The 143,644-nt window shown below is 44.1% G+C and overlaps 3 protein-coding genes and 1 long non-coding RNA gene across 4 annotated transcripts; 2 read left to right on the plus strand and 2 right to left on the minus strand.

Annotated features, from left to right (window-relative positions):
- The first annotated feature begins 38,608 nt into the window (after window positions 1-38,608).
- TCOF1 (treacle ribosome biogenesis factor 1) lies at window positions 38,609-77,856 on the plus strand. The gene is made up of 18 exons (XM_053377024.1): window positions 38,609-38,866; window positions 43,654-43,709; window positions 45,552-45,679; window positions 46,004-46,101; window positions 46,929-47,283; window positions 48,535-48,617; window positions 50,394-50,624; window positions 51,585-51,833; window positions 56,489-56,675; window positions 59,970-60,121; window positions 61,639-61,872; window positions 62,613-62,904; window positions 63,876-63,964; window positions 67,542-67,749; window positions 69,983-70,507; window positions 74,232-74,302; window positions 76,353-76,386; window positions 77,295-77,856. The coding sequence occupies exons 1-17, from the start codon at window positions 38,756-38,758 to the stop codon at window positions 76,380-76,382; spliced, it is 3,099 nt and encodes a 1,032-aa protein (XP_053232999.1). The 5' UTR covers window positions 38,609-38,755; the 3' UTR covers window positions 76,383-76,386; window positions 77,295-77,856.
- On the minus strand, window positions 77,376-98,836 carry CD74 (CD74 molecule). Its single transcript, XM_053377025.1, has 9 exons — window positions 98,578-98,836; window positions 92,016-92,191; window positions 90,966-91,042; window positions 88,854-88,916; window positions 86,582-86,677; window positions 85,792-85,861; window positions 81,910-82,101; window positions 80,300-80,385; window positions 77,376-79,553 (listed from the first exon to the last, which is right to left on the minus strand). The coding sequence occupies exons 1-8, from the start codon at window positions 98,640-98,642 to the stop codon at window positions 80,309-80,311; spliced, it is 816 nt and encodes a 271-aa protein (XP_053233000.1). The 5' UTR covers window positions 98,643-98,836; the 3' UTR covers window positions 77,376-79,553; window positions 80,300-80,308.
- A 6,170-nt stretch (window positions 98,837-105,006) lies between these two features.
- RPS14 (ribosomal protein S14) lies at window positions 105,007-110,527 on the minus strand. Its single transcript, XM_053377026.1, has 5 exons — window positions 110,401-110,527; window positions 107,652-107,802; window positions 106,850-107,011; window positions 105,738-105,814; window positions 105,007-105,115 (listed from the first exon to the last, which is right to left on the minus strand). The coding sequence occupies exons 2-5, from the start codon at window positions 107,798-107,800 to the stop codon at window positions 105,048-105,050; spliced, it is 456 nt and encodes a 151-aa protein (XP_053233001.1). The 5' UTR covers window positions 107,801-107,802; window positions 110,401-110,527; the 3' UTR covers window positions 105,007-105,047.
- Window positions 110,528-125,434: 14,907 nt separating this feature from the next.
- Window positions 125,435-126,235, plus strand: LOC128409603 (uncharacterized). The gene is made up of 2 exons (XR_008329269.1): window positions 125,435-125,529; window positions 125,662-126,235. It is a non-coding gene; the product is annotated as an uncharacterized LOC128409603 (long non-coding RNA).
- The last annotated feature ends 17,409 nt before the right edge of the window (window positions 126,236-143,644 follow it).

Raw genomic sequence — 143,644 nt, forward strand, 5'->3', positions numbered from 1 at the left:
AGAAGGTCGGCAGTTCGAATCCCTGTGACAAGGTGAGCTTCCGTTGCTCGGTCCCAGCTCCTGCTCACCTAGCAGTTCAAAAGCATGTCAAAGTGCAAGTAGATAAATAGGTACCGTTCTGACAGGAAGGTAAATGGCCTTTCCGTGCACTGCTCTGGTTCGCCAGAAGTGGCTTAGTCATGCTGGCCACATTACCCGGAAGCTGTCTGCGGACAAACGCCGGCTCCCTCAGCCTATAGAGTGAGATGAGCGCCACAACCCCAGAGTTGCCCACAACTGGACCTAACAGTCAGGGGTACCTTTACCTTTACCTTTGGTTTTAATGGATATTGTTTCTATGTTGCACATAGGATACACTGTTTTTAAAACTATTAAGCGGTTCAGAAATGCTTTTAAATTCTTAAATAAAATACTGCAGCGACAACTAAGGTGCAATTGGTAAGGAAATGCTGCAACAGGTTCAGAAAAGGGCCACCAAAAGGATCAAGAGGATGGAGCAACTCCTCTGTATGAGGAAAGGTTGCAGCATTTGGGACTTTGTAGCTTCGGTAGAAAGCAAGTCAGAGGTGACATGATAGAAGGTTATTAAAATGATGCATGGCATGAAGAAAGTGTGCCAGGGCCATGGAGCACTTTAATCCACATTAATTGCTCAAACCTAGATTTCCATTATGAGCTTTAATCTCTCCTGAAAAATAGCGACACTATGGAGGCACTTTTTGACAGCATGGAATGCTTCGTCGGTGTTGATCATGAGCGCTTGTTGATTCTCCTGGCCTTGGCTTTGGCTTAACAGGAATGAGTCAGTGTAGCCAGGGGGAAGGAAAGCTCTGACCTACTTCACAGATCCAGTAATTTCTGACGTATCACATTGCAAGAATTGCCATGAAAGTGTCAGCTTTTGTTTTACCAGTTACCACAGAACTGGCATCTGAAGAGCCACAACACTTCCATTCCAAGCTTTCACTTCCATTCCAAGCTTTCACTGCAACATCTTCAGAACTGGGAGTAATAATGGGATATTTTTACTCATATCCTTCAACTGGCCGGTCAAAAAGTAGAAACTGTATCATGCCATTGTCTTCAAAAGTGGTCCTTACTGCTGAAAGCAGGTTAGTCCAAACTCAGACGAACTTCTGGGGTGCTCAAGACTGTTCAGAGATTTGTCTCCTAGACTGGAGTTTTGGTCAACCCCAGTTTCCCAAACTTGGGTCTCCAGCTGTTTTTGGACTACAACTTCCATCATCCCTGGTTAGCAGCAGTCAGGGATGATGGGAATCGTAGTCCAAAAATAGCTGGAGACCCAAGTTTGGGAAACACTGACTTAGGCAATGGCTAGTTCTACGATGCTTCCTCAATGCTACCACATTATTGCTGGCTGTAGGGGCTGTATAGTACAAGAAAAGAGGGATAAAAATAAACCGGAACATTTATGGCATAAAAAGTTATGAAGTTATGGGATATGCACTGATTGGAAATGAAGCAACATGACCACCCAAAAACTTTTGTAGGAACTTTATTGTTGGACCGCAATAAAGATGATTATTATTATTATTAAAAGTGGAATTGTATATGACTGCCCCAATAGCATCATGAGCACAAATCATCGTAAATGCACGATAAAAAGGATGGTTGGGGTTCTCCTAAAGAATTTGCAAATTACAGCATGTTCTTATACATGCATAGGATTGACTCCCAAACTGGATATAGTAAACTGCATTGACCAGACTGCGACTACAGTATTTTGTGGGACAGATTCAACCATGTTCCAGAACTTCAGGTTTGCACAGTTAAAGTGGTTCAAAGCCTTCTGTCATCCAAGCACAACAAATCAATTTATGAAAAAACAACAAGGAGAAAATAAGGTCCAGAGTGTGGCCTGCCACATGTGTTGGGCCAGTGACATGTTGGGACAGTCCCATGGTTGTCCTGGCAGTCATGAAGTCCTGAGCTACTCCAGACCCAGTCACCTCAGCATGGAGTTGAAGTCTCCCAGAACCAGAAGTCTCTTAAAAATAGCATTTGCTCCTTGAAATCCATGCACTCCTGCTATCTAGATGTGTGCATCTTCTCTGATTATTTTTTAAAATCTGATACTATGGAAGGAATTCATTATGAAAGAATGAGATGTGCTACCAGTACTAAATCACAGCTCACACAAATAACAGTTCTAAGAGAAAAATCTAGGATTGGAAGAAAAAAAAGTTTGAAAATAATCTGCAAGACCCATAATGGCTAAGCCAAAGCAAACCTAACAGCCATGGAGCTCTGGAGTCATCGGTTAGGTCTGAGTTATTTCAAAGGAGTTTCTTTGACTTTTTATTTGTGTTTCTGACTTGCCCAGACCCTTTAATCAAAAGCCCAATAAAAGCAGAGGGGGTGAGGAGAGGCTACACGCTGGCTAGGGGAGAACGGAAGCCCTTAAAGATCTAAGGCTAGGAGATCAATGCCCTCTGCAATTTAGGTCTGGACCCCATTGGCCTGTTAGGTCAGAAGTCTTGCTATAAGGAAGGTGATATGGGACTTATTAAACCCCTTTCATATATGCGTTTTGACTTCACGTTAGGTGGGATGGGAGGTTAAAAGGGTGTGGGGTGGGTGGGGAAATGGGAAGGGAACCAACAGCCCGTGCAAACAGCTTGTGCAACATCTTGCCTTGCACAGAGCTTTCATTGTAAAGCCCAAGAGTTCTGCTTTCAATAATCCTGCCGCTAATAATGCTCCATTGAGTCCGGAGAGAAAGACAGCATTGAAGTGCCAAAGGGCTAGCTTTCACAGGAAGGGTTAATTTTATAAAAACGCTGACTGGGAATGATGCTGTGTAGCTCCTACGGTATATCAGGGCAGCTGAGAAACATGCACAGCTAATACGCGTAACCCATTGGCAGATATAGTTTTACGAGGTAAAATGCAAATGCCCAGAAGTGTGTGGGTTGGTGGCACAACATTCACAGAGGCCTTGGGTCGGTTTCGTTCTTGCCCCGGGCCCCGTTATTATTTTGCTTTGGGTTTTTTAAAAATAACAATAATAATCTTTAAAATGTGGTAAATTATGTGTGAGTTAACAAGAGGCAGTTTGCCAACTGCCAAAGCCATGAAAATATTCCACCTCAGGTTAGCTCAAAAGCTTGGGTACACTAATGCCTGAGCATGACTAATGTAGCTCAAGGAGAAGCATCTGGTTTTGAAATGGTTGGAGGTGGAGGGATTCCATTCTCGTCCCCTCATTCCACAGGGGAATCAGCACTGATCTGTCGCTAGACTGGCTGTGGTTGGTTGACCCCAGATTGTACAAAAACCTACATTGTTTTGTAAAATGGTGTGGATCGTTTCATTGTATGGTTTAGTCACTTGATGGCACTGGGTGGTGTCAGGAGTTTCCTGTTTCCAATCTGTTCTTGTTCAAGAAGGACAGTGAAGTCCTTGTCAAGTTTCCCAACTTCTGAGCTCTCAAAGCTTTCTGTGACAGGCAGTATGGTCTGCATACAGCATTTTGGAGATCTCCGATTAACTGATTCAATGGGCCTGGTTTCTGGCAAAGCTGTGTCTTGGCAGGGCAAATTGTAGGATCAGTGCGGACAACACATCCCTACCCTACACAAAGAAAAGGCAGGCAAACCCAGTCCCTGCCACTCCTATGCTTACATCAGAATAAACACCTTGTAAGAACATAAACTATTTTCCTTCACTTAGTGTAGGAAAGGCCAGACACCTTCCTGCCACGAGAATGCAATAATTGAGGAAAACCTTCTGAATTGCTATTGCAGAGCAAATGTTCACAATATCCTATTTGTTTTTTATTGTAATGATTTTTTTCTGGTTTTTATGTTAATCTTCATGTTTTCAAGCTTTTGCTGTCCCACACTTTCTCCTTCCTAAATTCAAAGATGCCCTACGCGTTGAAAACCTGAATAGGAGAATAACATCAATTAATTAAATAGGGAATCTCTGGATATAAGGAGGAGAAAGTGTGGGGCAGCAGTAGTTGGAGGAGGATGTCACATGGACGAAGGGGAATTAAAGGAGGCAGGAGGTGTTCACAATCTGCATTAAGTTGAGAAATGGGAAGGCCCTTAGTGTTATGTTGCAGTGATATTCAATACCTTATGGTGTATTGTCATAGTATTACAGTGGTACCTCGGGTTACATGCACTTCAGGTTACATACGCTTCAGGTTACAGACTCCGTTAACCCAGAAATAGTGCTTCAGGTTAAGAACTTTGCTTCAGGATTAGAACAGAAATCGTGCTCTGGTGGCACGGCAGCAGCAGGAGGCCCCATTAGCTAAAGTGGTGCTTCAGGTTAAGAACAGTTTCAGGTTAAGTACGGACCTCCAGAACGAATTAAGTACTTAACCCGAGGTACCACTGTACTGCATTTAGACTTTGAGTTTAGTGTGAATCGCTTTGAGCACATATTTACTTGTTGAAGATGCAGTATGTAAATAATATAAATAGATAACAGCTAATAATATCTTGATTGTGCATATCTAAAAGCAAAACCTTTTGGTGTATCAGACAAGGAAAACTCAACAGGTGATATAGGCCTTAAAAAGAAAAAAGCAAAGCAAGCAGTTCTTGTGACTCGGAGATAGAAAAGTGCACTCCCAGTCTGAATGATGCTTCAAACACAATATAACCTGAAGCCATTTATCTTCTTAGGTTTATGCCAGGTGTATTCCTCCTGACTTTGTATTTATTGTCAACCAAGCTAGGATGTCCTCTTTGACTTGGGAATATTTTCAATACGTTGTTAAAATCATTCCTGATTAATAGGGTATGAGCTCCAAGAAAATTAAAATCCTGATTGAGAGGGGCAGAGGGGGAGACTCATTGGAAAGCCAGAAGGATTATTATTATTAGGTTCAAAGATATATATGACCCTCTGTGCTGTCTTTAAATAGCCAGATACCTCCAAGGCCCACCTCTTATTAAATTTCTGATTTAGTAAACCAGCTTCTCCTTTATCAGAATTGCTTATCCCTCTGGCTTAGCAAAATATCCACAAACCAGAGATTTCCGCATTCAACCACATTCTGACATGTAAGTCTCCTGCCTTCCCTTCAAATGAAAGCAATTATGTACACATTCTCTCCATCTAAGAGAAAATGCACCACCTCTGGTATGATGTGTTCATTGTCTCAACATTTAATGTTGCATTTAGTGTGTGCTTTTATTATTTTTACTGTGTGTGTATGTGTGTGTGTGTGACATGACAATAAAGTACATATGTTGTGACTTTTCATATAAAGCAATATACAAATCTAATAAATTAAACTGAGTCTAACAACATAAGGCATACGCTGCAAAGTTATGATTTAATGACTTTCTTGCCATCATTATCTGCTTCCCTGTTTGGGGAACAAACTGCAGTGCTATCGTTATGTTCTCTCCGTTAGGTAAAGGGACCCCTGACCATTAGATCCACTCGTGGCCGACTCTGGGGTTACAGCGCTCATCTCGCTTTACTGGCCGAGGGAGCCGGCGTACAGCTTCCAGGTCGTGTGGCCAGCATGACTAAGCCGCTTCTGGCGAACCAGAGCAGCGCATGGAAACGCCGTTTACCTTCCCGCCAGAGCGGTACCTATTTATCTACTTGCACTTTGACATGCTTTCGAACTGCTAGGTTGGCAGGAGCAGGGACCGAGCAACAGGAACTCACTCCGTCGCGGGGATTCGAACCACCAACCTTCTGATCGGCAAGTCCTAGGCTCAGTGGTTTAACCCACAGTGCCACCCGCATCCCTCTCTCTCTGTTACCAAGTGTGATTTTAGATCAATGCCATCATTTAACACTTTGGGTTCAACCTTGAAAATTAGTACCGGTAATTCTGAGAATTGTTCAGCTTCCTTCTTATTTCAAAAAACTCTAAGACTTGTGGAAGTTTGCATTCCTCTTGTAGGTCAGTGCCAAAAGCAACAGGAACCAATACTTGAACATTCACAATAATTGAGAATTGAACAAGGGGAGAAAGAAAGATTTGTCCCCACTGTGTAGGCCAGTCTCTAGCAACCTAGTGCCCTTCAAGTGTTTTAGACCACAAACAAACCCCATCCAAACAATAGTCCAAAACAAAAGAGGGTACCAGGTTGATGAAGGTTATTGTGGGTTGCTTTTATGTCTTTATGTGAAACGTACCCTTTTCTCTCAATTGTTCACTGCCTTTTCTAATTATTTTAATTAATTATATTATATCTGAGCTCCTTTATTCTTCTTACATGCTTGAAGTGTTCTACAGCTTTCTTCAAAATCAGACTTTGTTCTAACAAATTAAAACCTTGTTCCTATTAATTTCTAACCTTTTATAAATGTGTTGCTCCAAAACATTTGAACTTCAAGGTGAGCTATATAAGTATTCTTGCCTCTGAAGTTTTCCTGCAGCTCAGGGACTTAAAAAAACAAAATTATATGCTTCAGATAACAATAAGCATGCCTCTAAAAATTACATAGACATTTCAAAACTGCCTTTTGTCTAAAGCCACAGTTCTTGTTTGCTTTGATATTTCTCCAATTCTACAGTCAAACTTCTATTCTCAACACTCTGCATGTGTACTCCTCCCATGCCCTGTTTTGTTCCCATATACCAGCACAAATCCTCAAGAAAGTACACATAGTATTACTATTCATTAGCTGCACTGAGCCATCAGTGTACATGACACATTACAAGCTGTTCGACAGCAGAACAGACTCAGAAGGCAGTGGACTCTCTTTCCTTAGTAGTTTTTAGGCCAGCCCTACCAGGCAGCAGCATGAAACAATCTACTTCAGGGTTCCTATTAGGTGGGGTTCAGCAAAGGCAGGAACTGGTGTCTGAATAGTGCAGCAAGAATTCTTTAAGTGCTGGCCCTGGTGGGCTGTGCTCCAGGCAGCAAAATGCCTCAGGCCAGCACTGGTTGGATGAAAGTGGCCAGCTGCTTGCCTGGAAGGAATTTTTACTAACCTTAGGCAAGTGGGCAAGTTGTTCATGATGAAGGTGACGTTTGTTCGCCCTCAGTCTGCCATAGGCAGGGTACACAGGGGCCTCCTGTACTCTCGTTCCAATGCTTTACCACTAAACTGGAAATGCCAGGAGAAGTGTAAACATGGCAAGACAGTGTGGGTTGGGGTGGCAAACCAGCGGTGTTCCTTCCTCTGTGTAGAATATGCCACCCATGCATTGGCTCTGATTCTCCTCTGCATCATCTCCATGGACCAGTCTTCTTCTTTGGCGATCACTTGTACCTGAGTAAGATTGTCTTCCATGAACACAGTCTTAACAGTGAGCCCATAAGTGACTGTGGAGGCCGATTCTGGATCCACACGTCCACGTCCTGGATCCACACGTGGGGACATAGGTTTCCGGGTGGGAGTTGATCATGGTGAGGGTTTGCTAAGTGTGTCTTCCTCTTAGCACGCTTCTCCCTTTTGTCATGAGTTTGAGCATCTTCAAAGTCCATGACACCTTTGGTAAAGGCTGTTTTCCAATTGGAGCGCCCGCCTGGACCAGTGGAGGCAGGTTCATTAGGGGGAATAAGGCACTCCCCACCAACCCGTCTGTCCCCCAGGCCAGCTCCTAACTGCCTTCCTTTCTACTTACAACCAGTCCAGGGGGTTGGCACTGCATGCCAGCTTCCTCCTCTTCAGTGTCAGTGTTGTCCATCATAAAATTCAGCAGGAAGGAGAATGGGGACAAAACTAGAGTTCATTGGCTCTGTTTGTCACTGGCTCTGCATCCAGCAACTGTTGTAGGGCAGAAGACAGGGAGGACTCGCCACTGGTGTGAGCAGGTGACGGTGTGAGCAGATGGCGGACTGTCAATATGGACCATGATTTATATGAAGAGCCATTAAAGCCTTCTTGCAGACATCCCCTCCATAAACTTGCAATTCATATTCTATTTCCACCCGTCTTCTCTTAAATGACTAGTGTATTTTTCTTTGAAGAGATGAGAAGCTGGAGAGAAATCTTGTGGGTTTGGCTGAGCTCCCTTCTTCACATGCCTGATGATTTCCACATTGCTTCAACGGGCTCCATTCTCTCTTGAATTCAAGCCCACATTTCCAGTACGGATCTGAACTGCATCCAGTTTCTCAAGTGGTACGAGAGCAGCTTTTTCACCAGGATGCTGAAAGGCGCAGGGAAAGTCCATGCTCTTGCTGAAGCCCTGGACCAATTTGGGCAGTGATTCCTAGCAGGCTCTTGAGGATGTGGTTTGATGCAGAGGTGGGGGAACAATTAGACCCAGGTGATATTCCATACCAGTCAGGGCCAGTAGTTTCTGAGTAGTGTCTTGCCCTCTCCAATGCAGAGCAACATTGCTCAAGCCGAAGTGCATTATCTTTGAGAAATATCTCATATCCAATTTCATTATGCTGACTGATTATGCAAGATACTTTTCTCCACGCTCCAGCTGTTGCTGCTAAAAAGTGCTAGTGCAAAGAACACATCCTGGCTTATGGGATTTCACATGCATTCCCACTGTTTGTTTGGAAAGACATGAGATTAGTCACACTCCATATCTACCCTGTTATCTATTATGTTGTCTTTTATGAAACACTCCATTTTGATGTGTTCTGCCCCAATGCAGCTTTGATCCAAATTGGAGGGGAAAGAACAACCTAGCTGCGTTTTAAGCCGGTAATACATACACGGCCCCAGTTGGCCATTGAGATGCAAGTGTGGTGGAAGGAAAAATGTAAGCCATTAAAGCAGCACGGATTCCTGGCAGCGTTCCCCATTCCCAATGACCCTGACACTTAAGCTTCAAGGGCATATTGACTTTGGACTCTTTGAGCCTAATTCCTGACATGATTAATCACGAGGCACACGTAAACATTTTCACTTCTGAAAGTATGTCAGGAGCTGGCATGGCCTCCTGTCTCATCCTGGCTGAGCAAAGAAAGAGGCCACAAGATCTCCTTCCAAGCGAGAGCCAGACGCCTATCCCTGGTTCAGTCTAGCAAAGCCCAGGAGTTGGCTCCCTTTGGCTTCACTGAACTTCATAGGAGGCCCGTTTGCAGCTCAGATGATTCTCTTCACTGCCTTCTACTTTCCTGCTTTGGGAACTTTCCCATGGGTCACAAGACAAACTCAACGTGCTGTTGCTCTAGAGCCCAGCTGGCCTTGTACTTTGACAGAAGCGTGAAGTTAAATGGCGTTCCCTCTCCATTGACTGCTGCCAGGGAGAAGTGTAGCCGCCTTTTCAAATTCAACAGTGTGTCCATGCTGTAAGCGCAATGAAACAAACTAAAACTGCAGCGCTTTTTTTCTAGAAAAATAGGTGTATGTATCTGAAGAAGCGTGCATGCACACGAAAGCTCATACCAATAACAAACTTAGTTGATCTCTAAAGTGCTACTGGAAGGAATTTTTTTTTTTGTTTCACCATGAAGTTGTTACAGTAAGCGCCACACTTTTTAACAACAACAACAAAAAGAGGTGCTGGTACTGCGTACCCTTGAGTACCCCCTGAAAGAAAGAAAAAACAATGACTAAAAGTATTCAAAATCAATTTTTGCATGGTAGGCTTTAGATATGCACATATGTGGTGCTTCCCATCACTCCTTCTTTTGAAAGTTCCCGTTTGGGCATTATAGTAAAAGCTAAAAGGGAAAAAAAAGAGAAGTGCAAAGCAGCTCATGCATCTGCCGTCAGCTCTCAAAATAGCCAAAGCGACTTTTAATAGACTGTGAAATAGATGCTCAAATACAAAAGCAAGAAAATAAAAGTTGGAAAGAGTTGTGTGCTGCTGCTGCTGTTTTTTTGTAAAAGTTGCTGAATATGTGAAGTTAAAGAAAATGTATTTAATACTTGAGAAAAGCTTTGGCAGAGGATAGGAGGAGGAATGGAACAAGGACTGGGGTGGAAGGTTCTGCCAAGACTTCTCCAAATGAGCACTGCCGTCTCTCAGATACCTTGTGTTATGCTTGGTACCTGTACTGCATAACAGGAATGTTCACATTAAAAGTCTAGAAATACAGTATGGCACAAAATGCAACAGGGCTCAATAGCAGTCCTAGGCACCAAGTGCACAACTTCATAGCTGGATATCCTCTAAGCATCATGCGCCCCTGTCTCTCTCTGTATAATTCCTGCCCTTTTGCAGGAAGAACCCATTCCACCTACCCATTTCTGCTGCCTTGGCAGCATTCAAGATCCCAAGAGATTGCTCTTTTCCTGGTTCCTTTCGTCCCTTTGAGGTATAACCACTCCAAACACCGGAGGTATGTTTTGCCTGGTTAGAGACCTAAAAAAACCCTCTAGCATACAGACAAATGCAAGGAGTGTTCTTGACTCTCCCTGAGGTCTGTTGCTCCCTGTAGATGCAGCCAAGCACAAAAAAGAGGGGGGTTTTTGTTTTGTTTTTTGTTTTAAACTGCTTGGCTCATGTCGGTGCTTGAAACAAGGAGCCCTTTCTTACTTGAGAAACTTTTTGGAAGGGTCCAGCGGAGGGAACATGATCACCTGGTCTTTCTGTTTATTTGTAAGCCAATCCCAGTTCACAGAAATGAAAACACACCTGTCTGCATTAGGCCTTATGCTAAAACATGTAGTCTCTTAACAGGAAAAGGGTCGTCTACTCATGTGCTCCCAGGACTTTGTGCTGATGTGGTCAGTTTCTGAGAGGTGAGTGCTTTTCCTTTGGCAAGGCGGGATGCAGACTTTATCTCAGGAAGGTAACAGGCAGGCCCAAGATAACAGGCTCTGCAAGAAGGAAGGGCAAAAGTACTGGTGCCTGGGTTGATTTCATAGAAACCAAGAAAAAATAGGCAGAATTTGCCTAATATCCTCTATCTGACCATAACGTACTTCACAGTGCAATGCTCTGCTTGCCTACTCAGGAGTAAGTCCCAAAAAGATCAATGTCACTTATTTTGCTGGTAATTGTATACAGTGGTCCCTCGGTTTACGAACTTAACCCGTTCCAGAAGTCCATTCTTAATCCAAAGCCGTTCTTAAACCAAAGTGCTCTTTCCCTAATGAGGCCTCTTGTCCCCGGTGTCCTTCCACCATTCGACTTCCGTTCTTAGACTGAGGTAAAGTTCACAAACCGGGACACTACTTCCGGTTTTGTGGAGTTCATAAACCGAATAGTTCGTAAATAGGGCTGTTCTTAAACCAAGGTACCACTGTAAAGGATTGTAGCCTAAAACAAACTGTAAGCATTTGAGTTTCACATCTCTCTTTTATCAGGAAGAAACAAGTACTCAGAGTACTAAAAAAGGTAACAAGCTATTAATACTCACGTAGGTTTCAGTTTGACTTGTTCCCGCAGGCAAATGACAGACATGTTTGCTAATTAGATTTCCTCCTGTCCACAGGTGACTTGTTTTTGCTAATTCTCAGATTATAGAATTTACAGGTGTCACTGAATGACAACAAAAAAGAATACACCCGGACAACACCATTACTGGCCCCAACAACATCACACATACCATCTCGGGACTATTTAATTGCTCATCGTCTAACATTGTATATGCCATCAAATGCCAACAGTGTCCTTCAGCTCTCTGTATTGGACAAACAGGCCAAACCTTACGCCAAAGAATAAACGGACATAAATCGGACATCAAGAATCACAAGACAGAGAAACCAGTAGGAGAACACTTCAATCTCCCAGGACATTCTATACAAGATCTCAAAGTAGCTGTTTTACTACAAAGGAATTTCAGAAATAGACTGGAAAGAGAAGCTGCTGAATTGCAACTCATTACCAAACTTAAAACCATGGAGAGACCTGGTCTGAACAAAGACATTGGATTCTTATCTCATTATACATGACAAAGCCATTTTTCACCTTCTCACCCCTTGCTTTTTCCTGTAAGACCTATTGCAGTCATTAAGAGTCGTCAACAGGCTCATCACAGCTATCTGCCAATCACCCATTCCCACCACCCTTCTGAGGAATACCCCTCCCCACCTTCTCACTATATAGAAGGATCTGGCAACTTCTGTTTCAGTGTATCTGAAGAAGTGTGCATGCACACGAAAGCTCATACCAAGAACTAACTTAGTTGGTCTTTAAGGTGCTACTGGAAGGAAAAAAAATTTTTGTTTTAACAAAAAAGAAATATGCCTAAATAATTTCATAAAACCATACAGTTGATATGATGGCTAAAAATGGGAGCGGGGGGAGAGGCATAGGCACTGTTGGTCTGAGAGGGGGACAAATACACCCCAGAGAAGCAACTCACCCCCTACTCTATCCCATCTGTGATAGGAATTTTGAGGTCTTAGATATATGGTAATGTTCATAAGCGTACCAACCAAGCACGTACATAGATCAGCACAGGAAGACCGACCTGGAACCATTTTGATTCCTAAACTGAGCAAATGTTTTCTCTGCAAGGTCAAAGTGGGAAACCTCCAATTGCCTCTTTCCTCACAAATCCTATCTTAAGGGCACATTTAAGATATGAATAGGCTATGAGCCTGTGACATGGCCCAGGAACTAAGTATTTATCATTACAAAAGAATGGCCAGGCTCCCCAGGCAATCCAATCAAGTAACATGCCAGACAGGAGATAAACAACGACAGAAGAAAAACAACATTCAAAATTTCTGTTTTAGACTGCCCTTTTTTTGTGATGTATGTATGATGTTTCTGGGGGTGGTCTTGATCTACAGGACAAAAGTCTTTATAAGGCCTTGTGCGCCATTTTTCTCGGTTCCTCCTCCTCTCCTGCAGATGAGGGGAGCACCCTGTTGCAACAGATCAATAAAGATAAGCTTACTAGCTGCTTTACTTCTCAATATTCTCTGGTTGGCCTCTGTTATTCTCTCCTACCAATAGGGAACCTATGTAAGGACTCTATATGGGCTCTTGGATACCCCATAAGGGAAAAGGGCAATTTTTGTTTACAACACATCCCATAGCTAAACCCCTGTGGTTATTTGAAAGAAAAGCATTTTACTTACCAGTTAATCAGCCTGAAAAGTAAAAGAAGGCTTCATGCTTAGTTGAAAGCTAAAGAGATGAGAACATTTTTCTACCACTAGTGAGGGAGCAATTTCCATCGTGGCTGTGGCTGCGGAAAGAAGTCTTAGGGCTTGTCCAACCTTCCACTTGTCCTGGGCCTAGAAAGAACAAGTCCAAGGTGTTTTCCACTTGACAAACACTTTCCAAGCATGGGTCCTAGCGGTTTTCCCCTTGTTTCATTCTAAGGGAAAGCCTACTCCTTAGCCCTAAATCAGTACAAACGTTAATCATGAGAAAACCCTACAACTGAGTGCAAAAAGGGACAATAGAAAGTGTGAATGAGCCTTCTAACTCCCTGCCCCCCACGTACTACAGTTCCTATGGAAATGCTTTGCCCTCCCCATGCCTAGGTTTTTATTAAATAATAATAATCTATGATGAGGCTGCAAGCCACGCAATTAATGCAACATGTAGTGAGGCCCTTCCTTCAGAAGAAAAATGTTTAGAATGGGAGCCTTAAAGGGAAACAAGCTGTTTCTGCGATTTCCAGAGAGGCTTAACAATCAATTCCTCTTCAATCCCCTTAAAAAAAACAACCGTCGAGTATTTCCATCCAGGATGTGTTCTAACTTTTTAACCATTGTTTTAACCCCATTAAAACATTAACAGCAAAGAAAAAAACAAAAACCAATCAATTCCTCTTCCTAGGAACTCGGAATTGTACCTCTGCAAAGGGAAGTACAGTAAGGGTCTCCTAACAACTCTCAGCCCCTCCCCCCAACAAATTAACTGTTCTTTGGGGGAAGCTATGAATGTGTAACCCCTTCATGGTTACATGAAGCTATGGTTTTCCCAGTAGTGATGTATGGAAGTGAGAGCTGGACCATAAAGAAGGCTGATCGTCGAAGAATTGATGCTTTTGAATTATGGTGCTGGAGGAGACTCTTGAGAGTCCCATGGACTGCAAGAAGATCAAACCTCTCCATTCTGAAGGAAATCAGCCCTGAGTGCTCACTGGAAGGACAGATCCTGAAGCTGAGGCTCCAATACTTTGGCCACCTCATGAGAAGAGAAGACTCCCTGGAGAAGACCCTGATGTTGGGAAAGATGGAGGGCATAAGGAGAAGGGGGCGACAGAGGACGAGATGGTTGGATAGTGTTTTCGAGGTTACCAGCATGAGTTTGACCAAACTGCGGGAGGCAGTGGAGGACAGAGGTGCCTGGCGTTCTCTGGTCCATGGGGTCACGAAGAGTCGGACACGACTAAACGACTAAACAACAACAACAACAAAATGAATGTGTAAAATGGTATCATAGTGCTTTAAATGTATGCTGCAATTGTGGTATATGGAAAGATGCAAAAATGTGCTGTATAACAGATTATTTTGACAGTGTAAGAAAGGTTTAAATTAGAAGACAGTGTACTTAATGTGAAAGGTATTAATAACTTACATAATGAGAGCTCTCTTTACTTGCTGACAAGGCTAGGAGCACAAATTCAATTCTTGTGTCAGAGCAGTTTCCTTTCCATAGAGAATGGTAGATTAGTGGATGAGTTGGAGGACCTAGTGTATTATTAATCCTCTAGCGTTTCTGAGAGTGGTAGAAAGACTAGCACACAGGATACTTTGAAGTTCTTCTCTGAAATTTTATGGACCCTGTGCCTTTTCAATAGAGTGTGGTGAAGGCTTGTGTTGTGTGTGTTCTGTTTTATTAATAACTGGATATACTGATTCAATTGTCTCTTAACCAGATGGAACACATTGTCAAGAAGTCTGTTCCTTACCTCCCAGCATGCTTTTCTTCACAACAAGCAATAGCGGAAGACGTTTTCAAAATGGACACCAGTCTTTTTCACCTCATGAAGAACTGACTGTCAACTGTTAGTACTGCAGTAAACTATAACCAAGCTCTAAAAATGGTAGAAAAAGATATCCATGTTGGCCCATAAAGGGGGGGGGGATCCACAGTGGGATAATACCTTTATAACCCAAGCAAAATGTCACAAAAGTGTGAGAAACCTTTTGAGTTCAGGCTGCATGTTATGCAAATTGGATGTGGGAAGAGAAAAATGTTAAAAGCTGGCTTGGTATTAAAGCCACAAAGTCTGCATTGGTCCCATCACCTCCTGGCAAATAGTCCCATCGCCTCACTGGTCCCATCACCTCCTGGCAAATAGAAGGGGAAGAAATGGAGGCAGTGAGAGATTTTACTTTCTTGGGCTCCATGATCACTGCAGATGGTGACAGCAGGAACGAAATTAAAAGACGCCTGCTCCTTGGGAGAAAGGCGATGGCAAACCTAGACAGCATCTTAAAAAGCAGAGACATCACCTTGCAAACAAAGGTCCGTATCGTTAAAGCCATGGTTTTCCCAGTAGTGATGTATGGAAGTGAGAGCTGGACCATAAAGAAGGCTGATCGCCAAAGAATTGATGCTTTTGAATTATAGTGCTGGAGGAGACTCTTGAGAGTCCCATGGACTGCAAGAAGATCAAACGTATCTATTCTTAAGGAAATCAGCCCTGAGTGCTCACTGGAAGGACAGATCATGAAGCTGAGGCTCCAATACTTTGGCCACCTCATGAGAAGAGAAGACTCCCTGGAAAAGACCCTGAAGTTGGGAAAGATTGAGGGCACAAGGAGAAGGGGACGACAGATGGTTGGACAGTGTTCTTGAAGCTACCAGCATGAGTTTGACCAAACTGCGGGAGGCAGTGGAAGACAGGAGTGCCTGGTATGCTCTGGTCCATGGGGTCATGAAGAGTCGGACATGACTAAACGACTAAACAACAACAAACAGAATTATGAAGTCCCACTGATCTGATACTGAACTAGCACCATTGACAGCGCAATTCATTTCTGTCAACATTTAAAGTTGTGCAGGAAAGCAGTACGGCTTTCTCTCCCTCCCTTCCACCACCTGCCCCCGCCCTTCCAGGTGTCTGGCTGTGCAGATTTTTTTAAACGTTATCCACAAAAGAGTTTTAATTCAAATTTATTGCTAGCTTTATTTACTTACTGAAGGAGAATTTCCTTAGAGGCAAGAAAGTACTTGGAATGATGTAACTTTATGATCCGCACTGCCATATGTCTGAGGAGAAAAAATGAAGCACGAGGGGGGGGGTATTTGTCTGTGATGGAAACATGGGGCCTTATGCCATTTCCAACACCCAACTATGGCAAGAGGCGCACAGGACTCTTAGAAAGCTTGGTAAGCATTTCTCCAGATGTAACAGCAGGAGTTACAGGCCTCTCTTGTATTTACCTTTGCAGACTGAGCTGAATGTAGTGTTGGCAATTCCCAATCCTAAAATATATTTCTACACTTCCAGGCTTTGTGGTTAAGACACGCATGCAGGCAGAATCATTAAGTGAATTTATTTCCTTTAGTCTGTCTGCATACTAAAGGTTCTGCTCATACTGCTCATTCATTTGATCACTTGGTGTTCTTTATGTATGCATGCCATCAGTGGGTGTCTGAGGACGAAGTAACATTTTTAGAGTCACTCTGGAGGAGTTCAAAAGTACCTGTTTCTCTTCAGAATCGAGCTCTGAAAGAAACAGTGGTTCCACAAACTTTAAGCAGACAGAAGCTGCGGAGTTGTCCACTGACCTGCTGGTGCCCTTGGATGTTAAACAGAAACTTCCCCAGACCTGGGAACAGTTTTGCACTTTTAATTTAAAATGCAAACAAACCACATACTGAATCAAGCAACAAATGTTCAGATCAAGTCCCAAATGCTCTTTTAAATAAACAAACCCACATCATGGATAGTATATCTGAAGCAGGGTAGGGTGGTGGAGAGGCAGCACTGGTCCAGTATCCTATTTTCTGATATGGATGTCTTGCCATTTCTGTTGTCAAGTTGAAAGCAGACCAATAGTAGAGCTTGAAAATTTGCTGAGTAAGTTTTGTTTTCCTGTTATACCTGTCTTCACCCTCAGGAACACAAGCTCTGAGAACTATCAGGAGCACTCTCATAAGACACCTTCTGCTGTTACGGAATCAGCCTGTTTTCCAGTCACAACTGAGCTGTCTTAAGTCATGTCCAGGTGGCTTGTTTGTGGCGCGTTCTTCCTGATTTGTTTCTGCAAAGTTTGCAGGGAATCATAGAATATAGAGGTGGAAGGGCCCATAAGGGTAATCTAGTACAGCCCACTGCAATGCAGGAATCGTTTGCCCAGCGCGGGGTTCAAACTCACGACCCACAGATTAAGAGTCTGATGCTCTGCTACTGAATGAGCTTTCCCAACTTATATGATGTCTGATGTTTATGGAGCATTCATTATCACTGGTCAATTTCCAGTGCATTTTCCTAACTGCAAAAAGCTTGTGGGTTTTTTGTTTTTTATTTCTGTTATTATTATTATTACTCACTGCCAGAGTTCCTGATTCAAGGCCCCTGGTGCCTTAAATGTGAAAACTGACTAGGGCTGCATCTAGACACCTCAAAGAAGGGATTCAGTTAAACACGTTGCAAACTCATACAGGGAAATCCGGGAGAGAATGATGGGACTCCACAGCGCCATCTGGTTTCACAGTGTTATATCGCATATACAACACATATTAAACACTTTTTCTTTACCCATCTAGCTGAGTGCCTAGGTTTCAGAGTCTTACACAATCTGGCAGAGAGTCCTGTGTAAATGTTATGTAGGAACTAGATGCAAAAAAATGGTATGACTACAGTCTCCATATAGCCATATGGCTGAATCCTTTATTGTTAGGCCAAAGCCACATAAAACAGCAGCAGAAAATGTCCTGTGTGTGCCTACAAACGTTAGAAGATCTGATCTGCTTAATATCAGCCCTAGATCCAGACTGGGGACAGTAATGTCTCTATAGCTCAGAAAAATTTGGATTAGCACTTCATCTGTTTTCTGGAACATTAATTTCTTTCTTGGAAAATATGACAACAACAAAATTAAATGCCAGTCCATATTTCACAATATCAGGATTGAACTGGTGGCCTCTTTCAAATTCTTAATTTCAGGATCATGAGTCTGTCTGAGGCAATGTTCTTTGACCTTTCAAAATTGCATTTCTTTTGAATATCACTTCCCTTATCTCCCTTTTGCTTACTGACTTCTTGTTTCTATGAATTAAAAAATGCTCTCAGAATTGTCACAGTGAGAAACTTCATGTGCTTAAATTCCACAAAATGCACCCAAACCTGTTCCTTGAGTTGCTTTGGAATGATAATCTAAAATCAGCATGCGATTCCAGCAAAAGTTTGACATGTTTTCCATTTATAACTCAGAGAAGTTCGCTCCTTAGAAGAGGCAAACAATTTAGAAAGCATTTAGGAGCCAAACCCAACTAGAAGTTTACAGAGCTTTTATGACACTAGGATAATTTGCTGTAATTCCAGATTCAGAGCAAAAGACCAACTGTCAGCATTTTCATGAAATACTGTCAAATTGAGAGGCTTCACAGCTCAGCTGCTCACATGACAGGCAAGGTTACAGCTTAGGCAATCAAGACAATTTTCAGTCGCACATTTTAAAAACTGATTGCTGGAGAAGTGGAATTTCAATATGTATATTTTTAAATCAGTGAACAAATCTCTCTATTAACAACCTTGCTAATAAACTGATAAATAGAATGCTACTATTTTTAATCTTAGCTATCTAAAGTTTGGGAGGTACCGGTACTTTGCTATAATAAAGTGCTGTGCTTTTTTTTAAAAGATTCCTCTATATCAATATATTTTTATAGTGAAGAGTAGTCCAAAACAATGTTGAAAGAAAGACTGAGCAGGCTAAGGGACTAATATAAATTAGCAAACTTCCAACATCAAGTCTGTCAGACTTAAACACACAAAAATGTTTTCTAAAAATCCATGTCTACAAGTCCCATTTGCAAGGAGGAAATGGTGACAGGGAATTTTGTGTCTCAAATAAAATACATACACATGGTTTCAGACTCACTTTCCACTCACTTTCAACAGTCATATGAAGTTGCAGTACGTGAAGTGGGCTATGTCTTTGCATGGAATCTTCAATAGGTTCCTCCTGCAACCTACTGGGGTTTTCTTCAAGGATCTCAAAGTGGCATTCATGGTTCTCCATTTTATCCTCACAACTCTGTGAGGTAGGTATTTCTTTCTACTGCAAGGTTGTCCAGACTGAGCCAGTTGCCTGTTTCTTTCTGGGTGGGTCATCTTATGCTTAGCAGACCTTCAACCCCATCCCTCATTTCCAGCATCAAGAGCAAATTCATACAGATTGGCTCCTAGTTCATACAGAGACTGACATTTTTATCCTTCCTGCCAATACTGCTAGTTCTGCCAAATATGGAAAATGTTGGTTCTGCCATATACACATTTATTTGTACTAAGTGAAAAAGAATCTCCTCTATTAGAAAAATCAAAGGCTTCGGCATGGAGTAGGATCTAATTCCATATTATATTTAAAGAGAAAATAGAAAGGTTTCCTTAGAGTACTAACTCAGCAATGAGTATTCTGTTGAGTAGATGCTAAGGAAATTACAGTTCTTCCTGATGAAAGATGTGCATATTATTCCGGATACAACCAGACATATTTTAAACACAGATTTAGGTCACAAGGGATACCAGCAGACAAATAATCTGTCTTTCAGTGTTTTTGTATTCCTGCATATACTCCCGGATCCCACACAAGCACAAAACTTTCCCCTACAAGCCCGCACACACACCATTCAATATGAATTCACAGAGTGAATACAGAATTTGTCTTGAGATTGTCAATTTTCACATGTGGTATGTGGAATGCATTTCATGTTGCTCATGCACCTTAAAATTATTTCCATAAGTCCCCCCAAAAAGAAAAGGCCAACTATCTTCAGTCAGACACTGTGATTAGATGCTAAAATAGGGGTGGGGTGGAAATGCTTTGGGCACTGTTATAACCTATGCTCCCTACTTTCTCTTCCTATAGTGCTAAAGATATGGGCCCCCAAAACAATACAGTGGATTCCTGGAACCTGCAGACATTACTTTGATCTCTCATTCTAGTTTACCTGCCCACAAAAGTAATCCTAGATAGATGATAGTTATGTCACCAAGTTCTAAGAGCTCTATTTGTTGTGAGATTTGGGGTGGGGTGGGGCTGATCTGTGACTTGGGGCCCCAGGTGAGAGCCAAGGTGGATGGGTGGAGTCCTGCAGGAGAGCCAGGAGGCTGAGAGGTGGTGAACAGGGGAGGTGAGTCAGAAGGAAAAGAAACCACTGAATTGTAAGGTTGGTCGTGATTCTATCACATGAACCATGTACAGTCAGATGTGGTACAGTTTATATACAGGTTCTTAAGAATGTGCATGTTTGTAGCCAGGGGGGCGACTGAGGTGAATTGAGGGGCAGGCAGCGCGTGACCAAGCCAAAAGAATTCCTACTTTCAAAGGAAGCCTATTGGCTTAATGCCAATATACAACTTCCCAAATTTCTGCAAAAACATACATAACAGCCTGCTGGATCGGGCCAGTGGCCCATCAAGTCCAGCATCCTTGTGGCCAACCAGATGCCTGTGGGAAACCCACAAACAGGACTTGAGCGCAACAGCTCTCTCTCATCCTGTGGTTTCTAGCAACTGGTATTCAGAAGCATTCCTGCTCCCAACTGTGGAGGCAGAGCACAGCCATCATGGCTAGTAAAAGGTAAAGAGACCCCTGACCATTAGGTCCAGTCGTGACCGACTCGGGGGTTGAGGCGCTCATCTCGCTTTATTGGCCGAGGGAGCCAGCGTACAGCTTCCAGGTCATTTGGCCAGCATGACTAAGCCTCTTCTGGAGAACCAGAGCAGCACCTGGAAACACCGTTTACCTTCCCGCCGGAGTGGTACCTATTTATCTACTTACACTTTGATGTGCTTTCAAACTGCTAGGTTGGCAGGAGCTGGGAATGAGCAACAGGAGCTCACCCCGTCGCGGGGATTTGAACCGCCAACCTTCTGATCGGCAAGCCCTAGGCTCTGTGGTTTAGACCACAGTGCCACCCGCGTCCCTATCATGGCTAGTAGGCATGGATATTTCAAGCCCTCTAGGCTAGTGGCCATCACTACCTTTTGTGAGAGCAAGTTCCACGGTTTAACTATGCGCTGCGTGACGCAGTACTTTCTTTTATCTGAATCGTCCAACATGCAGCTTCATTGGTTGTCCACAAGTTCTAGTGTTATAAGTGATGTGTAGGTGGGTGCAGGCATGAACCCAAGTCTGAGATTCAGCTTAAAAGGTATTTGCTGGAACAGCAGAACAAGAAGAACAAGACTGACAAACAGGGGTACTTGGCCCAGTATATTTACCTTAAGCCAGCCCAGACAAAACACACAGGTTGCCTGTGATAGGTCGCCTTAGTGCTGCAATTAACGAATCACAACACTGGCCCTATCACAGCAGGGATTGGTGGCTTGCCAGCTACTAACAATGTCATTGGAGGGTTTTAGAATCCTCTGTCTTTTGTTATGCAAATGAAGCTGCTGAGCTCCAGGAGGTCTGAAGTGCATGCATACATAACAATAAGAGAGGGGGGAAAGCTTTTCTCTATTTTTCTCCGTTCTGCATGACATCTTTTAGTTGGTCTTTTCTCTAAACTGAAGTCCCAGGTGCTGCGACCTCCCCTCATAGGGGAGCTGCTCTTCTCCAAAGGCCTTCATTCTTGACCAGAGTCATGCTGAGAAATTGCCATGGTTTGTCCAGACGTGACTTTTTTCAATGCTTTATTTGCTGCTGCATGGAGAAATTTTGGAGACATTCAAGACTTATAAACACTCGAGATTTATAAACAATCTAGAATTTCAGGCAGTTGTGTACTGAACAAACCAGAGACAAAATGCAGTTGCTAATCTATAACAATTTTGTCATAAAATCTGGCATACGCATAAAAGGTCCTTTTACATTGTTATTTGCTTACACATTAAATCAGCAGCCTTACACCAGGAAATTGCCTTAACCTCGGCATTAGCAAGAAGATGCTAAGTTAAACAATAGATTTCACTCCTGTTACCATAGGGAGAAGTGCTCTATTTTCTTCAGTGAATTAACTGATAATGACAATTACTGTTAAGTGATAATGGCAGTGTACTGTTAATGACAGTTATGTAATTATTTTTAACTATTGCATTCTTTTTTTTTTCAAAAAAGGAATTAAGCAGAGGAAGGGGGAGCCAGGAATCGGCACAGTTCAGCTATTTCATTTTGATGTCAGATTCACCTGCATTACAAAGATTGGCTGATCAAATCTGCAAGATTAGGAACCACATCCAAGAATCTTGACAGGACAAAAGCGATGTGCAATAATTAGTATATTTTAAATGTATTTGCAATTAGAGTCTACCATGAGAAACAGAGCAGATTTAAGGACGTCATAAAATTAAACAGCTAGGAAAAAGGGCACAAAACCTAATACGGAAAGAGAAGAAAGATGAGTTGAAAACAATTGCTCCCAGATGGAATGAGGGATTGAGCTACTGCAATGGCTAGAAATTTGGTTACTAACCCTGATAGCTACGTTCTACCTCCACTTTGGAAGCACAGTATGCTTCTGAATACCAGTTGCCGGGGACCACAAGAGGGGAGAGAGCTCCTGCTGCTGCGTTGAGATCCTGCTTATGGTCATCCCACAGGCAACTGTTTGGTCACTGTGAGAACAGGATGCCGGACTAGATAATCTACTGGCCTGATCCCATAGGCTCTTCTTATATTCTTAACATTGTCCTGTACTAATTTGTCTGAATATCTAGGATAGGGCAGTCCAGCATCTCAGACCAAGTAGGCTGCAAGAGTACCCACAGACCACACAGTGAATTACATTTCCACACCATAAAGCATTCACAATATACCATATTTTTCCATGTATGAGACTAGGTTTCCCCCCCTAAAAAATAATGTCAAGAATTGGGGGGTGTCTTATACACAGATACATCTCCCCCCGTTTTCTTAAATCAGAGTCCCCCAAAATAGGGGGCATTCTTATACATGGGGGCGTCTTATAGACTGAAAAATACAGTAGTTAATATTATTTAATATACATATACACAATATATTTAAGTGAATATATATAATCAAATACACAATAGTTTTGATATATTTATTTATTAAACAAAATTGAATACACAAGCAGAAGTATGCACTTTCGTTAACAATACAGACATTGAGTCCCTGTCAGGATAAAAAGAGGTATAATATAAAATTGTTGTAGATCTAGGGGGGAGCCCCCTAAACACTAGGAATGGATAAATGCTAGGATTTTGATTAATTGGGATATGGATTAAAACACAAACTGCAGAGCTGTGCCAGACAGGGAATTCCTGTGCTGGCTTATGCAAACCAACCTGGCTGAAACTATGGCTATCAAGAGAACAGTAAAGGGTCATTAACAATACCAGAGACCTCCTTCCACCTTGCCCTGAAGTGTGAACAGAGACAGGGGTTTGAAGGGTTACCAGTGTGATAGGGTGTGTTTTTGAACAAAGGGTTGTTGGGAAGAAGAAAGGAGAGAAAGACTGAGATCCATCTTGAACAGGGAGACTGAAGGTTGCCTGTGCTGCTGTATACCAGCACCTCTTGAAAGGACTACGCTGTAACATCTGGACTCCCTCCACGCAGACCGAAGGTGTAAATAGGTGAATAAACCATATTTCTTAAAGCCATGGCACCACACCCTTTGTGGGTGCCTGGGACCCCATCGGTTCTTGCCACTGCTTGGCAGAGAAAGGGGCAGACACCTGACTTTTGTAGCAATATAATAGTAATCAAAATAATAATATATTAGAAAGTTTCTAATCAAAATGATTTGAGCCTCTTGTGAAGCCAGTAAATGAATGCAGTTGTTGAAGAAGAAGAAGAAGAAGAAGAAGAAGAAGAAGAAGAAGAAGAAGAGGGGTGCACATAGTCTCCTCATACTCCTCCCCTCCCTGTTCAGAGTGGAATATTGAATCTGTTCCAGATCCCAGTCTGGTGGGAGGGATGACTTCAGCTGCTGGTGGGGGCCTGTTGCTTTGCCTTTTATGCACAATTGCCCTTTAGTTGCTTCTAGTTTATTATGTGGCTTGCGCTGTACTTTTGCTCAATATTGTGAGATATCCTCATATTCCCTCAAGGGCAGGAAAATGCAATACAGACAGAATGAATTACATTGCAAGCCCTTCCTATGACACCTTGGACACATGTATTGAGGCAGAAACCTCTGTCATCTCCTCAGTATTATTATTAATGTTGTTATTTGCATCCCTAATTGTCTGCTTGCACGCAGGGGTACAAGCATTCTGTTTTCCACAGTTGCTTACGGAAAGTCTGCAAGTTGGGCATGAACACAGAAAACCCCTGCTGTGATCCCCAGAAAACAGCATTAAGAGGCATACTGATACTGGAGGGAGTATATTGCTATGACAACTAGTCATCTGCCTAGTAGCCACTAGAACATCACTTCAGTAGATGTGGAGGAACTGGTAGCAGAATAGCGCAGATTACTAATGGGTGGGTGGTTTATACGAAATCCCTTGCTTTTCCATCTGATTAGATGCCTAAATGAATAGTTCAGATTAACTCCTTGAACAATTAATTTAGAGAAGAAAAATCCACCAACTCAAATGTGTCAGGAACCGCAGTAAGCAAAGACTGTGTGACTTGTGACCCACCAAGCTGAGCACAGCCCACATATGGTGGCTTGCCAAGGGCTTAACAACCACTTATTTTTGCAACCACACATAAGAAGGAAAGAGGAGATTCAGCAAGTGCCTTGTAGGCTGCTGTATTTGGCTGGTCTGCTGCATTTGCCTTGATGAGCCACAAGTTGTGGAGGCCTGCAGCCGGGCTTTCTTTTAGCCGGAACTCAGTTCTGGCACCTCTGAGGTGGGTGCCATTGCCATTATAAGAGAACAAGGGAGGTGTTCATGGTAAGTTCCAGCACCTATTTTTTAAAATAAAAATAGCACTGGCTGCAACGAAGAAAGCCACAAGACTGCACAACTGATCAGATGTTACAGAATGAGAGCTCTCATCTGTACCCAGTCAGCATCACCAGTGGCAAAGAATGGTGAGAGGTATGGTTTGGAAACATCTCGAGATCCACAGGTATGAAATGTGTTTAAAAAGGTAAAGGGACCCCTGACCGTTAGGTCCAGTCGTGGACGACTCTGGGGTTGCAGCGCTCATCTCGCTTTCCTGGCTGAGGGAGCCGGCATTTGTCCGCAGACAGCTTCTGGGTCATGTGGCCAGCATGACTAAGCCGCTTCTGGTGAACCAGAGCAGTGCACAGAAACACCGTTTACCTTCCCGCTGGAGCGGTACCTATTTATCTACTTGCACTGCGTGCTTTTGAACTGCTAGGTTGGCAGGAGCAGGGACCGAGCAATGAGAGCTCACCCCGTCACAGGGATTCGATGTATGTACCTCTCCCCATTTTCTGTTCATGGATGATACAAATGAATTCTGCATGCAACAAAACATGTCAGCCCTGCCTGCAGCATAAAAAGGTTCCATATGTTAGACTTTCCATTAAGCATATGTCACTTGATTGTTCCTATTCATGTGCATTTGATATCCAAAGCTGAAGCATTTGAACACTTTCCCCCACTTTCCTATGACATTTCTCAGTCCTGCTGGGAAAATATCTTGTTTTATTTTGTTTTTAAGATGGACTACATTTTCTCACCATCGCTACCTGCCTGCTACACTGATTCTCTTTTATTTGTCTGCCTTGTGCTTTTTAATTTCACACTTTGTTTTCTCACCCCACCCAGCAGTGCAGTCTTTACAAACAGATCCTTATTCTGCGAGATATTTCTTGCTTTCCTATTCTGGTTTACTCTGCCAAGCCAGATACATGAAAGCCAAGATAACTTACAGCTGGAGGAAATTAGATTTCTGCTCCAAATAAAAAATAAAAAAATGTACCCCAGTCTCAGTGGTGACAGGTATCAACAGTTTTGGCCAAATTTGCCAGCGAGGTAGAGAGAGGCAAGCGGAATGAAAGAGCAGCAGACCAGGAGAGAAGGAATTAATAGTAATGTGGAGCGTAAGGCTATGCCAAGTCATGGACAGAGAAAATCTAATTCTTCCTCTGTAAAATCTCACTCCTCCCTGTTCCCCCAAGGGCCGTTCCAAATATTCTTTTAAAGTGGAGCTTCCTCCTTTTACATTGACTTGCCATGCAAAAAACATAACCTTGTTATTCTTCATCATTACATTTGTATCCTGCTTTTCTTTCAAGAGGAACAAAGGGTTATCCTATGTTGTTAACTCACCAGAAATATCTGGGTTGCCTCTTATGCCAGGATGTAATGTGAACCCATAGTTTAGTGTTACGTAAATGAGCCAGCTGAGATTTGGGCTCACAGCCTCCCCACTCTGCTTCCAGCCATGAGGAGGAGAGCGGAAGCATCCGCTTCCAGTTTAGCATGAAGTGCACCAGGAAAGGAAAGGGAGGATGTGTGAGCCAAAGAGTGAAACAGATATATTCATGTGACAGGCAGCGCAATAAGATGCACAGCCCCTACTTCTGGTTTTGCCCTAACATGGGTGAATACTGGGAAGCCTTTTTCCAACTGCCCGCAACACTGTGGGAACTGCATTGCCTTTTGACTGATCTGCAACATAGGCAACATGTCTTCTTTAGTGAAAAATCTAGCATGGTTTGGATTTTCAGAAAATGCCTACCCACCAAACTACGAAGTTATTATATTATGGTGGTCCAGATACGTTGTAAACAGGGCACAATAGGCAAGGCTTGCACAATGCATTCAACATTGCATTTGGAGGAGAAAGCTTGTAGATATTTTAATGCTAATTATTTGGGCTAATAATGGCTGAAGTAAAGATCTATAGAAGGTGGTTGAGACAAATACTGTGGTGTTTTTATTTGGGGTCTCCGTTTACCTTACGACTGTATTCTACAATATATTTGGTCCTGTCATTGCCAGTAGTTTGACACCACTGTCACATGCGATGTTTAACTTGGACAGAGTTGAATAGGTTTCACAGCAGGTTGATATACTTGAGTAGCCAAGGGTCCGAGCAACAGCTGGCTCACTTGTGGTCATCTGATCAAGAGAGCAGCCAAGTTATTTTGAGCAAACTGCAAAATCTTTCACTGCAAGCTGTGATGTTTTGAAGAGGGGGGAAAAACTGACTTAAAATTAAGCCAGTGGATCTATTCTTCTCCTAAATGAGAAACAATGTGCTCTGGCACTTTATTTAAAAGCAGCCCAAAGGTAAACTGATCTCTAAGGAAGGGGGGAATGCAGTCAGTATGATGAAATTAAAGGGCACTTCTTTGAAGCGCAGTTTAAATATGGTAGTTAAATGGGGGGGGGGGAATCAAGATTTTAAAATATTGGCTTAGAAGTTGGCTTCTAAGCACAATTGGTTGAACGTGCTTAGAAGCCTCCTCATGATCGTCAACTCTGATATTATAATGGAGCCAGTTCAACCACTCTTAGAAGCCCCTTTCAGACCTTCCTGGTTTGGGGTGGAGCGAGCGGGAATATGTACATACACTCCCAATATCTATGCATTTGGACCACATGTTAAAAGCACCAAACTGTTGGTGCTGACCTTTAAAGCCCTAAACGGCCTCGGTCCTGTGTACCTGAAGGAGCATCTCCACCCCCATTGCTCTGCCCAGACACTGAGGTCTAGCTCCAAGGGACTTCCGGGGATTCCCTCACTGCGAGAAGCAAAGTTACAGGGAACCAGACAGAGGGCCTTCTTGGTAGTGGCACCCACCCTGTGGAACGCCCTCCCATCAGATGTCAAAAAAATTAACATCTACCCGACTTTTAGAAGACATCTGAAGGCAGCCCTGTTTAGGGAAGCTTTTAATATCTGATGAATTCTTGTATTTTAATGTTTTGTTGGAAGCCACCCAGAGTGGCTGGGGAAACCCAGTCAGATGGGCGGGGTATAAACAATAAATTATTATTATTATTATTATTATTATGGCTAATGTGTATTTGAAATCCAACAAACTGTTGGGGAGGGGAGCTGTTTGGAGCTAGGAATTGGGGGGGTAGGAATTTGGGGGGGAGTTAAGATAGGGTTGCCGTATTTCAAAAAGTAAAAACCAGGACACCCCATAAGTTGTTGAGCTTTATTTAGACAACCCCACAGCTGATCAGCTTTTTTTAAAAAATAAAAATATGTGATTTTTCAGTTGACTTGCCTAATATCCAGGACAAAGCACCGCTTTGTGGAAATTTTCCCATCTTAGAAATCCCAGTAATGTCCGGACATGTAGCAGCCCATGGGACTAGCCAGGATTTTTGGGGTGGGTGGGGAAGAACTGAGTTATCAGCAATGCAATTGGTCAGTTAGCCCTCCCCCTCCCCAGCTGTGCCTATGTCTTTGGTCCTCCTTTTTTGCTATCAATCCACATCATGCTTGAAGTGGCTTTCTGAACAAATGTAACAGCTGTTAGCCTGCAGTTATATATTGTGTGTTTAACATGCATTTTGGCCCTGAGAAGGAAGACTCCTCTACATCTTGGCTGTGATGAGGTCAATAGCAATAGTGTTTCCAAGAGCGGTCACAGCACCTCAAAAGTCCATTTCTGGCGTCCTCTTCAGTTTTTTACACATACACTATGGTTACACAAACTTGCACTAAACTCTGATTTCCCCCAGTCTGCAATGCAATACCTGTTTTCTCTCTTTCCCTCCGCCCCTTACTGTCAGATGGTGTTTGACATAATTCAACTCCACAAAGTAAGCACTACAAAAATGCACTTCTCAAACATAAACACAGTTCCCTTATGTCAAACTTTTAAACTTCATAACCGTGGAACGGCAGAAATCTGTATAAACACACAAGTGCTGTTGTAACTATTGATGTTGGCCTGAAGGATTGAGCATGGCTGCCAAGTCTTTTAATGAGGAAATACTTACAAACCTAGCCCCAAGGTAAAGCTTTGGTAAAACCTGATTTTTTTTAAGGGCAATTAATAATAATAAGCCTGTAGTCACAGCAGAGAAGCAGCCTATATTTCGTTTTAAAATAATGTAAAATTAAATTGCTAGTTGCAGCTAAACTTGGAGTGTCAGCCTGAAATAACTGGCATGGGGGGTGAAAAGCCATTGCATATCCTAAAGTATGGGGATACATTTTAAGCATGGTTGGAAATACAGTAGTTGTAGCAGTATTTTTTACTGTTATAACATTAGGGTTTTTAGGGGTTTTTTTTCAGTTTTCCAAAACAATTCTTCCAGACATTAAATTAAAAGTGTATTTTATGGAATGGAGGTAGATTTTGATCCCAGCTAACAATATTGGATCAACTATGGTTGTAGTAACTAACGGGATATGAAGTCTCTGTGATGTGGCTTCTAATGCAGCAACAGTCTGGTCATAATTGTGAGCCCATTGAGTAATTTAAACATTTCATTATTTTAATGAAGCAAGCTGACAATGTCAGGCACATCTTTAACTCAAAAGTGCGCAAGACACAAATCTGCTTTGAATTTGGCATACGAGAGCAGTCTCAAATGAAATTCGCAGACACAAAGACTGAGAGGGCATATCAGCGGAGCCCCAGAGCTGATGCTGAGATGTAGTATTTGGCAAAGATTTTGAATGGTACTAAAAACATGCCTTCAGGAGTTGTTTGATTGAAATCTGATGGCTTGTCAAAGTCAAATTCTTTTACCTAATGAGGAAACCACACAAATATAACAGTGGAATTTAATATATACAATTCACATATGTGCATGTACATATACAGAATCATTAAGAACCAGATGTTTTTTTTAAAAGACCTTGTCTTTTTATGCCAGTAGTTTGATGAGAGCATGGTCCTGACTCGACATGAGATCATAAAAAATTGCCTGTGCCTCTTTTTACACAGTGAGCCTATCCTCCAGTTATGCCAGCTGGGATGGGTTAGGATCGAAACCAAATCCTCATGTGTGTAACCCAAAGATATACCAACACAATGAAGTTGCACCAATGCTGCAAGAGCATTGGGCCTAATGAAACTTGGACCAAAGGAAGCAGGCCAAGGCCAGCAGAGGGGGCAATGGTGGAGTTGGGGTATTGTGGAGGAGAAGCAATGGTCAGTGTAGCTGGAATCCTATGCCCCCTTGCAGGTTGCTCCATCTCCACTGCTAGCACAAACCAATGGCTACAAAACAGGTGAAAGAGCACAACAACAAAGGAAGTCACCTTTGAAAGCACCATGAGGGTAGTGACCAAACAAGGCCTGAGAAGCTATGATCTGTTTGGAAAGCTTTATTTCAAATACATCAGCAGAAGACCAGTGGATGCACTTCAGTTTATAAATACAGTGGTACCTCGGGCTGAGTACTTAATTCGTTCCAGAGGTCCATTCTTAACCTGAAACTGTTCTTGACCTGAAGCACCACTTTAGCTAATGGGGCCTCCTGCTGCTGCTGCGCCGCCGGAGCACGATTTCTGTTCTCATCCTGAAGCAAAGTTCTTAACCTGAAGCACTATTTCTGGGTTAGCGGAGTCTGTAACCTGAAGCGTATGTAACCTGAGGTACCACTGTAGCAAGAAGAAATCAGCACGTTATACAGAAATGAATCTTGTGGTATCAAAAACCTAAGCAGCAATAAAAGTGGCTATTACATAATAGGATTACAGTATGCAAGATTAAGTACAACTTCGTCATAGCTGATTGCTGCACTGACCCTCCTAAACACCACCAACCCTCTAGTAGCAGCTTGCTTGGCCTTTGAGAGAAGCATCACTGCTGCTTTATTCTTATCCACAACTCTCCCATTATTGTGCTTTTTATTTGCTGCTGGAGCAAGCCCAATGCTCAGCTGCAATCTTATGCAAGCTTGCTTGGGATTACAGTCAGTTGAAATCAGCGGGAATTCTGAATAATCGTGGGGAGTAAGAATGAGGCTAGAAAGAGCTTGTTGCACTTGCAAATATCCAGCTGAAGTTACGCGGTCCTCATACTATTTATTTCTGGCCAGTTCCATGGATTCTCTCCCCGCCCCCCGGGAACTGCAGATTAATTGCATTTTGAATCTTCATTATTGACTGCAGATTTTCCTATGCAAAAATGAACACATGCAAGCAATGTGAACATGAAAATGTGATCCTCTGTGTACTCGATGGAGAAAAGATTATGTGTATTTTTTCAGTATCACTGTGGTGCTGTGACATTTAAAAATGGCATTTCCTCCCATCTGTTGCACATTCGCAGACGAAAGAGTGGGGGACAATTCCCCTGCAATATCACAGTAGAAAATAGTGCCTTTTCAGAATTAAAACCACCCTTCTTGCTTGACCTAAAAAAGACAGTGCTCTTACTTCCTGATCAAACAGTCACCAGCTGTTCACAGAAGTCCACCCTTAGCAACACATACCTAGGTATGTTATTTAAATATATAGTCTTTGCAGCTATATTAAAGCAAATAACAGAAAGACTTAAATCCCCACAGAAACAACAGCGCATTCCGTTTTCCCTCAAGCACACCCATCTGGGGAACATCTGCTAGGGAAACACTGGCAAATTGAGTTAAAATACATTAAAAACATGCAGCTAAAACCTGGATCTTTCCTTTTCCTTTCTGTTTTACACTCCCTGGATTGTCTTTTTTCTCTCTTTCCTCTTCCATTTCTTTTTTAAAAAATACCCTGCTTTGCTGCTGGCTGTTCCATACACTGTCCATGTTTTCCATTCTTGACCACCCACTTTCACCTTAAGACTACAAAGCCTTTTCTCTTTTTGCAAAATCCCGTTCAGTTTCAAGGTGGATCTTCATCATTGCTCCTTTCTTCTGCTATTCTTTTAGGGCAATGGGAAGCTGCTTTGTACCATGTCAGACTACTGCTTCATCTAGTTCAGCATATTACTTACACTGACTGGCAGTGACTCTTCAGGGTTTCAGACAGAGGTCTCTCCCAGACATACCTGGAGATGCTGTGTATTGAACTTGGGGCCTTCTGAGTGCCCAGTAGATGCTGTACCACTGAGCTAACCAGGTGTTCTGCTCCTTTCTCTTTGTCTGTCCTTCTTTCCTATTATGTGGCCATTTCCTCTTGTGCAATGGAACAAGGCTTAGTTTTATGCAGTGGATGACTGAATCCAGAGATAGAGAATAGCTGATTTATTAGGGTTGCCATATTTCATGAGGTAAAAATTCGGACACAAAAAGAAAGTTGTTGAGCTTTTCTAGGGCAATTGCCCGATAGCCCCTCTGTCACCACAGAGCCTGAGCTACCCACGCCAAAGCTCGCACCCAGGTCACCTAAAAAACCCCAAAATCCAGGTCATTTGCTTTTAAATGTAAAATTCCCCCTGGATGGGCATGTAGAACCCCCAAAAGAGGACATGTCTGGGAACTCCCAGATGTATGGCAACCCTATATTTCTGAAGATATCAGAAGTCAGTGACATAAGAATTAGAGACCCCAGGTGTACATTTTTATTATTTTAATAATGTTACACTTTAATTTCATTTAGCCTTTTAGAATGTATTAGGTTTGATTTTTGTGTGTTCTGCATTTGTGAGTCTCTCTCCTACGCTGCATTCCATCTCTCCATAATCTACCCCTGAAAGTGGTACCAATGGCAGGATGTTTTAGCAGCAGTGTATAAATCAGAAATTCTTGAAGCTATCGAAGGCCCAGGAAGAGGCTTTTCTGATGCTCTTCCCTCACTGAAGCCTAGGTTGCCAGGGTAACGCCAGACGTTCGAGACCTAAAATGGTCAAATGGCCTGGGCACATTGGGGCCACTCCAAGGTGATCTAGGGGTGAAGATACCAATATGGAGCCATGTGTGCTTTACTTCTCGTGACCTGTAACCTTTCCTGACATATATAAAGATGTTTTAAGTCTCTTTGTTTGCTGTGTTTGAACTACTATATAAGCTTTTGTTCTGAAGTGCCTCGGGACAGAGCTTCCCAACTGCCATGTTGAGTCCAGTGAGCTCAGTCCTATTCCAAGAGCTATAATAAACACTAGGTCCCTAAATCCGGATGCTGGACTTGAAAACAGTTTCCTTTGTTCTGTGGTTTATTCAAAAGCTGTTATTCCTCACCTGGGTAACGAACAAGGTGGTGTAGAGGTGAATTCTTACCACACCAGTCAAAGGACCACATGTATATCATCCAGTAGCTTGACCTGGCCCTTTTCAGCCTCTTTTTATGTGGAATTTGCTGTCATGCCTGGGGTTTCCTCAGCATTCCCCTATCTGTAAATACTTCCCAAAGTTTTTTTCTTCTGTTTGCGCTATTTTGCATTCCTCTGCGTATACTCAGCTGCTATTTTGACATCCCCACCTAAGGCTGGCACTGCCTCAACAGCCTGTTCTTCTCTTCCTCTGATTGTTAGTGTGGAAATCAGGGACTCTGTCATGAATGCCTGGAAGCTGATCCAACTTCCAGTATTAGATGAGTATGGGCATAAACAAAGTGATGAAAGTGGGGGGGTGGATGTGGGTGCAAGCAGGCTCTTTGCAAGTCATAGTAATAGAAAACAGGTATGACTTGGGGGGGGTCTGAGCAGTGCTTAGATGGCAGACTTTCTGGAAACTCCCAAGTACACCCCCTTGAACTTCGTAATGGAAGAAAGCAGTGCTATTTTTCTAGAAAAAGAGGTGCTTGAAATTCACCATGAACACCTCCCTCATTCTCTTATAATGGCAATGATGCCCACTTGAGAGGTGCCAGAACTGAGTTCTGACTGAAAAAAAGCCCTGGAAGAAAGGTAAGATGTAAGTAAATGAAATAAAAATATTATAGTCACCTGCCTCACAGCGTTTCTGAGGGTAAATGAAATGAAGACTGGAAAACATGTTACACGACAAAATGCTGTACCAATAACAAATATGGTTTTTCAGTGGTCCTTAACTCATTGAAACAACTTGAAAGTTCCAGATACTCTGATAAGACAGCAAAGGCTGCCAAGGTTATATGAGCATTTAATTGCCCTGGTTCTTATGTATGCAACATGAACACCAGACCCGCATCAACTCTCAAGGCTTAAGCACCCTTTTGAAGGCATCATTATGAGGTGCACACTTGCATATGTTTCTGACAGAAGCTTCCAGTCCACTGACATGTCCAGTTTCAAAACTTGGCACACTTGAATAATTTAAAATTGAATGAAGAGCCACATAAGTGGTTTTAAAAGTACCAAGTAAAATATGTAACCCAGGGAGACGAGAGGCACAAGACCACAGTCCTGATTATGAGTGTATAAAGCTCTACCTGCTTGACCTCCTTTCCTTCTGGTTGTAAAACAGCTTCCTGCAATTCCCTTCATGAGTCACTGGTCACTCCTGGCACTGAAATTGCATACCTAAGGAACTGACTTCTTGAGATACAGCAGGGACATTCCACCTTCCTAAAAATACAGAGAGGGCAAAATAGTTCCACCTCCAGTTGAAACAACATGAATCGAAAACCTCACCTTTTAATAATTACCTGGCGTTGTTCCTTCCGTGCCAGAGTTTGGTCACGGCAGCTTTTTCCTATTTATAATGATGCAAATGTTTGCTTAGCTGAATAGCTCTATTTATTATTTGCCATGTTTACAAAAGCACTCAAATGCCTTCTGTGCCGGTAACTATGGGACGAGAAAAAACTGTGGATTCATCCATTTAAGTGGGTTCTGTTGCTGTAGTGCTTCTTTTCCGCCTCCCCCTCCCCCCATAGTTTGCTGGTGACTATTCATGAATGAAGCCTATGAGCCTTTTTGGACTTATATGACCTTGAAGCACATCAGACTGCAATTGCAATTAATTTATCATGAATCTCAGTAGGAAGCAAAGTTCTAATTTTATAACTGCCTTCATGAAGACTGACAACATTTTGCAACAATCTGGGTAAGTGTACTGTTTGTCTTTGATGCATCTATCTATCTATCTGTTACTTTCCTGCTCTCCATACTGAGTCTTATTAACAGTCTTGGACCCATGCATCTAACAACAGAGGTGGCTGAAAGCCATTTGCTAAAGCAAACGTAGCAAACATTGGGTTAGACTGTAGTGATTTTGGTGGACAAATAGACCCCAGGCAGTTGATGCTGGAAGATGAGAAGCAGCAGTGAGGTGCTGGAGGCCTGCCCTGCATAACTTATGTTAACCTGCTACCCTCAGGTGTGATAGAGGATGTCATTCTGCCACTGATACTTCTGTACCTGGAAATGGCGCCAGGGAGACCATCTTGGCCTTTTGTGTCTTGGGGTAGCCCTAAGGTATGATCCCCTCTCCCTCTACCCTGTGCCTTCCCTCTCAATAGTTTGATTCTATACAGATGGCCTGTGCTTTTAAGTAAGCCAAGCAGATAGTAATTTCGGTACACATCAGAAGAAATGTGCTCTTACATGTTAGTTATCATGTGACCTAAGATGGCCTCTTCAGTACTCTTAGAGTATCATATTACCTTTTCTGAATTTGGGTTAGAGCTACTAAAACTCCCACAATGGAGAGGCCAGTTGTGATATTTATAACACTTCAAGCTCCCACATGCATAGCTTGGACTGCTAGATAGAATTGCAATATTCTTTCTGAGGATAGGACAAAGGAAGGTTGTTGGGAATGAGGGAGAAAGGAGAAAAATACTGTGAGGAGGAAAAGAGCAGTGTAACTCAGGGGTTTAAAGCAACACAAGGACTGTGGGATGTTTCTAGTCCACCAAGGCTTATTGGCAGAATTGGGGTTTTTATTCAGGCTATGGAGAGACATCTCGGTTGGTTGTATCCATGGGTTGCCTAATCCTGATCCAAGTTATTTGAACAGAGATGGGTGACACAGCAAGATTAATGGAACAACAACAATCTTTTTGGTTGCAAATGTCTTCCACCACAATTTTTGACCAATTATTTCCTGAAATGTCCCTTTGTGGAACTGATCTCTTTCTGCATCCTGTTCTTTAGCATGTAGCTGCTGCTCTGTGCAAAACAAGGGCACAGTTCTGGGGTGCAGCATTGTCAGATTTATCAATCTCCATTTTGTTTTTTGGTCAGAACTCTTGGACAGGAGTGTGTGCCAGGGACCAGACCAGCGGCCACCCTCTCAACTCAAGCAGTAGCAATCATATGTCTGCCTCAGCCATTAACATCCTTAAAGGGGTGTCTCTGTTTTCCCTTTTCCAAAAGCAGACTTTTCCACTATATATTCCACTATATTCCTTCAGGGGAGAAAAACAGCTGAGGAAACTGAGAAGGGAGAGGATCAAAATCTGATCCCAGTGCTACAGATGTTACTACATGGGGTAATTCCCCATGCAAAGCACCCTGATTTGGGATCCCTGCCATCTAGCATATTCTTGGTTGAGACTTGCTGTCCACTTTAGGGGCACCTTCTAATGAGGCTTCTACTATAGAGTCTAAATGAAGGATGGGCTATTCCCCCCCCCATGGTGGCCTTCCTTTTTATGTTTCATGTTTTAGCTGCGAAAACAGCACTACAGTGCCATCAAGTGATAATTTGCAAGCATTACACTGGCATATTTGAAACATAACAAGACTCTGTACTCTAATTCAGTAACCAAGCACAGAAACACCACCATCTATATCCTGGATTCTCAGACAGTGTGTGTCAGGTTACCCCAGAAAGCATAGCTGTCAACTTTTCCCTTTTCTTGCGAGGAATTCTATTTGGAATAAGGGAATTTCCCTTAAAAAAAAGGGAAACGTTGACAGCTATGCAGAAAGGGAACAAGAAGATGGTTATCTCTCCATTCTTGCCTTTATCATCCCCCACTAATTCTTGAGCAGAGCCCTATTGGACAATTAAAAGTGAGGCTGGATGCAAACAGAAAAAAAATGAGTAAACAATAAGTGAATGAAGTTTCCATTTTTATTGTCAAAGCAAGAGTAACTACACTGCTCTTACTAGTTCCTTAATAATACAAATTTTATTATTTATACCCAGCCCACCTGGTTTTATCACTCCTGCAGTTCCTCCCTTTACAAAATCCTGTCTTATAGATATAAAACCACAGGCCTGGTAGTGAGCCAACTATGACATATAGTGGTACCTCGGGTTACATATGCTTCAGGTTACATACGCTTTGGTTACAGACTCCGCCAACCCAGAAATATTACCTCGGGTTAAGAACTTTGCTTCAGGATGAGAACAGAAATTGTGCTCTGGCGGCACGGCAGAAGCAGGAGGCCTCATTAGCTAAAGTGGTGCTTCAGCTTAAGAACAGTTTCAGGTTAAGAACGGACCTCCAGAACGAATTAAGTACTTAACACGAGGTACCACTGTACTTGGGCCATTAGAAAGCTGCTCCTCTTATCTCCCAGTAATAATGCCAAGGCAAAAGAGAGACCGACCCAGTCCCACCCATAGGCCTTGACATGGAGCTACTGCAGAGCTCAGTCTCCCTGCCCCACTAGAAAGAATACGCACTCAGCTCCAAGTTGCCAGTTGTCCAGGGACTACTCAGAAGCAAGAGGAAGGATACTCTGACCCCATTTGTGAGGTAAAGGAACAAGAGCCACCAACTGCTATTCAAGGAAGAACACCAGCAAGTGAAGACTGGCCTGGCTTAAACTCGTGGAGCTCACCATTTTGCCTTGGAGAACTAATCTCCATCCTCCGTGTTTTGCCTCCATCCTTCATTCATTGTGTGTTATGCCTTTTAGTTTGTAAGCCTGGTGGGAGGTCCTGTCTCTCTCCTTTTTAAACTTTATATATTGATGCGCGAGCTACTTCAGGAGGCAATAATTGTTTGAAAAGTGGACTAAACATGCAGCAAATAACTAAAATCTATAGAACCTCCTGAAGCAGGGCCAATTTTCTTTTAATAATCCCATGCGTATCTACTCAGATGTTTACAACGGGGCTTAGTCCCAGGCAAGTGGATATTGGATTGCAGCCCATCCTTATTCATAGCAAGCCCCACTGAGTTTACTCCTAGGTAAAAGGGTTATTCCTAGGTAAGTGGGTACAAGTCTGCAGCCTTCACTGTACACAAATAAGGGCTCTGTATTTCAGAGTTGCAAAAGCCTGCGCTGGACGTTAACTTGTCTAAAAATAGAGGCATTTCTTTACCAAGAGTGCGCAGAGCCAACTTTCTCCTATAAAGTACCAACTTTGAGGCTTGTGGCAACCACTCACCTCATCTAACTGCTTTGTCCCTATGTATAACTACATATAAATTTAAATGCAGCAACACAAACACTAAATGGCAGCAGCTACCCAGGGCAGAACACCTATTCAGTAAGAAAACAACTCTAAAACCACAACTCTAAAACTCAAAAACAACCTAATTTAAACAGATGGTCTGGTAGGTGTCCAGAATTTTGAGATACAATCAGGTGTTTAAGTAAACGGAAGTGCTATTTGCATAGAGCAATATTTACAAAAAAGCTAAATGTGGAATACAATCTACACTTGGGCGAGCAGTCTTTCCAAACAGAGGAACTTAGAAAATCTTGAGCTACCCTGCAGGTCCCAAGAAACCGAGCGATGGGCTGCTTTGCTTTTTTTATACTGTATATGCCTTGCAAGTTGCAGAAATCCAGAGCAGTCAAAGAAAACAAAAACCACTGTTTTGTTTTGTTTTGTTTTGTTTTGTTTTAATGCAGCCTCTTAAAACTTGAGCCGTGCTTGTCCTTTCGGCTGTGCCCTTAAAAATACTGCGTCGCGCTTTAGGCAGGAAGCCGCTCGTTGAAGCCCCGCATCTAAAGCGCGACACAGCAGCATAGAAGGCACAAAGCGAGCGAATTACAAGCAAGGGCGCCTGGGAGATGCTCGGTGATAAGAGACTACACTTCCCAGGAGCCCCCGGGGCTGCGGAACGGGAAGTGACGTTTCCGCGCCGCCACCTGGTCAAAGGGTTAGAGGAGCAAGTGGCAGGGAGCATGTGGCTTATCAGCTACTCGCTGTGAACCCCGCGTCTCCGCTGATGGCTGTGTACGCGGGCTAAGGACCGGAAACCTTGGAGCTGCTATAGCATGGCAGCAGGAGGCAGCGAGCAGAAAGAGCTGCTGGCTCTGATGCACCAGCACTTGGTCCAGATTGGCTATGAGAGAGCAGCAAAGGAGCTGCTGGCACAGAGTGGGCAGGTAACTGCACGGGCTCCCACGTGGGTGGAGGGGGCGGGGGGGGCTGACGAGCCTTGCTCTCCCCCCGCCTCACTAGCAAGCCTTCCCAATAACTCTATGAAACTGCAACCCTATAAAGTCTTTTCTTTCTGGTCTAACAAGGCAGCTGCCCTCACTCCACCCCCCACCCCCCCGGTAATCCTGCAGTAGGGAAGAATTCGTATTGGGAAGCTTGTTTTGTGGCGTCCAGCAGCCCCTTTTCATAGCAGTAGCCTTTCCTTGCCTCACAAGGCCTTAGCAAGGGTTTGTTCAGTTTATTAGGCGTGTATTTCTAGGCAGCTCTTCAGAACACCCAGGGCTCCTATTGAAAGGATTTCTGAGATTTTATTTCAGTGGCTTGTATCCTCTAGCGGTGTACGGTGCAGTTATAAAGATGCAGTGAAGACGAGACCAGTGGATGCTTACCAGAAAGCTTAAAAGTCCCAATTTGAAATTAAAGGTTTTCACTAGGTGGTGGAAGTGGAAGGTGGGCCTCCCTGATCTGAGCTGGGAAGTTCTTCAGAACTGGGCCTGGGTGGGGGCCACTAACAGAGGCTCCCCTGAACACCTCAGGCAGGGATACAGTGGTACCTCGGGTTAAGAACTTAATTCATTCCGGAGGTCCATTCTTAACCTGAAACTGCTCTTAATCTGAGGTACCACTTTAGCCAGTGGGGCCTCCTGCTGCCACTGCTGCACGATTTCTGTTCTCATCCTGAAGCAAAGTTCTTAACCCGAGGTACTATTTCTGGGTTAGTGCAGTCTGTAACCTGAAGCGTCTGTAACCCGAGATACCACTGTACAAGGAATCAGGTGGTCCTTATTTACATGAAGCACTCTGGAACATGGTGGGTGTGGTTATATATATCTAAGAAATCCTAAGGAGCTGTGGTATCCTAAAATGTAAGGTGTTCATTGTGTGATCGTGTTCTGGAATAAGGGTAACACTTGTCTGAAGGAACCTCTACCCCCATGTTGCTGGTTATGTTCTACAGGTTGGCCCAATAGTAGGTATGCTGCTTTAGAATCCACTTTTTGTTCTTAATGCGAGTTTGCTGTCATCATTCACAATATCAGTAAAGAAAAATAATCCATTTATCTGACTCCGCTATTCTTTCTAACTGCCAACTTTTCTTTCCAACTGCCACTTCGATTCAATTGTATACCTACTTTTGGGCCACCCTGTATAGTCAAAACAAAACAGTATTTGATAATTTGCCTTCTAGGTACGTAGAATAAGCAACCTTGCTTTTTCATTTTACTCCGGGAAGTATTGCCTATAAATCCAGATTACCTCTCACAGTCGAGTATTTGGGAATGGTAATTCATTGATTTTTCTAACCTTTCTGAACAGTCCTAGGAGTGGATTGCGAATTCCAGTCCACATTTTGACTGTTGAGAGTCAGTTATTACAGATTATCAAGAGTAACATGTTCTTGTATGTTCCGTTTTATGCTAGTACCCTTGAACCTAGCTGATTATTTGGTCTGCTTCAGCTAGCATTGTCCTGATATCAGTGTCAACAGAGTCACACACACATGCATATTATTTTGTGACTTGCCGTTGAATGCGTGACTGCTAGATACGGAAGAAAATACTCTGTGCAAGGAGCCTGAAAGGGAATGAAACTGAAAGCTCCAGCTGTTATACAATGTTAGTCATCGTTGGAATAGATTTATTGAAAGCAAGGGATTTAGTAACACTCATGTCCAATCTCTGAAGCAAGGGTTCCAATTAGAGTTTTGGTTTGAGGTTTATACACTCAAAGCAAGCTCATGATAAAAGTATGTGAGTTTTACATTATCTACTTAATGGGTGTGTGCTACTGCTTAAATATTGAATAGATTAAAAATATAACCTATAGAGGAAGCAAGGGGTTAGTCTGTTGTTTGAGTATGGCCTCAGGAAATGAGGGTTTTTAAAAACTTAATATTTACGTTCTCTTGTACCTCAGTAAGCCACTTGTGACCTATCCTAAATTTTGTTTACAGTTGGGATGGTTGAGGTCACAACCCAGAAACCACTGACTCTGTAAAGCTTAATTATTTGCATTTGGTCTTGAGGATGTGTCTGCAATTGCAGGTGGTCTTCACCACCCAATATTAAAATAATATATAGCTTAAAATAGCAACACACTTGAACAATCTGAATATTTTTACTATGGTCATCTAGCAGGGTGTATGTATGGAAAATATGGCCTAGTGCAAGTACGAGACCACATAACACTGGTCTTGAAAGACCTACATTGACTCCTATACGTTTCCGAGAACAATTTAAAGTCTTGGTGCTGACCTTTAAAGCCCTAAACAGCCTCGGTCCAGTATACCTGAAGGAGTGTCTCCACCCCCATCATTCAGCCCGGACACTGAGGTCCAGCGCCGAGGGCGTTCTGGTGGTTCCCTCACTATGAGACGTGAAGCTAAAGGGAACCAGGCAGGGGGCCTTCTCATTAGTGGAGCCCACCCTGGGGAATGCGCTCCCATCAAATGTCAAGGAAATGAACAACTATCTAACGTTTAGAAGACATCTGAAGGCAGCCCTGTTTAGGGAAGTTTTTAATGACTGATGTTTTAATGTATTTTTAATCTTTTGTTGGAAGCTGCCCAGAGTGGCTGGGGAAACCCAGCCAGATGGGCAGGGTATGAATGAATGAGTAAATCTACAGCCCTGAACTCTAATGCAGAATCATTTTCTCCTTGGAGGCTCTGTAGTCCTGATGTCTGGACCACCACAGAATTCCCCCAACGCTGTAACCTCCTAAGTGGAGAATCTCCAACGTGGTTCTGCTGTCTGGGCTCTCTGTTTAGTATGAAACCTTTTCTTCCCACCTGTGACAGGTATACAGAGCTTCGTGGTAGCACTAGTAAGACATGATGCACATCAGCTTTGAACGTTGCCATTTGAGAGGTACTGTTAAGCTATCAGGGACGCTGTGGTCTAAACCACTGAGCCTAGGGCTTGCCGATCGGAAGGTCAGCGGTTTGAATCCCCACGACGGGGTGAGCTCCTGTTGCTCTGTCCCAGCTCCTGGCAACCTAGCAGTTCGAAAGCATGTCAAAGTGCAAGTAGATAAATAGGTACCGCTCTGGCAGGAAGGTAAACGGCGTTTCCATGTGTTGCTCTGGTTTCGGTGTTGCGTTGCGCCAGAAGCAGCTTAGTCATGCTGGTCACACGAACCGGAAAAACTCTGTGGACAAACGCTGGCTCCCTTAGCCAGTAAAGTGAGATGAGTGCCGCAACCCCAGAGTCATTCGCAACTGGACTTAACTGTCAGGGTCCTTTACCTTTACTTTTACTAAGCTATCAAACTGAAACAAATAATTTAGGCAGACAGGGTTGCAACTTGAAGGTATTTTGTGGCATAGAGGAGAATGATGCTACGTGTATATAGGATTGGGGCAGCCAGACTTGAAGCTGGGAGGTTTGAGAGATTATGAAGACCCTAAACATGAAATTACACTGAAAGCAATATTGGATGAAATCTTTATGGTTTCAGAGGTATCCACTTGTTTCTCATCCAGACTGAAGTCATGTGGGCTTTTACCACCTAGAAATAACATTGTAGAGCAGTGACTGTTACTATTAGGGGTGTTCAGGTAAGCCATTCTCATGCATTGAGGAGCTGCGTTGAATGTGTCCCCCAACCCAATGCCCATAAGTGGCTTTGTGTGAGAAGCATCTCTCAATATTTAAATATATGTGAGTTCCTCCCACCTATCCTGGTATAAAGGAGACTGGTGTGTGTATATTGAAATGCACATAGCACTGTTTGATAAATATGATAAATGCTTATCCAGCTGTGTTGCGGGCACTTTTGTTTGTGGATGTAGTTGTCCCCACTGCTTGGACTTCTCCATTTGAACTGCAACTATGAGAGGCAAATAAAGTCTGGAGCCAAAATTGGCTGTACTGACAGTGGATTAAGTAGCATGCAAGAGGGAGAGTAAGAATGCAAAAAGCATATTACAGGAAACCTACAGTGTTGTGTTAGTTGATGTCAGAGTTGGCAACCGCTGGCAGTTTTGTATGTGTGTGTTTCTTCAACGTCCTAGTTGGGTATAGGATATATTTATCAGTGCTGGTAATAGTATGTTTCCAATTGTCATAGTTGGCATTTATTAGGCACTTGGGTGTAGCTGCTGCCAACACTTCTCTTGAGGATTTTATGAAAGTACAGTGGTACCTTTGTAGTCGAACAGCTTGGCTCCTGAACAAATTGGCACCCGAACGCCGCAAATCCAGAAGTGAGTTTACTGGTTTGCAAATGTTTTTCGGAAGCTGAATGTCCGATTGAGTGCGGGAAGCTCCTGCAGCCAATCAAAAGCTGCGCCTTGGTTTTCGAATGGTTCCAGGAGTCGAACGGGCTCCTGGAACGGATTAAGTTTGACAACCAAGGTACCACTGTGCTTGATAAGTATATAGACTTCTAAAAAAACCTCCCTTCAGATACATTTTAATCTGGGGCCAGAAATACTATTTTCCATTATGTTGGGCTTAATCTTTTTGCCTTTTGGGGGATATAAAACCAGTGGGGTTTTTTGGTAAATATTCTACAATGAGAAGACATGAGTTGTGTCCTGGGAGCATCTTTTGGCCAAATTGTTTTCCATTTTTTTGTGGTTCTTAATTCTGGGCCTGTAATGTACTTGGAGCAACTCTACAGTTGCTTTCTTCTTGTTGTTGTTTTAAAAAAATGTGGGGCCAAAGAGTGGGGTTTCTGTTCTTGATATGGGTAAAGGACAGAATTAACTTCTCTTTTTCTCGTACAGAAGACCTTCCTACCATCCCCAGTCCCCCTCGGAGATATCTTCACTCAGTGGAAAAAGTAAGTTTAACAAAAAAGAAACAAGTTGTGTTTTTGTCTGATACTGTGCCTGATAGACACACTTTTAAATTAGTATTTATTAGCAATACATTTTAATAATAGTAGTATTAGTATTTTCTGCATTTTAATTACTTCCCTTTTGGAAGGGTAACCTCCAGACCAACATAATCTACCCTGAATAAAAGGATAGATTAGATAAAATAGTCTTGTTTCATTCTTGGAACATGTGGAGTTGCATTTGGCGTTTGTAATAAGGGGCTCTTCCTGGAGCAATCCTGGAGCCATTATAGATTTCCCAGTCAAGGAAGGGTCTTTATTGCCCCATGACTCCTCCTTGTGCTCTACATAGACCTGTCACTACATGCATAGAGGGTCTTCACATGTGAGGGCGATGATATAGCTGGCCTAGCATTCAAATAACTCAGAACCCCAGTGTCCTCCCCTTTTGTACTGTAGAAGGGTCAGAAAGCACTTTTAAAGCAAGCCCCCAAAATTATTTTTTTTAAAAATCCCTTTCATGAATCCCCAGCTCATGAAAAGTGGAATATTATGTCCCTATTCTTTTTTGCTCAAATTAAAACTTTGAAGCTCCTTCTGTTTCACTCCATCAGTCTGGGACTTCATGGGCTCTGTGTATCCTTTATTATATTGATAATATTGATATTATATTGATAAATTGATAATGCAAAGTTGTCTGGCCTGAGGTAGAAAGATTAGTGTTTTGTCTATAAATCACCATGCTCAAGTAACAGTACACATAGGCTACATAATTTTGACTAATTGTGGGTCACAACTTTGAATTGTTCAGTCTTTCGTTTCATTTTTACCTCCAGGTTTTCCCCAAAGTTGTTTTCTAAGTATTGTATAAATCTCACACACTCTTCCTCTCTGTCCCTTCTAGCTAAATGGTTAGACAAATGACACCTACCGTATTTTTTGCACCATAACACTCACTTTCCCCCCCCTAAAAAGTAAGGGGAAATGTCTGTGCGTGTTATGGAGGGAATGCCTACGGGTGGCATGCCTACGGATTTTCCTCCTCTAAAAACTACGTGCGTGTTATGGTTGGGTGCATGTTATAGAGCGAAAAATACGGTACATGATATAAAATGCCATGTAAGGCAGGGATCTGCTAGGAAATGCCAACTTTCCTACTGAGTGATACTGTCAAGTTTTGCCCCCTGTTTATTATCTTTCTGTGGTTCCTTCCGCCTCCACAATGGCAATCCTTCTGTGTGTGGGCGAGAGATCCATTAGCTGATCCCTTTTCTCTTTAATTGTTTTTCTCTTGGATAAAGTTTAGACTCAACATTTTTTTTTTCTTGACAGGTAGGTGATCAGTGTGACAGACTTGGAAAATTCCAGCTTCAAATTAGCCATGCAGATAGGATGAAGCTATTACTAGGTTTTAATTAAGCTCCTCACCCTAATTTCACGGTCTTGGCTATGATTAGTTCTATTACTGCCTCTAATAAGTTAATTTTAAAAGTTAACTTAGGAAGACAATTTGCCTGAACTACAAACTTTAAAAAAAAAAGTCAAAGAAGTACCCAGTTTGTTTTCTTTCCATAGCAAAGTAAATGTTTCATGAGTGACAGTGGTGGTTCTTGTACTACAGAGGCATGAGACTCAAGAAAGTTGTTGAGTGAACCCTTTTAAGCTAATTTGTTGTTGTTTAGTCGTGTCTGACTCTTCGTGACCCCATGGACCAGAGCACGTCAGGCACTTCTGTCTTCCACTGCCTCCCGCAGTTTGGTCAAACTCATGCTGGTAGCTTCGAAGACTAACTAAACTATCCTTGTTTAACGCCTATTCAACATACTTGCAAAATCTGTTCAACAGAACTTCCTCACAAGCCCAGAAACGAAAGGCGGAGGAAATCAAGCAAGGCAGCCCAGCAAAGATCAGAGTTCCTGATCCCAAGAGCAGCTCTGAGAGCTCGGAGGAGGAAGCAGCAAAACCCATAAAAAGTAAGATGCACTTGTCTAATTCCATGTCCCCAAGCACTTTACTACCTGGCTATTTTGTGATGTGTAATTTGCACCTTAGATGCTGTTTGAAAAGAGCTAATGCCAGTGAGGGACCGTCTCATCTCTGTCCTTGACACATGCAGTTTGCTTGCAAAGAGGTTTTGCTATGAGGAGTGCTGTGGAACTTTGAGATACTGTCTAGAATTTTGTCACATGGTGACCTTTGACAGGATAGAAATTGCCCTGCGACTTCAGTTTTCCCTCCCCTTGGAGACACTGAAATCCTTCAGACTTGTATAGGCTGACATCTCTTCTCTGTTGCAGGCAATGTGGCTGTGAATAACAGTTCCCTAGCTAAAGCGGAGAGCAGCAGTGAGGACGAGGAGTCATCTTCTGAAGAGGAAGAAGCTGCTGGCAAGGAGGTGAGAAGGCAGTTACTGTTACTGCTAGTGCTTGTAAATGGTGTGTGTGAGAATAGGATAGCTGTGGAAAATTAGACTTCACGAATGCAAATATAGCACTTGCTTTGTTTGTGTATGTTCAAAATCTCTCATCAGGTAAACTTTGGAAAGTCCCTTTTTTTTAGAAAGAGAACAGAGGAAGGTTTGAGCTGTCTCCTCACCTTCCAGAAAGGCAAAGCCCATATGCTGCACAGCTTTGAGGGTTAAAAAACCTAACCCCAAAATGCTTAATTCAGGGATACAGGAAAAGTCATGAGAGCCTGGAATAACTGAGATGTGTCTGCTTTGAAGGCTCACAAGCAGATATTGTAAGATTTGGGAGAAAAAACATACCTACCAAGAATCCCTATGGCAAAAGGAACCATTCCCTGTTTGAAATGCGTCCAAATGCACCTTGTTAGGGTGACCATAATAAGTTGCATTCTTTACATGGTAAATTCTAGACAAGCTTTGAATGTCTAGGCAATTGTCTAGAGTAGGCAGTTCTAGACAAGCGTTGATCTACCTTCAGATTGAAATCAGTCTTGAGGATATTGAATAGGAGAAAGCCTATAACAATAAACACATGGTCCAAAAGGTAGGACACAGCTCTCCTCTCTCTATTGTACATGCAGAGCTGCCAGTTAATGTGGTCTTATTGGAGCTGTTTGCAAACTTGGAGTCTCTGTGATGGACTGCATAGGCTATGTATTTTATTTATAAAATTATACTGCTTGATTGTAGGAAAGCCTCAAAGCAGTGTCCTAAATACAACTTGACAAGTGTAATGAGATTGCTTCTCCTCTTAGGTGAACATCCCCGCAGCAGGAAACAAAACCAGCAACTTGCTGCAACTTGCTGCACAGAAGACGAACTCCTTCCCAGGCAAAGGGGTGGCTATAGCTGCTGTCCAGGCAAAAGGGCAACAGAAAAAGGCAACTGCAAATAAGCCACCAACACCGGCTGTGACAAAGACAGGACAGAATAAAACCCTCCCTGTTAAACCAGGATCTGCTTCGCAGCCTCTTGCTATAGCAGGGCAGAATGCATCACAGGCAGCCGCTGCAAGGAAGACAACGAACTCTGAAAGCAGCAGCAGCAGCTCATCTGAAAGTGAGGAAGAAAAGACACCAGCAGCAGTAAAAACCCCAGTACCCAAGCCAGGTAAGCAGTTGGCTGGCTTGAGATGTGTGTCGCAAGGCATTGCACAAACATAATCCAAGCTCTCAGACTCGAATCTTTCATTTTGACTTGCGGTGAGGTTGGCCTGCATTGCCTTGCAAATCATGTTGTAGGCTTGATGGTTTCAGCTCTATTTGAGGGGATAAATATAAAGAAAACTATTCTCAACAAAAGGAAAATGTTCAGTACTCTCAGTGAAAGCAGGTATCCATTGCAAAGAGACAAAACACGTTGAAGGATCCAAAGGACACAAATGCAGTTGTGTTCATGAGCACACAGGCAGGCAGGCAGGCAGGCATGTGTGTAGCACAGTAGCTTTCTTGGGTTAAAGTTATGGCAAGCATGCTGAGCTGTCTGAGCGCCTGAAATAAATACATTTCCATTTTGATGTCAGTTGACAGATTTTTCTCTATGGATTTCATCATTTATTTATGAGGATGTTGGCCAGTATCTAGCTAAATCAAAATCACATGCAAAATAGGGTCACTCGCCTCCCCATAAATTTGTGCTGTATGGGTTTTCATAAGCCTAGCAATTGTAATAATATGTTGTCTAGTCTATTGGAAAGTCTTACAAATTATGGTCAACTAAGACACACTCTGTCCCACAGTAATTGAAATGGGCTTAAGTAACTTGAGTCCATTGGCTTCAATTGGTCTACAAGGAGTGTGTAGTAATATTGGATATTGCTCATCACTTCTGTCAACTCCAGGAGCATAAACCTCCTCAGTTATGACCCACTTCTGCTGTGAATTCTTAACATCTCTCCATACTTGGATCTTAAAACGTAATTGGTTTTTACTGCAGAAGAATACCCTGCTGCTGTGTCATTAATTGGTATAATCTCAAGTACATGATTGGTATGTTCTGAACATGCCAACTGGAGGCTAAAGACACTTTCTAATGGCATGACTCGTGTGAATAGAAACACAATTCTTCTGTCTTGGGCTTCTCTTTCCTTTCCAGAGCTGAGTAGTCAGCAGCCAGGGCATATCTTTCCAAACAGCAAGATTTTAAGGTAATTTAGATGACCTGTGGGTCGTGGCCCACTTAAAAACAGCTTTGTGCAAGTATCTTAAAATCTGATGGTTGGAGATATGGATACCCTAATAATAATAAAAAGCACCCCAGAGCTTCCTACTTTTTTGGTCTTGGATCTCTAAAGCTGCATTTAGTGTTCTCTCATGTTTTATAGGATTCAACTTAAGTGCTTTTGTCTCCTCTGTGTCTTAGCTCTAAAGAAGGCAGAGAGTAGCAGTGGAGACTCCAGTGAGGATTCAGACTCGGAAGAGGAAACAAATACTGCAACAATCCAGGTAGTTCCAACTACCGTAGGAGTGGGAAACAGCCAACTCAAAGGCTGGATGCAGCTCATGGCGCTTTTGAATCCAGCTAGCTCTCTTTGTCCTACTTCCCTACTTGGAGGGAAAAGGTCCCATTGGTGCAAAATGGGGTGGGAAAGAAGGGAGAAAGAAGGGGAGTAACAGTGGGTAACCTAAAGAAAATGGACCCCCTGGCCATCACCAGCCGACCCTGCCAACTTTTGGCTTTGATCCTGCTTACCACTGGCTCCAGCCCACCCCTGGTAATGTGGCCCCCAAGTGACACTTGTCATAGAAATGGCTTCCCACTCCTGATCTAAGAGCTTCTTTTAGGACAAAGAGAGTTGTACACACCTTGGCTAGGAAGGCTCTGTGCTCACACTTCATCCTATGGCTGAGAGAAGTGGGAGTCTCCATTGTGGAAAAGTGTTTTCTGTCCTTGCCTCCCAAAGACAAGTGAACATCAGAGAGCTACTTCCACATAGAACTGTTCCCTTCACTGCTTTGCTTGAATGTCGCCTCACGTCCCAGTCTCGCTGCGTGGGAAAAGCTTAAACACTGGGGTGGAACTTTCCAGGCTAATCTCTTCCCTATGCATTTAATTTTCATTGTGCCAGGAGATTTGGACTTTGGGGTGCTTTCGTGCAAGCTGATTCCCCCATGTGAATGTTAATGCATGTGCCTGGGCTACCAGGTGCCTGTGCTAATATTTGAATTGGCTCTCCGGAACATCGCTCTAAACTAGCCTTCCCCAGTTTGATGCCCTCCAGGTGTTATTGGATTACACCGCCCATCAGCCCCAGCCTGTTTGACCATTGGCTAACTTCAGCAATTTATTCTGTGGAAGAGTAGTCCCCTGGTTTTGGGCTCCTCTGTCCGACTAGGAAAAGCAGAGTTATTTGCCTGCTACTTTAAAATGGGAACTGCTGTCAACTTCTACTTTCTTCCCTGCCTTTTTCTGTGTTTTTTGTCCTGTCTGCTTTCTCCCCTTTACTCTTCCTGTTTCTTCCCCACCTTTGATGCCTTTGCTTTCCCAGCCTCCGGCTGAGCCCACTCACATCCTTCTCATGATGTCTTCTGCCACCTGAAAACTTTCAAGGGAATGCAGAGACAGTGGCTACCTGTCGTTTCTTTCATTTCTGTATTCCCTCCCCACCACACACTGCCAGCTCAAGGGCTTTAGCAGCACAAGAGGGTAGCACTGTGTGATGAGATCGTGTGATCATAACCCATTGGGATGACTTATTAGGTCATTGGATCAAGGAGAGAATAGGCCTGCCAATTGTTAGGGCCCATCCAAACATCCTTATCCTGCCTGTTTGGGCATTGTAACAGTTCCTCCTGTTCATTTGGTAGGTTAGCAGGTATAAATATTTGAGGTGCAGTGCTGGTGGTGAGGTCACATTCATTATACACCATGTTAGTTCTCCCTGGTGTATTACTGTCTATCTTCCTTCTCTTGTTTGGGTTCCATGGGTGTCCTGGGATCCTTTGTGTACATTTGTTCACTGTCAGTATTCTTTAATTCAAGGGGCCCATTTCAAAGCGGAGGGGGTCTCTTCTCTCCAGAATGAGATGTTGAAAGTTGGTTGGCCCTGAATTCTGGGTCTTGCCAGACTCCAAAACTGCTTGGGAATCGAGGGCAACTTGCAGTTTAGGTGCTTGGAGGACTGTGACCATGTATTGCATTCTTATCAAAGACATGTTCCTTGAAAACTTCACAGCTCTCTCAGCTGCTGTGCGCCTATTTTAACTTTCCCGTTGTTGTAGGTAAAACCAGCTGCGGAAAGCAGACAGGTCGACACGACACTGACAAAAAGTGCACCAGCCACTGCTGTACCTTCTAAAGGAAATGCAGTAAAGGCATCTTCAGCAAAGAAAACGGCACAACAAACCAGAGCAAGATCTGGAAATGTGGCTAAAACCACGAAGCCAGCAGACAGCTCTGAGACAAGTGACTCGTCTGACACCGAGATCGAGGAACCCTCCTTGGCAACACAGGTGAGACATCCTGGGCATACCTGCCCTTCCTTTCTCTCCCTAAGGCAGGGTACTTGTGACCTTCCAGGTACTACTGGGCTACAACTCCCAACATCCTGGCTGGAGCTGGTGGAAGTTTTAGTCCAACAACATCTGGAGGACCATACCTTTCCCATACCTGCTGTAAGCCACTAAGCACAAAATCCAAGAAGGGATGCTAGGTTAAAAATGGGCTACATTTGGCCACCACATACCCAAGCCCCCAAACCATGGGTTAGGGGCTCAGCAGTATAGTGACAAGATGTAGGGGAGAAATCAATTTCCCCCAAAATGCCAGTGACAGAATGCATTGCTATTCCTAAAATTAGCCAATTCTAATTAGCCAACACTCTAATTGTGTAGTTTGGTTTGATGGCACATAGCTGTGTTTATGTAAGTCCGTTCTTAGTGATGTGGGCTGCTTCAAAGTACAGTGGTACCTCGGTTTAAGAACAGTCCTGTTTGCGAACTATTCGGTTTACAAACTCTGCAAAACCGGAAGTAGTGTCCCAGTTTGCGAACTTTGCCTCGGTCTAAGAATGGAAGCCGAATGGTGGAAGGGCACCGGCGTCGGGAGGCCTCATTAGGGAAAGCACACCTCGGTTTAAGAACGGACTTCCAGAACGGATTAAGTTCGTAAACCAAGGTACCACTGTATCTGGGAAAGTGGCATAGCGGTGTTTCAAAGGAGTTAGTTTTATTATTTGTTCAAATGAACCTGAAACAAAAATCGCTGACACTCCAACCACAAGATAAATCAGTGTGTGCCTCCTATGACTCCAAAACAAGTTGCCCAGCCTTGAAAGTTGCTTCCCAAAACCTGTTTGCTGATTTGTTTTTTATGTTGGGATTTTTTCATTTTTAAAGCCTTACATATGAACCACTTGAGTTCATGAATTGGCTTTTATCTGTTCTATTCCATTCTTCTAATCTTAAAAATAGGCAAAATCACCTGGAAAAACCCCTCAGACCTTCTCATCCCCAGTGAAAAATGCAGCAGCACCCAGTCTGCTGTCAACCAAGACAGTCTCTGTTCCAGCTCTGTTGAAGCAAACACCAAAGACTTCCGCAGTGAAACAGTCACCTCCTGCCAAGGCTGCTGGTGGGGGGAAGAAAGCCGAGAGCTCAGAGAGCAGCGAGTCGTCATCTGAGAGTGAGGATGAGGCTCCCTCAGTTCCAGTAAGCCAGAAGGTTAGAAATGTACTGCTTCTACTAGAAATAATGGGATTGACTCTGCCCCACCCCTACCCGCCTCCACCTTTCCTTACATGGCCTAACGCATTCAGAATTATGTGTCTTTCTTGTGCATAAAATCTCCACTTTACAGGTTGCTTTTCTCAATCCCCTGTCCTTGATCATCCTTTTTAAGAATCTCTCGGGCTGTCTCCAATTCAGTTGGTTCCTCAGTATGTTGCCAATCTAGCTAAAGCGTAATAAGCTTGCTTTTCTGATGCTCACATTTTAACAACAGGTCATGACTGATGAAGCAAAAATGTTTTCCTTCACAACATAACGTTTATTACACAATCACTATTGGAACTGCTTTCTGAATGTTGGACTCGTGTTATTGCTCCTCACTACGAAGCTTAAAATAAGTTTATAGACCCTGTTGGTGTCACCTCGACGCTCAGAAATGCAGTTGGTAAATCTCTGCTGTTCACAATGCCCTTATTGCCATTTGGCCTCTTGCTTCAGTTCCCTGGCCTGCCTTGGGGTATGTCTGTCCTCTGCAGCAGTTTTAAGGTCGCTGCTTTGAGTATTTAGCAGTATTTGGTTGAGTTTAGTTTCCTAAAAACTGCTGATCTGTGAGATACTTCCTGGAATTTTCAAAGCGTCAATCTTACAAACCCCCGGAATGTCAAAGGGAGCACATCTCTCAAACTCCTATATTGAATTATTGCACCCTACCCATTTTGGGGTTTTTTAATTGCTTTGTAGTCTTTGTTAATTTTCTGCCTTGCAAATAATTTGTGTGACCACAGGCATCTGGTTGGCAACTGAGAACAGGAGGCTGAAGTAGACAGGCTACTGGCTTGATCCAGCAGGCTTTTATCTTCTTGTGAGTCCATTTAGCTCAGTCCTGTCTATGCTGGTTGGCAGTAGCGCTCCTGGATTTCAGATACAGCCTTCCCAGCCCTACCAGGAGATGACAAGGATTTTACCTGAGACCTTCTGCATGCAAAGTCATAAACTTTAGTGATTATTAATGGAAGCAGGCAGTGATTATTAATGGAGGGTTAGAGGAGGGCCTGGGTGGCACTTCATTTGGAGTATAACCAGATATGTTTTGTCATGGCAAACTGATGTGCGCTTTGCAAGCATGATTGTTAGTTCTAGGGTCCCATGTTCGTTCTTCTGGCTCTGTCAAAGATGTGCTTTCTCCTTCCTAACTCCCCCTTCTTTTTGATTTGAATAATTCTGGTCACCGAACATGATCAGAATGAGCCAGCTGGACAAGGTGTGTTGCACAGATTTCCTTGCCAACTTATTGCATTCATTCTTGGGACACAACTGGATGAGAAGTTAAGAAAGGCTTCCAGCTGTTATTAGCGTCCGCCAGTCTTGGCATCAGCCTCTCTTAACAGATGAAAGCTGCTCAGAAAACCTCTCTCTCTTTTTGCCCAGAGCCTTATTCTACTCCCCAGCGCTCTTAAAAATGCAGTAGACCAGATGCTGGGCTGGTGGTTCTTTTTGAAATGGCTGCTTTGATTTTGCTTCCTTCGGGGGCCTTTGAACTTCAGTGTAATTCAGCTTGCTGCGTGGCTTCCTTCTAAGGCAATTGAATGGCAAAACTGAATTTGGTGGAGGGGATAAACTTGCTTCTTGCTTTCTGCCCATACCCCCTTTCATGTTCTCATGAGCTCTTTCATGTTGTTGTTGTTGTTGTTGGCATCTGTCTGTCTCGAGAGACAATGTACTTCTCCACATATCCTTAGGTCTTGTATGCTATGTGTGTAGGCCATCCTTTATAGCACTTAACAAATCAATGGGGTTTTGAATTGGCTGATATTTCTGTCTCATGTCATTTGGAGAAAGCAACTGAATTAATTGGAGAGATGAAACTTAAAACGTTATGAAAGATCTGCATTTGAATTATAAGGAAAGGATCCTGGTGCTTTTTCAGTTCAGTTTAGTCCTTTCCATCTGCTTTGGAACATACTTCAATTTGCCAAAGCACTGTCCTCTTCTGAAACAATTTTTAATTAAAGGACAATTCAGTTAGCCCTTCTTCATTTTTTCCTCGATGCTTTCCATTATATTTCTGAGCCTGAAAAAGTAACTGATAACTTGTTAATGCAACTGATCGCTTGTAATACAATTTTTTTAATAATAGATAATGTCCTTTTTATAATAGATAATGTCCTTTTAAAATATTTTTATAGTGCTTGCTGTTCAAGCAGTTGAATGCTCTGGTATTTTGTTTGATAGACACTCCTTCCTCCTGGGATTGCAGCCACTTTAGCAAGCTTTGCAATGCCATGCTTTGTGGGGGGTTGTTTCTCACAAGCACCTAGCTGGCTGCTGTGGGAAAGAGGATTAGAGAGATCTTTGATCTAATCCAATGGGCGGCCTCTCATTTTTTTATGAAGGGGTGTTAGAAAGTGTTTTTATGTAGGGGTGTTAGAAAGTGGCTTACATGCAGAGTTGCTTAGTTAGGGCAAGGTGAGAGCAAAGGTAAGGAGAAAAAGCCTGGAAAGATAGGATTATACTTTAATCCACAGTAATAGTAATATTAATTAATAACTTATTTATTTATTTGTTACTTATACCCTGCCCATCTGGCCGGGCCTCCCCAGCCACTCGGGGTGGCTTCCAACAGAATTAAAAGCACAATAAAACATCAGACATTAAACAGCCTTCAGATGTCTTCTAAAAGTCAGATAGTTTTTTATTCCCTTGACATCTGATAGGAGAGTGTTCCACAGGGCAGGCGCCACTACCAAGAAGGCCCTCTTTCTGGTTCCCTGTAACCTCATTTCTCACAGTGAGGGAACCGCCAGAAGGCCCTCAGCACTGGACCTCAGTGTCCGGGCAGAAAGATGGGGGTGGAGACGCTCCTTCAGGTATACTGGACCGAGGCCGTTTAGGGCTTTAAAGGTCAGCACCAACATTTTGAATTGTGCCCGGAAACATACTGGAAGCCAATGTAGGTCTTTCAGGACCAGTGTTATATGGTCTTGGCGGCCGCTCCCAGTCACCAGTCTAGCTGCTGCATTCTGGATTAGTTACAGTTTCTGGGTCACCTTTAAAGGTAGCCTCACATAGAGTGCATTGCAGTAGTCCAAGCAGGCGATAACTAGAGCATGCACCACTCTGGCGAGACAGTATGTGGGCAGGTAGGGTCTCACCCTGTGTACCAGATTGAGCTGGTAAACAGCTGCCCTGGACACAGAATTGACCTGCGCCTCCATGGACAGCTGTGAGTCCAAAATGACTCCCAGGCTGCGCACCTGGTCCTTCAGGGGCACAGTTACCCCAGTCAGTTCAATGTAACCAAGTGATTTAGTCAACCATGTAGCTGCTGAAACAGCCAAGATAAAAGGCATTTCAAAGCACTAGTAGCAGACAGCTGCACAGGTTTTCTGCAGGATCACAAACCACCCACTCCACCTGCTTCTGCAGCCAGCCAAAGCATGCCAAGAGAAGGCTCTACTTTGTTTCTTCGGCCCAATGAGCTCCAGGAGAGGAGGCATTTCCGAAATGTGTCCTGTGCGAATTGAACTAATTTGCTCCTAGAAGAATTCTGATGCCCTAGGACCTAGAGTGATCTAATTTAGCGTGCTTTATTTTACTTGCATTTCATAAACAAGCTGAAAACTTTGAAACTTGCCTAAAATTGTTCTTTCAATTGGCATCTATTCATTGTTATTCATTTATGAAACGGAAAAATTTCCGCCCCATGTCACTTGGCTGCCGGGAGTTCCAGCGCGAAACATCTGAACAGCACGAGGTTCAGGAAGGCTGCTTTAAAGGATGAAATTTCATTGCTTTAGGATGCCACTTTTATGGGAGGGGGCTTTCACAGCTGTAGGATTGTCCCTGGGGATTCAACAGAGAATACACACCACAGTTGGGGAAGACAAACCTAAAGGAATATTCCTTCACTTCAAGTCCTAAACTCTCATGTCTGAACTCGAGTTCAGGTCATGCAAAATTGTTGTTGTTGTTGTTTAGTCGTGTCCGACTCTTCGTGACCCCATGGACCAGAGCACGCCAGGCACTCCTGTCTTCCACTGCCTCCCACAGTTTGGTCAAACTCATGTTCGTAGCTTCAAGAACACTGTCCAGCCATCTCGTCCTCTGTCGTCCCCTTCTCCTTGTGCCCTCAATCTTTCCCAACATCAGGGTCTTTTCCAGGGAGTCTTCTCGTCTCTTGAGGTGGCCAAAGTATTGGAGCCTCAGCTTCACTATTTGTCCTTCCAGTGAGCACTCAGGGCTGATTTCCTTCAGAATGGATAGGTTTGATCTTCTTGCAGTCCATGGGACTCTCAAAAGTCTCCTCCAGCACCATAATTCAAAAGCATCAATTCTTTGGCGATCAGCCTTCTTTATGGTCCAGCTCTCACTCCCATACATCACTACTGGGAAAACCATGGCTTTAACTATTCCGACCTTTGTTGGCAAGGTGATGTCATGCAAAATAGCCATGTCTATATCAGTTGCACTTAAAAACTGTAATTATCAGTCTTTCCCATCCAGGAATATCCCTTTTTTATCCTGTTTTGGGAGACAGATTGGGGGCAAATCATAAGAAACCAATGAAACTCAAATAAACTCTTCAGCTATGAAAATAAATCCTTCACTGATGGCGGTTGTGTGTGTTTTGTTTTTTCCCTGTGGTGCAGAAATTGCAAACTCCTCAGCCTCCCGCTGGAGCCAGACAAAATCAGATTGATAAGCCAGGCACCCCGGCGAAAGCTGTGTCGAGTGCTTTGAAGGGGAAGGAGACGGAGAGTGAGAGCAGCAGCAGCTCATCTGACAGTGAGGAGGAAATGATTCCTCCAACACAACATAACCTGCCACCTCCTTTCGGTAAGAAGCCCCTGGTTTTCATTGGTGCTTGGGGGCCTCTTGTTTTCAGCTTCTCTGTAAAATTTCTTTGCCTGAGCATTGGGGGCTCCGGAGTAACAAACAGCTTCCCTAAGGGTAAAAGCGCGCGCACCCACACCCACAAAATGCGCTCTGAAGTGCCAAAACACAGGAACAGATGCCAATTATTCTGAAACTGATGTGAGGAACTTGTCAGTGTTCCAATTCTGTATTTGTTTTGTTTCAGAACATACTTCCAAATTGGCTGAAGGAACTGTACTTTTGGGGGGGGGGCTGCTCATTGTTTCTGGTTCCTCGTAGCGTTTGCCAAGCAGATCCATTTCTGAGTGATGAGCTCCCCTTGGAGGCTGAAGAAAATAGCCAGTAAAAGTGGCTTCATGCTTCTTAAGCTATTCATAAAGGAACGTTGTTAGCAGCTATGAAACCCTCTCTGGAATATTCTTTGCTTTGCTGCTTCTGTGAAGTTGAAAGACTTGGTGTGAAACCATCTTAAGTCATGGGAGGAAACCAGCGTGACAGCTTGCAGAGCCAGGGAGAGCTTTGTATTCAGTTTTTGTGACTGGGAATTTTTGTACACAGCTATCACTTTATTACTCCACACCAATGGTTTTCAGCCAGTGTGCCATGGCACCCTGGGGTGCCTTGAATGATGGTCAGGGGTGCCGTGGGCAACACTGATCTCCATCCCTCTTTCCTTCCCTCGCCCCTCTGGTGCCCTCTTGCATCTCTGCCTCCCAAAGGTTTACACAGCTGTTTGTTGCAGCAGCCCTGGCTACAAGCTCCCCAGGCGAATGGTGCCTCTGGAACTGGCTAGGGGGTGTTTCCCAGGCCCCTGTGGGACAGTGCGAGGAGTGAGGAGGGTTAGCCATCCATCCATCCATCCCTGTGGTACAGCATGAGCCTACACTGGATATCTCTATGTTCAGAGACTGTTTTTCAGCAAATGCTATGCCCCAAATTGCCTAGCAGGTCTCACTGTTTCATAACACGAGCAGTAAAAAATATGCCTGGAATCTTACAGTGATGAAGGAGGAGAAGCCCTGAGGGACTAGATGTTCTCCAAAATTTTGACATTCCTGTAGAAGCTGCCTCTTTCCATGAAATAATAGAACCCACTGTAAGATGTTCTGTTGCAATGTAAACCCGAGAATTCAAGGACGCTTAGCAACAGAAAAAGCTATGGAAGCATGTGTACCCTCTCTTTGGGCCATTCTGTGGTCTTTTTGAAAGCTTATTTCATGCAAAACCTTAAAAATGAGAGATCGAGCATGTTGCACCCAGCGGACAGACAGAATGGGAGATTTGGCATAGGGCAGCTCAAGTTCTGGTCTTCCCTCACCCATCAAATAGCTTTGGGCAAATTCTTGGCCTAACTTTACATTTCAGTGTTGCTTAAAGATAAAATGTGTGTAACTTCAGTGCATACCACTGGAGGTAGGTTGGGACACAAATGTAGTGACATAGTACAGTGGAACCTCAGTTTTCAAAGGTAATCCATTCCGGAAGACTGACTTCTGAAACATTTGAAAACTGAGGATCAGCGGGTGGTTGGCAAAATCCATTGAAAAAATGGGAAAACACACAGCAGAGGCCGTTCGACTTCCAAGGCACATTCAAAAATGGAAGTAATTACTTCCGGGTTTTTGGCGTTCAGGTTCCGAATCGTTCAGCTTCCGAGACGCTCGAAAACCGAGGTTCCAGCAGCATGCTTGAATGGTGTATATTATTTAAACGTGTGCTGCACTGACTACTGCTTGGTGCCTTAAAACCATCACCTCTCATCTTTCAAAGCATGGGTTGCATCCGTTGCTAGGCCTACACAGAGTAGACCCATTGAAATGACTAATTTAGATCCATCAATGTCAATGTTTACTCTGAAACATAATTTCTATGTTTACTTTGAGTAAACCATGGCTGAATGTGACCTTGTGTGAGTTATTAGGATGTCTTGCATGGCTCTTAGTCTTTTCCCTGCTACCCTTTGGCACCAGCACACAGGAGGCAGGAAGCTGCCTTATCCAAAGTCAAGCTCTTCGTCCATCTTGCCCAGCATATTTTACTCTGACTGGCAGCAGCTCTGCAGAATCTCCAGCAAAGTACTTTTCCCCATCACCTGCAGCAAAAGATGGAACCCTGGACATTCTGTATGCCAAGCAAGTGTTTCCCACTGAACTATGACCCCTTTCCCTGAGTTAACATGCATTTGCAATGCCTTTCTTTTTGCCACCCTGATCATGGAAAAGAAGAGTGTGTGAGGTTTTAATGGAGATATTGGGAAACTTCCCCCACAATGCTATCATGTTTGGTCTATCTGAACTAACTGTACAAAGATGAGGCATTACTGTACTGCATGGCTTGGCTATTTTGTTTTTTTCCAGGGAGCTTAGACCAGCTAAAGGTTAAAGGAATTGTCCTTCAATGAGTTCTCTTTTCAATTGCAGTGCAATGGATTTGCTTTTTTAAAAAGGCTTGCATCTAAAAATCTTTCTCCCCTGCTTGTAGGTTTGACAGGCTTTGTAGTTTGGGGAGGGGGAATACCAGACAGCAGCTTATCTGTCACCAGCAGGTAGCTGCTAATAAGATCTAGACTTCACGGCTGCAGGCTGGATCCCAACAGACTTCCTGACATATTTGTCCAGAAGCTGGAGAGCAAGATGTTTCTTGGTTCGGGGACCATGAACTGTGGTGATCTCCAATTCCTTCCTGTTTTTCTTCAACCAGTACTAGGAAATCACCAGCAAGCACTGACATGACCTTTCCAAGAGAGCAGCAGCTGTTCCTGAAGTCTGTGTTTCACTTCCTTTCTGTTCCTTTTTTCATTTAAGAAGAAATGGCTGCAGCCACAGGTCCAGAGTGCATGAGCTCCTATCTACAGATGAAGCTATCTTATCATAAGAAGCTGCCTCAATACCAAGTCAGGCCATTGGCTTATCTAACTCAGTATTGTCCACAACAGATGGGGAACCTGTGGCCCTCCAGGTGTCACTGAACTCCAGTTTCCGCCTCAGCCAGCATTGCCCAATGGTCAAGGATGATGGGAGTTGTAGTCCGACACTATCTGGAGGGCCTAATGTTCCTGGACTGCAATGACCAGCAGTGGCTCTTTAGGGTTTAGGGCAGTGGCTCTTTAGGGAAATTGTTCTCAGCCCTACCTGGAGACACCAGGGATTGAACCTGCGACCTTCTACCTGCAAAGCATATGCTCTGGCACTGAGCTGCAGCCCCCTTAAGCTTTAACCCACTGAGCTGTTGTCTCACCTCCTTATTTCCTTTTAGCAACCAAGGCAAACGCTGCACCTCAGGTGGTGTCTGCTGCAAAGTCCCTGCCCCCACCAGGAGGACCACTTCAGAAGGCCCAGGAGAGTGAAGACAGCAGCCAGGATTCTAGCGATGAGTCTGACTCTGAAGAAGACAAAGTGTTCACCCAGGTAACTGAGAAAGCGAGGAGGGCAGCAACTCCCACCTGTATAACTCCGGCTGTGCTTCGCATCCTGGTCCTAAGTTCATGGTTGCTTGCTTTGCAAAGCTTGAGGCGTGTGCTTGCGTCTGGTGTGTTCAGAACCATTTTTTTAGAATATAAAAAGAAAGCCCTGAAATTTGCTGATTGGCTGTTTAGCATGGAATGAGGATGAGGATCTGGAATTGGCCTCCTGCTTCTGAAAATCTGACGAGTGGGACACTGGCTTCTTCAAAAGATCTGGCGTTGAGATTATGAAGGGGTTGCTGTGTGTGCAGGGCCCCTTTTGCTCACAGTTGCTCATTCAGGTAACGGACTGTGTGCACTCACAGCCCCTAGCTATAGATATGGGCATTTGTGTTTACTCAACGGCTGTGCCATTCAGCTTAGGCTGTGGGACACAGAGTGAGTATGAAGTGGTCGTGGTCGGCTAGGAACACTCCTCTGGCCTTGAGGTTGCATGGAGCTCTACCTAGTGCTTGCAGATAGTTGGATTGCTTTTTTCTAGTAGCTTCATTGTCCCCTCCCTCCCCAAATCTCTGTTCCACATTTTGGATTCCAGATCTGCTTCTGAAAACAGTTCTAGGGCTTTCCACACGTAAAAGCCACTGTTCCTTGGAAGTCTCAAAAAAGAAGAAACGAGCAGGTGCTTAGGTAGAACCAGTGCAGGAGTTGCCAAGACTGTTCCTAGTGGTGAATAAATAAGTAGTTATTATTTTGCACAGCTGACAGATTTGGGTTTGTTTTTTTTAAAAAAAAGATTTTCATTAATCCAAGTATAACATATACATCACGGCTGAAGGATATAATACAATATATGCATGCTGGATACATAAAATATATTTTATATTATTGTGCCAGGTGTAGCATATTATGAAAAACACATGAAAACCCCACAAAAACTCCAGCCAGTGGTGCAGGTTGGGAGAGGCTGGTAACTAACAATCTGAATAGTATTTTGTCTGAAAACTAAAAATCTAAGGAAGGCTTGCAGCTTACATACAGGGTTGCAAAAAACAAAACAAAACACCATTCTGTTTCAAGATGTGTCTTCAATGCTCTAAGCATTACTGAAATGTACCCAAGCTAGCCATGTTTTATTTTTGTAAGGAGCTTTGGGTCAGTTTTGTTAGGAAAATGACTAATTATATATTATCAATAATAATAATGTCTGTTAATTGAGCACCATTACTATCATCTTGCTTCTTGGGGGAAGCAACTGCAGTCTTCTTAATGGAGGCTGCAATTAAACTTTTTATATTTAAAAAAAACACCTTAAAAATGTGAGGTGAATGGCAACATAAGGGCAAGTGGAAAGATGAAGCAGAAATTTAACAACAAAAAATAAATGTGCATGTTTTGTTATATGTTGTATTTGTTGTTTGGTAACCTAGACCTTCACAGAAATAAATTCCCTTGAGTTTCTATGCATATGGAGCTTCTGCTCTTCTCACAATCTAATTATGTAATAATCCTTCCTTTTCCTAGAAACCAGCTCAGGAAACTCAGAAACCCACACCCACTCCTGCGAAAACTCCAGCTGCAAAGATGGCAGGTGCCACATCAGGCAAAGCAGGCAATGCTCAGCCAGCAGGAAAAGTTGGGACAGCAAGCCCAATGAAGTCTGCAGCTGCCTCTCTCCAGAAAGCTGCAGAGAGCTCAGAGACTGACAGCTCTGATTCTTCAGAGGATGAGGTGGCGGCTGCAAAGCCTGTGAAACAGGTAAAAAGAGAATCCGTTCTGCTGCACAGAATCAAAGAGTGCAGCTGTACTAGTGGCTCAGACTTCAGGTGTGAAGCTGCCTGGTCCCCAGCGCTAATGACACCTTTCCCTTCTCAATAGCTTCTTGAGGCAGTGGTGATACAAGTGTCATAAGGGTCCATGGTGACTGTCATTGTCCATAGGCACTTTGGTAGGGCTGCTTTACTTCTCTCTGGCATGGATTTCCCTTGCCTTCCTCCCATCACCTCTGATCTTTCTTAAGTGATAGCACTTTACTGCCAATTATGTAAATTCTTTTCTTTTGTTTATTGCAACATTTATATCCCATCCTTCTAGTATAAACATGCCACTTGGGTGGCCCAAAACCTATAAAAATTACAAATCCATTAAAAAAAGTATAAAAATTACAAAAGAAACAGGGATCAGCCATTTTATCTCCCGATACCAGCGTTGGGAGTTGTTAATATAATAACGTGCTTTTTTAAAACAAAAAATAAAGATCAACTACTTGGGCTTCATTGTTGCTGGCCTCCTAAGGAATACCCAGTGACGGGGAATGAAGTTGCCCTGAAGATTTGCATTGTTCATACGTGATAGGTGGCAAAATAAACAAGAATCTTTGAACCTGCTTTCTTTAGGCATAAGAATAGTCGGTTAATTCCAAGAATGGCTGGTTGTGAAGTTTGCACCCTCTTCTTTTAACTTCTAATGGACATTTCTGATTTTGTATCTTCCTGCAGCCCCCCATTCATCCCTTTTTTCTGCCGAAAGCAGTAAAAACACCTGCTCCTCCAGGGAAGCGTGCACAGGCCAGCTCTAGTACACCCAACTCTGTTTCCACCAAGTGCCAAGGCCCTGCTGCAGTAACAACGGGGAAGGTGGAGCAGAGCTCCTCCAAGAAGCCTAAAGTAAGCCAGGCTCCGCCTGACAAACCCGATGGGATCCCTAAGCACAAGGGGAGTTCTGGAAGCAGCAGTTCCTCGGATAGTGAGGAGGAGGCATCGACAACCACCAAGCAGATCCCACAGCCTGGTAAGAGACGAGATGGGGGGGATTCTAGTCACCTTTGAATGTGGCAAGCACAGTGAAGAGATGCAACAAGACAGCAGTGCCCCTGTGAGAAGCTGAGAAGGATCCTAGCCTATTCATGGCATGTTTACAGAGGGTGTTTAGCCATCTGAAAGCCACAGCTTCTCACCTGGAATCTTGGATGTTGAGGGGATAGGCATTCTTGTTCATCCTTAGGGGTGCACCATGTATCCCAAGACTGAGCCAAGGAAATAGGTGATGAGGCTAAGCCATGACTCCAGTTAATCCTCCCCACCCTCAGTGGCTATTTCGCATTAGAAATTTGAGAGAGAGAGCGAGCGCACAATTGGCCAAGTCTCAATGGGAGAAATTCCTTGGTTATATCTTCATTTTGTCTTATTACAAGGGCACTAGAGAAGAACTTTATGGTTTTCCTTCTCACAGTGTTTTCTTGATCTCACAAGGAGATTTTCTTGTTTGTTTTTTTAATTAAAAAAATTGCCCTCAAAGAAACCTTAAGTATGCCAAATCTTCTTTAGGAGACTAGTTTGAGACGCGAGATGTGGAGCACTGTAAAATTTGGCACAATTCCTTTAGGAAATGTGGCCCCTAACTGGGCTGCCTGTGGTAATTCAAGTAGTCTTGAAAGTGGTCTGCCTCTTTGCTGGGCCCAAGGGTCACGTAGCTCTTGTCCCAATAACTCCCTCACTTGCCTACCTTGGGGGGAAAAGGAAAAGAAGTAAGGAAAGTTTGGTATTCCTATAGCACAGCTGAAGCAACCCCAGTGGCCATCACCTAAACTTCTATGTACCCTTTGCGGCAACTACCTTGGCAATGTTGGGGTGGGCAAACTCTGTGGGTAAAAGTTCATAAGGCTCTTGGGTTGGCACAGTTAGATGCTCTTTGTGTCGCAACAGTTTTGCAGCATTAGAAGTCTCACAGATGGCAGTTTTCCCTCTTTCTTTCTCTTTTAGCAAGCATACCACAGAAACAAGGAGTGGGGGAGAAGCCAGGGAGCTCATCTGAAGCGACCAGCAGTGATGAAGACCAGGAGGCTTCGCAGGTATTGCTTCCTTATTGATGGGGGCTGCATGCTGAGAAGACAGCTCTTAACACTGGCACACATTCCATTGGGCTGCATTTGATGTTTTGTCTTAATGGTGCATGTCTGCCCAAAGGATTTTTCAAGATGGATGGTAGTACTATAAGGCTTTGCCTCATAGCTATAAGTAATGCCAGCAAGGTGTGGATTTCACCATTCAGCTGCATGGTTATCTGCTGTTAACACCGTACAGACTGGAGTTTTGCTCACTTCAGCAGTCTTGGGCCTGGGGATCAGTCTTGAACCCCATCTGGAGACACAATAGCCCTGTCTCACAGTTTCATAAGGGAAGACTGCATTGAGCAAGAAGGGCATTTTACTGGTCTTGTAAATGCATCAGATGTTAAGTGTGATTGGTAAAAATAGTTCTTACAGCTGCTTACTCAAGCCTGGTGAAGGAAGGTCTCCCCTATCTGCAAGCTGGTGAGGGAGGCATGCAACTAGATAAGAAATGTAAGGTTATATTAGTGCAGAACAAATGGGTTCAACGTTTATTGATATGGTATTGTAGTCATGACCAAAAGTGATAATTTTTTAAAAAATGTTTCCAATTTAATGTAAAACAAAAAGAAAGAAGAAGCTGCTTTAAGGATAATTTGTTGTTTCAGGACATAGTTACAGTACTCAGGAACAGCACTTGGGGTCTGTAGTGACCCCCAGTCTTAAGTTGGACCCGATATCATAAGCCCGTGATAAGATGCACTGTTTTCTTGAACTTAAAGTGGCTTTTAAAATAATGATATTTAAACCTCCTTATGCCTATAATATAAAGCTAATTTGTTTAAATGAGGGTTTTCACCATACTGATACTATCTGGATGCCTAAAATTTTGGCGTTTCGGTGTTTCTTTTCCTTTCAGGCTGACCCAGTGGTTTTGTGAGGTGGTTTTATTTTGTTTGTAAATGACAAAAAGTGCTCCTTCATTGTAAGATAAGTGCATGGGGTATGAAAGGGAAGAGATTGGGGGTGAGGGAGGCATGCAACTAGATAAGAAATGTTATGTTATATTAGTGCAGGACAAATGGGTTCAACATTTATTGCACGTTTTATATTAAAAATTGGTATTGACATTACTCATAAGAAAACTGAGAATAGGAATAGGTTCAGCAAAGGTGTCGTCATCTTAAATGCACCTGCTGAACGGAATGAGAGGGGCTTCCTGGAAGTAGAATCTTGATTATATCTGTGTCTGACCTCATGTTAACCTGCCCTGCCTGATTAAGGGAGAGGTCCAGGGTGAAACTGCAGGGCTATGCAACGGTTAAACAAGGGGCGCTGTGTTAGGCAAACGGCAGCAATTCTTTATTTGCAATTTAAGCCATGTCTAAGCTATAAAATGTCCTTTTATGAGCAGCATATAGTATGAGCTGTACATCTGCAACGCATTAGACTTGCATGTGAGCCTGGGAGTGTGGTAATGGTCAGCAGCCTCCCCTATGCGTGCTTAACAGGGAGAGAACAGAGAAGCAAATTTACTGCGTGTGTTGTAAACCCATAAAATACTGGCATAAATGCTCTCTCTCTCCCCCGCTGCCTCCCAATAGGGGGAATGGAAGCATTGGACAGGTTTTTCTGTCCCTGTGCCTTTCTCCAGCTATGCTTCCTCCAGAGCCTGTGAGCTGCTTCTTTGCTTCTACCCTCACTGGGGCAGGCAGGGGCGGGACTCGTCGTGTGTTTTCCTTCACGGGCTCATAAGAGGCAGAAAATGGGGCTGTGAAGGAGGGAATGACCTGGGCTTGCTTTGAACAGGCAGCAGTCACTTGAGAGGGTGCCACTCTGCACATGTTCAGAGGCATCAACTTTCACCACCCTTTTCTACTGACAACAGTAGAACTTAATGGTTTAAGTAGTAGGATTCAGCTTGTTATGAGCAGAACTCTACCGATAAAGCAAATTTCTGAACATGTCAGCCTCTGCAAGTCATTTTGTCATTCCAGTGGGTCCTAATGGTCACAAACAATTACATACCATCCTTTGGGTATAAATCTTCTTCTGCAGAATGAATGGGTTTGAGCATCGTCAATTTTAGATACATATACATACTCCACAAACAGCTGGGGCAAGGTGGAGGTGAGTGTAGACAGTACAGAGCTAGAGGGGCCATCAGGCAGCTTCATATAATCAGGCCGCTCTGTGCCACCAGATCACCAGACACGCCCTCAGATCTGCCATGCAAGGAGTGCAGCCGTCTGGCTTGCCTAGAGTGGACTAAAGAAGAGCCTCAAGAAGTAGGGTTGGTGGAGGGAGGAGAGAGAAAGAAGGGTTTCTTCCAGAAATGAAGCACCAAGGTTTGTGTGTGTGTAATTTTACCAGAATAATGGGGAGCTAAGGTAATCCCTCTAGTCCACAGACTGCATGCCACTGAATCATCTTGGAAGCTTGGGGGGGGGGAGATGCTAGATCCTTTTGGAGGCATGTTTTTTGTGATGATGGTGCAGATGATCCCGGGTCCCAGCGGGCTTAAGGCTGGTCATAACTCTACCTGAAAGCTTAATTCACTAATATGTCCTTGTACATAGCACCCCCACCTCCCTGCAAAACTTTTTCCTCCTCCTGGAGGAATTAGCAACCTAACTGGTCCATAAGTCAAGGGTTGAGCATCTGCTTTGCATGCAGAAAGTCCCAAGTTCAATCCAGCCTGCAACCCTGGAGAGCTGCTGTATAGACCAGGAGGAGCCAACTCGGTATCCTGTAGATGGTGCTGGACTACAACTCCATCATCTCTGGCCATTGGCCATGGGAGCTAGGGCTGATGAGAACAGGAATCCAATGACCTCTGGTCTAGACTCAGCTGAGCCAGATGGACCCAATGGACCCAAAGGCCTATGTTCCTGTTGTCTTCTCAAAGGCAGGTGGGGCTCGTCAACCTTGGAAGGTAGCCCATCTAGGAGAAGGAAAACTCTGATCCTAAACCCCTGGGAGAAGAAAGGGCTAAGGAGTAAATTACACAAATCTGGAATGGAGTCTCTAAGACAGTTGGATGGATCCTTGTATGCCTCCTTCCAGCAACTCCTGCAGCCAAGCTGCTGCCAAGCATAGTGCTCTGCTTTCATTTGGACAACATCAGCGAGGTTGAGAGTGGGGTCTTGCCATCTGGGCAGTCCAGGACTTCATACACACAGCCCAGGCTTATGCCCCGGGGAAGTCACTTCAGTGCTGCTAACGCAGCAGTTGGACTTCACTCCCAGACACACACCCCATTGTCTCTCGAGACAGGCGGATGGCAACATGGCATTGTCTTCTCAACCTGCCCTGACATTTCCTTGCTCATGCTCTCCCCACCTTCCACCAATGCTCTGATGCCTCATTAAAATTAAGAGAAACAGAGGTTGAAGAACCACATTCCTGGATTCTCACCTGTCAGTATTGCAGCAGGACTATGAGAAAGTATCCAGTTAAGTGGCTACCCGGTGGTGATTTGTAAGGTACTACTTCCATGCTCTTCAGCTTGAAGACGGATAGCAGCATCCCTCAATAACTTCCAGTTCCTAACTTGTGTATGTGTTCTCTCTCCTCCCCACCCCCTGCCCTCCTCTAGTCCCTCTTAAAGGGCTTCGTGGGCCCTATAAAGACCCCGCTGCCCACTCTGCCGAAGGGTGCCGCTCCTGCGCTATCCAAACAGAGTTCCAGAAAAGCTGCCTCTGCTCTTCGTGGTCCTCCCATCAGCATGGCTTCTGGCGACAGCTCTTCCAGTGACAGTAGCGACTCGGACGCCGATGCTAAGGAAAAAGTTGGGCAGAAGACAGGTTAGTCTTGGAGGGTGAATCCTTACAGAAGGCCTGGAGGAGAGGAATGTTCAAGTAAATCAGTCATGATGTGATATGGGCACAGGTCCACTTGTCCCAACCTCCTGAGAGCTCTCATATTCAGCACAAATTTCTCAGCTTGGGGGGTGGACAGGCGGAGGGGTTCAAGCAATGAGTCTCAGCTGCTGCTTTTGCCTCCTCCCAAACTCAGTGTGGCATGAAACTTCTGAGATCTTCTGAGGGAGAGGGTATAGCAGCCATGGGTTTCTGCATGGACGTATTTAGTGACTGTCCTCAGGTGGGTGGGGACAGTATTTTGCACTGAAGGGTTAACCCCATGCAGTGTGTCTGTTCTTAGCTTGCACGCCATAGCCGTAGCATCACCCTTAAGGTCACTCATCTGAAGACGGCAGCTGTGTTCTGAAGTGTGGCATAGGGGGTCTGTGTCACATGAGATAATTAGCTCTTTTAACATCCCTAGGCTTAGGCAATTTAGGGGGCTCTGCCCTGTTTTTGACCAAAAAGGTGGTTTTCAGAAGCAAGTGGGGGGAAATCTCTTCTAAAAAGCTAAAAATTTAGCACTTTGGAGTCATGGTGTCTGAAGTGCAAGGCTTCCGTTTGTGTCCTGGGATTCTGTAAAGTTCTGTGACCAAGAACATGAATCGTTAAAATAAGGGCTAGTCGGCACAAGCAAGTCTTCTGCTGCCACCTGTTGGACATCCGTCAGGAACACATCAGGGATGCTTTTTGTGTGTGTGTGGTCTTATGAATCCCTTGGGCAGGACACCTGAAGGGAATAACTGATAGGTGTTGGATTTGTGGATCATTCCCCAGGGTTACTAGTGAGAGTAAGTGTGTCCTCCTACCTTTCCTCTTTTTGATTGCTTTCTTAAATTGTTATATGGCCAGCTAAATGAGCAAACTGTCACACAACGTAGCTGCTAATATACGAAAAAGACACTTTATTTCTTGCTGAATGCTGGCAAAACATGGGCTACAGGACGCTCTTGTTGACTGGGTTTGGACGCTATGATAAACTCTGGGTTTCTTCTGATGGCAGTCAGCCTAGGCAACCTCTGTCTTGTTTGGATTTGTTCACCCTCATCCAGTCCATTAGTGAAGACAGGCATCACTTTAGTACTAAGGCAGCTTCCTTGGATTAGGCCTGGGCGATATATCAGTATGAGGGGCAGACCGCGATGACAGTTTCACTCAGCGGTATATCGCTGGTGAAACCACCGCCTTCCGAGTCCTTCTGCTGCCAGCGCCAAGGGAGAAACAAGCTGCAGCTGGAGGCAGAGGGACTCAGAAAGCCGCAGTTTCACCAGTGATATACCGCTGAGTGAAACCGCCATCGTCTGCCTTCATACCAGCAGAGGGAGAGACAAGCTGCATCAGCGAGGTGCCATACAGCTTGTTCCTCCCTCTTCCTCTTTAAACTGCTTGGCTGAGGAGTGCGCCACTGCCCTCGCCACCAGCAGAAGCAGGATCGGGGCTGCTCAGCTGCTCATAACATTTCCCCCTTGAAGGGGGGCGGCTGTTGTTCCCCCTCAAGGGAGAAGTTCAAAAGATCCTCCACTTCGCCTCTGGCTTTTGGGAGCCAGCTGCGGGGTGTGGGCTCTTTTAGACACTCCTGAGCAGCAGGCTGGGGCCAGCTGAATTGGCCCCAGCCCGCAAGGCGTTGGGGTTGAAAGTGCCTCAGCTCCGGTGGTGAGAGTGGAGGCAGTTTCACCCCACGCCTTGCCGGCAGGAGCTAATGCAGCTTGTTTCAACATTGCCATGTTTGGTGGGTGATAAATCGCAATGTTGAAAACCCAACATTGCCCAGCCCTACCTTGGATTTAGGCGGAAAGCAGACATAGAGCTGGGTGTCATCAGCATAGCGGTAACACAGAAGCCCGAAACCCTGGATGATATCTCCCAGCAGTTTAATGTAAATGTTAAATAGCATGGGGGACAGAACCCTGAGGGACCACAGGCCAAAGGCTAAGGCTTCAAAGAGTCCCCCAGCACTACCTTCTGGCTTCGCCCCTCCATAAATTGGGCCTTTTTCTCCTGCTGTCAAACATTCAACAAGAAGCTTGGTTCCTAATTTGGTGCATGGCCTGATTTACCTCCCATGAGCCGCAGTGCTTTGGAAGTAGGAGGCACTGGAGAGGCATAAGCTTCTCCGCAGCTCGTAAGGCTGTCAAGAGCACTTGAGTCATTCTCTCTTTCAATGATGTTTCCACAGAGATTGGCCCATTACCCTCTTCCGGAAAGGAAGTGGCAAGGACCAAGGGGGCTAAGGGGGCCGCAGCAAGGAAAAAAGGAGCGGGAAGCGTCGGCTCCAAAGCCGCCTCTGCAAAGAAAGCTGCCGCAAAGGCCCAGAGCAACGGCAGCACCAAAAGGAAACCTGCAGGGCAGTTGCCACTCACCCTGCTGGCCAGCACTCAAACCGCACAAGTTGGCTCAGAGGAGGCCGCAGCCCAAGCTCCTGGTGCAGCTGCCCAGGGAGAGCCCCAAGCCACCCCTCTTGCGGCAGTCAAGCGTCCCAAAGCAACCAAATCTTCCAAGGCTGGGGCAAAAGAGAAGCCGTCCAAGAAGCGAAAGCTGGCAGCTGGGGATGCTGGGCTGGGCGAGCCGAAGGGAAAGAAGCTGAAAGCAAAGAGTGGCGTAGAGGTGCCGAAAAAGCTGAAGAAGAAGAAGAAAGACAAGTCTTCAACCGGCAGCGAAACACCAAAGAAAAAAGGCAGCAAAGAGAAGAAAGCTGATAAGAGTAAGAGCATCTCTCTCTCTCTCTCTCTCTCTCTCTCTCTCTCTCACACACACACACACACACACACACACACACACACACACACCATAAAATCCCAGGTGTCCCTTGCCCTATTCAGCACACTCTGCTGCCCCCAGATGGGCTCGTGTGGTATTGCTAGCTGGCAAGAAAGCTTAGTGTGCGTTTGTGTTAGTAAGCAAAGGATGCAAGATTTCAGACCAGCAGGTTTCCGTCTGTTCAGCGGGCTTTGGTTAGGCTTCTGTATCCTGGTGTCTTCCAGAAGCTTTGGACTATAAAAGTCCTGTTACGCCTGACCACTGACCATGCTAACCTAGGCTGATGGGAGTCAGGAGTCCAGCAAATCTGGGGGTCACCAGGCTGTGGCTGCCTGCCCTTCTCTACCCTTCTGCCAAGCTACGCAGAAGGCTGACTCTGAATCCTGTGTTCAGAGAGTCTCGAAAAACACAATCCCAACTTTTCATCCTTCTGTTTCCCCTAAGCCTATGTGGGTCCCCTGTTGTTATGGATGCACCCAGCTGATGCAGTTCTATGTTCTGCTTCAGGTGTTCTGCTTCTGTGTCAAACGGTGGGGGCAGGGCTGTGTCGCAGGTGCTGAGTAGTCCTTGCACGTGGTGCCCGTCCAAGCATCTGCAGGGAAGATAGGGAGGCTTTCATGTGTGGAGCTGCACGCAGCCTCCTTACAGACACCAGCCCTGTACAATGTCAGGGGAAAGAGCTACTCTGGGTTTTGATTTAAAGCAGAAGTAGAGCATCTGAATAGGGCCTGCTGTTGTATTGTCCCTATTTTGTTCCGTTACGTTGCATAGTAAGCTGCTTTGGTGGTGGTTTAACAGAAAAAGCAGGGTGTGAAAAATAAATCTCAAACTTAGGACCAGCTTGATGTGCCCTATCCTCATATAAATTGGTCCATCAGGCTGGGCTCCCTTTGCTCCCTGTTGCCTCCCAAATGCAACCAATGTGCCTCCCAATGCAACCGTGTGGCTGGAGTTTCTTTGCTGCCAGTGAATAAGCTGGCTGCTTTACTCAGCAAAGCTCTTCCTACTTAAGGCCGTGCCTGTGCTTGTAAGGGATTTCTGCCGTGCAATTTGGAGCAGCAAGGACCATGTTCTGCAAATGCAGGAACGGACAGAAGCCATATGCATGTATGTCCCATAAAAAGGGCAGCCCTTGCTGTTGTGGTGTTTTTGCACATTTCAGTTGTGTGCATGCACTCTCACTCCCAGCTCTATTCCCCCCCCCCCCATTTTGCTGGTCCTGGCAAGGCAGGGGGAAGAGGAGAAGTTCCTGCTATTAAATGGCCAGGCATCTGTGTGGCCCTACTGAGCTAGGGAACAGCCTTCTGTCCTGCATAGGAAAGGGTCTGTTTTTAAAAACAAATGGAAAAGTACCATCCCAGTTCCATGCATAGATTCACAGGAGGAATGAAATTCAGTTACAAGGGCTGCTAGTTCTTGTGACATTTAGCAGTAATTGAGCAAGCCGTGGATATCTGTGCTGATGACTCTACAGTATTAAAGCTGCCTTTAAGTGCAGAGCTGCTGTTACCACACAGAGAGGGTGGGGGGAGGATGGCTGTTAATCATTCTCTGTTAAAAGAGCAGCTCCAGCCTGTGTGAGGCTCCTGCTAAGATTTGGTACATTCCTGTTGCTAGTATACTTCCATAGTGATTTCTCTCTCGCTTTGCTGCTTCCTCACACAGGGAAAGACCGTCCCAGCCCTCCTCCAGCAGAGGATGAGAAAGGGCAATGGAATAGATGGGAGGGGAGATTTCTGACAAAGCTGAGTTACAGCTATATTGTTGGGCAAGGATGAGGCTCTGACTTAACATATATAGCTTTTGGAAAAACCAGCTATGCACGGATATATACATATGGCTGTGTTGATCCAGGCACTGGGCAAATGAATCACTAATGCAAAAAAGAATGGGGTGTCTGATACCTGTGCAAGGAATGTCTTCAGTTTCTCATGGCTGGAAAGTCATTTAATATATAAAGGCTGGATGTTTGTGGCTTATTTTGCACATTCCCAAAGGGCAAGATGATCACCAGCATTTATAAACCCCCCATTGGCAACGCTGAGATTCTGAAAAGTTCTCACAAATTCTTGTGTAAATACCATTTTAGTGTTTTTGCAGTAAGAAACTGCATCCGCGATCCTTCCCTTTACCATTGTTCTTTGGGCTGCTTCACATGCAGCCTGTACATTCTAATATACAGAGATTGCCTAAGTTTATTGCTTTTGTTGTGCAGAATTCAGTATACGCCAAACACTTCCCTCCAGTTGCTGGGTCACTCTGGCCTGAACTTCATTTGTTTTTTCGCTGGTGACGGAGGGCACCCTGAGCCACAAGTTCCGAGGATGCTGTGTTTCTGTTGTAGCTCCACTACCCCAGCTAAATGGGGGCTTGTGTGCTGTGTGCCGTGTGCCATGCCTGTTGTGTGATCCCACTTGCTGTGTTACTGCCCATAAAAAGGGTCATTGTGAATGATGGAAACCCTTGTATAGGGACTCTCCTTGCCAAAGAGGATTCATCTGTAATGGGAAAGTGCTTTCTCTAAATAATGGGAGCATGTCTTTGTTCCCCCGTTCCCCAGTCTTTCCCAAGCTTTGATCCTTAAGATGTTTTTGGACTACAATTCCAATCAGCCTCAACCAGCATGGCCAAAGGTCAGGGGGTGATGAGAGATGCCTTCTTATGCTGTTACCTAAACGTAGTTCTTTTCTTAACCTAGGAAATGATCCCATAAAGCTGAATGAGTTTGCTTCAGGACTGAAGAGCTTGTTCTTCCACAGCCTCCCCTGTTTATGGAGAGCCAAGCAGACCTTGATAACACTGGCTAATAATTTGTCTGACCTCAAGATTTTGCCTCCCAAGTTTTAACAAAAACCCTTAGCTAACGTTGGTCTTGTACAATTCGGCTATCATGCTAAGATAGCATTTTTCATTTTTTCTGGCTCCAGCCTTCTTATATGCCGGACTCACATCTAAGTCATTGGGTGGGGGGAGGCAATTATGCATGGGGTGAAAATCAAGGCAAGACCTTATATTCTAGCTTTTACTAAAGGTTTTGAAAAAGAACAATTTCTGTGATGCTATTATCTTAATTCCTGTGCAGCTACAATATTTCTGAACAGAATGACACCTTTCCTCCACTCACAGAGCAGTCTAAATTTTATATCCCTGATCTTGTAAAGGGTCCCATATAGCAACAGGTGATCACCTAGTGCAGAGGTCGCCAACATTTTTTTACTGTTGGGGACAAAAAGCACACCCTGTAATCAAACACACACCATAACCATTTTGTTGGCTACAGCAGAATGCTTTTCTGACTAATGTCTACAGGTTTAAGTGAGTCCCTTGGGCATATTTGGACTTGTTTGATTTTAAGATTTAGGATTGATTTCTGTGGCTGAAGATTGGTAGCAAAATAGCTGACCATGTTGGGTTTTTCCAGAACATATTCAGACACCCATCCATCACCCAGCTGTAGTTTTTATTGTGTTTTATAAATATTCTTAGAAATAAATAATTGGCAGGTTAAAAATATCACCATCATTGTCTGGAGAGACAATGGAGGAGTAGGCCTTTGGGGGTGAAGTCAAACCGCTGGACGGCTGCTTTTGTAAGCTGCTAGAGCGTGTGTGTTTTGGTTTTTTGAAAAAGCAGGTTCTTATTTCCTTTCTTGCATAATTGTTTTATAGAGAAAAAGAAGAGCAAAAAGCTGGAGTCTCTTACCGCAGATGGATCACAGAAGAAAAAGAAGAAAAAGAAGGTAACAGGACACTAGAGAAGTTTTTGGATGGGTAAACCTGTCTGTAAGCACTTGAACTTAATGGGGCTTGCTTCTGAATAGATGCATACAGGATTGCTCCATCCGAGTTAGGTTGTTTGCATTTGAAGGGGCTCCAGGACTATGCTGTTTTTCCAAAACCAGGTGTGACTGCAGCCTAGGATACTTATGCAATTTGGTCTACATATTTCCAAAGTTGCTAGGAGACAGCCTTGTCAGAGGCATTCCTTAGCTTAAGTATTATATCCAGGGGGTGTAGAAACAGCAAACCCGTATCAATGATGCAAATACAGGATTAAAGAATGGAGGTGACACCCCGCCCCATGTTAACAGGCTTGTCTGTCTTCTTAAATTTTGTTTTAGTGGAGTGGCTTTATTTCCACCTATTTCCTTGTATCCATGAGAAGGAAGACCTATTATCCATCTTACTGCACAGCTTGAAAACACTCTGAAAGTGAATCTTTCAGCTCAGTTTCTCTTTTCCCACCCTAGTTATGTGTGTATAGGGAAATTTTAACACTGGGGCACATTCACATGTGCATCCCTCACTCCCAAACACAGTCATACCTTGGATCCCGAACACCTTGTGAGTCGAACGATTTGGCTCCCAAATGCCGTAAACTTTGAAGTGAGTGTTCCGGTTTGCGAACTTTCTTTGGAACCTGAATGTCCGACGCAGCTTCTTCGGCTTCTGATTGGCTGCAGGAACCTCCTGCAGCCAATTGGAAGCCGTCCCTTAGTTTCCGAACGTTTTGGAAGTCAAACGGACTTCCGGAACGGATTCTGTTCAACTTCTGAAGTACGACTGTATATATGTACACCTATACACATACAGATGGATGCATATATTGTCCGTAACTATATTGTGTCCCTTGTGAGTGTTGTGAGGAGCTTTTCACTTTGCTTATCTTGGAGTTTTAAACAAAAGTCAAGTACAATGGGATACAGTGCTGTCTGTACATTGGGTTCATTTACTTGGTCCGAAACCAAATTATTCAGCTAGTTTCAGATAACTTGTCCTTGCCACATGAGTGAAAGACTCCCAATATTCTATTTCAGTAACTAGCTTTTTACTATTTTGCCGTATTCAAATCCGCGGTACATTCTAATACTGTAAGATGCTGTGCTGGCATGTGACGCCGCTCATAGGAAACTTGCATTGCAAGAAACTTTGGTTCCTCCTAAACTTCATTACCTTTAGGTTATGTGGCTGTGGGATGCATTTATCCCTCATGAAGCAATCCCTTTAAAAAAAGAGGCGGGGGGATCAGGGCTTTCCCGAGACATTTTGCCACTTGATGACGTCCCCGCCTCCCAATTCCATCTATAGAAGCCGATCTGATTGGCAGCTGGGGATTTCTTCAACACAAGTGGCAGGGTGGCTTTCACCACTATACCTGAGAGCAGCAGACTAGTTTAAGGGTCTTGAGGTGAGTGGTGTGACACACACGCAGTTCGGTTCAGCCTTGCATAGCAGTAGTTTTTCTTTTGCTTGGTTGTCTGGAATATGGCCTAAAAGCTAAACTAGGCTATGAGGTGAAAGCCAGGCTAGAGCTACTTAATTCTTCTGACAGGATAGTATGAGTTATTGTGCTTTGACTATTGCCCAGACTCTCCAGAATATGGGCCTGAACCGAGCACTTTGCCCTGACCTAACATAATTTCTTCAAGGGAATCTGAAATTTCCGTTAGTCCAAACAAGCTTGAGATTGACACCCTTCCCACCCACCCCAGAATTAAGTTTTGCACAGGAGAACTAAAGTCTTGAGATGCCCTTTCCCAGCATGCTTTGTGTTTCTTAAACAGAGAATTAAGTCTTATTTTGCCAGCATTTGAGATTGGGAGCAGGAAAGATGGTTGCATGAGTGGCTGAGCCTAGGAAGAACTGGAAGGACCTGTTTCACCATCTGAAACTGAGTCTGTGTTCTCTGTACTGTGAAGGGAGCCAAGGACGTTGGAGGCAGTGCCAGTTCTTGGGGCGGTGGGGGCATAAAAACAACAACAGACCTAAATTGTTCTGGATTTCTTTCAGAAAACTGGTGATCTTGAGGGAGCAGCATGAGCCGGTAAGTATCTTTTTAAAGTACTCTGCCAATTAGTTCATGTCAACTTGGCAAATTCCAATGGCTCTTTTTCTCTGGCTAGAGCTCAGGAAATACTCTCATTCAAGGCAGCTGGCATGGGCGTAGCCAGGATTCATGTTCAGGGGGGCAGAACCTCAGTTAAGTATTTTTATTGATTTCTGGGAGGGCACCTGCGCCTTGCACCCCCCACCCCCAGCAGCTGGGCCTATTCCTTCCGGGATCACTTTTAGTTTAGAGATATACGAAGATGATTCTGTTCTAGGTTTTTGGGTTGTTTTTAATTGCATTTTTAATTTATGGCTTTAAATTCCTATCAAGAGCATAAACCAGATTTCCCCAACCTGACGCTCTCCAGATGTTTTCGGGCTCCCAACTACCATCAGCCCCAGTCAGTTTTGCCAATGGCCAGACTTTATGGGAATTGTCCAGACATCTGGAGGGCACTAGGGTTGGGGAAACAGGCATAAGCCGCTTAGAACTCCGATAAGGATTTAATGCAGTTCCATAGCGATAGCAGTTTTATAGTGGGTTAGGCTCTCAGTGAGAAATGGCATTAAAAATGTGTGCTCTGAAGGAGGTTTATTTTGGAATGTGTCAGGCCTGAAATAAATCGTATCTTCAAGTACCTTGAGTTCTTTCATCTTTTTTCCTCCTCTGCAAAAGTCAAATAGCTCTAGGGTGGAGCTGGGTCATTGGTGTTTTCTGGTGGTTGGTAGCAGTGATAGTACCTCATTAACACAAGGGTGAGAAAAGATGCTTGTGATGCATTTGAAAAATTATTTTCCTACTCATTGACAAATCTGTCATTGGCAGAATTTCCCTCCTTTGCAGTAGTTTTTATTTTTATTTTAAATGTGTTCTTTCTTTCTCTCTCTCTCCCTTTCCTTTAGTGGCTTAAAGCACGAAGTAAAGAATAAAAATATGCTGGGAGCATTCAAGGGAAAGAAACTGTTTGTTTATATTTTTAAAGAAAAGAAAATGGGAATGTCAAAGACTTGATTCCAGTATTTATAACTATTTTTAACTGTGACTTTTAGAGCTAAGCATTGCTAACAGTTGATCTGGCTATTTGCTTGGGAATAAGACATGCCCCAATTGCTTGGCCAATGGAGAAGATGCCGCTACTGTAACTGACAGAATGTGAGGAAGACAAACACCTTTGATTATTCAATCCTGAATCCAGCAATTACATTTACGGCTATCTCTACTTCCTCCTTCACCCCATCCCAACCCTTAAGAGTTATATTTTTTAAAGGAAAAGATCGCCTCCCCCTCTTTTCATACTACATTAAAGGAAGAAGTTTTATGTCTCTGCAATGTCCATCCAGGAATTGTGTTCAATATGTACAAAACCCTGTTGATTCTAGGTTGGCTTTTTCTCTTGTACTTTTCTCTCCCTCTCTTTCTTTTTTTAAATAATAGCATACAATAAAACCATAGTAACTGGGAAAAGCACATGTGTGTTATTTGGAAACTGAAAATGTGTAAATCTCTTGGCTGCAGCTAAACAGTTCTGAAGGATTTGGTCTGCTGCACACAGCTGTCATGTTGTGTTGAACAGGCTCATGTCTTTGTAGTTTGTTTGTTTTGTTCTTAAAGAGAGCTAAGCTTCCAGCCCTCGTGGTTTTCACAGGAAGGTTTATGGAAATGTATGTTGAGTTTCTCTCCCTTTGGTTGTTAACCAGTTAATTGGAGTCTTCTCTCAGTCATCCACCTCAATGGACAAGAGCCCCGTATTAGTAGGTTATCTTTTATTTTTTTTTAACTTTACAAAGACTTACAGTTAAAATCATCTTTGAGTTCACTAATAAAGCAATGATCATATATTCAAAGGGTATAATTAGTATGTCATAAGCGTGGGTGCTCGTCTATCATCTATCACTAATACATATCCACTCTGCTGGCTTGCTTGTGTAATTGAAGAAACATTCACTTATATTTGCTTTGGATGCGGGAGAAGCCTGTTCTTTGCCCAGATAGATTTATATAGCTTTACCTACAATTCCAGTATTCTCTTGCTAGAAACTCTACTAAAGCAAGTTCTAGGGCTATGCTAGCAAATGCAAAGGGTACACAACCAACTCCATAGGGTACAGCATTTGGGGCTTCAGGATTCACAACTATATTTAAACCTTACATAAGGTAATGCCTCCATTCCTCTAGACCATCAGGACCCTGATTCCCATCAGCCCCAGTCAGCATGACTCAGGATGACAGCAGTTCATATCCATATATGTAAAGAACACTCGATAATTTCCCTTTAAAGAAGAAGCACAAACTCAGGGCAAAAAGAAGAAACGGGCTAAGAGGAAGGCACATTTGGCAAACCCTCACCATGATCAACTCCTGCCTGGAAACCTATGTCCTCACTGTGGAAGGACATGTGGATCCAGAATTGGTCTCCACAGTCACTTACAGACTCACTGTTAAGACTGTGTTCATGGAAGACAATCTTACTCGGCTATGGGTGATCACCAAAGAAGAAAGATGCAAAGAACAAATAAATGAAGGGGTCAGTAGAAATCTTCTACCTCTTGTAAGACTTATCTAAAATCAGGAGGAGTCCAGTGGGGAAAGAGTAAAGTGAATTAAACATAGAGTAATAAACCTTTGAAGAATATATTTGGAAAACAATTTTATATTCTCCCTCCCACCCCCATTTGAGGGAAACAGATATTTCATTGCAAAAGATGTGCTTACTGTCTCAGAATCCTATTGTTATTTACATACATTCAGTAAATGTTCCCCTATTCATGGAGCCTGATTAGCCACAAGAATCACTGCAGGGTTTATTCAGGGGGGGGGGAAAGATCCTCTCTGCATGAGCTGAATAATTGAGGAAAACATCACCCTTTCTTGCTTGAAGCATTTTGCTGCTAAAGCTGTGGTTGTACAAGGGTTACTTCTCTAAAAAGGTAATTCAGGGCTCAGCTCAGCAGGCTATTATATTTAATCAACCTACTTTTCCCTCCTCCATTAAGGATAATGCTTAAGCCTAGGAATTTTAGAAGTGGTTGCGGCTAACATAATTCAGGAAATCAATACAGAAGCAAAAAAACGAGAGAAACTGGAGCAAACTGGAGAAGATAAGCTGGGCTTCTTGAGCTGATGCAGCTGGTGCTACTGCCTGCCTTGTTTGCTTGGCATTCCTAAAGAAAGAAGAGAAATGAGAAAGGTGTGTCAAGCCCCAGAAATGTTTCCTAGTAATACAGAGGCAGAAATTGATGGAAAGTACACAAAAAGCCAACCCACACAGAACTTGTGTTGTTCTGCCCCTTAAAGTTAATGGTGCCTTTAACTGTTAGGCCTTGAGGTGGGGAGGTATCCTAATTTGGCTTGTATACCTATCGTTTTCCACATGCACCCCCCCACACACACACAAAACCCACTCTGCCTTCGACACCTAGAGAATATCTGTATTTCAGGCTTTAAAAAAAGATAGGCAGAGGCTGGATGTGCCACTATCTGCACATAGAAGGCCTTGCCAACCGCAGGAACTGTGTGGCCCATTCAATCTGTACAGACTGTTTAAAAAAGGCACCTACATTTAAAAACAAAGTACTTGGCTTGCTCTCTTGTGTATGTAGCTGAGAACACCAGCACCGAAATGAAAGGTGCCTTCAAGGTGAACTCCTAGGCTCTCCTGAACTAAGCCAGCTACTTTCAGGGAGGATAAGGTGATCAATGGCTCCTGCCATGATGACTGTATGCTCCCTCCAGGATCAGAGGCACCATGCCTCTGATTTGCCAGTCACCGGGAACAACAGAGAGAGTGCTATGATCCTCATCTCCTGCTTGTGGGTTCCCTATGGACATCAGGTTGGCCACTGTGGGGGTAAAACAATGGTGGGCTTAGACAGGTCTTTGGTTTGAGCCAGCAAAATTCTTAAGTTACCTCAATCATTTAGTTACTGAAGCTCAGCTGGGAAGCTGTCACATTCTCAGTATCACCAGCTGTCACGTTCACCAGTTGCCCTTTTCCTGGAAAAGGGAGGAAGAGAGAGAGATTAGCACTTTCCAATGCCCTAAGATATCCTCTTGTTTCCACATCACCTTTAGGATGCTTCCTACCAGTTTGTGCTATCTCATGTTCAGCCAGCAGCACAATCGTTTGTTTTTCATCTATCTTATTATTATTTTTTAGTAATACACAAAATTATTAACATTTGGGCATATTATTTTCCACTGCCTGTAGAGAGAAAGGTCATTTGAAATCTGACAAATGGGCACTGACCGATTTGTATCTTTGGTCCATTCAACGACGCAAAGTTGTGTACTTATTGGCAGGTAGGTATATATTGGTTTTATGATTTTTGAGAGGCACTATCCCTCTGAATGCAAGTTGAGTGGAATCACCATTAGGGAGATTGCTGTTCTACTCAGATTCTACTTAGGTGTCTGGTTGGCCACTCTGAGAACAGGGTGCTGGGCTAGATCTGCCATTGGCCTCATCCAGCACAGTTCTTATTATGTTCTTACGATTTAAGTTTTTTTCTGCATAGGCTGTGACTAATTCCAATATTTTTTCCTGGTTTTTTTCATTTGACTAATTCCAAGTTTTGTTTTGTTTCTTGAGAATGTGTTAGATTGGCATAATGATAATGACACAAATGAAGATGTTGGGTTTTCTGAGATTTTTATGCGCTGTATGGTCATAATGTTTTAAATGATTTGCCATGGCTGTTGCATTTGCTTGTTACATTTGGAAAAAGCTTACTCAGGGGCAGATATCAGGTAGAAATCTGAAGCGCAAAGATAGGGGAAACCTCCTTAACTGTTCACAACAGTCTTCCCACTTTCTTGATGTGGGTGGTGGTGGAGGTGGTGGTAAGAGAATGGCATAAGTTCAGTCATCAAGCAGGACTAAGTGCAACCAACAAGGCTATTTTTTCACATCAAGTTGCCTCGTAATATTGACCAAACACCATCCCCATAGTGAAGCCACAAGGAACATAAGACACATGCATGCAGAAATCAAAGTGGGTTTCTCTTCCAAGTAAGGAAAAACAATGTGAATTTGGAAGCAACAAGTATTGGCTCCACAACCAGATGCCCCAAATCCTGCCACCAAAGTATTTTGTGCAAAATTGCTCTAACTTCACTGCCTATGTAATAAGAGCTTCTCAGGAAAGTCTGGCATGGTGGATGTGGAAAGTAGTCAATGTGGTTCACACACAGTTGTGACTCTTGGGAATCGCAGCACCCCAGCCCTCCCTGCCTATATCTCCAAAAAAACTCCACTGCCTGACTTCATCTCTTCTATTTAGAAAAAGGAAAGAACACTGCTACAGCTGTAACAATGGCTGTTGCAGTGCAAACACTTGGGCTGTGTTTAGGACTCAATTCCAGGTTGGGGTGGGGGGGAGAGACTCATTAGCTCCTAGGACTTGGGCCATTAAGATGTTGCTCCCTAACTCTAGACAATCCTGTTTATTCAAGAATATAAAGGACATCTGCTTGCTTATTAACTCCTTTCCCCCTTGATAGGAAACAGAAGCTCTTTACCAGTGCAGTCCAGTGGCCCACGGACTTTAGTAGTGCCCTCAACCATGGTGCCATTTTTGTAGACGCACCAGCAAAAGCCAGTGCTACCATGGCATTGCTTAGGCAGATAGTCGCCATTTTCATCACACTTGGCACAGAATCTTCCCAGGTGGACACCCCGACCACATTCTTCTGTCTGGCACTTGGTTTTCACTTTAAACAAAACAAAAACAGAAACTTCAGTGTGCACAGTTGACTGCCAGCTGCTAACACTGCCCTTTGATGCAACTGTAACTACAACTGAACAGCTCCCTTGCCTTGCTTGAGACATATGGCTAAGTTCAGAGGTAAAGCTTTCCCTGCACCACAGCACTTCAGGTGGTAAGTTGGCACCAAATACTTGAATGCTCCCCGCTTATAGAAAAATAGCACAGCTGGAAGCATTCCCCAGCTCCACAGAAGCAGCTTTGAAACTGAAAGTCCAGGAGAAACAATCCTTTTTGGTTTGGCTGAATGTATCAACTGCCTCCTAATATGAGAAGAGGCTGTTTCATTGTGGCTGCACCATGGGAAAGTAAAGGGGGGATGTGAGGAAAGAATTGCTTTTTGTAACAATATGCCCGTTTAATTAGGACAGCTATTTTATTGGGATGGCTCCCAGGGAACCCATTTAGCCTAATGAGAGCAAATGCTAATGAGTACTGCTTAATGGAGGCAGTATTAATATAAATTCTGCTAATGGGAATGTGTCCGACCACTGCTGAGTGGCTAATTGGTATGAAAATCTCGGCTGCGGGCTTTTATTTCAGAAACAGCTGAAATCACAGAAGGAGGAATCATTCTTTTTTTTAAGCATTGCATTGGTGCCCAAATTTGGGACAGGAAAGTGGTTGGCCATGTCGGTGTCCAAATTCAAGACTGTGTGTCTGACTGCTAAAATTGTTTCAGTAGGGTTTCCTTTTTCTTTAAAAAAAATACTTGAAGTGGGCCTTAATTCAAACAACAGGTCTTCTTTCATCATGGGTGCATCATTTAGCTTAGATAATTGCAGTTTCAAATGAATTGCTCTTTGCCAATCACTCTTCCCAGGGGCAGACCGTGTTTTGCTTCTGCTGTGATGAGCAAAAAGAGGCTTTTTAAAAACCAGTGGTTCTATAACATGAAGACCTCGTTCACTGAATTGCAAGTCAACAGAAAGCTCCCCTTTTGCAGCCACTGTTTCCTTTGAAGAGATAGCAAGTGGCTTTGGGCTCAAGCTGTTCTCTACATCGAGCATATTTGAGTAGTAAAATGGTCAGTATCACAACATGTCGAAACAGGTTTTTCACATCTTCTGCCAAGGAAGACATTCATTTTTTGCTGTTTTCATTATTAGGTCCATCAGTGTAGAACAGCAGCCAAGGCAATGCAGAATTTGTTTAAAATGTAACAAACAACTGTACAGGATAAAGATGTTCCATACCTAGACAACCGGTACAGAAGTTGTTGGAAGGCCTCTCTGAAATCCAGAGCTGCAGTGCTACTGTTGAGAGTGCCCTACTCTTGGCCCCACGAGTTTTCAACTGAGATAAAGAAGGAAACCTCACCCCAAAAAACCAAGGTCTGCACAGCAGATCTCTTACGACACAGAAGCTAGTAGACTGGGCAATGTTCCTGCAGATAGACCATCCATATGGAAGCCAGCAGCTAAACAAGGCCCAGAAGCTAATGGAGGGAGCTAATGGAGGTGAGCCAACAGAAGTCAAATATGTTTCCATGTTTTGAGTACAAGGCAAAGTTAAGCACTTTTAAGTTGCGCTGATTATAAGGAAAGAGACATATGCCGCAATCCTATACACACTCACCTGGCAATAAGTCTGACTGAGCATCCTGGGATTTACTTCTGAAGAGGCATATACAGGATTATTGTATTAAGCACATTCCCAACTCTTCCAGTCACAAGATTCATACTGGAAGGGACTTGGAGAGCACACAGCAGCTTACTGGGGACCCGGTGCTGTTCATGCATGCCCTTCTTTGTGGCATCCACAGGATGCCATCTTCATCAAAATGCCATTCCGTGATCTCATCCACCCTCTGGAAACAGTGGATATGGCTCAAATATCAACTGGATACGGCACAGAAGTTGCACACGTGAGCAGTGTCAAGTGCACAGTAAACAGCCGTGTGGAATCACTCTTCAAGTGCTTAGATCTGCCGCTGAAAATAAGTGGTCCTAGCCAGGGAATTGCACCCAGGTGGGCAACCCTTTCTGGCAGCACCTTTCAGCAGCCTCCTTCAGCAGCTACGTTCTGAAATACGTTGTAGGGCTAAACCTTTGTGCCTTGCGTAGAAAGGCCAAGAAATAGTGGATGAACTGCAGCTGGAAGTGAGAATACTGGGCTTGGGTGGTCTTTGTGCTAAGGGTGAGCAGTCTCCCGCCCCCCCCCCCCAGCCTAAAGCTTGCCAGGTTAATTGGAGCTACAAGGCTTTCGCCAACTAATTACTAGATTTACACTTGCAAATGAACCCCAGCTGGGAGAGCATTGCCTGTGAGTGGCTCTCACACCCTGGCTTGCTTGAGGCTAGTGGGGCTGTGCATTGGGCTGGATCCAACCAACTGTGGGAGTTCTCAGGTTAATGCAAATTTGCTGCTTCCCTCCCATCATTTCAGCCCCCTGTGCCCCTGGAAAGCTGAATGAGATGTAGGTTGGGGAACTGCAGGTGAAGAGGGAAGCCTGCAGAAATTGCAGGTGCCCCCTTGTATGAGAGGAAGTGCCTTCCACTCACATCCTTCAGATCCATACCAATGCAAGGGACTTGGAGCCGCCGGTACAAAGAGCAACACTGTGTTGAGTTCTCCTCCACAAGCACACCTGTAACAGTTTCTAGCCACTTCGTGTCGTGATGTCTTTGTGCTGTGCATTACAGTGGTACCTTGGTTTACGAACTTAATCCTTTCCAGAAGTCTGTTCTTAAACCAAGGTGTGCTTTCCCATAGCAGCGAGGGACTCAATTTACAAATGGAACACACTCAACAGGAAGCGAAACATATTCTGCTTCCAAGGCAAACTAAAACACCTACTTCCAGGTTTGCAGCGTTTCAAGTTGTTCATAAACTAAGCTGTTCTTAAACCAAGGTACTTCTAAGTTGGGGCTGTGTGGAAACACATGATGATGTATCACTGGTTAAGTGATGCTCTGTGTTCAGGCCCAGCGCAAGCAATTGCCCAGGACAGGCACTGGCCAAGGACCCCAGAGGCCCAGAAGGGCCCCCCCATCTGGCCCAATCCTGTTGTGCTGCCTTGCCACCTTCTTCACTGGACCTCTGGAAAGCCATTTTAATGGTGGATGGGTGGTTGTGCTTCTTTTGAAGGGGAGCCAAGCTCTGCTCCTATCCATGATGACTATCTGCCATTTTTAATTTACCCACAATATAAGGTGCCCCAGACCATACATCTATGAAACCACCCACCACTGGTGGAGTTGTCGTTACCATGAAAGAAAAAGAAAGGGCACAGCTGCATTGGGAGGGTGTTTGGGGGGAGGCATGGGTGGCACCATGTTGCGGGCTCCATAAATTCTGGTGCCAGTCCTGTCCATGTTCCAAAATAAAGAGGGAGACATCCACACAGGGCTATCATTTTCAGCAGCAGCTCAACGCCCTGTATAATATCTCCTTCCACCCCCAAGTCATCAGCATACATTAACATTAGCCTTCTGGCATGCAGCAGAGCCCTTCCAGTCCCTCCTACAGAAATGTACTGTTTCTAGTACATTAGGATTTTGTTTCACATGATTTCCTGCATCTCTTTAGGATCTGAAGTGTTGTGTTTAGTTTCTGTTGTGCTGTGATTTGAGCCCTTCAGAGAATTTGCGTCCATCACCCTTAGAATTCCTTTCAGTGCTACAGTCCTTGCGTACCTTGTGCAGCTGGAATCTCATTCTTGGCCATTTGGAAAAGCAGCCACTTGTGCATCCAGGTTTCAAAAGACTGCAAGAGATCAAATGCAGTTAATAAAAGGCATCCCTATCCACAAATAAATAAATGTAAGTTAACCACTGTCTAATTGCCAAATGATGAGAAGTCCACCATATGTTTCACTGCTGGGTGGACGCCACTGTACACTGCAGGAAAGGGCTTTGATATAGTTTAGCCAATTTTAACTACACTAATAAACCTGAGGCTTTGTTGGCATAATTAACAGAGGTCCAGCGCTGTGGTCCCTTCACGGAAGAACTCCCTGCTGCCAGTTCCCAAATATAGTTCCTAGAATCTCAGGCATTTAGCAAGTTTAACTAAGGCCTATTTAAATCCCACACATGAACAACTCAAAACACTAGATAGCAGTCAAGAGCAAACTAGGAAGCATTGCAAGTGACAATGGATACTTGTATTGTACTCTCTTCCTGAGCACAAGAGAAGGACTAGGATCCCTTCCAAAGTCTTAGACTCCAACAGGAATAAGTCCCAAGGCAAATAAAATTAGCAGGATAGAGAGCTTCTAGAGCATGAGACTCAATCTCAGGTTCAAGCCTCACATTGGGTAAAATATTCCTGCATTGCAGGGGGCTGGACTAGGCGATCCTCGTGGTCCCTTCCAACTCTATGATCTGTTAAATGAGATATTGCCTATCCATTGTGACACCATGTTCTCTTCAGGATGGGGAGGGGGCGGGGGGAGAGGATTCTGTGAAAGATGGCAGCACTTACCTTCCAGTCCTCAAAATCCAAGCGGCTCTTCAGAGTATTCATATTTTCCATGAAGCTCTTTTTCAGTTCAGGAAATTTTATGAGAGGGTTTGATTGCTGCAGGGAGGAACATGTTAACAAACGTTATGTAAGGAAAGTAAGTCTGCCGGAGGCCCAGAAAGAGATCACCTAGCAAAGCAAGACTATGCTCAAAGGATTGGGTCAGGACTGGCGGCATGTGAAATACCAACTCCATCTCATGAATTCAACCAGATGCAGTGATGGTGAGGTCCAGCCAGAGAGCATGGCAGCAGACCCATTTGTAGGAGTTGAGTCACCAGCACAATCTTCTAAGGCAGGCAAAAGGTACAGGTGGGAGGGATTGCTGAACTATCTCTGCCCCCCCCCATCCTAAAGCTGCCTCCCTTGACTGCTCCTCCCTGCCTTGAAGAGCTCAAAGTTTGGATACAACTCCTTTTAAGAGGAAAACAGCCACAGCAGAATGATTTCAAAGGGAACATACAAATGGAGAGAAAGGTTCCTCTCCCTAGCTTTTCCGCTGGCATCGATTTTGCATATTCTGGTGGCTGTTTGGGAACAGTTAAATTTGTTTTTAGTTTATTTTCAATCATTGATTGTATTTTTGGGTTTAATTATTTTTGGGTTATAGTGTTTTGCTGCCAATTTCCTAAATACCTTGGGGGTTTTTGGAACATTGGGCAGGACATGGGTTTGGGGAGGAAAATACAAAGAAACAAGCAAGCAAGTGCATCCAGTGAGAAGCTGAAATAAAAAGAAAAGCCTTCACTTTCCCTAAAATTTAATAATTATTCACACCATGCACCACAAACTCTCACTGTCTGAATGTTTATCTAAACTCCCTATTATCTAATCCATCTTTGTCCACATAGCCCCATATTACGAGTATGCCAATTTATCTAAGTTTCTCATTTAACAGATGCTTGCCATGCTGCCCTCCAAAGTCATTTGGTGTCATGAACTGGCAGGATGATGGGGATTCTGACAAGGGGTGTAGCTGGGGCTGGGACACAATGGGGCAAGCAGGGGATGAGGAAGAAAGTACTCACAGAGTGACAGGGGGTGGCAAGGAGCCAGAGTTGCAGGACCCATCACCAGAGCCAGAGCGGCCCCTGTCTCCATGAACATGGTGGCCTCTGAGGTGTAGGGGGCAGCAAGAGGGGTGCTCTAGGAGGCTGAGGCAGGCAAGGGCCACAGCCCAGCTCACTAGCTGGCCAGGTGGGGCTCGCTAGCTCTGGGAGGAGGGGTGTGATTCCTCAGCTGGTGTGGGCTTGGAACAGGTGAGGGTCACATGCCTCATCAAGCCCAGATGCTGCAGTCAGCATGCAGAGTATAAAAGGGAAGCAGAGCTGAGGTGTTTTGTCTACTCAACTACCCATGGACCTTGACTTGGATGCTCCTGGACCTCTGCGGGACTGTGCTTTGGGTTTGGCTCTGGACTGTATCCTGACTGCTGGACTTGACTACTTGGATTGACCCTGGACTGCGTTTCCTGATCTTTGGACTTCATATGTATTGACCCTTGGGCTTTGAACTTGGCATACTGACTTGCTGCCAGGTAGGCCAGGGGTTCAGGACACTTGGGAGATTTAATTAGTGCAGTAGTGCCTTCTTTGGGTGCAGGAAAGTTTCCAAAGTGTCTATGTAGTTCAGAACCTGTGCATTATTCACGGTTAATGTTATGACACTTAGGCTACAGTCCTTGGATCTAAAGAGGTATAGGCACATGGGAAAGAGGCATAGGTTGCTGCAGTTGTGCCTTGCTGCTTTTCATGCTGAAGAAATAACCAACTATTCAATCGAGCAGTACCAACTGGTGCACTAAAAGCAATGGAACCCATGTGCCTGTCCACCCTTCCCTCATTTGGATCCCTGCATAAATACCATATCCCCAATCCTTCCTGAGAACACAAACACACCTGTCAGATACTGTGGTTGGAAAACAAAGAATAGGTTAGTGATTTTTAGGAACATAAAGAATATCTTGTTCTGTGCTATGAGTTGCAGCCAACAAAGTTGTGCTTGTGCATCCTCTACCTCCCTGTTCAAATCTGCCCCAGTGGGTTGGGTGGCCCACAGGAAGAGGAGTGCTAGAGGGTGTTCCATTGAGCAAGTGGAAGTTATTGGGCTAACAGGATGACTTCGTGGGATTCAGCCCTAGGCCTCCAGCGGTTGAGTCTGTAGCAGCAAACTTGAGTACTCTCCATCTAAGACAAGCAAAACTGTTGCACAGGCAAAGAGACGAGGCTCTTACCATGAGCAGACGTTTGATCTGGTCTTCGGTGCTATTGGTCAGCTTCATTTTATCCTCTGGAGACTGTAGAAGAGACGACACAAAGAAGTTGAAATATTGTAATAGATCTAGCATACCAGAGTCTGTTAGTGAATGGTAGAAATTAATAAACAGTAGTATTTATTGGGGGACGTGGGTGGCGCTGTGGGTAAAACCTCAGTGCCTAGGACTTGCCGATCGTCAGGTCGGCGGCTCGAATCCCCGCGGTGGGGTGCACTCCCGTTGCTCGGTCCCAGCGCCTGCCAACCTAGCAGTTCGAAAGCACCCTTGGGTGCAAGTAGATAAATAGGGACCGCTTACTAGCGGGAAGGTAAACGGCGTTTCCGTGTGCTGTGCTGGCTCGCCAGATGCAGCTTGTCACGCTGGCCATGTGACCCGGAAGTGTCTTTGGACAGCGCTGGCCCCCGGCCTCTTAAGCGAGATGGGCGCACAACCCCAGAATCGGACACGACTGGCCCGCACGGGCAGGGGTACCTTTACCTTTACCTTTTTAGTATTTAGATAATATGAAGGTAAATGCAAGCTGCAGAACTGTGCCAGACATGGGTTAGCGTATGCAAACCAGTCTGCTGGGGCCAGCTACCGGTAAGTGCAGAGTCATTGAGAAACAATGGGGAGTCGGGTGCTGGGCCATTTAGGACAACTGGCAATGCACAAAGCCATCCTTCCCCCTGCCTATGCCCCAGGAGTGGACAAAGACAGGAGATTTGGGAGATTACCAAGGTGATCAGGGCATGATATCACAGGAAAAATTGTCCTTTTGAAATCTAAAGGTGTTCTGGGAACAAGGAAAAAGTAGGAATGGGTGGCATTGAATGGAGGAGGCTGCACCAAGAGATCAGGAGCCATGACTGCCTGGGCGTAGCCAGGATTTATGTTATGGGGGCAGGCTTTATGTTGGGGGGGGCAGAACTGAGCTGTCTGTGACATGATTGGTCAGTTAAGTATTTTTATTTACTTACTTGATTGGGATGGTAGCTGCCCTCCCACTCCCTTGGCTATGCCCATGCATGACTGACTGCTGCTTTGAACCCTGAAGCTATGAGAGAGGCAATGAGAAACACTCTTGGGGTGTCCTGTTCTGCACCCCCTCCATTGAAGACTCCAGGTGTAAATATATGTACAATAAACCTTATTTCTTAAAGATGCTAGCCTCCGCTGTGCCACAATTTTCCCAACAGAAACACAGCCCTGGGTGTGCACCTGGAACCCCCCTGGGATCTTGCTACTGCTTGGCATAGATTGGGGGTGGCATGCAACTTTTGTCACACTATGAAGCTGCTCCTTGCTCAATCCCACAGAGCAGACTACAAAAAGGGCTCTTCCCTGTCCTTCACATGCTGCAACAGGTACAATGGACTTACTTACACCCAGGTCTCTTTGAACTCAACGTGAAAATTTAGTTGTGACTTTTTTTGTGATCCAGATCTCATTTAAGTATCGTTGACTTAAATGGAAACTACATGGAATGAACTTCAATCGGGATCCAAACCATTAGTATTAACTTCCTCCCAAGGGTTCTGGGGTGCCCCTAAACCAGCTTTGGCACCATTCCCTGGTTGCCGCCACCTGTAGGGAACGTTGACAAGGAAGGCTAATTCCCTGGCAAACCATTCCTGCATACTGCAAAGTGACCAAATAAGAACTGAGAACAGAGCTGGCCTAATAGGCTGTCGGCTTCACTCATGTCACATTGACTCATGTCAAGTTGAGCCAACTCACTCTCCCTGCTCTGAAGCTGCTGTTTCAAATGGAATCTCTCTGCACAGCTTAATTTGAGGCAGGACCTGTCAGTCTCAAGAGCCTAATGTTTATTTCCAACACTGGTGTAAGGTCTAAGTGCCGGGAGCATTGCAATACTAGCCAGGAGAGGTTGTTTTTGTAGTGGCAGACTGACTGGAAAGGAAAGGCCCCAGAAGACACAGCGAATGTCCTCCCCCTCATCCATAGCTGTCCCCTGCAAACTTGGATCCATACCGGGCAAGTTGTATGGATGGAAAGGAGAGGTTCCAAGGCAGTAGGCAACCCTAACACCTCTCCAACCTGTGCTAGTTAAGCAATTGTCATCTTTACCTCTTCATCTGGGTCCCTCATGACCATAGGCATAATGTTGGCCATTGCCATCCTCTTCTGGTTAACTGCCTTGGGAGCTGCAGGAGAAAAGAGTGGTGCAATTAAACATGTAGGAAGATTTTTATTTTTATTTTTAAAAAAGTGGTCTCCCCCAAGGATATTCCTCTTATACAAATGAGTCAAACATACAAGAGTACAAATTATATTGCACAGAGAGTTAATGACTTCAATCAAGGTGTCTGAGCTGGACTCAAAAGTGGAAACTGACTTGTCCTGTCCCCCCCAGTAGCAGACATCCCCCCCATCTCATATTAGAAACAGCTTTCCAAACTCTACGCCTGGGAGGGAAATCCCTCGAAACTGTCCAAAGGCTCAGATAGCTTTTTGTAAAAAAGGATTATTCAAACTAATGGAGGACACCATGCTGCCACCGAGCTATACCCCTTCGCATATCCAAATATATTACGAAGGGCTCTTGCACAACTGACAGCACTAACCTACTCATCCATGCTAACTACAGGGTGTACAACCTTGCCCAAGTTGTACTGTGTCGGACTTCAGGGGCAGAATGCTTTTCATGTTTTTATTAACTGTAAATTGATATAAACTGTTAATGTACAATATATAACAGTCATGAAAGCAACTCAAGAGCAGAATATAAACTGAAGCTATAAAACTCACAATAAGGATGACTAAACCTGATCAGAACAGGGTGACTGCTCCCCAGATTAAAATGTCAGCATTCTGAATCTGTAGATCCACTAGACCTTCCTTTCTCTGGGAGGAGGGTTGGGATATAAATTTAATAAATAAACTATCATCTGGTCTGTCTATCCAAGCAGACAAGAGATGGCTATCAGGATTCAAGTGCATAAACAGCTGACAGACCCAGGCTCAGTCCTTTCAGCTCTGATTTGCACAATTAACACACAAAATTTAGAAATGTTTTAAGAATTCAGGATGCTTGCAAATACATCATGGTTAAACTTAATGGTTAGACAGTGTAGGAGTGGGGGAGAGGGCAGGAAGAAGAAGAAGGAAGCTACTAACCATGAGGGAGATTGTTGGCCAGCGACTGCAGTTTCAGCTCAGTGGCGGTCTTGGTTACTTTGGAAATCTGGGTGTGGTGCTGATACACAAAGTAGCCAGTCACTGCCTGGCCCGCAATAAGCAAGGCTATCAGGATGGAAAAGGCAGCATAGACGGGTTTACGGCTGGAAGAACCCCTGCAAGATACAAAAGAGGCGTGTCAGTTTGTCCAATCAGTGGTCCAGATGTCCAGGTTGAGAGCTTATTTTCTTAGAACAGGTTTCGATTCACCTGCATGCAAATAACCAAGGCACGACATATCTTCTGCTTATAATACAAACAGAATGCTTTGACTTGGTTAACTAAGGGCTAAATTAGGTGAAATGGGTTTATTAAAAGTTTATTTAATAAACAACAACCATAGAAAAGGAGGGAAAGTGGAGTTGGGCCATGGTAAAAAGAGTTACACACACACACACACACACAATTTTCCTGATCAAAAGTATCCACTTCCAAAGCTTACATTTGCACTACATGGCAGTACATATGTGTGCCTTTATATTTTCTTACATGGGTATAATTATAGCTGGGAGGGGGGATCTAAAATGTGGGGATAGTACAGAAGGAGGAAACTGATAAACCTTCGCTCTTGCCACCTCTCCTTCCTCCCACATAGCTTATTTAAACTTCTTTTTTTAGTGTGGGAAATCTGATCCTGGATCTCTTGCCATCTTTGGTCCTAAGGTATGATTCTGAAGACTTGAGGTTACTCAGCAGCTTATCAGAGATTCCTCAAGTGAGACGCTTAGTGAATGGTAGACAAGCTTCCTTACAGGCAACTTAACCATCACTACTAATGGTCTTCTAAACTGCATAACGGCAAGTGATCATTGGCCATGTTGGCTAGGCATAATGAGAGTTGCAGCACCACTGGAGGGCACCAAACTGGCTATGCTGTCAGTTAAGCCTCTGAGGAGTCACATGGTTTCCCACAACACAGTCTGGAAATCAGTTATCCAGTTAACTTTTTTAATAGAAGAGTTCTACACAATTTAAGATTAATTCCTGAGTGCAAGATAGAGACAGGATGTGCTGAACATCTGCTTATCAGGATTTCTCCCTTGGTACCACCAGGACCGCAATTCCCTTTTACAGTTCCTTACCCCCCAAGCTACTCATACAGTATTTAACAGCCCTTCACCCTGATGGAAAACACCGTGGGGGAAATTCCCAAGCTGTAGCCAGTCATTATCTGTTCTGCTTGTCACCTCACTTGTTGCTAGGCGGACAGAACGCGAAAAGGAAGAAATGTTTGGGGATCTAATGCCATGGGCTTTAATGCAGTAAAAGCTGTATGATTGCAATAATTATACAAGTGTGTGTCTCTCTGTGTGTGTGTGTATTAGAATCATAGAACTGTTGAGTACCCCAAGGGTACAACCCCCTGCAGGAATATTCTCTCTCTCTCTCTCTCTCTCTCTCTCTCTCTCTCTCTCTCTCCCCTGTACTCTTGCATCAGAATACAAATGTTTTCACTTGTATCACATAATCCGTGCCATTTTTTCTGGGGGGATGCAGGAGTATGCATACCCCTAAACATTCTGTGAATCTTTGTACTTTTGTCCATTTACTGTATTTATTTTTCCTGATTTGAACTATAAAATGGTTGTTTTCTTGAGTCAAAATGAGAATACCTCTAAACATTTTTAAAGAAAAAAAGCAGTGCGCATAATTATGATTAGCCATCACAACAGTGGGGCTCAGAGAAACCTCCCCGCACCCACATTCAAATAATACATGGACTAGCTCATAGATACATGGATATGCCAAGTGGCCACAGATCTCCTTGTGTGCGTATGAAGAGATTCTGCATGCATACCAGTACAGGAATGTAGATCTCTTGTGCATTAGCAGTGGAGCAGGGGCTTCCCTGAGCAAATCCAGCTCACCCCTTACATGGAGGAGCTCAATGCAAGTAAGTCAGGAGGCACACTGAAGCTGCTATGAGCCTCATTGATTTTTTGATGACTGCTACTTACCCCATTAGTATGATTTTACTAATGGGGTAAGTAGCAGTTTGGGTGGGGTGGGGGAAGTTCATTGGGGAAATAGTGAAAGGGGAAAGCAGTGGCGTAGCGTGGCGGGTTCAGGGGGGGCTGGCCGTACTGGGCGCAACATCTGGGGGTTAGGGTTAGGGGGCGCAAATCCACGGGTTAGGGGGTGCAAATTACTTGCCTTGCCCCGGGTGCTGACAACCCACGCTACGCCACTGGGGGAAAGGGATAATTATTTTCCATATGCTGTGGTTCCATATTGGATGTCTCTCTCGATGTCCCCTTTCCCCTCCTCACAGCTACATTTTAAATAGATGGAGATACATTTAGGCATGTCTATTGTAATGTGAAGTTTGACCTTCAGTTACATCAATAATTCTCCCTGTATTTATTAGGGCTGCCACCAGATTAAAGATACCTTGACAGTTGATCAATCATAGGCGTTTTATTCAGTCGAGTAAATTCGCATTAATCTGCACATGAATAAAGCAAGTTTAACACACACAACAAAGTGTTCTCTCTTTCAAATGGTGAATGCATGTGTTATGTGCGGCAGACACCCCCTGAGAAATACTCATTTCTGTGATTAAAAGGAGAATGATGCCCTTTTTTAAAAAAGAAAAAGGTTTATTTGATTTAAAATGAAACACAAATGCAGATATTTCCAACTGAATTCTCATATAACCATAAACACAAACACAGTTAAATATAAATCAATCATTTGCAACATTTCAGATAAATAACTAACATTTTGAAAATATGTTCTAGTGCCAAGAATCAACAAATGTTTAGTAGTTCTAAATACGTTTGTTATGCTTCTCTTCTACCTTCTTTTATATAACGAGCAAGCTTTGCAATAATGGCATATTAATCTCTTCTAAACTACTGCCTGTCACACACATTGTTTGGTGACTACTTTTATTAAAAACAATTAACTTTTAGAAAGAGTACTCAATCACTCACAGCAGCTTATTATTCAATCAGAAGAATTATAATTCTACTAAACACTGAAGTCCTATTATTTATGTCCCCTGTCATGTACATTCAAGACTTAAAAACCCTAGCTAAATACATCCGCTTTAAATGTTCTGGATCTGATTCAGAGAGGAATGTAATGCTTGTTGCTTAAAAAAAAAACCCATCTCCAGTACAGTTTAGTGCCATGTAAATCATCCTGTAGGACAAAAAGGTTGCTATAATGTTTAAGTATGGATATTAACTTTCTGAACACCCTTCTCCCTAGTAGCAAGTGACATCATCATATCTCTATTATTTGATTGGCTTTGGCTGTTCGGTAATTCCCCAAAATGGTCACTGTTGTTAAAAAATCATTATTCACCATATAAAAATGAAAAGACAAGAAACCTGAGAACATGACATGCATTTCTTAGTGTGCCTCCATTTTGTAGGTGTGGTGCAGGGATTAGAGATGTTGGCTTGCATGTGAAAACCCAGGTTCAAATCAAGCTTACTAGGTGCTTTTTTCCAGCTCTTTAACCCACCAACTTTATGGGGCTGTTATGATGCTAAAATGTTGTATTTTAGAGTTTCTTGAGGGAAACAAGTAACACAGTAACTGCATGTGTAGGAAAAGGGAAAGCAGTTGCATTCCATTTCCTCCTCCCTCAGAAGTAAAGTAGCTTTTCGGGCAGGGGGGAGTAAGGGGGGGTAGGAACAGATCCCCACACCAAAAAAATACTTAGTGGTCACTAAGAAAACCAGGATTTTGTTTTTTTGTTTTAATAGAAGAGATGTTTGGATTGGCCGTTTAATATTAGCAATGGGACTGAATATTATGCGAAACAGAAATTCTTAATCGTATTTGCAGAATACATGTTGTTGTTGTTGTTTAGTCGTTTTACAAAAATCGAAACTGAATCATGAAATACTGTGCAGGGGGGGGGGGCTGTTTTATATTAATACTCTCCATAATCAATATTATTTTAGAAACAGTTACCAATTCTTTACAGCACCTGCTTAATCTACCAGAAGGTACAGTGTGATGCAGCAGCAAACAAACAAACAAACAAACAAACAAACAAACAAACAAACCCTAAAGGCTGCATCAACAGAAGTGAAGAGTCATCATCAAGGGAAGTCATAGTCCAGCTCTATTCTGCCTTGGTCAGACCACACCAGGAATACTGTGTCCAGTTCTATGCGCCACAACTTAAGATGGATATCACACAGTGCTATTTTTCTAAAAAAAGAGGTGGCGGAACTCACCACGAATGCCTCTCTTGTTCTCTTACAATGGCAATGATGCCCACCTGAGAGGTGCCAGAACTCAAAAAAAGCCCTGGATATTGACAAGCTGGAACATGAGGAGGGTTATGAGGAATGGTTGAGGGGGTTGAGTATGTTTAGCCTGGTAAAAAAGTGGCGACTGAGAGGAGATAACCTTCTTCAAATATCTAAAGGGCTGTCATATGGAAGATGGAGCAAGCTTGTTTTCTCCTGCTCTGGAGGCTAGGACCCAAACCAATGGCTTCAAGTTACAAGAAAGGAGATTTTGACTAAACACCAGCAAGAACTCTCTAGCAGTAAGAGCTACTTGATAGTGGAAACGACTCTCTTGGGACTTGGAGGGGCAGGCTTTATGTTGGGGGGAGAGAACCTCAGTTAGTGAAGTATTTTGTACTGATTTACTTGATTTAAGGCGGCAGCTGCCCCTCCCTACCCCCTCTTGGCTACGCCCATGCCCCGGGGAGGCTGTGGACTCTCCTTCCTTGGAGATTTTTAAGCAGCGGTTGGATGCATAGCTGTCAGCCTTTCACTTTTCTTGTGAGGAATCCTATTTGGAATAAGGGAATTTCCCTTAAAAAAAGGAAAACATTGACAGCTATGGTTGGATGACCAGCTATCAGGCATTATTTAGTTGAGATTCCTGCATTACAGGGGTTGGTACCTCGGGGTACCTTTCAACTGTATGATTCTGTGATTCTATAATTCTATGAAACAGTGAAGTTCTAATAGTTATACTCTGTCATGTAAATTCAAGTCTAGACAGCCCAAGTGTTACTCGCTTTAGTTACTCGCTTTAAATGTGATCTGATTAAAAGCAGAATATAATGCTTGTTGCTTTAAAAATAAAAATCCATCTCCAGTATAGTTTAGCTCCATATAACTCAACATGCGGGACAGAAAGTCTGCTATAATGTTAAAGTATGGATATTAATTTTCTGAACACCTTTCTCCCTAGCAACAAGTGACATCACCATGTCTCTATTATCTGATTGGCTTTGGCTGTTTGGTTTGTTAGGAACTGCCTCTTGCCAGCGTCGCAGCAGTGTAATTCCCCGAAATGGTCACTGTTGTTAAGAAATCATTATTCGCCATGTATTATTAAAAAGACAAGAAACCTGAAAGCATGACATACAAAATGGAGGCACACTAACAAAAGTAAGTGTGGTGCAAGGGCTAGAAAGGTTGGTTTGCGTGTAGAAACCCAGGATCAAATCATTACTAAACAATCAAGCTCACACTCTGATTTTTTTACTTTCCATTTCCTCCTCCCTCAAAAGTAAAATAGCCTTTCCAGCAGGATAAAAAAATAAGAAAGAAAGAACACATCCCCTCCCCTCAAATGCTTAGTGGTGGCTGGTAAATACAAAAGTTCCAAAGAATTGTTATAAAACATAGGGCTGAGACTATATAAAACACACCAATCGCCCCTTATTTGGAGAGGTGCAGGCAAGAATAAAAGTTAAAGAGCATCAATTGCACCAAACGTTTCCTTTCAGTTATGAAAAACAGCCCAAGTATGAGACAACACTGTGGCAGAACTAACTGTAGCAAAGGTCTGCAATTCAGCATGAGGAGAAATATAAAGTAGCTTTGTTCAAACCTCGCTGGTTTGCAAACAAGCAGGAGTCATTTCTGCAACGCAATCCTATTCCCAAGTCTCACTGTGTACAAAGGGGCTTACTCACCTTTACTCCCAGGTAAATGCATACAGGTTTGCAGCTTCAGTTAATTCCACCACCACCCAACTTCGGCTACCAAATATTTTTCTGTTTTAGCCTTTCATTTTAGAGGGATTGAAAGCTGAGTGCTATACCTTACCCTAACTTTCTGCCCTCATAGTTGGGACCTGCTGGCAGTTACACAGAAAGTACACGCAGTTACACTACCTCTTGGCCTGATACAACATCATGAGCAACACAAGGTGCCACCCTACCATCATCAAAAAGGGGGGGGGGGAGAGAAAAAGATGCAAAATGTCCAAGACTAGTCCATTTAATTTGGTACCTGAGACAGAAAATCCTGCAAACACCTTCCCACCTCCCCAGCGATAAAAATATAATACACATTAAATACCTTTCAATATGATGCCCTTTCATGATATCTAAAACCTACTGATTGAGGCAGCTGTCGCACTTTGCCTAATGGTGAGGCTGGCACTGCCAGGCTGCCTTTCTAGGGGGCAGAGAGTTTACAGTGGGAAACCTTGATGCTTATTTACCCCATACAAATTATTAAAAGTGCAAGGTAGTGGGGGAAAAGAACACACATGCAATCCTATGTACCTTTCTGGCACTGGAGCAGAGCCAGTGTATGTATTGGGGAGAAGGTTGTTCCTGTCATCTTCCATGGTGCTGTCTCTTTTGATGTTCTTCTTGGTGGCTGCAAATTAAGATGTTCTGCCTGGGACCAGCAAGAGCTCTATAAAGGCTGCTGCACTCCTCAGAAGCTTCTAGAAGCACAGAAATGGGAAGTGAAAGTTGCAGGACCTAAAGAATTGGAAAAACCCTTCAAGTCCTTCCTCCACCCCCACCAGTACCAACACACAGGTCGTAAGCAAATTATCCCAGTTTTAACTTTTTTTAAAAATCCCATTGGCTACTCAAATGACATCACCGGTTGTCAGGTAGAGTTCTTCAGCTTTTTGTGCTACCACATAGACTGTGCGTTTTGAGAACACTGTAACGTAGCTCATGGCTCTCACGGCAGTTTATTCAAATAAAGTAACTTTGTTCTTTGGAGAGAGATTTTACTTCAGATTGGGCATTGGAGGGGAGATCTGGAAAGTGCATGTGGTGAATCTTTAACATACTGGTGCATATTTATGAGGCAATATGCCACAATATAGTAAGTTGTGATGAACAATACTGTTTTTATGTGGGGGTGTGAAACCTAGATTAAAATCTTCCCTGAAACAGTGAGACGCAAGGAGTGAAGATCATATACTACCAACTTTTATTAACTCATTTGCAGCCAAACAAGAACAAAAACCACCACCTAAATTTAAAAGACCACAACCTAGAATTCCCAGTTCCAGCATTCAATAGCAGGACCTGTGTCATCACCCAATGAGAAACAGAGAACAAATGAAGGTCCCCAGTTTTTGTTCTCTCATAGGTGGAAAGAGTGAGCAGGCTTTGGAAATGTACCAGCCAGTCCCAATGTAAATGTCAAGTTTAGACTAAAGAAAAAAGACTGCAGAGATTGGGTATTTTTGTGTTAACCATCTTCCTAGACAGTGGTGCCATATATTGAATTCAGTATAACCAAGGGCATGATAAAGGGTCCAGAGGGTTAACCAGGTCAGCCTGTTGCAACAAATTCCTATGGCACATTACACTTTAATGCAATAGGGCCAGCTTTGTCAAATGTATTAAGTGTTGTCCTCAGTCAGCATATTCCAATGAAGAAAAATGGGGGCAGTATTGTAAAGTTGGGCCAGCATTGCAAGAGAGATGCAATGTCCAATGCTAACAAAGCCTGTTGAAAACATGTTAAGATCCAAACCATTTTCCTTTCCCCCAAGTGATACCAGCACTAGGGAGTACAGACCCTCCAAGTGTCCCTATTTTCTAGGGACATCCTGATTTAGAGAAGCTGTTCCAGTTTCTGATTTGATCCCAGAATGTCACGCTTGTTACTTTGGTTGCCTCTATTTTCATTACATAAATGTTGGAGGGTATGGAGTTATTCAGCCCCTGAGCCATCTGAAGGCAATCCTGTATAGGAAAGTTTTTTTTTAAACATTTAATGTTCTATTATGTTTTTATGTATGTTGGAAGCTGCCCAGAGTAGCAGGGACAACCCAGTAAGATGTGTGGGGTATAAATAGTAAAATTATCATTATAGAATGGGACGTCCCTGTTTTCATCAGAGAAATGTTGGAGGCTATGGGAGTAAGTGCCATGAACTGGCAGGAGTTCAGGGAGGAGGAAGTCTCTTCCAACTCTATGATTCTATGATTCTATTATGTCAGGAGTGTTCTGATGGTGTTTCCTGCTTGGCAGGGGGTTGGACTCGATGGCCCTTGTGGTCTCTTCCAACTCTATGATTCTATGATTCTAAGAGGATCCTGGCTGGGATTGCGGCTGGGACTGGGTCACACGGGGGGGGGGTGTAAGCTGGGGGTGGGAAAGGAGAGGTTGGTGTAGGAAGTACTCATGGGGTAACAGAGGATGACAAAGGGACGGGGCCCAGTGAACAGGAAGTCAAACAGCGGGACCCCTTGCCAGAGGAACCCCGGCCCCCATGAACATGGTGGGTCTTGAGGCGTAATGATCAGCAGGCAGGGCACTCCAGGAAGCAGAGGCAGGCCAGGGCCTATAGACCAGTTCACTAGCTGGCCAGGTGGGGCCTGGATCACAAGGAGGCTTGTGATTCCTCAACTGGAGCAAGCTGAGAGCAGGTGAGGATGAAGCCCAGATGCTACAACCAGCAGGCACATTATAAGAAGACAGCAGAACTTAGGTGCCATGTCTGCTCAACTGCCGTGAAGAACCTGGTCTTGTGCTCTCCTGGACCGCCACAGGTTTCTACTTTGGGCTTTGATTGACCCTGAACTTCGTTTCCTGACTTTCGGCCTTTGACTTTGGATCTTGGCCTGTGGACTTTGCAGATGCTGATTGACCCTTGGATTTTGGACTCAGTCTTGGCATGCTGTCTGGCTGCTGAATCGGCCAGGGGATCAGGACAATAAGTCACACTTGCTCAGCTAGAACTTTTCACTGGATCATGTTTACATTGGACAGTCACTGCACTGAAATGGGGGCTGCCTCTCCCTTGCGGTGCTGGGCCCTAACATATGTCAATCAGATGCCCTCCAGATGCTTTGGACTCCATCTCCCATCAGCCCCAGCCAGGTGCAATTGGTGAAGTCTATTTCAAAACATCTTGTGGGTACCATGCTCGTTACCAGTGTTAACTGATTTATTACAGGACCTTTGTAGACTAGAGTCCACATTAGCAGATAAATCCTCTACATTCGGCTAGTGTCTTTAACTAGCAGGTTTGAAAGTATGTTGGCGACTAGGGGATTATATTGAAGATTTCCAGATACTGAAGGGTAAAACTTCAGTGCCTGCGTATCAGCTTGCATCATCACATGACCAGCAAAAGCCAAATAATGCAAAATAAGCAAAGATATGCTTGATTTGTACAACAGATGTAGCTCAGACATTTGAGCTTCTCTTGGTACAGAACTGATTTTGTAAACAAATCCCCAAATACTTTCATCTCTAAAATAACACACTACTTGTTGCGTGGCTTCTTCTTGCATCCTGTGATGTGCAACTCTCTCATCCGTAACAGTGATATTAGGTCACAAGCACTCTTGACAAGAATATTTGTAGAGCAGTGTTACATGTAGTTTTAATGAAATTGGGTGAGTAGGAAGAGTGGGAGAGGGTGAGCCAACCTTCTACCTACAATACCTTTGGTATTCATCTCCTGCCCCCTCCACCCCCCAGCTTATGAAACTAGATGTGCAAACATTGTGGTGTGAACACACCCCACAATGGCACACAGATGCCTGTACCCTGAAGTGAAGTGGCATCACCACTGCTGTGGGGTATTGATTGAATGAATGCTTGCTTTCCCTGGTTTGGTCCCCAAGTAGGAAATGGGAGAAACCATTGTCTGAAGCCCCAGAGAGCCACTGCTAGTCTATGTGAACAATAAGAACATAAGAGCCTGCTGGATGAGGCCAATGGCCCATCTAGTCCAGCATCCTGCTCTCACAGTGGCCAATGAGATGCCTGTGGGAAAGCAGCAAGCAGGATTCGAGCACATGAATCCTTCAAGATCAAAAGGAAATAGGAGTTCTGCCCTGTAACAATCCTGTGCTGAAGGTGTACAAGAATATACATTCTTTTTATTTCTAGCTGCATTCTTTTTATATCTAGCTGCTTCTGGTAGAAATTTTAGCAGCTCACCTTTTTTAAAATGACCTGTTTGCTTAGGAAGCATTGGAACACAACTGCTAAACAAGCTACTGCTCTCTCATAACAAAGGCAGAAGTACAGCTTGAGCCTTTTGTGAAGCATTTTCTACCTAGCAACTCTAAACATCAGGAAGTAGCCAATTTCTGATTGGCTAGAATACTGGTTATCATTTCCCCTTTTCTATTTCTTAAGGTTTCCACATAAAACCACAAAAGAAAATGAGGAAGAAAGTATTTATTTCCAAGTTCCTTTTCCACGAAATGATGAACAAAAAGAGATCATGAAAATGGAAGACATTTCAAGAATGAGTTAGCAGTCATTAATCCAGGGACCAGGGGAATAAGGGCTGGTAGGCAGAATGAGGATTTTGGGTTTCATGAAAAAGCTTGTTTTGTTGGCATCTGTCTGTCTCAAGAGACAATGTTGTGTACTTCGGGGGCGAAGTCAAACTGCTGCATTAGCAGCACCCAAGTGACCTGTCTGGGCTGCAAGCCTGGGCTGTGTGTGTGAGGTTGTGGGCTGCCCAGAAGACCACTTTCTTGACCTCGCTGATAGCGGAGCAATACATCTGTCAAGTGGCGGCGTACAATGTGCCATCCAACCACCTTAGGGGCTCCACTCCATACTTATGTAGGGTTTACTCCAGGCTTCCTCAACCTCGGCCCTCCATGTTTTGAGACTACAATTCCCATCATCCCCGACCACTGGTCCTGCTAGCTAGGCATCATGGGAGTTGTAGGCTAAAAAAAAAACCTCTGGAGGGCTGAGGTTGAGGAAGCCTGGTTTACTCCTTAGCCTTTTTTTCTCTCAATGACGTCCTACAAAACAGTGGAGCCATTTATTTATTATTGCATTATTAATACCAAGGAGATAAGCATTGCTTCAAGTGTCAAAATAACTTGACTGCCCTTAGGTACAGGGCAGCAGCTCAATTTGGAGAGAAGGCAGTGCCATTTGCTGTACTGCCTCAGGCAGTAAAATGTTTTGGGCTTGCTCTGAGAATACGCTTTTGCCCCTTGCATATTCTCATCAGCCTAAATACAGAGCCTAAATACAGAAGTAGACCTCAGCTACATGCAAGGTCCTGTGACATTTTATGTATTGTTTCTCCCGAGTCAGGAAGAAACTAGCCTGCCACCAAAACCATGCTGCGGAACCAAAACCTGTTTTGAAGAAAACGCTTAAAACACTCAGAACTGTACAGCCCATAATATAAAAAGGGAAATAACCCTAGGCAGAGGTACAGTCCAAAATGGCGATAGCTCCTTTCTGCTTTTACAGGCCATTTGGTTATCAATAATATTGTTGCTACAACTTGGACAGTTGGTATCCAGAAAAGGTCCAGCATTCATTTGGCATGATGGAACTAGAGAGACTATTGAACCAGGCATGGCCTGACTGAAATAATAATGTAATGATTTATTATTTATACCCTGTCCATCTGGCTGGGTTTTCCCAGCCACTCTGGGCAGCTCCCAACAGATTAAAAACACGCTAAAGCATCAAACGTTTAAAACTTCCCTAAGTAATGCTGCAACAATTTTTAAATATTATTTTCTAAGTTCTTGCTCTGAAAGCCTCCATCTTCAGACACCAAGGGGTAGTAGCCTGAGATATGCCCTATTCTAGAGTGGCTCCTGGCCTGTGGAGTACCAATCCTAATTTTCGATGTAAAGTTAAAACTTATTTGCCTGGGATTTTAATTAAGTTTAATTTTAGTACCATGATTTATTTTTTAAAAAACAAAACCCTGCTGCTTTCTCGTTTCATGCCTGTTTATATTAATGCAATTAGTTTCTGAACAGTTTTGTGCCTGTTTTAGTGGAAGCTGCCTTGTGAATTTTTAGCAAAATTAAAAGACAGGATATAAATAAGTGCAGTGTTAATAAGAATGTGAGCTATGACAAAGTCCTTATTTTTGCTGGTGCTCATTCCAGTACTATTTAAACCAACCCCGTGGAGAATTTGCACAGGTAAACACTTCTCACACAATTGCTTCTCCCTACTTCTTGACAAAAAGACAAATACTGCAATGCTATCCACTTACATGGGAGTAAATGTCATTGAAAGCAGCGAGTTATTTCTGAGAAAACAAGCTTGGGATTTCTGTGCAGCAATAATGCAATGTAAATGAAAATTCTCAATTCAGATCCACAGCTCTACCATGGTAAATCTGTATTGACGATCTGCATGTGACAATGCACCAGTGAATACAAAATAATCTGAAATAATGAAAAGCTAAGGTGCATCTAAAAAGGCAGATGGGGAAGAATCAAATTATTCCTTTCATACAGATTTAAATGTTTTTCTAAATGGATCCCTGAAAGGTGTATGTGGCAAGTTAAGATGAGTCCAGAATTCTGTTATACAAAATCAAAAGAACACATTGCTAGCCTATTGCATCTAAAACCAAACAGTGCTTTGGGGGAAGTGGCTGTCCAGGGTTGTGTGTGTTTTTTTAAAAGTTCAATCTATATATGGAATTGAGATGCTTTGTCTCTACTTTTATCCACCACCTTCAAAATTGTCCTTAGACTGTAGCAAGATTTTTTTATTTTTGCTAAGTAGTATTGAGTAGCTTCATAGAAAAATAACTCAGTGGAAAAGTGATACAACAGAAATCCCGTGGAAGCTGTTAATGCACAGAAAAACTCCCCCAAAGAGTCTGCTTTTCATGTAAGTAATTAGTGAGAAAAGGTCCAACTCAAGGATGTACTTCTAAGGACACCAGCGGTGACTAGAGTTGTATAAGAAAAGAACAAATGAGAGCAGAGGTTTATTGGAAAGCTTTAATGATGAAAGATAACAGCTACTGTTTACAGACGGCGACCACGGCGACCACCCTTTCTGCGAGTGCTGTCTGACGGGATAGGGGTGACATCCTCTGTGGAGAGAAATAAGGATTTCACATTCAGAAGACTTTCTTGCATACACAGGTCCCACAAACATACAAAACCCTCTAAGTCACTTTTCATATGGTAAATGAAACAATTTTCCAATGCAGAAGGCTGGTGGTCAAAATCTAACACTAAGAACCCAATTTACTGCAGGATCGTAAGTCAGACTGAGAAGCTGGACTTCCAATTTACAGCAACTGTATTTTAGGATGTGAAAGTCCAAGTTCAGACAAGTCTGCAGAGGCTTTAGGACTTCCACTTTACTTAATTAAGAAGGGACGACACAACTACCAGGGGAAAACATTTCAGAATACCATGGTTGTTACCAAAATGCAGCTTAGAACCAGTTTCAATTCTTTCTAACTAAAGGTCACAACTACCTGATGTTGGGACATCTCCTTGTCTAATCTGCAATATTTCTGTACTTCATATCTTAAACTCAGCACCTTTAGCATGTACCCCACAATCTTGAAAAGCGTTATCACGGGAAACTAAGAGGGTTTGTTTAACACCTGAGTAAGAATGGGACATTAAGAAACAGCCGTTTTCTAAAAGAGATGGTTTCCAAGGAGATGCATTCTTCAAATGCATCTTTGGTTGACAACTCACCAATGCGCCCTATCTTCATGCCAGATCGAGCCAGAGCTCTGAGGGCTGACTGGGCTCCAGGCCCAGGAGTCTTTGTTCTGCAAAGGAAAAAAATGAGGAACTACATGAAGCAGATAAGCATTTACTAATTATCTCTGATGTCCAGTCGGTCTCCACTGCATTTGTTTATATATACTGGATGGTTCTATAATAATTCATATGGAGGGAATAAACTGGTGACAAAGACCAATATGGGACAAGCAGGGAGATAAAATGGCAGTTCAACTTCAAGCTTTTGGTCTAGTGGCAAATAGGGCTCTTACTGTATTTTTATAAAAGCCATGTCATGTTCAGCTAACTTCATAGGCTCACCTTTATGCTGGAATCTGAAGGAAAGAGTGTAATGGAGGCATTTTATATTAACCAGCAGGGTTTTGTTTTTTTCTTCAATTCAGACATTTAATCTACTGGGAATGCCAATCAGTTTCTGTGATTCATGAAATTATGTTCTTTTTTTTGTCTTGGGTGCCTGCTACCCCTTGGGAATTATCCTTGCCATAATCCATGTGGATTCTCAAGATATCTCTGCTGCATGCCTTTTCTACCCTATGCAGAACTGAGAAGGCTTCCCTCTTTTTTGCTTCTGACTGCAAGGCCTATGTCTAATGGGCATAGAATATCTCTGTTCTATTAAGGGAAATACATAGAAGCATTCAAAAGAAGTGGCTATATTAGGGTTGTCATATTTCAAAAAGAAAAAACCAGAACACCCCGAGGCTATATTAGCTGCAACCTGATCTCACTGACAAATAATGTGGACAATACTTTTTATAAGATCATGGTAGTCCAAACTGCAACTTAGTCCATCTAAATGCAAAGCTTATTTAGGTAAGAGAAAAACAACAAAATATAAGCCAACCAATATATGCATTCAGTGCCAAGAGGGTATCCTCTCTGCTCCCCCCCCCCCGGTCTACAGAATGCTACAAAATTATATATACGGTAACGTTCTCATATGGTATTCCTGCATAATGTAGACTGTTAAGAGGTGAATGCTGAATGCCTTAGATACTAATTAGTATCTGATTAATTACATTTTATAAACTCTGTGTGGGAGAGAATGACAGACATACCTATTTCCACCTGTAGCCCGCAACTTGATGTGAAGGGCGGTGATTCCCAGCTCCTTGCATCTCTGAGCTACATCCTGGGCAGCCAGCATAGCAGCATAAGGAGAAGACTCGTCCCTGTCAGCCTTCACTTTCATGCCACCAGTTACTCGGCAGATTGTTTCCCTGAGAAAGAAGGAACAGAGAGATTATTTGAGGAACCCCAAGTCTAGTCTCACTTTCACAGGAGATACGAAGTTACAGGGTAAGCAGATAAATTGTATTCTTGGCTTCTTTGCCAAATTGTTTTTAAAATATGGAAGCAACAACTTCCAAACCTTACCGCATCTACTGCTGCCCACAAGTCCTAAATCCTAGCAGACAAGACACAGAACCAGTCACACAAAATTTAGCTTTCCCTTATGTCCCCACTTACTCCAGTATGCCTGAACAGCTTATAGCAGGTCATGGGGAACTGGTGGCCCTCCATTGTGTTGGATTCTAACTCCCACAAGCACCAGCCAGGCAGCATAGCCAATGGTATTTGTAGTTCAGAAACACCTGGAGGCCCACATTGTTTCCTGAGTCCTGACTTACATGATTTTAAACTAAGAGAACCTTTCTGTACCAATGTGAGTGTGTGTCTTGATTTCTGCATTTGATCAAGGGTCTGCCTGTGATGTCCAGCACTATATGTCCAGTAGATGCATTTAGGAGAATTGAGGTGTAAAAGTTTACCAAACGTCATAGACCAACATTTCCCCCCCCCAATAAGTCTTTCATTTTAAAAACATGTTAAAGCAGTCACGAACAGGTGCCTACTCACTTGCCAGACAGGTCAGTTACATGGACAAAAGTGTCATTGAAGGAAGCGAAGATGTGGCAGACTCCAAACACATTCTCTCCTTCAGCCACCTGTGGTCCCAGACTGATAACTTGTTCTTCCTTCTTTTCCTTGCCCTTACGAGGTGCCATTTCTGTTATAAGAAAACAACAACAAATTATGGAGGATATGGAAGGCCTTAAAGTACTGTCTCTTTGAAGGGATCTACTTATAAACCTTTATTAAATTAAGATTCCAAGGCAAGGAAAGCAAGTAGTTCAGACCCAAGTTGCAAGCTATTTTAATAAGCAGCTACATGGGGCTAGTTCACAGCCCTTTTTGCAGCTCTGTGAACAGAAAATCCTTTCTGTAGTGATGCCAACTTCCAGCTCAGTCAGGCTGTACAGCAGCCTTCACCAACCTAGTGCCCTACAACACCCAGCAGCCCCAGCCAGCATGGTTGTGCTGTATGGGGCAGAAGGGAATCTTAGTCCAAAACACCTTGGCAAAGGTTGCAACAGAAGCACCTGTGTCTGAAGTTCCAGCTTCTAACTGCACCTCACTCCCAGCAACATCCACTCACCCTTGCAGCAACCCAGCTTTTCCTTGCCTCAGAAAACAATGAAATCACTGCATCAGGTACTTCTCTCACACACATATATAAATCCGAGGGGAAGATAAAGGACATCAATAGCACCATAGTTTACTAAGTTCACAGTCTTGATTAAGAAATATGCAATATATTAACTAGCAGGAACAGCATCGTGAGACCAACAACAACCAGAATTGGGAGTTCCTGGAACACAAAACTTGTGCTAATTTGCACTGAACTTTTTTCAACATATTTTAATAATTCTCTTCATAAAACAGGGCATAGAAGCCAAATGACTTAACATAATGCTCTCCACTTTCTTTTCAAAATTATTTCAGGCCTATTAAATGAACTTCCCTTCTGTATGAGTGTGCAACACTCAGCATTTCAGCGAAATGTGTTGCTTCCACACTAATTATACTAGCTAGCAGGTTACAAAAATTAAAAACCTGCCTGAATGACTTGCGCAGGAAGAATAATGCTAATCAAACAGCACACATTACCACAATCACACCCCTATAGGAAAAATCCTGCACTCCTCAATCAGGTATGCTTAGGCCTATAGCATGATACATTTCCCAGCATCATACATGTGGCAAGATCCCCACTGCTCTTATCTGTAATATTTAGCAATATATATTCCACAGACAATCCATCAAGAAGATGGAGAAGGGGCAAATGGACCCTCAGCACTTAAGTACTTCTAAACAAAAGGGTATGTAAAAAACAGATATGTATCTTACAGCAGAGAAACCCTCCAGTCACTACATTCAACATTCAAATAAAGGGGATTATAGGCAGAATGTATGGAAACCTAGATGGCAGCGATTTTGCAGAGACAAGAATACAGCATGGCTAGTCAACATGGTAACCTCCAGATGCTTTGTACTACAACTCCCATCAACCTCAGCTTGCATGATAAGGAGCATTAGGAGGTGGAGCACAAAGTGTCTAGATGGCAGCACATTGGCTATCACTGGAATATGGAAGCAGCTTTAGCATACTTAAAAAACAAAATAAACCATGTTCCTAGCCCAAGTGACTGCAGAAGTAATCCTGAAAACTTTTTCAGGTCTGGCTGAGAATTCTCATGGCCATAGAGAATATATTAATCTATGCCATTACTATGATTTACTGTTCTCATGGTTAGAAAAGAAGGGTTAGCTGTCTCTCCTATGTACAAAGCTCAACCTGCCCCCCCATCTAGAACACAAAAATTCATTCTATAATTAAGAAGTACTGTGGTTACGATCGGTTTAAGCAAATAATCTCCGAACACTGAACAATCCAAAAAGAGCATGCACACATACAACAGTATGTGTGTGGCATTCCAGGTGAAAAGAACCAAGCACATTTCGCTCTCTAAAGCACAACTGATTTCCAGAAGTCAGTCCTACGGAATTGAAGGCAAACTACTGCTAGGTAAGTGGGCTTTAGGATTGCAGCCTTTGAGGTGGAAACTTTAAAAATAGGGCTATTAAGGGCTGCAATCCTGCAGAGCTGGGCCGTGTACTGTATGTAACCTTGCAGATGCAGACGACTTCGTGATGTATGGATCTTTTTTCTCTCAATGTAACAGGACGGCCTGAAAACACAAACATGATGCCAGACCATCTCTGATCTCACAAGGCCGCAATCAGACCCAGAAAGTTCACTTCCTAGGGATGAGGGAATTTGTGAGTTGAAACAACCTGCAGCTACTAAGTAAAGAAGCTTTTCCCACGTCAAACCATCTCAAAAGGAAGGGAGCCAGCCTGCCTACCGGAGAGCAGACTCAGCCAGAGGCCCAAGCGGCGGCCCTGGGGGAACCTCTCAGCCTCGTCCACCTTGGCCTTAATGAGAACCACAACGGCCTACATCACGGAAAGCGACTCAAGCTACTGCTTCGCCTCTTAATAAAGCAAGAGGCGCGCAACTGAAACAAAAGGCGGAAAGGCGGGCTGCGCTACGAGGCTCCATCCCCGCTTTGCCCAGCCGCGCTCCTTCCCACTGCGGTGCTGCCTACCCCCGCGGACCCCGGGGGCACCAGGCCCTCCCCTCCGCCGCCCTCCCCGTGCAGCCGGCGGAGGAGAGGCCAAGCAAGCCGCAGACAAATTCGGGGAGAGCCGGGTCCCCGAGGATGGGGGTGGATGGAAGTTACCCCCCTCTCTCGACACTTACTCGCACGTCTCCGCAGGCAGCAACCAACACCGGAAAGGAAGAGGCGGGCGTCGCGGGGGTCAGAGGTCACCTCGCTTCACCCGGAAGCGATACGGCTGACAAAGGCGGATCACTTCCTCGAAACACAATCCGGCTTAATCTTTAAATGCAGATACACACACACACGGAATTTGATCGATTGGGGAAGTGATGGAAGATAGAAAAAAAGGGGGGGGGAAAGGAAAAATAAGGCAGCAGTCGGAAAGACCTATTCCAAAATGGCGAGGGGGTAGTGATGGAAACCCTCACTAAAGATGGCGAAGCCTAGATAAAGTCCTTTCCTCAAGATGTCGGGCGGCGGCTCTGACGTCAGCGCGTTCCACCCCAGCCGCGCACACAAAACGGGGGTGCGTTGTCCTCGCCTTTTGCGAGTGTCCGTGGCGAAGATGGAGGCTGCGGGGAAGGAAGGCGGGAACTGGAGCATTTATATAAACTTCAACATATTTGAAAAGGGCAGACGCAGATCGTTCATTGATTCCTCGCTGTGCGCGAGCGCAGCTCAGGTCCCTGTTGGGGAGCCGCTTCCTCTGCGCCGGCCTTTCTCCGCGAGGAGAGGACCGCGCTTGCTCTCCCTTGGTTCAAAGGGAGCGCGCCTTTCTCTTGACGCTCGGATGTGGCTGGCCCCGTTTTCCCAGTGCCGAAATGTGCTGGCTCAGCAAGTGTTTTGTCTGTGCCGAAACCCAGTCCTGAGTTTCTCTGCCCATCGGATGAAGTGCTTCTGCTGAGGGTTGCTTAGGCTCCGAAAGCAATGTTTAATTGCATATACAGCATTACTTAGAAAAATGGTTGCGGCAATTACAATCGAAATGGCTACAACCGGGGGTCCCATTTCTGCAATAACCAAAGTGTAGTTTTCCCAGAAGGTGGGAAACCTATTCAGAGATCAGAGCTTTTCTTCCCCACAGCTGGTATCAGCATTTATTATTTGCAAAAGTGCTTATATGATGGAGGTTAGAGGGTAGGGTTGCCATATTACATATTTCAAAAAGTGAGTGAAGTTGAACTTGTTTTGGGTTGTGTGCCAAAAAGCTGTCGAACCATTGAGAATATCTGTACCTGGCCCTACAACCAATTTCCTTTTCTGCGATGGAGACCATTTGCCAGTGGTAGGCAAACAAAGGCCTGGGGGCCGGATCTGGCCCAAACGCCTTCTCAGTCCGGCCCACGGATGGTCTGGGAATCGGCATGTTTTTACATGAGTAGAATGTGTACTTTTGTTTAAAGTGCATCTCTGGGTTATTTGTGGGGCACAGGAATCCGTTCACCCCCCCCCCAAAAAAAAATATAGTCCGGCCCACTACATGGTCTGAGGGACAGTGGACCAGCCCCCTGCTGAAAAGGTTTGCTGACCCCTGCCCTTTGCGCTAGTGGTAGAATATTGTACTGACAGAGCAATCCATATCCCTTTTATGTTGGGCTGGTGGTGGTGGGGCAGTGTCTCTCTGGTGGAGATCTCCCTTGCCTGCCTACCAAGAAATGGGGCTTTCTAGAGGTGGGGCTGAATGTTCTCTGGATCTTTTGGAATGTGAGTTGACCATGCTGCCATCATGTGGCAGGGTTGAGTGAGCTGGGCCCAGTCTCTGCCTGCACCCTTCAGCTGGGATGCTCAGCAGAGCTATGAAAGTGACAATGACCCTGCTGCTCTGTAAAGCCCCACCATGCTGGGTGGGTGGAAGTGTTAGGATTGCTCCCAAAGAAGGGCCTGTGGCTTTCCTAATATGGTGCTGACACAGTCTATTAATTTACCTCCAGAAAATTGCCAGTTATAGCAGAACGTTTGGCCCTCCAGATGTTGCTGCACATACCACTGGCTATGAAAGTTGTAGTTCAGCAACATCTGGAGGACCAAAGTTCCCCATAGCTGAGTTAAAGGAATGACCTAACCTAAAGCGTGTGGGCTGTATCCAACTAAGCGCTTCTCAGACCTATTGAAATTAATGCATGTGACTTAATTTAGGTATTTAATTTTAAGAGGTCTACCCTGAGTAGAAAAGAGTTGGATGCAACCCTGTGATTTTCATAATATCACTGGTTTGACAATTGTACAGATGCTGAAAGACAGGCAGACAAACAGAAAAAAGTTTAATTTTTATTTGTATTCATTGCAGAAGCAAAACATGGTTAAAAAATAGTATTGCCCCAAACTGCACTAGTTTTGATTGATTGCATTTTGTTGTTTACGCATGTATGGCTTTCATTTTTGATGCATTTTGTCAGCTATCCTGTGTACATGGCTTCCATTGCATACAATACAGCTAACTTGCATGTGTTGTTTGGATTGGTCATAGTTTGTCAGCTGTGTACTTGTATAGGATTCATAGGATAGAGTTAGCTGTGTCAATGAAGCAGTGTTTGCTTCTGTACAAAATACATGATGTACCGTACTTTTCGCACCATTACACTCAGTTTTTTTCGCCTAAAAGGTAAAGGGGAATGTGTATGCGTGTTATGGAGCGAATGCAGGCAGGAGGAACCGCTCTTGCTGGCTGTTCGGCAGCCTCTCTTCCTCCGCTTGGCTGGCTGAGAAGCCGGCAACAGCTGAGCAACAGCTGAGTGTCGGGAGACAGCCTCTCTTCCTCCTGTCTGCCTGCTCTATGGCTTTTTGGCGAGGTGGGAGAAGGGAGGCAGCTCGGAAGCCAGCAAGAGCTGCACGCAGAGTGTAAAAGCCAAGGTGGGGAAAGGGAGACAGCCTCTCTTTCTCAGTGTCTGCCTGCTCTATGGCTCTCCCTTACACAAATGTAAGCGCCTCTTACTCTGCTTTCTTTACAATGAGCCGGAAGAAGGGACAAAGAGGGCATCCCCTTCTGTCCCTCCCCCAGCACCTCACCGGTAAATTCAAAGAAAGCGGCTTACAAGGCTCGTGTCCCTGAGTCTCCTCCTCCTCTTTTTGCTCTGGTTCAAGGCAAGGCAGCTCCACAAATGTGAGTTCCCCCTCTCTCTTCCTTCCCTCCCTCCCTCCCTCCCTCCCTCTTCCAACTTCAAAAAATATTGGGGGGACAGCCAGGTAAGCCCCACTCACATACCACAATGGGGGATGGGGGATGACTCCCTCAAATATTTAATGGGGGGGGGGTGAAGGCACCTAGGCCCATAGGAGTTGGCTGCTTTGCCTAGGACAAATGTGAGCTCTCCATCTCTCTTCCCTCCCTCCCTCCCTCCCTCCCTCCCTCCCTCCCTCCCTCCCTCCCTCCTTCTTCCAACTTCAATAAAATATTGGGGGGGGCAGGTACAGGTAAGCCCCATCTCACAGACTGCAATGATCTCAAGACAAAGTGCATGCACACTGGTACCTTATATGAATGGCAATGCCCATCAGCATGGGGGGAGGATGACTCCCTCAAATATTTAATGGGGGGGTGAAGGCACCTAGGCCTATAAGAGTTGGCTGCTTTGCCTAGGACAAGTGTGAGCCCCCCCTTCCTTCATCACTGTATTGGAGATATCATACATTACTGACAGTTCCTTCATTCACGTGGTTACAAAACACAGATCCACATGGATCCTCAGGATTTTTGCACTGCGTCACCCCAAATTCACCATCAGATCACATAGCATGTCCATGGCTACAGCATGCACCCAAAAAATCACGCACCCACTGTTGCCTGGGGCCGCAGTGGTGCAAAAACGTGGTTACAAAGTACGGATCCACGTGGATCCTCAGGATTTTTGCATTGGGCTACCCCAAACTCACCGTCAGATCACATGTCTGTGGCCACAACATGAACCACAAAAATCATACATCCACTGTTTCGTTTAGAATATTTTTTTTCTTGTTTTCCTCCTCTAAAAACTATGTGCGTGTTATGGTCAGGTGCGTGTTATCGAGCGAAAAATACGGTAAATGCTAATTTGTAGTTGCTGATGAAAAATAATTAATAACTAAGCAGAATTTTAAACAGGTTTATGGTTAACCCCACCTCCTCTGCTTGCAAGCCTGCTCATAGCATTACTGGTTATGAGCTCACGTGGCTTGTTTCCATCATTGTCAGGCGGAAAGTGCTGACTGTGCCTGAATGAAACACAAGGCTGTGGTTATTAAAATATGAGTTACGTATGTGCTTTGATCTGTGGGGCGGGGGATTTCCTCTGAGACCCCCAGCAATTTTCCAAGTGGTCTGCTGGTGGTGGGGTGGGGAACTGAGGACTGCTAGTCTGGGCGCTGGGCATACGTAATATTAAACAGGTCCTGCCTGCAGGCTCAACAAAAGGGAACAAAATTGGAGAAAGAAAATGTATCACTTGCTGGGGGAGGCTAAAAGGAATCTTCAAAAGTTGCAGTTAAAAAAACACAACCCACAGTTATATAACAGTTAGCCTAAAATTGGAAAAAAAGAAGAGAATCAAGTGGAACATCATCGAGAGAGAAACACATGATAAAATAAGTATGTTTTAAATAATTTATTAAACAGAGACAAGGAGGGAGCCAACCGCTTCATGTCTCCCTAAACCTCCCACTTGGGACATATAACAGGATTGCAAAAGTGGTGTGTGTGTGTGTGTGTGTATGTACATAATTGCAGATCATTTTTTGTTCTATGTGCGTGCACACTTGCACACATGCACTTTCTTTTGATCTTACTAAACTAATATTCTTAAAGAATCTGGCTTCTAAAAAGCTTCAGTTACATTGAATTATAATTCTGTCCCCATTGTACAGGCTACAATATGGATGGGAAATGATATCAGGGATGATAGGAGTTGTGGTGCAACAAAATCTGAATGGCCACAGTCTCTCCACCCTTGTGCTTTGTACAACACACATTTAGTTATGTTGCCTTTGCCCCACCCCCAGCCTGCCACCACTCATGTGCATAAAACATCCCCAGCCAGCAGCCTAAATATACCCGGCTGAAAGTATAGGCCTGGAATCATGATTCCACTGAAGTCAATGAAAGATTTATTAAGCACTTCAGTAGCACCGTGATGGCAAGCAAGGCAATCCATCCATCACTACCGCCCCTCAAAATCATATCCGTCATAGATGAGGCAGCTCATGGAATCTGAAGGTGTTTTGAAATCCCTCAAGTGGAAGAAGCAGAACAAGCAGGACTCCTGGCCAAGAAGTAAATGTGCTGCAGCAGAAATCTGCAACGAGTTCCAATCTCTTTATTACCCTTTTCCTGTAAAGGAACTCAGGCAACATTTTACATCTCATTTATCTTTCAAGGAGGCTTGCCGGATGATTTTTGCAACAGGATGGGCTCTGCCACCTCTCATTCATCTGGAACGAATCTCCATCCGTTTGCATCGATTGAGAGAGAGAGAGAGAGATTTGCCAAATATTTCAAAGGGACCTTTCAAATATCACTCTGGAGCCTGACGTTTCCTTCGCATTAAGGTTGTCACAGCTTGATGGTCCTGGAAGGATTTACACAGGGGAGTGGGAGGCCATGTTGCTGTAAGAAATCATTGATTGGTAATCATGAATGGGCACTCGTCCATTCCCTACTTCTCTGATGATGATGAAGTAGCTCTACTTTCAGCAGCCTGACTGTCATTTCATTTGGGGATTGGGGGGCTGAGAAGAAACCCAGAGTCAGGGAATTAAAACAAACAAAAAACACTGCTGGGAAAAAAAGCACATAGCATACATGCAGGGCTGAATCTTCTTGTAAAGTAAGAGTAAGTTCCTAGCTGAATTGGATTCATTATTTAAATTAATTTAAGTAATTTCCTCTTTGTTTAAACTTAATTCCAGATCCTGCTCTTCTGTTGCAAAGGATTGCTGCAGATACCTCACATTTCACACTTGGGGATTGTGGTGGGAGTTTCAGGGCTGGTTCTGATATTGGGAGTGTTGTAACTGGCCTCCTTGCAGCCTGTCCTATTCATGTTTACCCAACAGTAGGCGTGGCTCATGTCACCACCACTACCCAAAAAGTACTGTAATTTTGCTCTGGCTCCTGAAGACTCTACTGATTTGGGTGGCAGCAGCAAAAAAAGGAAAGTAAATAAAAGTATACACAAAGCTCTGGCATGGGTAGAGCCCTGTTACCTGTTGGGGCTGTCATCAGATCAATGTCGTGTGAGTGGAGAGGAGGTGAGAATCCTTCTCCTTAGATGATCTGCATGGATTAATTTAGGAAATGGGTCCTGTGCATGTTCTCTGGCATGCAACCCCCAGAGGGTTGACTACAGATCAGGCCCAAAAAGGTCAGCCACTCTTGCTTTATAATAATTGTAGTTGTGTTCACTCAGATTTGCTCCCTGGTAGTGTTGCATACTTAGTCGCCTGCTCACAGAACCTAGGGGGTACACAAAAAGCAGAGGAAGCTGTGTTGGTTAATGGGCGTGGGGAACCAAAACACATAGTTGAACCTCATGAAGATCAGTGCTCAGCATGTCAGAGGTGTTACCTCCCGGATCACAGGCAGCATGCAGGGGAACAACAGCGGCAGGAGAAGGCTATTTTGCCCCTGCCTTGCATGTGGCTTCCTACCGTGAGAAACAGGATGCTCAGCTAGAAGGGCCCTTGGCTTGATCCAGGTTCTTGATCAGGTGACATTTTGCGATATTTGTGGAATCCTCTGTGTAGCACCCCAAGATGGATTTAAAGTCTGTTTCAAAGAAGCGGGATAGTTTTAGGTGCGCTTCAAAATAAGTGGATCAGCCACTTGGAGCGTTGGGCCAACCAGCAAGGGAGCCACGAGACAAAACTGACATGCTGGAGGTGGAATGGGGGGGCCTGGCCTGTCCGGCATATGAGAACTTCACTGCATGCCTCAAAGCTGGCAGCTTTGTAGCGGTTGATGTCAGCTGGGTGCTGAAAGAGTTGCACATTTAAATAACGTGCTAACAGAACAAAAACAAAAAACCCCAACAACCCACATGCTGGTCTTTTCACACTTAAAAGTAATCTAAGCAATAGTATTTGCTTCTAACCTTTCCCAGTGGTGCATGTCTCTTTGCGTTAGAAGACATTTCTATTAAAGACAGAATAGGAATGTAATGCAATTAATATCAAATGAAGTCCCTGCGAGACGACTCCATAACACAGCAATGGCCTTCTTGTGAAAATTTATCTACATTGGAGTATAAAGGGGTCTTAAAGAATAATGAAACTATGTGGGGATTTTAATGTACGTAATAATTCCCTGAAACATTTTCTCTTAAAAGATCTAATTGGCGGCGATTTTAATCCACATCACTCTCTGTAGGGACATAAGGCTATTGCTGTGAATGGCATAGACTTTGCGGAGAGAATGACAGAACTGGGACTGCCATTTTATTTCTTCCTTAAGCAGGTGACCGTAGGGAAATTTATTTGCATCTTACTCAACAGAGCTTCCATTTGTTAAATGTGAGCCTCAGAGCTTAAGGACTATTTCCTGAGATGTCCTTGGTTAAAGGAAGAATGGACGTAGTCAGATTCAGTGCTTGAGAAAGTTCTGGAATTCGAATTGATCCAATGGTTTTGGAGGTGGACAGAAAGGCAATACTTGAAGGCCCTAACAAAGGCTGACTTTGCTGGGATCTGAGGGAGCTCAGAACTTTATGGAGCTACTTGACAATTTAAGAGTTTGGGAGGGAAAAAAATAGTATGTGTTTTGTTCTTATAAGGAACTCCAGTTCCCCCGAAGGCATCAATGAAGATGGCTGTGACCATATTGGCTTTTGTCAGGTTATGAGATTAAATAAAAACCTGAAACTAAAAGGTGGATGGTGCTGTTCTCTTTTCTCCCGCTAGAGGGTGCTTGAGATATTGTTGGATGAAAGCAAGATGACCACACAAACAAACATCTCAAAGTTCCTATGAAGCAAACAACAAAAAGGGAGCAATTGCAATGAGAAGCTACAGATCTGGAATTTGTTAGCAAATGTGACCTTATATATCTCATGGATTCAGTAAGGGATGTGGGTAGTTCTCTCAGCTATGTACAGTGATTGTGTTCCATTTAGTATTCTTGTAATGGGTTTGTTTTGAACTGTAGTTCATGTTTCACATCCCAGCTATTAGAATATAGCCATTAGTGTGAGCTAGGTTTATCCCTAAGTGTACCTCTTGCCTTGGTGGTAAATGTCCATTGAGATGAATTAAAGAAAAAAGCTCTGTCATATAAGCTCATGGGATATTTTAAAGTCTCAGAGGAAGTTTAACTGGAAATGCTGGGAATTTAATACAGTATGGGGCTCCCCCCCCCCAATGTGCTCTGTTGCTGAGCTATGAACAGTCCACCCAAGGATTATTTAAAAATCCCTGGAATAAAATGAAAGTAAATGATTCCCCTTTGTTGTTGTTGTTTAGTTGTTTAGTCGTGTCCGACTCTTCATGACCCCATGAACCAGAGCACGCCAGGCACTCCTGTCTTCCACTGCCTCCCGCAGTTTGGTCAAACACATGTTCGTAGCTTCGAGAACACTGTCCAACCATCTCGTCCTCTGCCGTCCCCTTCTCCTTGTGCCCTCCATCTTTCCCAACATCAGGGTCTTTTCCAGGGAGTCTTATTTTCTCATGAGGTGGCCAAAGTATTGGAGCCTCAGCTTCACGATCTGTCCTTCCAATGAGCACTCAGGGCTGATTTCCTTAAGAATGGATACGTTCGATCTTCTTGCAGTGCATGGGACTCTCAAGAGTCTCCTCCAGCACCATAATTCAAAAGCATCAATTCTTCGGCGATCAGCCTAATGGTTCCCCTACTTACTGCCAAACAGTATTGTTCAGTCCAGTTGGAGAGGAGCACACAGCCACTCACACTGCCAGCACAGGACTCAGATACAAAAATGAAAGTGTGTAGGGCAAAGGGAAGAATGTGGCTCGTACAGTGAGCTTCACATCCCGTGTTAAAAAACCTTTATAGAGACTGGTCTGTTAAGGTGTTAGACTGGAGCTTGACCTAGGACACTGGTTTCAAACCCCAGATCAACTTTGCAATCTAATGAGAAGGCCTTAGGCAAGTTTCTCCCATTCAATTTCATTTCTCCACTAGCAACATGAGAATAACAGCAGAACGTCTGATGGCTGTGATAAGGATAATAAAGGAAGAAAGGACCATTAAAGCAATGATTTAACCATAAGGTGCTATGGAAGTGAGAGATTAAAAATACATATTGACACATTTTAGGGCTGACACAATATACTAGCCATCTTGACCCTATCTTGCTATTGCTGTAGGCTTTTGCTCATGGAGTGGGGAGAGGCCATTGTGCCCATCACTTCAGACAGAAAAATATATGTGGCTAGTCCTGCTAATCAGCAAGCTGGCCTTTGGTATGGTAGACCCCATTCTGTGTAGAGCTCTCCAAATTTCTATCTGTGCCTCTGCATTTAAAGGGAACCTAAATAATTACAGTATGTTAGCCGGGCATTTATTAGAGGATCCACTGTTGGTTTTCCTGTTCCTTTCCTGTCCTCTTATCATTTCCTTGTGGTACTAGTAGTGGGAAGGTACTATATATAATTACAGGCACCAATTCAATAACAGCTATGAGTCCTTGGCTACACACACACATACACCATACTTTTAAAGCACATTCTCCTCCACAAATAATCATGGGAACTATAGTTTATTAAAGATCCTGGGAATTATTGCTCTGTGAGGTTAAACTACAGTCCCCAGGATTCTTTGGGTGGGTGTGTAAAATGTGCTTTCAGTGTCTGGTTTGTAGACGGTCCTTCAGTGTGCAAATGTGCTACAGCTATAAAAATCTGAGTGGTTATGATCCTGTTCTGAAGGACTCTTCTTACTCATTTATTGCATGCATTTCTCAAGGAGCTCACGGTGGCAAACATGGTTCTCCTCTTCCTCAGCCAGTGTGGTGTAGTGCTTAAGTGCGATAGACTCGTAATCTGGGGAGCCGGGTTCGAGTCTCCGCTCCTCCACATGCAGCTGCTGGGTGACCTTCTTTGAAGTCTCTCAGCCCCACTCACCTCACAGAGTGTTTGTTGTGGGGGAGGAAGGGAAAGGAGAATGTTAGCCGCTTTGAGACTCCTTCGGGTAGTGATAAAGTGGGATATCAAATCCAAACTCCTCTTCTTCTCCTTCTTCTTCATTCTTCACCCTGTGAGGTGGGTTAGGGGTGCACCGGAGGGAGCTTTGCACCACGGCGTCGGATATGCTTAAGATGGCCCTGAATAGGCCCCTCACCATTATGGATGCTGGGAGAAAAGGTGCCTGAAAACACCTAGTCAAGGCTCAGAAAATAACACAGCTTTGCTATTTCCCCGCAGTTCTCTTCTCCCATTCAAACAAGTGTTCCCTTCTCCTGGCAGTAGCTCTTACTATCACCCGTCTCTGAAATGAATTTTGCAAGGGAGAGCTGTATTCACTTTCTGTTTCTGCTTCTCCGTGTGCAAGGCTTTTCTCTGACCATCTTGTTTCTGTGTCTGTTGCAGGATTCCTCAGCCCCCCAGCCCTCCCCTTTTGAATACCATAAAGGTAAAGGTAAAGGTACCCCTGCCCGTATGGGCCAGTATTGCCAGACTCTAGGGTTGTGCGCTCATCTATAGGCCGGGAGCCAGCGCTGTCCGCAGACACTTCCGGGTCACGTGGCCAGCATGACAAGCTGCATCTGGCGAGCCAGCGCAGCACACGGAACGACGTTTACCTTCCCACTGGTAAGCGGTCCCTATTTATCTACTTGCACCTGGGGGTGCTTTCGAACTGCTAGGTTGGCAGGCGCTGGGACCAAACGACGGGAGCGCATCCCGCCGCAGGGATTCGAACCGCCAACCATGCGATTGGCAAGTCCTAGGCGCTGAGCTTTTACCCACAGCACCACCCGCGTCCCAGATTTGAAGACCATAGGAAGCTGTTTTATACCAAGTCAGACCACAGGCCCATTATGTTTTTATTTTTCATTTATTCATTACGCCGCTTGATTGTAGGGGGGAAAAACCCTCAAAACACTACAAAACAGAACAGTCAGATTATCACAAGAAGAGTTTTCAATGATATTTTAAAGCTTACAGAAAGTGAAAGCAATAGACTAAAACCAATTAAAACTCAACATCAGCTTTCTAAGCGTCTGGGAAGAATTGTCTAAACAGAAATGTTTTTAGCAGGCACCCAAAAGTGAAGGTGCCGGCCTGGTCTCCATAGTTCAGTATTGTCTACACTGACTGGCAGCAGCCTTCCAGGGTTTCAGGCCCATTAGCCAGAATGTAATGGGCACATAACTACATTTTCCTAGTAAATTTGTAAAAAAGAAGAATAACCTTATTCTAGGGCAAACTCAGGCCTCCAGATGTTTTGAGACTACAATTCCCATCATCCCTGACCACTGGTCCTGTTAGCTAGGGATGATGGGAGTTGTAGTCCCAAAATATCTGGAGGGCCGAGTTTGCCTATGCCTGTTCTAAGGAAAGTTTCCATGTCTTGTTCCAGGGCCTGCAGCAACTTACACCTGGTCACTGCATAAGGCTCAACCTTTACCTAAGTCAAGTAGGTTGGCCTACTTAGGCCAACAGCCCCAGCGTCACCGTATCTATATCACTGTTGATAAAGGGAGGTTTGTAACTATTTCCCAATTGTTGTTGTCGTTTAGTCGTGTCCGACTCTTCGTGACCCCATGGACCAGAGCACGCCAGGCACTCCTGTCTTCCACTGCCTCCCGCAGTTTGGCCAAACTCATGTTAGTCGCTTCAAGAACACTGTCCAACCATCTCGTCCTCTGTCGTCCCCTTCTCCTTGTGCCCTCCATCTTTCCCAACATTTCTTTTCCAAGGAGTCTTCTCTTCTTATGAGGTGGCCAATAAGGCCATACAAAAACCCCTCAAGACCTGAATGTGCCAGACTTCGTTATCCCTTATCTTGCCCCAGAAGGGATTCACAAACTGCTTGGTGTCAGCCTACTCACTTCAACTCTTTAACATCCCTGTGAGAGATGGGATAACCCCCGCCCCCAAACCCAGTGCATTTCCTTCCCACATGAACTTGATTAATTGCAAGCTCATTCGCAATCTTCCAGCTGGCGATAAGCGCCACCAGGGGGTTGGCGGGAGTTCGGATGCTGCTTCATGTGTGTGAGAATCCCCCCGGCTATGCCTGGATCCTCAACGTGGGTGGCCCATCTCAGCCAGCCTGTGCAGGAAAGGTGAATGGAGTGGGGTAGAATTTCGTCCCAGAAGTGCTACAGAAAAAAAAGGAACCACATGTGCATGGAAGGCTGGGCCGGGCAGACTATAAACGGAATTAGCATCCGAGGGGATATGGCCAATCTAAAGCGTTTTTGGAAACAGATGTGAAAGGCGAGGAAACAGCACATTTTTATTTCACTTTATCAAAGCAAAATAGCCCAGGCTGCCAGATGAGCACCTAGAAAGCACAACTCTGACCACCAGCAATCTCCCATGTAAGGCACTATTGGGAGGCCCCTGCCCCTGTTTTCCTCCCCTTTCTCCCCGCCAAAGGGAAGGATTCGTGGTGAGCTAAGGAAGAGAAGGAGCACCGCCACCCACCCCTCTCCCTCTGTGTTTTGGCTTCCATGGATGAGTTCACAAAACCCAAGGAGCCAGTGTGGAGTACTGGTTAGTGTCTTGGAGTTATATTGGAGAGACCCAGGTTCAAATCTCCTCCTGGGCATGGTGCAGTTCACTGAGTGACATTGGGCCAGTAATTCTCCCTCAGCTTCAGCTACCTCAGAGGTATACTTCTTTGACTTCCTTGGAGGGAAAATGTGAGATAAATGCAAACAAACAATGGGCTGTTGGCGAATGGAAGACTAGAGGCTCATGCTCATCCTCCAGTCATTTCTCTTTCTAGAGTTGCTTTCCTAGGTATTGTAAAGGTAAAGGTAAAGGTACCCCTGCCCGTACGGGCCAGTCTTGACAGACTCTGGGGTTGTGCGCCCATCTCACTCAAGAGGCCGGGGGCCAGCGCTGTCCGCAGACACTTCCAGGTCACGTGGCCAGCGTGACATCGCTGCTCTGGCGAGCCAGACCGCACACGGAAACGCCGTTTACCTTCCCGCTGGTAAGCGGTCCCTATTTATCTACTTGCACCCGGGGGTGCTTTCGAACTGCTAGGTTGGCAGGCGCTGGGACCGAGCAGCGGGAGCGCACCCCGCCGCGGGGATTCGAACCGCCGACCTTTTGATCGGCAAGCCCTAGGCGCTGAGGCTTTTACCCACAGCGCCACCCACGTCCCTTTCCTAGGTATTGTACCACTGCTTAATCACCTCGTGTGGCCATCACTCTGCTTTCTGTTTGTCCTTGTGTGACAGGAGTAAGGAGGAGCTCGTAGCAGCAATATATCCTCCGTCACTACCAGACCACCGATTCCGTCTTGAGTAAAAGGTGGCTCCCAATATTTCCAGAGTAAAACCTTGAGGCGCCCCGTGGGCCAAAAGAGCAATGAAGCCTCCATGGTAGAAGCTGCTAGCTATGAATAGAGGGATATCAGGACGCTTTAGACCTTGTCCTTTGTTTGAATAATATTTGAGGAGAGACCTTGAAGTTGCCCATCAGACCTGGACAGCAGGCTAACAGGTCACCTGGCCACACCCTTCCCCACTGTGCTGAGATGGACTGTGTTTCTATTTAAATTATAGTAATTACGTCTACACTTGCCTCTCTATGTATAAATGAGCTTAGGCAATTTGTATACAAATCTGTGCCCTCCTTTTGCCCTCTGCTTGGGTATGTGATGCATTTTCTTTGGGGGGGAGGGCAATTTGTTATGTGGGCGCCCAAGGATGGCTAGAGTGTGCTGTATTGGGCCAGACCTAGCTGGCCAGGTAAACTGCAGGGCAGGCCAGGCAGAGAATGGCGAGACAGCCAAAGGCTGCTTCTCCCCCTCTTCCTCTTGCTCTTCAGAGCTCCCACCACAGCAGTTTCAGAAGCTTCAACCAGTGAACGGCGGCCCCCTCTGGAAGCCCAGTCAAGCCACCCCAGTGCTGAGCCTGCTGATCAGTCTGAAGCTCCCAGTGCGACAGGAAGGAATCCAGAATTATCTTTTAGATACTGTTTTCTCCTTGTATCTTGACAGGAAGAATAATGTCTCTCCGCTTCCTCTCCCAGATCAGAAAAAAAAGTGAGGGTATGCGTGCACCAGCAGTACCGCCATGTTATCAACAGTAGAGAGGAGCATTCTCAGACCACTTCCAGAGAACTTGTCAAGGCAATTAACAATTGGCAGAAACATTCATGCTTGGCATTAAAGGCCCTGGCGCTAGTTAGGAAAGATAATTTATTTTCTCAGGATCTCTCGCCAGGAAGTAAGCCATAAACTCCAAAGCCACATCTACCGTACTTTTCAACTAGTGACAGTGGAGAATATTTCAACTTTATCTCCTTAGCTATCTCCCTTCAACTGTTCTGTGGCTACAGCCTCCCATTACTGCTCATCTGGACTGCATATAGGATTGCTGCTGCATTCTCTGGTAATTGCAACTACCTCTGTGCATTGGATAATTCTAGAATATTCAGCCAAAATACTTCTGCTCTCTTTAGTCCTTCTTTGCAATGATGTGGCTATAAATCTGCTTTAAGTTGTTAGCATGCCTTAAAAAAAATATCAAGCAATTATTTGGTTCACTGTTGATCCATTCTACTTGTGTGGTCTACCAGTTCCCACCAAGATAAGTTCATGAAGTTGCATAATTTGTTTTGAGATTGATCTGTTTATCTCTTCTCCTAGCTTGGCAGATGCTGGCAAAGCCGGCAAGCCCTTAAGTGAAAGATGCAAATGGACAAATGTGCTTAATCAGAACCCCTTTAACAGTCATGTTGTTACTGTGTGGGCGGATGGGTGTTTGCAAATGCCAGGCCGAATACTTAGCAAATTCCTTTCCCCACAAGAATAATTAATCAGTGGGAACATTTTCGCCACTGGACATTGTGAACTTTAGCTCTGAGACTAGTTATTAGTCATATTTTCTCCCCCTTTCTTGGCATGATAATTTCTGTGCAAGTCCCACTCCAAAAAACTCTCACAAGGGTTCAAGTATTCTAAAATGCATATTTCTTGGAACTATTGTAGCTGACCTTGCAAACGACCTTTGTTCTTGACAAAATTGCCATGTTTTTGTAGACAGTGTAGGTATCCGGGGGTGTAATGAACGCGAATATATTTTGGAACAATATGGACTCTCAGAAAACACGCAAGGATACTAAAACTGCCTTAAGTTCCAAATAATAGGAATTTCTGCCTGGTGAGTATAAATTTGTAACCAGTTTTGTGTTTTCACTTTCCTCTGGTATCTCTCCCTCTCTCTTTAGTTGGGGGATGGATGTTTTGATTTAAATGGTTCCTTTTCCCATTTGCTAATGGGGAATTATTCCAGAGAACGGTGCCAGAGGCCACATTCCAGAGATCAGACAGTCTACTGCTTCATCCCTATCAGATGTGGTACACCAAATATCACAGCAACGCTTTTTCTCTCCAGCGCTGGATATTCCCACTTGAGTGTGTAGTGAGGCAACCACAAAATGTTAGCTAATGAAACACAGACTTAGGGGGGTGGAGGGTGGAGCTGGGACAACGCTGGAAAGGGAGAACGTGTATCCTGACTGATGTTTCTCAAATGGGATGACAAGGGCTTCCCGCAGTCCCTGGAGCTCTTTTGTGTATTTCTTGCGCTGGACTGCCATTGGGAATGCGAAAGCGCTGGGAATTCTTCTGCCCCCACAGACTCTGGTAGCCTTGCAGTGGCACACAAACAGATGACGGAAGGGCTGGCCTTTTCATCTCAAAGATCAAGAAAGAACATGAAGCTCTGAAGGCACAATGTGAGCCATAAACATCCTTCGTTACGTCCTCCGAAGCTGAATTGAAAAGTAGAACCGACACCTTTCTTGTGTGGCCCTTTTCTTGTATTTCAGAGCATGGAAAATAAACAGGTGCAGCTTTTACAACCACATGTGGAAAACTCTGCCGGTGGAATTTCCGAGTCTCATTAAAATCCCTGGTCATCGCTGGATGGCTGAACGGACCGAGCAGCCGTATTTTGATTGTCTTGACAATGAAGTATTGAGAGCTCCAGGAAGGGAACATAAAGATAGTTCACTTGCTTGCCCAGTGCAGCTGTCCTGTGCACCTCTCTGCCCAGTGCCACTCAGCATGGAGTCAACCAATCTTGTTTATTATTTTCCCATTTGCACAAATGTTGCCACACAGGGGGCAAGAGAAATGCGGCTTACTCAGTGAAGCCACCATTCAGTTCTGCAATGAATGCAGCTCACCATCCATGGTGCCCCAGTAAGTCAGGCAGGGCACTGAAAGCAGGGTGCCCAGGATCCTCACAAACCTGGTGTCAGCGCTCAGGGGTGCCAACAGGATTTTCTGGGCCCAGTACACTGCATGGAGATTGCAAAAGAGGATATTTGCAAAAGAGGACACATATTTACATAAAAATTGCAAATGGCTTTTTGTCATGTGCATATTTGTGTCCTCCTTCACAAGTGTAGAAGAGGCCGGGGAAAAATAAATCCCTTACTATGAAGTAGTAAAATGTCTGATAGACAGAATGTGAACAGATGAAGCTTTTCTAATAATTATATTTCTATATTATGACAGGTTTAACCAGTTGCATTTCTGCCTGCCACACAGTTGTTAAAGGTACAAGAACCCTGTTTCCACCAACCCTAAACCAAAGTCTAGGCTGCAATCCTGTACCCACATACCTGGGAGCAAACACCATTAAACACAAAGAGACTTACTTCTGGGTAGACATGCATAGCATTGTACTGTATGTTAAACATACAGTGAATTCTTAACCAGTGCATGGACTTTAACTCATGCACAACAGGCAATATGCCTAAGCCTCTGGTGGTAAGTTTTCACATTTTGCCTTTGCCTTTTGAGGGGTATGCTTTTCCACATGTACTTAATGTACAGTTACATTATCAGAAAATAGCTTAGAGGAAATATGTGATCTCAGATGAACCTACGACAGGAAAGATGGGATGGGAAACTGCAGAGACTCAAGGGACAGAAGACAAACAGGAAAGAAAAGTGCATTAAAAGGGGAGAGGAAAATGTGGCCAATAATCAGGGGTAATGGGAGTTGTAGTTCAACAACATCTGGAGGACCAAAGGTTTTCCCACACCTGCTTTACAGAATTTGCTGCTCCAGACACTCTTGCTGCGTGGCTAAGACTGGCTGTGCCTGGGCATATTTGTGCCATAAATATACATTTTTACTTGGAATGAATCCAGAGGGGATTTTTTCACAGAAGTGTGCTCATAAAGTTTTGATAGTCATTCTCTCTCTCCCTCCCTAAGGAATTCTACCTCTGCTTAGGGATCTCCTATATCCTCAGAGCAGTCACCCGATCAGAGTTCCTAGGATTCTTTGGCGAAGTCATGACAGTGAAATGGATATAAAGCTGGTATAAGTTTGAAGATGTACCTTCTACATTGGACTCCTGCTCCCATCTGCCCCAGCAAGCATGGTCCGTGGTCAGGTTTGATGGGAGTTGTAGTCCAGTAACATCTGGAGGGCTGGCCGCAGGATCCCCATCCCAGATCAGCTTCCTGTCCTGTGATGCAGGATACAAGTTTGTTTTTCTGTTACTTTTGTTCCCATTTGTTTTTATGGTGTGTTTTTATTTTGCTTTTCCCTGTTGGATATACATTTATATCCAATGTAAATTTTCTTTTGCTATTTACCTTCATAGGCACTTATTTCTAAACTTTTCAATTTACCTGCTTTTAAATTTATTAGCATTATAATAATAATTCTTTTAGGGTGCAATTTGATGAATGTTTACTCTTCAGTGAGTCCCAATATGTTAGCAGAGCTTACTTCCAAGTAAGTGTGCATAGGATTGCAGCTGAAGTTTATTTAAGCAACGTGTTCACAAAATAGTACACACAGGTTTAGAGATGTGAAAGCTGTTTATTTAAAACGATATATTAAATAACTCTTTTTATTGTGGATGACTGGAGGATCCTGTTTTTATCATTCTCCTGAAAGAACTGTAAAACCTGCTTGCTCACAATATGTTCATGTCGGACTCTTAAGAGTAATGCCTATTGTACTTCGCTTTCACACCCTTGGATTGCTGTTTCTTTTCTTCTTTGCTGCTGGGCGCTATTTTGGTACAGTTCCACAATATCAAACAATTCGTTGATGGCAAACAAAATGGAGAACTACAGGAGACATTTCACCACAAACATGGGCAAGGGGAAACACACTGGAAAGTTTGGCGTATTGGCCACACTGTGTGGCATCATATAACCTCAATGCAAACCAATCGGAAAGGTCAATGAACAGCGACATTGTAGAAGCACCATGAGAATTGTGTACCTGTGTGTGGAAATGCAATGAATGTGCAATTAACTGGTCATCTGGAAGAGCCTTTAATCTCCATAGGCTACCTGCAAGTTTGAGCATATGCCCAGGGCATAGGAACCAACTAAAAAGTAAAACTTTCAGTTACTGCGGTGGTGTTTTGTTTTGTTTTGAAACCAATCTGTTTGAACACGAGCTGGAAATAGAGGTTGTTCCATTGGGGGGGGGGAAGCAATGTATTCTTTGCCACTGATTGCATTGTAGGTGTCATTTGCCTTCGGTGTTTAGAATTTATGCATCCACATGACTGCTGCTGTGTGCCGCCAATGATTTCAGGTACCATTGCTATTGTTCTGAGTTTGCCTGTACATGACTTAACAATCCTCGGAAGCCTCTAGGCAGGAATAAAGGGGCAGGGAGAAAATGATGAACTAGGACAAATCTGGGCCTCTCTCTTTCTCTCCCCACCTCCAAACTCTCCTCCAGGCCAAGGGAATGGAATTCTTTGCAGGCTAGAGCAGGGATTGTAGCTAGGCAAAGTCCAACATGCAGCTGGCCGTTGGAGCTGATCTGCCCCTCATCTCTCAACTGGAGCGTGAAAAATGGAAATTATTTGATGAGCCAGCAGCTTCTTCTCAATCCCTGGTTAGGTGGTGGGGGAAACCTCAGAGTTAATTGGCTTCAAAAATCTGACATGCATGAGGACACAAGAAGCGCACCAATTGCCAAAGAAAGGAAGCAGCCTTAGAAGAAGACATCAGCTAGACATACCAATTACTCCAAAAGCAGGCAGCCTCATCCGGCCCTTCAGGGCATTCCACCAAGTTTTGCTGCTGGAATGGAGCAGGGGGAGAAAGGACTTTATGGAAATATAGATCGCTGGACAGAGCATCAAACACATTCTTCTCCCGGCTAATCACAGTGCTGGGGAATCCTTTCGCTGAGAGATTATCACATAACTTAGGATAAGCCACCCAGGGCCAATGTCACCCACATTGAGTCAAAACAAAACAAAACCTTGGTTTCAGAAGTGTGGGGGCGGTGTGTGGGATTGCTGGCATAGAAGAAATCTCCCCTGAAAAGGTCAGGGTGTATTTCCAGAGATATTAGGTTTTTTCTTCCATACCCAGGTAATCCGCATGGCCCAGCTTCTCTTAGTACTGTCCACAGACAGCTACTGAGCACATCTCTGAACACAAGGGACACAAGAAAGAAGCACGAAGAAAACGCATCCAGTCAGTCTAGTCTGAATTTTAACCTCTGGGCTGTTGGCCAGAACTGAAAAGCACAAAGCCTGGCAAAGATCCATCAGGGCTGTTTTTGCTATTAATTAGTATGTGGGTGCTTTCATATAGCAACCCTTTATTTAAAAAGTACACGTGATTAAGGTATCAAGTGGTGAGGTGGCTGCATTTGTAGTGCAGTACAAGTGTGTGCTATGGAAATGTGCTGTGAATGCAAATACATGAACTCTGTACTGTTCCATCAAGTTCAACACCATTAATTAGAAAGAACAATGGACTTTGTATGTACTCAGGAGCTCTTTGTCCTTAGCGCTCTTTTTTTAAACACTTATTTCCCCTGGGGGGCAGAAAGGAACACTGACATTCAGTGGATACTGCTGCTTTCCTTCTCTCTCCACCTCACTCTATGCCACTCTGTAGGGTTGCATGTGGACAGTATCCTGCTGCGTCTCCTTGTGCAGAACTGGGAGCAGGCTTGGCAATTGTCCTGATTTCCCCAGGAAGTCCAGAACATCACCATGCTGCTGTGAATCAATAAAACATTCTCTTCCTAAGAGGGGAATGTCTTGAATTGTAATGGTACCATATACAACAAGGAGATACACTCTGTGCTTCTAAAGTGGCACAGCAAATCTCCCATCAGAATTTTCCCTTAAGCTTTTTGCTTCACCTTCATTGCCAAGTGAAAATAGGGCTGCAATCCTAGAGAGATTTACCTGGAACTAAACCCTTCTGAACACAGTGCTGACTTCCACATAAACCTGCATATGGCTCGTATGTTCACATTTGCCAAGGGGGGAGCCATGTCAGCTTGCTGCAGCAAAAGCAGCAGTGTCTTGTGGCATTGCAAAGACTAACCAATGTGTTGTGGCATAAGAGTTCCTGGGCTGCAGTTTACTATCAGAAGCATGAAACTGTCCTCTTGAGCTGAAGTTTATCTGTACAGTGGTACCTCGGGTTACATACGCTTCAGGTTACATTTGTTTCAGGTTACACACTCCGCTAACCCAGAAATAGTACTTCAGGTTAAGAACTTTGCTTCAGGATAAGAACAGAAATCGTGCAGCGGCAGCGGTGCGGCGGCAGCAAGAGGCCCTATTAGCTAAAGTGGTGCTTCAGGTTAAGAACAGTTTCAGGTTAAGAACAGACCTCCGGAACGAATTAAGTACTTAACCCGAGGACCACTGTACATGGAAAGGAACTGTAAATGGTAAGATAAGAAGGAAATGAAATCTAGATAGTGATAATTACATTGTTAATGGTGGCCATTCACACACAGAAAAGCTGTTGATAACACTGGCAACCTGATATTGGTAAGCCAATTGACACATGCAGTGTGACAAAAATCCCTTATCCTGATTCAAACCACAAGCCATAGTATTTAACTTCTTGATGAAGTAATTTAGTGGTTTCACATTATGGTCTCCCTCTAAAAGTAATATGCAATTGCATGTTACTTGTAAGCTGACTTGATGGGATTTATATCCTGAAAGGTAGGATAAAATAACTGTAATGAATAAATGTATGCATTTACGAAGTATACATATTTTTGGATATGGCCATTTCTGATGTCAGATTTGTGTCCATTCTTTTGTGTAGATCTGTTTGCCCTACGCAGAATGCAAAGGGGCCATTGTTGGCAGATAATGCCATAAATCACATTGAAAGAACGGGAATGAACGGCTGAAGTTGTGGATGACTTATTAAGTTGTGTGATTGTGTCGCCAGACACTTGCAGAGTGAATTAGTGGAATAACAACTAGTTTCTATCACGCTACATGTGTTAATTGGCTAACCGATGCCACAATGTCTATGTTATCTACACTTCTGGATTTTGTGTGTGTTTGTGTATGTGTGAATGACCACTGTTAGTAATATAATTTTAACTGTCTATACTTTTCTGCATTTCATTTCCTTTTGACCTCAATGTTTACATCTCAAGATAAAACTTAATGTAGCTGATGAAGTGAACTGTAGTCCATTAAAACCTATGCCAGAGTACATTTGTTAGTATTCAGATTGCCACAAGACTCTCCATTATACAGTAATTAGATTTGTGTCTTCTTGGGTATTCTTCTCTCTCCCGGTCTTGCTGTATAGAAATTTAGATTGTAACCTATTTGAGGCAGGGACCTCTCTGTTCTGTTACTTTCTAAAGTTCCAAATACAGTGTAATGCTCCGAGGAGGCCAGGAGCCATTTCATCAAGTTGGTAACAAAGGAGCTATCAACAAACAAATGTTTTTTCAACTGATGTCTGACATCACCACTCACTGTCTGGTTCGCATGTGCATTTTTACATTGTGAAGCTGATTTACTGGCAGATTTTGAAATGACAAATCTCTCATCCCATCTTGGAAACTTTTGAAATGCAGATTCGTTTGGGAGGTGGTGACTCACAGTTTTGAACTATTCACAGAAGAAATCACCATGCCAGAAAGTAATCTTTGGGACGCGTCCTTATTAAACACTTTAAAAAAAACCTAATATTGTGACAAACGGCAGCTCTGAAACTCAGTTAACTGACATCCAATTTGATCTCCCACTTTCTAGCCAGGCTCACACAACAAAGAGTCCTAAACTGCCTGGATTAAAATATAGATGGCAGAAGAAGAAACTACGTACAAATGGAATTCTTCCACCATGCCACCACTGAACATTTTCCACCTTTTTTGCTGTCGTCAGTGCCCAATTCTTGGTGGAAAGGTGCACTTTTATCACCAAGTGATATTAGTGAATGTCAGTTTAATTATGTGATATGTGAACAACTGCTTATTTCTCCAGTGGAGATGGATCCGTATAGGGCAGGCATGGCCTAACTTGGCTCTCCAGCTGTTTGGGGACTACAACTCCCATCACCCCTAGCTAACAGGACCAGTGGTCAGAGATGATGCGAATTGTAGTCCCAAAACAGCTGGAGGGCCAAGTTTGGCCATGCCTGATTTAGGGCAAACAGGGCACTGTCCCGTCTGTTTTACCCTCATAGAACACTGCCCTCATCACAGTGGTGATGGGGGAAACCTAGAATAAGTTGGCTCCATAAGTTGGCTCTGGCAGTGGGTACACTGCTGACCTCCCTAGATATGTGAAAGTCTGGAATTCTGTCTCTACCTACTTTTGGCCTCTCAAAGTGATGTAAAGACCAGGGCTGGGGACACACCACAGAAATATCTGGAGTGGAGCTCTGGTTAGCATTATGGAACAAGGAAAAAAACACCTCTCTCATTGGCCACTTTCTCTACACCGTAGCTATTCTAAACCAAATATCTACAAATATTATACATTTTCTTCATAGGGGAGTTGCCCCTTTTCCCTGCATCCTTTCCAGATCTACAGTACCGTTTCTAAGGTTCAGTAACCTAAAAAACAAAAAATCCCCAAATTCCAAGTGCAGCAGTACCTTGGAATTGTGGATAAAAGCACTGAACTCACTGGGTCCAGAACAATGCAGTTCGGCTGCTGAGGCACCGTACATTTAAATCCCACCCTGCCAAAGAGTCCTGGGAATTGTAGTTTGTTAGGGATGCTTGCTGGGAATTGTAGCTCTTTGATGGGGAACTACAGCTCCCAGGATTCTTTGGGTGTGTGCTTTAAATGTATGGTGTCTATGAAGCCTAAGCACCTCTTGTCTTGTAAGCTATATGGGCTCCCTATAAACCACCATGATCACCTCTGTCTTGAGAAGAGCAGGGTAAAAGTGTGACAGATATTCTGAATCACTGTGCTTAGATCAAGCTGCAGGGCTACATCCCTATGTACATTTACCTTGAAATTAAGTTGCATCTAAATTATCTGGCGTACTTCACAGTAAGACATGTTCAAGGTAGGGACAGTATTCCCAGCTGCAAACCTTTTTAAAGAAAATTTACTGCAAACCATTTTAGGAGCCAGCTATGTGCAAACCTATTCTTTTTGATGGCCTTTGAAACAGGATTGTCAACCGACTCTTGGCTGGTCCTTGCAGCTTTTTGATGTCCACATCACCAGTGAGGCATGGGAGATTGTTTCCTTCCTGTTTTGCTTCCCCCAACTCTCATTTAGTTTCTTATTAATCTGTGGCTTGTCTGAACGATACCTGGCTGAAAGGAAGTTACAGCAGCTGCTCAGCCACAACCAGCAGGTGCAACAAAGGAGTAGCTTGGATCCAGACCAGGCTCTGGGAGAAGTGTGTGTCTATGAGAGACAGTGAGGCTGAAATGAACCTAGATCGGTGACATATTCATCTCTCTGGATATACGTGTGGGTGACACACAGAGAAAAAGTGTTTGTATTGTCTTCCACATGCCGAGTTCTTTGACCACACAGTGCATATATCTGATCAGAGCCATGCAGCTCAGCTGGGGTCATGTTACTGAATTGAATTCTCTGCTCTGCTTGGGTTTAGAGTTTTCTGCGATGGAGTCATCAGTTGTCAGTGTTCCCCGTATGTGAAATGGGTTACTGCAGGTGCACAAATGACACTCCCCTCCCACCCCAAAATCTTACTGTTCCACCAAACAAAGCAAAATAAAATAAGGTGGGCTGCCATACTGAGGGCCTCAAAGCCTGCAAACTGCTTAGGAACGCTGCTTGTCTCTTTTGGACTAGGCAAAGACCTGCTGATCTACACAAACGCAGGTGCCTCTTTGCTGTACCTCCCTCCACCCTGGACGAGCACTTTCCCGGCTACGAATCAGCAAAACCTATCTCGTTCCACATGTGAGCTGCAGAGCCCAACGCACTTCCCTAGGGCCTAGGCGCCTCGTGTGAACACCACTGAGGTCTACAGCAGAAAGGGGTGCCAGCGCGAATCCTAGTGTAAAGTAATTGATCCCCGTGCATTTCGGGCTAAGGCGCGCGTGGGGGGTGGGGGAACGACCCGGTTCACGCGTATGCTAAGCATGCTCCGAGATGCTGTTCCACACGGCCACGATCAACGGGGCGCGCTGTCTCAAAAGTAAACCCGACTTCGGCGATACAAGTTCAGCATTGGCGGCGAAAGGCAGCCTTGATTTCAGGAGCGCGCCGCCGCCGCCGCATTCCAACCCAGACCCGCCGCGATCCTCTCCGGTTCTACTCTAGAGCAGAGCCGGCGGGCGATTGCAAGGAAAGCCAGGATTCCCAACTCGCAGCCCCGACGACGCCTCGGCAAACAAACCAGAGGCACGGCACACACGACGCCGCCGCCGCCGGAGGAACCTTCTTGGTGGGTGGAGATACGGAGGAAGGGGGCGGGCCAGATCTGATGGGAGAGCTGGCAGGAGGTCGCTCGGTCCTTCTGCCAGCAGCGGGGCCGGGCTGGTAAGGGTTAACCGCGGCAGCCTCAGCAGCAGCAGCAGCAGCTCCTCTTCTTCGGTGCTCCCCGCAGAGCCTGCTGTGGCCTTTGAGGAGGAGACGCTGCTAATGCACCGCGCACCAGCCCCCTCTCCCTCAGCTGCCGCCACTGTGGGCTGCTGCAGACGCTGCGAAAGAGGACGGCAGCCTTGGCTGAGAGCTGCCTAGGAAGCGGCGCCCGGGAACCCGCGGAGGGAGCGAGGGAGCCTGCCTTCCCAACCACCGCCGCCTCCTCCTCCTCCTGGCTCCTCAGGTGCTGCCCGGGGGCTTGCGGACAACAGGTACGACGCGGCGAGGAGGAGGGAGGAAGGGGCGAGCGGGCGGCCGCCGCCGCTCTCTCTCAGGCTAATGAATGGGCTGCGGGGGCGCCGGGAGCGCGTGCAAGGCCCGGCTGGAGCTCGGGCGCCAGGCGAGGGTCCGACGCGGGCTGCTGCTCCTCCGCCTTCGCGGGTGGAGGAAGGCGAGTCTCCTTCGCCGTGGGGAAGGGCCGAGGGAGAGCGGCAGGGAGGCGGCGGCGGGGCGGAGTGGGGGGTGCAGTGGACAAAGGAGGGAGCGGGGTTAGTTGGGGAAGGAGGGAGAAAGGCCTGCAGAAGCGAAAGCCGCCTCTCCGCCTCCCTCAACCGCGGTTTGGGATGATTCTCTCTTTTCTCCATCTGCCCCCCCCCGGCAGTCGGTCTCTTTAACCCCTCCCCCCCCAAAAGCTGCAGTTCTAGGCTGGGGAGGGGAAGCGTGTTGTTCCCCATGTGTGAAAGAACAGGAGGGGCGCCTTGGAAGTTGCATCTGTCTACTGTTGCTGGAGATTTCTTTCTCTCTAGTTTCTCCCCCCCCCGGAAAATATATATATTCCTGAGAGCTGACAAAACTTTTGTCCTCTGCAGTATGTTGTGGAGACCCATGTGGTGGTGAAGGGGGGGGGTGAGGAGCAGGCGGGACTGGTCCTGGAAAACAGTGCAGCCTCTGGTGGCCCTTGGTGGGTGGATAACTTGCTTTTCTTTTCCCTTACGATTTTTAAAAATAAAATAGAAATATGTATCTGTGTTGTTTTGGACCTGGGTTTCCCTCTCTCTTGTTTCAGAAGCTGCTGCTGCTTTTATTCCCAGTGAAATTCCCTCTCCCTCCAGGAAATTCCATATATAAATGTTGTTTGTGGCTTCCTAATCTATCTCCTCGGATTGCTCTGGAGACAGTTCCTGATAAAGAGAGCCCTTAGCTTGCCAAGGCACATCTTAAAATACGAAAACGCAGCATACATAAATATCAATTTGAAATAATACTTGGCGCTTGGATTGCTTTTCATCTTCAAAGTGCTTTCACACTCATTAACTGATCCTCTCAGCATCCCTTGGATGGCAGCTTAACCTGGAATGATTTATACAGAATATCAAAGGGGTATGTCTTCCTAATGCTGTCTTGCGTTCATGAGTGTTGCTTTGTTCTTCACTGGTAAGCTCATGCCTCAAGCTGCACTTTCTTTATGCCAAGATATTCTGCACCCCAGTATTGAAGATTAGGGGAGAGAGGGCAAAGTAGACATCCATACAGGTGATGGAAGGTGGCCAGGAATTTTCTATTGAATCTCATGCCTCTTAGATCAAGGATGGCTTTTATACGGAGTGTCAAAAGGAAGAACTCTTATTATGAGGGCACGGGGAGGCTAAACTGATTAATAACCAATACAGTAAATCTGCCCTGCTTTTTTTTTTTTAAGCTACTGTTTGTGACAAAAAATGGAGCTGTCTGTTTGACTTATATGTTGCTGTCATTGATAATTAGTAACACATTAAGTAGTTGGGATTTTGAACAGGATGCTGGTTGTACCTGAGTTCACTGTGACATGTCAGCTACTGGCAAGCAGTGGAGAAAATGTTTTTCCAAGTACTTGAGCTCCTGATATACTAATGCTAGAGAGTTACTAAGACAGCCAAACATTTTTGTGACTGATGTGCAAAATATTAGCCTGGTTGAGTACCAGATGCTACCATAAGCTGCTTGGACGAAAAGTAGGATATAAATGTTACAAATAAATAAAACAAAGTGGTTATATTGGTCCAAAATGTCCAACCTGGTAAGGTTATAGTTGTAGCAGCCCCCTTGATTCAAAGTAGAAGTGGTCACATGGGGCTGGGGGCATGGGTGACACTGGTGAGCAGAATTTAAGGAAATATAATGGGAATTTCAGGTAAAGAAATACTGTTGCTCCTATACATTTTCGAAAACCTGAGATACAGTCCCTAAAATACTAAAAAAAGAGTAGATGGCCAGAATTAAAATATCTAACACTGCCAAAAATCTATTGGGATGGACACTATGAAGAATCTGAGAACTAGACATGTAGAGGCTGTTTCCTTTTTTAACAAAATACCTCTCATAAGATTTTCATTATGTTGTACCAGTTCTGTATAACATTTAGAATGTGTTTCCGTTGATTACCATCTGCATTCTGCTAATTTTTGAAACAACTTGCTTTGGTTGATTGGAGGTGGTCAGAAGTTAGCAGCAGCTGTTCTGTGTTCCAGCCCTCTTTTCAAACAGCATAAGCACAACTAGGAGTTTCTTCAAAAGAGGGCATCTGTTGCCTTCTCTCTGTGCTGGCATTTGAGCCTGGGAGCAAGAGCTGTGCCAAGTAACCTCCTGCTGCTGCTCTTGAATTACTCTGGGTATCCCAGAGATTCTTGGCCGGAGATGGAGGTTGATGGCAACTACAAGTTCATTTCTGCTAGAAAGAGATGTTGTTTGTAGAATGTAGGGAGCAAGGATGGCAGGAAAGCTGTATTGTGTGACCCGTAGTCTGCTGATGGTGGTCTGGCTTGTACCAGGAGACACAAAGCCTCAAAATGGATTGAAGCCCTGTAGTTGCACTCTTCCCCTCGCCTTCCTTCCTGCACAATTTAGCAGGATGAAAAGATCTCTCCTTTCTTAGAGATATCTGCTGGCTTCATAAAGCCCTAATCCCCTTGTGCCTTTCAACTCTTCCTCCTTCAAAAGGTGCTCTCTGAGGATTTATAGGAAGGAAAGTGCTAGCATTAATATAATACATGCAGGCATAAATATGAAACGTATTTAACACTGGAGATTGCTGCATCAGTAAAGCTAGGTCCCTACCCTCCATGGCTGATCAGAGCTTTCAGATAACTGCCATAAAACAAATAGGCTACCTTTCAAGAAACCAGAGGCATGCTGCTCCAGGCAGCAGTACCTGGATGAAAAGAGCTATGGATAAGATGCTCTTCAAATGTCATTACCTAGGAGAGAGAACAGCATTAATTAAAAATAAAAGATTAGAGAAATGCATCAAATTGAATGAGTGAGTTGGCTTAACATTCCACACCTTCTGAAGCTGCAAGTCTTTGTGTTGCTGTGGCTTGAGCCTTAAACAAAGCGCTTTATAATCCCAGCTGGAAGGCCTATCCTAGCTTCTGAATGACAACATTAGCTGTGGTCTTTAGCCAACAACAAATGTATGTGTTTGGTGATGCGCGCGCGCACACCCACCCACACGTGTGTGGGTGTGTGTGTGTGTGTGTGTATATATGTAGAGAGAGAGAGGTAATTTTATTCTTTCAGAAAGGAGAATTCTATGGTTATTTTTCCTGTCTTAGTAACTAGTGATAAGTATTGCTTCATTGGGTGGGTATTGAGGTAGACTAAAAGCCATCCTTGCCTAATTCCCCAAATATATTTCAGAGGCCATTGTGTAGTCAGACTTTCTTGCTTGGGTGTGAATAATATATTTTAAATGTCTAAAACCAGAAAGCATAGCATCATAGTTCATCTAAAGGAAAAAGAATGCATACATTTGCATGTGTTTACAATGAGTTCTGATTTGAAACTTAGAGGGTGTAGGATGGAAAGGAGAAGTTTGGATGGCAGATTCATGAGCATTGCCTCTGGACACTGGAAGACCCATAAAGATCCCTTTTGGGCTGTGATTGATTCACTGCTACTGCCTGCACATTTTCAAGCTTTACTTCACAGCCTTGAGGAGTAGAAAAATGTTACTGTTTTTAAAATGAAAGCTAAGCTTCGCAGGGTCCAGTAATTGGTTTAGAATCATTATTCTTTAGAAAGACAAATGATATGCTTTATTATATTTTCATTGCTAGGCAGTTGCCTTGCACTCTCCCTTAAGCCTGCTGGTCTGCTTTTCTCCAACAGTCTTCTCTAGAAATGTGTAAAGTGAGTGGCAGTGTGGTCCAGTGGTCTTGAAGATCTTAAGGTCTTAACTCCCTCCATGGTCTGTAAAATTGGGGGGGGAATAGTCCCACAGCTGTTGTGAATACCTCCTAAGCAATAATTTGCACTGGGAAGTTAAAAGCACTTTAAAAACAAGTTTTGTAATGGGGAACCTTTGTTTTCATTAATGTCATTGCTCTCAAAATACAGCTATAGGGAGGAGCACATTTCGGATTACAACCATAAAGAGAAACTTCAAAGTGTGACCCAGCTGAAACCTAAAAGACCCAATGTGTCAAACAGCAATGCACAATAATCATTTGCCTTATCCTGTGATACTTTGAATGCAGCAGTGCTAGAATCAGTGCTGCCAGGCAGGGTAAGGCTTCTCGCCATTGGAATCTGATTTCCACTGGGAGCCGAATGCTGGGCGGGTGCTGTGATGCATGCAATGGGGTTGGGTGGGGAAGGGATGCCTCAGGCAATAATATGATACAGCGACAGCGATTTGGTCATGGGTTCCTTTGGTTGGATCATAGAGGCTAAGTTTGTGCAGTGGCTATTAAACATCAGACACATACTCTCTTGGGCAGAGATGGGGGATGGGTGAAAAAATGCCTGCTTTTGCCTATTTTGTCAAGGCTGCCTATAGATCAGCTGGAAAATGAATGCAAAAAGGAGTCTGCATCATACAGTCAGTTGAAACATTGGTGAGAATGAGAGAGCAGATGTGAAGGGAGAAGTGGTAGGAGAGAGTTGCTTTGTGCTTTTAAGGGCAGCAGTGGGAAGGGCTTGTAACACACTGTGCTAGTCCAGTCCAGTTCTTTTCTCAGTTACTTTATTGTACTTTATTCTATTTGTGCACTATCCTTCGGCTCACAATAAAAATGCAAACAACGGTAAATACGTACAATACAGCTAAACAAATAGCAGCGACAAAGCAGCTGAATTGGATTAAGGCACAGAGGAGGACAAAAAAGGAATTGCATCACATCAAACAGAATGAGCACCTGGTGAACCTCCTCAGGAATTCTATAACCACTACCAAAAATGGCCCTCTGGTCAGTTGCTACCCACCTAACCTCAATTAGTGAGGGCATATGAAGGGAGGGCCTTTTCTGATGGCTTGGCACACAGGCTGCTTGATGTGGAAGCAAGCATTCCTCCAAGATATCCCAGTCTCAAAATTATGTAGGGCTTCAAAAGCATGTGCAGAAATGGACCAGAATCCACTGCAATTCTTTTAAGCACCAGTGTGTTAAGGTTTCCATGTCTGGTGCCAGATAGTAGTCTAGTGCTCTTATTTTGAACTTACTTCAGTTTTCAGTAGTCTTCAAAGATAGCTCCATGTAACGCACATTACAGTAGCTGGTCACAGATGTTACCTAAACATGATTTATAATGGCCAGGCTGTTTCTGTCGAAGATCGGCTGCAGCTGGTGCTCCAGCCTCTGCTAATGAAAGGTGCTATGTACCACACAGTTTATTTATTATGATTATTTATTAAATTTCCATACCGTCCATCCTAGGATCTCAGAGCAGTTTATACATAGCATAGTAACAAACAAAAACAACACCTCCCAACAGTTTAAAAGGCCATAGATTGTTTAATTTGAACATCCTGCGACAGAGCTGGCTTTAGGAGCAGCTTGAGGTTGCAAAACACGATCCTTTAGGAGAGAAATGCAACTCAATCTAAAACAGCCTGAGCACCAGTTCTCTGAGAAGACAGTCCATTTACCCACAACACCTTTGTCTTGTCAGGATTGAGTTTCAGTTTATTGATTTCATCCAGCCTGTCACTAATTCCAGACACCAGTTCAGTACTTTGACAGTCTCTCACCTGACTTGGATGTAAAGAAGTAGAGTGGTTATTTATATACTTTGAGCAGTTTTATAGCTGAAATAGTTGCATTTCTGTGGAACATTGCATAGTTTATCCAGGTGTGGGGATAGTAACGAGGTAAGAAGGCAGGCAGCCAAGTGCTCAAGGACATCGTAGGTAGGAAAGGCGGGTGATAAAAGACGTGAGGGAGAATTAACCATGTATTAAAGACACCTATGGCTCGGAGCCTTTGCTAGAGACTGCTTGCAACTTTTTCTTTTTAACTTTCTTTCAAAACCATGTAAGTAGAAATATTCTTTTTTATTTTTTCCTCCCTCTCCCACCAAACAAAACCAAACACAACATTGGAGATTCTCAGGAATCTAGGTTATGTGGCAGAAATATTATGGGTCATAGATTGAATGTGCAGTGGATTATAAAAATGTGAACAGAAGATAGTGCTGGCATTGGGGGAACTGGTCTGGTATTTAGGAAAGCTGAGTGCTGGGAACATCATTGTGTTAAGCTTCCCCCTTTCACAAAATGTGTTCAGTCTGAGGTCTGTACTCAAGGTTGACATTTTTTTTTTTAAAAAAATACCAATAGGCCAGCTTGAGAGAAGAACCAGTTTATGTACCTTGGATCATAGTGTTTTCCATGGCTCAGATTCAGGTTTTACGAGAAACCATAGCTTGCTATGAGAATGTGCTACTACAGTGACCCATGTATGGTTCCACCTCCCTATGCAAAGGGACAAATATCTGCATCCTCTGCTTGGATTTGGAACAGACTTAATGAACAAATTTGAAACCAATTTCATCCAAATACAAGAAACTGGTTTGTACAAACCATAGCTTATAGTCAGGCTATAAAATCAAAGACCCTAAACTATAGTTTCAACAAACCACACTTGGCCTTTACCTATATTTGGATGAAATGAGAAACAGCAGTTCTAAACCTTTACCAAAGCTTTAAATAACCTCTCCTCAAAGGAAGTGGGGGGGCATGTGAATTTGAGACTTGTGCACGTTTGTTCTTGTGATGACAAACCATGATTTGACATTGTGTCTGAATTCAGTGTTTCTGTAACGAATTTGGATCAGCACTGTAGATGTTACCCTCTATGCCAGAAATACTTGGCAGTAATTATTTTCATCTTGACAGTAATTATTTTCTTCTTGCCTCTCAAAATTAAGACAGTACTGGTAAATTTTCATGTACCATAAAAAGTAAACGTTTGAGTGCCCAAAACACGCCTAGTGGCATGACTATCTGGAATGTAATGGCTTCAAACAATTTTTTCCATGATCTGCACTGACTTTACAGAGGCTGTGTAATAAACAAGGAAATCAACAATACCATACTTGTGTATTCAGCAGCTTGGAAAACAAGCCATTGTTTTCCAGATGACTCAGTTCTTTTTTTTCCAAAAAAGAGGGAGTATTCAGCAGCTACAATAAGCTTGTGGCTTCTGAATGAACATTGCAAAGGCTGTACAAGAGGGGAATTAAACTGAAGGAAGTTCGTGTCCTTTTATTCCACAGAAGAAACTAATTCAGTGTACTGAGTAACTGCATAATTGTTAGAACTACCCTAGAAACATGGGGATGCTGGCATTCTCTGGCATTTTGGTAACCACCTTATATTCTTTGCCGAATACTAGAATGCATTTGCAGCATTGTTATTCATGTAATGAGTGTTTTAATGAAGTTAGTCCAATAAAATATTTGCTTTCTGTAATTTCTCTGGGACAATTAATTGCAGTATTCAAAACCTGGCCTTCTAATGGCATATTTCAAATATTTTATTTTATTTCAGAACAACTTATAAATAAAAACATAAGTGATTGCAATCTGGGATGCTTGTTGGAACTCCACCTGCTATCAGAGTTGGTCAGACTCATGGTTCACCTAGTTCTGTACTTTTTCTTTCATTGGTCAAGATTATATAATTTAGAAGAATGGAGACACAAAGAGGAGTGCAGATTCACTCGTGGTTCCAGGCAAGCAAAGATTGGAATATTTGAAGCGCTGCTTAACTGAAAACCAGTTGAACTGGTGCTTTTGGATATAAGCCAATCCAGCGCTATTGACTTCAGAAGCAAGGGTAGCTTAAATCCATGCAAACCTTTTCATCATTTGAATTGCAAAAAGAACAGCAATGAATTCCCAGATCTATTGGCCTGGTAATTCTACAACATGCTAATTTATATAAGAATATAAGCAGCTCCTCCTTTTGTTTCTTGTTTGATAAGAAGTCTTTCCCCCAGTCTGTTTGTTTACTTCCAATCTCTAGTGCAATGGTTGTCAATGCTATCAAGCCCAGAATCCATATTTAATCCTATATTGCAGTTTAGGACTGTTTTTAACTTTTTTTTTTTTACTGTATACGTCCACCTTTCTCTTGATCTCTTAAATTTCAGCGAAACAAGAAAGATAATGGTGCTGACTGTGCTTATATGCAATCCAGTTGAGGTT

Source organism: Podarcis raffonei, chromosome 2 (assembly GCF_027172205.1).
Source record: "Podarcis raffonei isolate rPodRaf1 chromosome 2, rPodRaf1.pri, whole genome shotgun sequence".
In the NCBI taxonomy this organism is placed as follows: domain Eukaryota; kingdom Metazoa; phylum Chordata; class Lepidosauria; order Squamata; family Lacertidae; genus Podarcis; species Podarcis raffonei.

Excerpts from the sequence above, each read along its gene's own strand:
- TCOF1 (XM_053377024.1), top strand. The coding sequence starts at position 38,756 with ATGGCAGCAGGAGGCAGCGAGCAGAAAGAGCTGCTGGCTCTGATGCAC. Across the intron at positions 50,625-51,584 it reads AACCCTCCTTGGCAACACAG|GCAAAATCACCTGGAAAAAC; the intron begins GTGAGACATCCT and ends TCTTAAAAATAG. Across the intron at positions 56,676-59,969 it reads TAACCTGCCACCTCCTTTCG|CAACCAAGGCAAACGCTGCA; the intron begins GTAAGAAGCCCC and ends ATTTCCTTTTAG.
- CD74 (XM_053377025.1), bottom strand. The coding sequence starts at position 98,642 with ATGGAAGATGACAGGAACAACCTTCTCCCCAATACATACACTGGCTCT. Across the intron at positions 86,678-88,853 it reads AGATCAAACGTCTGCTCATG|CAATCAAACCCTCTCATAAA; the intron begins GTAAGAGCCTCG and ends TCCTCCCTGCAG. Across the intron at positions 82,102-85,791 it reads TGAGATTCCAGCTGCACAAG|TGAAAACCAAGTGCCAGACA; the intron begins GTACGCAAGGAC and ends TTTTGTTTAAAG.
- RPS14 (XM_053377026.1), bottom strand. The coding sequence starts at position 107,800 with ATGGCACCTCGTAAGGGCAAGGAAAAGAAGGAAGAACAAGTTATCAGT. Across the intron at positions 107,012-107,651 it reads GTAACTGACCTGTCTGGCAA|GGAAACAATCTGCCGAGTAA; the intron begins GTGAGTAGGCAC and ends CTTCTTTCTCAG. Across the intron at positions 105,116-105,737 it reads CATGAAGATAGGGCGCATTG|AGGATGTCACCCCTATCCCG; the intron begins GTGAGTTGTCAA and ends TTCTCTCCACAG.